Below are 118,122 nucleotides of genomic sequence, written 5' to 3'. Positions count from 1 at the left end.
CCATTCACAATCATTCATTTCATATTCATTATCTTCTTAATTGAAGTTTGCATCAGGAAGGGCATCCGGCTGTAAAAAATATGCTTTAAAATATAATTCACTTCATCCCCGACCACGTATTGGGTTTCGGGGCTAAGGGGACGATATGCATTCCATTAATAGTATCAGTAAAAATGTATCTCTAAAAGTGTTTCTTCCTTTACAAAAATCCGGCGCAGAAGGTTCGCCTGGTCATCAAAACTCAGCAGTGAAAAGGTTAAAGTGTATTTTATGTATGGCTTTTACTTTATAAGGGAATGATTATTCTTTACCATTGTTTGTTAGCCGATGATGGTTTGAAACAAGCCGAAATATTTACTGATTATACTCATCAGGAGTAACACAAGTATTGATTAGGTTGACCTTAATTAATAAAGTATTTTGTAATTGGTAACTGTCAATACAGACCACAATGAAATTTGTAACAATTAAATTTACTGGCACACATATCTTTCATTTAAACATCCTTAAATGCCAAGCGATTGTACCATGATATGATACCAAACCTTAAGCACAAAACATGATCACAATCTATGTTGCTCAGCTGATCTTTCATAAAATTAACTCTCAGTCATTACTCCTGAGCTCTTCATACATTAGCAAATTGGCAAATACATTAGTAACGTTTCAAAAAAAAAAATACATCAAAAACAAAACTATATTCAACTGTTTTAATCTGCCAGGAATTAACATGGATTCAAATTATCCATGGCAACTTTAAATCTCAGGCCAGAATAAAATGTAGTGTCTAGCAAAAACTCAGACTCATCTACGGCTGCAACAGTATGGATACGGCTGAAATAAGGGTGGTGCTGAGTAATGACTTTAGAGCACAATAAGTGTCTCTGAGTGTTATGAAAGGTGTTACTCAAGGGGTCAGTCATGCTGTAATAACACATTTGTACCCAGTGAGGAAAACAATGACAAACTACCTCACTTCTCATCTTGCCTAGTAAGCCTCATTTTGGCACCGCCATGAGCTTTTGCAGCTTCCCTATAACCTTGTAACTGTTCGAGATGCTATTTGAGAATCCAACCAGCCTTCGGGCTGATGACCTAACAGACAGACAGATATGTCCACTTCTAGTAGTGATATGAAGACAGTCGCAACCCATTTCCTTTCTTCATTAACTATATTTTAAAAATGGTTATGTGAATTCTGCACATAATCATCACAATTAAGAAACAAATTTCATTGTTGTGCGTGTAGCCAACCATAACAAGCGATGATGATGATGATGATGATGATGCTTGTTGTTTAATGGGGCCTAACATCTAAGGTCATCGGCCCCTTAACAAGTGACACAGTGTCTTTTAAAGTACATTAATATATATCCTAGTTCTATTTTTGTTTCTGAATTGTGGCTGACGATGACCCTATGAGGATGAAACATATACCAATAAGATAATGTTATTCTGAAGGGAATAAATATCATTTGTATTGTAAAGGTGGAATTCTCCTTAAAAGTACCATAACACTTGTTATATACTAACAAGAATAATATAATATTTCTGTTACCTCTAATCATTATAGCAGCAGACGAAGTCAAAAATATTTTCAAACTAAAGTGAAACCTCGATTATCCGTTCCCAGAAACTACGTCGGTATTCTTCCTAGGACCTTTTTAACGGACACACCGCCCGGCTGTTTCTATAGACCACCCGGATAACATAACCTAGATATGTGCTAGTTACATAATATGGACACATATTTAAGTCATTGGTTGTTTCGAATTAAAATATAAATACTGTGAAACTGTTTTAGTGATAAATATTCATATTTGTCAGCATAATTACATTGGAGTTTAAGTGTTTTGCTCGACTATCAAGTAGAATTGAGCATGAGCAGCTCTTGGATCAGCGTGGAATCCCATGCAAGCACTCGGCTTGATTCCGTATGACGTCACAAACCCGCACGGTACTCCACAGCAATGGAGTGGGAAGACCGACGATACGCGATTATGAACGAGCAGTAGAACACTAAAAGTTCAAAATTCTCTGTTAATACTGAATTATTAACGATTATAACAAATTCTATGCAATACAAATGGAAGAAATACATAGTATTGGCCAGGATCGTTAGAGACCAAAGACAAAATTCGAACTAAATTCTCTCAATACAGAAATACATTTACGAAACAATTGGAGAGGATTGTCTGTTGTAGCAGTATTAAAAAGTCATGCAATATGATACTTGGTACCGGCACCCTCCCAGTCAACTCGGTGAAGTCATTAACAATGTTATACTTCTACTAACAATAATACCGAGCTCGATAGCTGCAGTCGCTTAAGTGCGGCCAGTATCCGTATTCGGGAGATAGTAGGTTCGAACCCCACTGTCGGCAGCCCTGAAAATGGTTTTCCGTGGTTTCCTATTTTCACACCAGGCAAATGCTGGGGTTGTACCTTAATTAAGGCCACGGCCGCTTCCTTCCCACTCCTAGCCCTTTTCTGTCCCATCGTCGCCGTAAGACCTATCTGTGTCGGTGGGACGTAAAACAACTAGCAAAAAAACTAATAATAATGTTGTCTTTACGTCCCACTAACTACTTTGGACAGTTTTTGGAGACGCCTAGGTGCTGGAATTGTGTACTGCAGGAGTTCTTTTACGCGCCAGTAAATCTACCAAGGTGGTGGTGGTGGTGATTTTTGTTTTAAGAGGAAGTACAACCAGGTAATCATCCTCTCTGAACAAATTAGTAGAAAAGAAATTGAAACTAAGAACAAAATTATTTATTCAACAACAATTTGGAAACGCAGTGCAAAATAAAACAAATATTTTTTGAATTCGGCCAAAAAATTACTAACAAAACAAAAGGGAATGTGCATTCCCTGAGTAACAGTACACTTGTAATGTATTTACCCTTGATTAATTCACTGTCACACTTAAAGCGGATGACGAGATCAGCAGTAGTCGCGTCAACGGCTAGTATGTGTTCGAGTGTTTGCTGCAGGCTGAGACTCCGTCTTAGGCCAGAGAGATCAGCACACACTGTGAGGATGTGGGCCACGGTGAAGTCGGCACCACAAGAACACACTGGGTGGTCTTCCCTCTTTAGGAGGTAAGGGTGCATAGATCGTAAATGACCTATCCTCAGCCTACACAATACTATGGCCTCTCTCCGTGAAAGTCGGAAAGAGGACCGCCACATGGTAGTTGTCTTCTTAATTGATCTCAACTTGTTGGGAGTTCGGATAGCTAGTCACTCTCCCAGGAGCCAAGATGGTTCGACGTAGCTGAGAACAAATATCCTTAGCACGTACACTGCCAGGTCTTGTAGGTAAAAGTACCGCATCCTTTGCAGCTTCATCCGCAAGTTCGTTTCCCGCAATCCCAACGTGGCTCTGATTCTGGTGCTAGCATCACTTAACCTGGCTAGAAGGTCATGAATCTGCTGCACCAGTGGGTGTTACGAGAGACAGGTTTCAACAGACTGCAGATAGAGTAACGAATCGGTACATATAAGAAAGTGACTTCTTTCGTCACCCAGTGCAAACTGCAGAGCTTTTAAGTTGGCGTAAAGTTCTGCGGTATACATGCTACATACACGAGATGTTCATGCTCATGTCATCGGTGACAAAAGAGCAACCACCATTATCTCCGATCTTAGAACCATCCGTAAAGATATATCTCGCGGCCGGATATTGGTGAACGAAGTCCTGGAAATACCTCCGATAAGCGGAGGAATCTGTTACCTTGGGTCAACGGAGTAGATCTAGACGTATATCCGGTCACGGAACCAACCGCGGAGGTACCTCTCTAAAAGTTTGTTCAAGACAACCACCGATATTGATATTCAAATCACGACACAGGCTATCAATCCAAAACCCAATCCCAATCTACCCAGGCTGACGTATTTGAGCAAGTTCAAATACTACCGGACCAAGAAAGGATTGAACCTGGGGTCTCAGAAGGCCAGCTCCTCAACATTTTGAGCCACTCAGCCAGGCAACAATATCTTTTTGCTAGTTGCTTTACGTCGCACCGACACAGATAGGTCTTATGGCGACGATGGGGCAGGAAAGGGCTAGGAGTGGGAAGAAAGCGGCCGTGGCCTTAATTAAGGTACAGCCCCAGCATTTGCCTGGTGTGAAAATGGGAAACCACGGAAAACCATTTTCAGGGCTGCCGACAGTGGGGTTCGAACCCACTATCTCCCGAATACTGGACACTGGCCGCACTTAAACGACTTCAGCTATCGAGCTCGGTGGCAACAATATCACTAGTAGGTACAGAGGAATTACTGACATTCAGTCCTTCAATACTTAACTTCATGAAGTGGTAAGGCAAATACCACACTAATATTTAAAGAGATTATCGTAAATTCAGATTTAACCGAGTTTGGGGTTGTGTACATTATTTTATTCTTAATTCTTTATTTGAAATATATGTGCTGAACCATTCTGTTCATGGTCGAAGAACATTGATATACTGATAATTAAGGTAATCATATGAGACCACAAAGAAAGGACATTATATGGCATTTTATTGTGCAGTAGCATCTAACATTGCGCGCTTTTCAAGAGAACTTAGCGTCAGAAGCGAGCTGAAGGTCCCAGGATGATCATTAAAATTTATTATCCCAAGTGAACCACTGAACTTACAGCGTGGGACACAAGCAACTACATAAGAAACCGCGGGGAAGTTTATAATGGAGGGAAATGAATTTATTCGATATCTCCGCCCACAAGAGGAATATAGAACATTGGATGTAATAACTGCAATGAGCATATTTTTATGCACAATTTGATTTGCTATATGACACTAGTTGTAATCATTATTCTAAGTACCGTGGGAGAATTTTCACCTCGGTGGGCACGCTTAAAAGGGCCCACACACGACGAGCTCTTTAGCGTGGGTTCATGATCGTTAATATATAGAGCCGGCAAGTGCGCGAGCGTCATTCTCTGTGTGTATCGCTGTCAGGAAGGTGTCTGTCTCACGGCGACTCAGCGAAGGCAAGATTACCTTTGTCTACGAGCATCGCAGTTAGAGTCTACATTATCCTAGTAACTTGTAAGCAACAACCCTTGGTGATATAAATAAGAACTTTGTACAGCAAATATTGAATTGATTTTCTTCGAGAACATTTCTGTGCTAGTAATTTGTTCACGCAAAGTCGCATAGCATGATCTGATGCTAATATTGTTCTAAACTAATGTTGCATGCTAGTGTAGGCTCGGAAAGTTGGTATCAATTCAATTCGGTCAGAATAAATATCGGTCAAGAACAAATTAAATTGCTTCTGAGAATTGTGTGACCGTTTCATAAAGAAAGGGATAGGAGTGAGTCAAGATATTACAAGTTTAAAATATAGACAAGAGGGGAGACCTAGGCATCGAAGTAAGAACACATCGTAATATGGTTTTTCCTTGCAGTTTCTCTTACGTCACGTGTGTACCGGACGCTGCCCATCCATCACGCTGAGACAGTAATTTCGAGTGGAGCAACAGAACATCACGGCAAACGAGGTACGAGCGTGGACCACCAGCAACGTCCAGTCAACACACCGACCACATCCACTCACCTGAACGAGTTGCAGTTGAACGTCGCAGCAGACCAGGATGTCACCAGTCACCAAACCACGACTGCTGTTGCCTGCCCACAACGTTAACATGATGGCTTAAATTAGCATGTCCGTAGGAGAACTGTTCAGATGCTATCACAAGACACAGGTCAGACCACTCCATTTCTTAGCATGAAACAGGTAGCACATGATAGGATCGTAACAGATAAACTTTGGGCCTTCCGCCAACATGTAAATAGGAAAGGTGTCCGAGGGCACATGTATATAGAATTTATGCCTAAGACTCAATGCGTGTAGGATAGTTAATGTTTGCATGCTGTTGTTCCTCGTTTTATTTTGTTAGTGTCACAACTTGATATACATAAGGTTTCAATCTATGGAAATTAGGGTCTTGTACTTTCATCTATCCAAGACGAACACAGTCTCGAATGGTTAGAGGCAGGACAAGATGTTTAGGGACTAGCTAGATGCATGGAACATGATAGATTGTAGTGTTTATTGTGAGATGAAGAAAAGCATCAAGATCTATATTTCTTTAATGCACTCGGAATAACGTACTAAACTGAGCTGGTCATGAACTAAGAAGCCCACAGGAAATGAGGAATATGTTCCATAGGCTCAGAGTCAAGAGATAAGGCCGTAATAGCATAACGAATGAAGGCATAAGTTGTAATCTGATAATTCTGTGTACCAATAAGAGCACCAGTCTAGATTTGAATAAATGTGCCAGTTGTATTTGAGTGATAAGTAGAATAGAGTGTTGAATTTCGCACAATATGGAATGAATAAATATGTGGTAATGACATGTGAATTATATGATTAAAAGGGCACCACGAAGTGTAGATCAATGGGCTAGAATGCGAGTGAGAGTCTTCACTTACGTCTGTTTACCAGTTGTCAGCCGAGCGAAATTTATGGCTGCAAAAACATGGCCGATCAGTTTATACAAAAGCCGAGACGTGTTAAAAGAAAGGTAGGTCGTTCTGACGTCACGAGAGGGAAGTCTGCGTTTGTGGAACAATACGGTTTCTGTCAAGGGAAGAAAAGAGCGTTGACCTATTTGTACTGCTGTTTGGAAGATAAATTTATACACGACTGCATGTGTCATTTAAAGGTGTACGTAACTATTCATAATATGTCTGCACCATGTAAATAATGTGTTCCTTATCATACCATAAGTTGTGCTGTCGCAGGATTCGGTATAGTCTCGTGTTCGATTCCCAGACGGTAGATTGTGTATTGCATGTTTAGTTTTAGAGTCTATATTAATCACGAGTCCTGTGGCATATGTTATGTTGTTTGTAGATATGGTTTGGTTATGCGCAAACTTAGTTTGATTTATTTTCTTTTTGAGGGAGCCATTATGCTGGCTGTCGCAGTATCAATGGGATACGAGGCTAGGAATCTCCTACACCAGGAAACGAACTTCAGACTATGAGCCTTTCCTTTTGTATTAATTTTTTTATATGACAACATTGTCAATTATGTAAATTTCACATATTAATTTTGGTTTATATCCGATCTTCAACTATTATTGTAATAAAATGGCATTATTTAAACGAACTTGCAGCTCATCTATAATTTCTTATTTGGCATGAGTTAGTTTACATCCTGATCGTTCTATTCCTCATTTCTTTACGGTGACCCATATACACCCAATTTTCCCTGTTGCTGCCTGAGCTACGCCGAGCTGGAGAAGAGGATGGACAAGTCAGGTAAGCTATGTGCCAAAGGAATTCACCAGGTGGTGAGTGTATTGTCCACTATAATGTACTTTGTCATATTTCAGCATTAGCTTGACGTTGACTAAGGTATTATAGGGCACTGTACTTCGCATATATTGAACCATATCATAGTATTGGAGTCATTAAGCACTATTTTAAACACACTTCTTGGAGTCATTAATCGCTATTTTAAACACACTTCCTTCATTATATTACGATTTCATTACTGCTAGTTTCGTTGTTACAAGTATTTTTACTAACTGTCAGAGATACTGACGCGTATCCCCATGGACTCGATTCCGGAGCAGTGTCCATTTCCAGGCATAGGATGCAACTCAAGACCAACTTTCTCGACTCCACTCCACTGCTAGTTCATCACATTTTACCAAATATTTGGCATTAAAATACTTTAACACAGTATTTGGTATTACATGTTTGCTACGGCAGTCATTTTGAAGGAAAACATCAATTTACAATCGAATATGAATCACAGGAAACGATAGAGTACGTATTAATGTTCAGTGTCACCAATTTAGTTGTTTTCGAAGCAAATCTGTTTGTTCGGTACTCTTTAAATTTCTTTAACATTTACTACTGCTAATATTGGACTTCAATTGATTTATTGCTCTGATTTAATTACATATTACCGGGCGAGTTGGACGTGGAGTTAGCGGCGTGCAGCTGTGAGCTTGCATCAAGGAGATAGTGAGTTCGAGCCCCACTGCCGGCAGCTCTGAAAATGGTTTTCCGTGGTTTCCCATTTTCACACCAGGTAAATGCTGGGCCTGTACCTTAATTAAGGCCACGGCCGCTTCCTTCCCATTCCTTTCCTATCCCATCGTCGCCATAAGACCTGTGTCGGTGCGACGTAAAGCCAATTCTACATTCTCATTACATTTTAACTATTGGTAATGTAAGTGTTTTCCACTTGTGCTTTACTTTCTAATTCATCACGAATATTGGTATTATTTTCAATTTCTGGCGGAAATGATTTAAATTGAACTGTCCGTTTCATTTCTTTGTGTTCTTGACGCCAAATTTTGTGTTCTCAAAATGAACATCAGGAAGGGCAAACATCTACTCTTCTAAGTTTCTTTAAGAAAGAACTTAGTAAAAGTAATAATTCAACAACAGATGAGATTTCTGAAAAAGACAGTGCTGAGGCCGGCTGGAAAGTATTCAAAATGAAAAACCACAAGTGAAACATTCTTCTAAACACCGCTTATCTGGCATCAGTCATGACTGGTTTAAGCAGTTTACGTGTGGTTAGTTGTGAAAGAAAATGGTGTTATATTCCACATGTATAAAATGTTCATTGAAGAAATCGACATAGAAGGAAGTGGCTTGAGTGACTATGCCGTGTGCAAGACTTCACAAGGATAGTTTAGCTGACCATGAACAAAGCAAGCTGCATACAGATTTTAATTCAAACTTAAGTGAAAGGCGCACATTAGAAGAAACTGGATTTGGGCAAACAGCAAAATCAGTTCCTATTTCAAACAATTTACAGAGAGATGCGTTTCGTGGAGCCCTAAGATTAGGGTTGTCATACGTTCTGAAAAGGCAAGATTGTCCTGAATTTGAGCATGTGTCGCAGCGTCCTGACTGAATTATTTAAAATCCTTAAATGTCCTGAATTTTAATAATCAGAGCAAATTATTTTAAAAAAATTCTCAAATGTTTTTGAAAGGGAATGGAATTTTGTTGGTTGGTCATCCTGAAGTAAGGTTTGACGTCATTACCGGACGTTGTCATGGTAACAGGTTTGACTTACACTAACCCTATCTACTTCCGCCCAGGAGCAGTGTGTTTCCGCTTTGGTTACTATTGCTAAGCAGACACTTTACATGGTGCTCGACGTAGTTTCGGCATATTATCTGTCTTGAACATTGGTCCATTTTAGTTCATTTGCGTGTTTCTGTAATATACCATTCATGGAAGACAGGTATTATTCACAACGGATCTTTTGGAAAAGTTGTATTTTGTCAAAAAAGAGATTTTCAAAATTCAACGATTCATGGTCAAAAATTTTTCCATTGGTTAAGCGTGGAAGGAATGAACATGAAGCTTACTTTGATTTGTGCAAGTAAATAAAAATAATATTCTGTGGTGTAATAGAATAGGTTAGATTAGACATTTATAAGATTTATTTCAATTTACGAGATTGTGAACTTAGTTCCGACCAATAACGTTCACTGCAGTTAATCTGAGCAACCGTATTCACAATTTGGCCTATTTTTTACGGGCCTACTTTTACTTATATTCTCGTTAAAATTATGGTTTAACTTCGAATCGTGGTCTTTTAGGTTAAGTTAAAAAGGTTAAATTAGGTTAGCTTACATTAATAAAGGATTAGACACACTTGCATTCTTTTGCGTGTATTTTATTATATACACTAGTGGAAATGGAAAGTGTTATACCATGAACACCTTAACCAAATGCCACCAAACTGATATCCCAGTATTTACATGCCCATGAGATACGCTGATTAGGACTTGCATGGGCAGCCTGTCGCCATCTTTCGGAATTTGTGAAAGGTTGAATCATTGGCTGAGGAATATGGGAGGATCATACCGACAGATTACACAGATAGTTGGCTGCAGTGCGATGACTGTAGAACGAGTAGTGACGAGAGGGACTCAGGACAACAGTGTTCCAGGAAGGGTAGGCACGTGTCCTTCCAGGACTACACCATGAGAAGATCGTCGGATTCGTCGGCTGGCTCTGACAAACAGACGGATGACAACAGCTGAAATCCAGGCAGAGGTTACAGGCAGTGTCACCACGAACTGACGGGAAGAGATTACTGGAATTTGGATTGAGATCTCGAGTTGCTATGTGTTGTTTACCGCAGACACCAAACCACAGACAACGGAGACTTGCATGGTGTAGAGCAGTCATTGCTGAGCTGAGCTAGTTGAGCAGACGTGCGTGGTAACGATCCGGAAGTGCAGGTAAAGCAGTATGGGAGTAATAGTGCAGCAGTATAGGAGTGTGATAGGGCGATGGCACAGCCGGGTCAAGTGGATCAAGATGGAGGGCAAATTAGGAGTTAATAATAATAATGTTATTTGTTTTACGTCCCACTAACTACTCTTTTTACGGTTTTCGGAGACGCCGAGGTGCCGGAATTTAGTCCCGCAGGAGTTCTTTTACGTGCCAGTAAATCTATCGACACGAGGCTGACGTATTTGAGCACCTTCAAATACCACCGGACTGAGCCAGGATCGAACCTGCCATGTTGGGGTCAGAAGGCCAGCGCCTCAACAGAAATTAGGAGTTAATAAAGGAATAGGACTGACAGAACTGTTTGATGGCGGCAGCTATAGTGGCTACTCTATTAGTCATCGGAGGCGTCGATATGAACCCAGGCCCACTGACATGGGAAGACATGGAGAAAATGAAGGAAGTTGTGCGTGATGCTTCTCAGGCTGACCAGACCAAAGAAATTTCGAGGTGCAGCATCAACTGATCAACGATATGAAGGACAGCATAACAAAAGAACTAACAGAAATAAAGGTGAATATAAGAAGACAAGGAAGAAAGAGCGATACTAAATCAGAGGATAAAGGCACTACAAGAACAAGTTGAGGTGTTTCAATGGCGAGATAGCAGAAGAACGGAAGAGGAGAAGAGACGATATATTATTATTTATGGCCTGAAAGAAACGGAAGGAGAGTCTACGATGGAAATGATGAACTCAGTCTTAAAGCTAACGAGAGAGAATTTAGGCATTGACTGTACGGAAAGGGATATAGATGATTTGTATAGGATGGGAAAGATCAGGGGAAGAAGACCTGTTAGAATTATGTTTGTTTCTTTATTAATGGCAAGCCGAATTTTGAATAGTGCGAGGAACTTGAAGGGCAGCAGGGTTTGGATAAGAAGGGACATGGACAGAAAAGCCTCCACGAGCAAAGAGTTCTACAATTCCATTTACGGCAAGCAAGAAAGTCAAATCTACGGGTATTTACAAGAGGAAACCGCTTGCATGTGATAGGAGACAGATGGGCGAGAACGTGGACTGTCAAGTGATCTGGGTAATATGTTCAAAGAAAGAAGTAAACAGTTTGGGTCATCAGCGGAAGTGCATGGTGGAGAAGTGATGACTCAAGGGATTCCAGAGTGTATGTGCAGTGCTGGTGTTGATAACCCTGGACAGGAGAGTCAGGTCTTCCAGTGGAGTTGAATGACAGTGGGAAGAACGACTAGGCGAGCCGGATGTCAACAGCGGCGCCGCGTGGAGGAGCTGAGGATACTTCTAGGCGTAGGTCAGTGAGTCTAAAAGACTTTTTTCAGAAGAAGGGGATGGGTTCAGGTAGTAGAGTAAAAATCACAGAAGAACTATCTGAGAAGGATGTTATTTGCTCTCCGAAGGGGAGTATAATGGAAGTGGAAAGATCTAGAATGACTAGAAGTATGGTGTAGAGCCAGAGTCAACTGGGACATTGAGTGACATTCTGTGGTGTTCAGCGATGAGTCTCGCTTCTGTTTGTGGCGGTCAGATCGACAGAACATGTCCGTAGATGACCTGGTGAAAGGTCACAGGAAGCAGTGATTATTGGGTGCGGGGAGCTATTGGATATGACAACAGGATGGATTTGGTACCTATCGAAGGGAGAATAAATGCTTGTCAGTATGTGGCAAGAATGGTCAATCTTGTTGTCATACCCTTCATGACGAGGGTACCAAATGGCATATTGTTGCAGGATAATAAGAGCCCACACTGCAATTAACACCAGAAACGACTTGATGAATGTATGGATCCTTGACTGGCATGCCCGGTCCCCTGATTTGTCACCCTTAGGGCATGTCTGAGATGTGATAGGAAGATGTATACAGTCATACCAGCCTCCAGCCAGCAATATCCATGAACTGAAACAGCATGTGTTTCAGGCATAGTAAGAAATCCCTCAAGATGACATTCGGAGACTCTTTGCTTCCATGCCATGTTGAATACACGAGTGTATTCGTGCCCGTGGGGGTCATACCTCTTACTGATTATGATGGGCAGTTCTAAATGGAATTAAAGTTTAATCATTGAATGCCTGTTATGTGACGAACATCTCCACAAAGTTTGATAAATATCAGGAGTGGTACTTCATGGTGTAATACTTTCCATTTCCGCGAGTGTGTGTGTATATAAATATATATACATAAATATATATAAATATACACACACGATGTTTCAAAAATGGGGGGCATAATTTCAAGTATGTATTTGTTATATGTAGACAATCAAAATAGTTCATTACAACATGTGTCCGGAAATGCTTCATTTCCGAGTTATGACCTTCACAACACTGAACTTCACCGGAACGTTTTATTTCCGGAGGTCATTGTCATTACAGAAGATGTTCAAAATGTACACCTCCTGCTTGAATACAGACTTCACATCGATGTCTCATTGATTTGGATCGAATGTTTCCTGATTGATGGATAGTTAGAGGTGGCCCGATTGCTTGATCTCCACGCTCACCTGTCTGAACCTTCTCGTTTTCTACTTGTGGGGCCATTTAAAATCATCGGTGTATTCGTCTCCGGTGCCTGATGTGGAAACCCTTCGGAATTTAATTGTGGCATCGTGTGAGGACATACGCAATACTCCTGGAGTTTGGGATCGTGTTCGCAGGTCAATGAGACATCGATGTGAGGTCTGTATTCGAGTAGGAGGTGGACATTTCGAACTTCTTCGGTAATGACAATGACCTGCGGAAGAAAAACGTTCCGGTGAAGTTCAGTGTTGTGAACACCATAACTCGAAAATGAAGCATTTCCGGACAAATGTTGTAGTGCACTATTTGTCTACATGTAACAAATACATACCTGAAATTATGCCCCCTATGTTTGAAACACCCTATGCATATATATATATAAAATATCAATAACAATTATGTAATGGTACTTTGGTTACCCGTACCATCTAAAGTGTACAAGTGCTGTATTAGATTAGGTTATGTTAAATCTTTACTCAGCCTACACAGTAGCAGGTCATTATATTTTACCATAATTATTTCAGCACTTTATTATTAAAAGTGAATTGAACGCAAGAGATGCATTATTGCATTTCTTAACAACTGAATTTGTATTTTCAGCACATGTCAACGTGTCCCATGGAGGTAAGGAGGATGTCTCCAAGCATTCGTTAACACGAAAGCACAAGAAAGCTCCGTCTGCTGTTTCAAGAACACCGGTACTTCAGTAACATTGCATTGAACAAACCAACGAAGCCAAGAATGTCGCAGCAGCTGAGGGTGCTTTTGCATATCACTCCATTAAGTACCATATGTCATACAATGTAGCCACTTGTAGCTCTAAGGCCGCTATTAGCCATGGGCGACTAGTTGCTCTGGCGAGTCACGGACCATTGGATCAAATGGAGCCTATTAGCCGCGGGCGACTAGTGGCGCAACTGAGCAACTAGTTGCCGGCCGTCATCTGAGCCGGCAACTGCTCTGGCGACTTTCAGTTGCTCAAATGCGTGACGGGGCATTACAGTAAATGTAGTCTATTAGACGTGGGCGACTAGTGGCACAACTAGTCGCCCGATGTACCTCCCCGCGAATGCGGAAACATCACTCAAGTTCGTGTTCTCACACCACCTTGACGTAATGCGGAAGATGGAACGCAATTGAGTCAGGGATCCACCTACCCATTATCTTTCTTAATTACCTTGTTTGGTCTCGTGCTGCGGAAGAGTGAATATTTTACTTATTATGATAGTTTATTTCTTGAACATGGAGACATCACATAAACTACAACAGCAAATGAAAGAGATGGCAAAATTATTTGAAAGTCAAATAAATACTGAAGACCATTTTTGAGGTAGAATGAAAACCGGTCACTTGGGATTCCAGAACTGAAGCTTACACTGACAAAACAGAAACACTGAATTCTTAGATAAGCATTTTAAAGAACTTTATTCTAGAATTCGAAGCAAAACCCGTAGCGAGAAGAATACTCTAGGCGAGTATTATAATTTTTTTTGTTAGTGGCTTTACGTCGCACCGACACAGATAGGTCATATGGCGACAATGGGATAGGAAAGGCCTAAGAGTTGGAACGAAGCGGCCGTGGCCTTAATTAACGTACAACCCCAGAATTTGCCTGGTGTGAAAATGGGAAACCACGGAAAACCATCTTCTGGGCTGCCGACAGTGGGATTCGAACCCACTATTACCCGGATGCAAGCTCACAGCTGCGTGCTCCTAATCGCACGGTCAACTCGCCCGGTATGTATTATAAAACGTTTACTACTCTTATATGGAAATATGTAATATCCATAAGATTTCTATAATCGTTTACAAGTACCACTGATCCATTATATGGCTATATTAGCGAATTACAGCTCAGCTGGGAAACACTTGTTTAGTCCGTTATTTCTTCCTTTATGCAGCCAAGCAATTCGTAAAATGACGACTTTGACGTGCGCTGGTAATTGAAAAATTTACTGCCATCCTCATTTAGATCGTCAAACAATCTATATATATAAAACAAGAGTTTTGTCTGTACATTGCTCGGAATTTGAAAAGAATGGTATTTCTGTATCGGTCACGTCCACAGTAAAAAGAAAATGCACTTTTTTCTTTTCCGTAATTTCTATCTGTCCGTCTTGTCTGTCTGTACACGCATCACTAGAAAACGACTAAAAAGAATTTAATGAAAATCGGTATGCAAAGTCGGGGAATAAGTCGCTACAATCTAAGCCATAAATAATTTTATTCACGCTGATAGAAATGGTAGTTTAGGGGAAGGCCTAAAATTTAATTTTCTAATATTTATGTTATTAGTGGTCCTATCTTAATAAAAATTGGTATTCAAAGTCGGTGAATAAGTCGATACAATCTAGACTGTAAATAATTTTATTCTCGCTGAGTGAAATGGTAGCTTAGGGGAAGGCCTAAAATCTAATTCTTAAATATTTACGTCATTAGTGGTCCTATCTCATTGAAAACTGTTATACAAAGTCGGAGAATGAGCCACTACAATCTAGGCTATAAATAATTCTATTCACGCTGAATTAAATGGTAGTTTAGGGGAAGGCCTAAAATTTAATTCTCGAATATTGATATTATTAGTGGTCGTATCGATAAATACTACATAACCAAAGTTATATAGAATTATATTTCCTCCCATTTATGTCTTATACATTTTTACTGTACCGGCTATAAAACAGATATTAATGAATTATTTTTTTTTTGTTGCTAAGTCCAGATCGACGCTGAGCCACGAGAAAATGGGTTAACAGAATTTCATGAAAATCGGTATAGAGAGTCGGGGAATAATAATCTACAGTATAACTATAAACAATTTTATTCACCCTGGATGAAATTGTAGTTTAGGGGAATGCGCCTAAAATTTAATTTTTAAACACCTGTGTTTTGTGTCCTATCGAAAAGTACCAGATAACAAAAGTTACAAAGAATACAATTTCCGATCATTTATGTTTTATTCAGTTTTAGCGTACCGACTATGATGAGTGGTATTTCAAAGTCGGAAGAAAACAAAATGTGAAGGCCTACAATATCGAAAGCGCATAATTCCTCAACACCAACGAGGAGTCCTCTTTCTAGCTCGTTGCTCAACAATAACATTAGATTGACCATTGTTTGTTGTGATGTTATTTGTCTCTTATGCTGTCTCTCAACTCCGACAGATGGGATTACTGCTGCGTACCGCGTATAATAGCCTGACTGAATATTAGCGGGAAATAGCTGGAGAGTTAGAAAACGTTCTTCTTTAGCATTCCATTCCTGTGGTCCATACATTTTCTGATACTGCTGGTACGTAACTCACTGGTTCATCATAGTATTCCAGCTGTTCGATCCCTACTCTGACGTGCTGTTTTGAATGAGCAGTGTGCTGACTTATTTTTTAACATTTCTTTTGCTATTTGCTTTACGTCGCACCGCCATAGACGGTCTTATGGCGACGATGGGATAGGAAAGGCTTAGGAATTGGAAGGAAGCGGACGTGGCCTTAATTAAGGTACAGCCCCGGCAGTTGCCTGGTGTGAAAATGGGAAACCTCGGAAAACCATCTTCAGGGCTGCCGTCAGTGAGACTCGAACCCACTATCTCCCGATTACTGGATACTGGCCTCACTTAAGCGACTGCAGCTATCGAGCTCGGTAGAGGCTGTCTTAGTAATAGTAGTAGTAGTATGACCTGGTCTACAATAACAATTTAGGCCTATTCCAATTTATAGCATCACTAAATAACTCAAAATTGAACCCTGAAAAGAGTCGTTTCTTAAGAAAAACTTCTTCCTCTTCACTTTTATTAAATTCTACATTCATTTCATTCCAAATCATCAGTGAAGAGGGGGTTTTTCCTCTGGCTTGGAGGAAAAATTTGCCTCCAAGTCAGATAATTTTTCCACCGCCATTGTAGTGAATTGATATTTTCCGACTCATCGGATACTCCTAGGAAGCAGATTAGTGAAAGGGCGTAGTTCATGCCGTGAGAGTCGCCACTATTCGACCCTCTCCCCGTCGAAAAAAAGACGAGTGTTCACGGATCACGGCTGTCTGCGGCTTGGTCATTCCAGCTCTGGAACTTTGGTCTGTTAGATCGGCAGTGTAGTCCTGTTCGTTAAAAGTGATAAAATGTGTGGTGTTTCATTTGATCGACTATTTCACATGAAAGCATTGCTTTTAATCGCGCCATTCCTACTGACGTCATTGTAATGTATGTTCCTTTCAGTTGGGAAAACCACTAAGACAGTCTTTCTGAGGATGTAAAATGGCAGGTGGAGAGTGAGTGTCTACAATTATAAGGAAAACTCCCCAACCTGATTGAGACTGATGGTATGCAAGTGGGTCTACCATTACAGTGAAAATTCCCTAACTCCGTCTTCATATGAGAAAAGATGTTTGGTGACTTCCCCGTCTTACCGAACTCGATAGCTGCAGTCGCTTAAGTGCGGCCAGTATCCAGTAATCGGGAGATAGTGGGTTCGAACCCCACTGTCGGCAGCCCTGAAGATGGCTTTCCGTGGTTTCCCATTTTCACACCAGGCAAATGCTGGGGCTGTAATTTAATTAAGGCCACGGCCGCTTCCTTCCCATTCCTCGACCTTTCCTATCCCATCGTCGCCATAAGACCTATCTGTGTCGGTGCAACGTAAAGCAAATAGCAAAAAATCTTCCCCGTCGCGTTTCTAGGGCAACGTTAAAAGCTAATCAATTTAATCAAATACAGTAGAGACAATACACGACACTTACGGATTTCGCCTTGCTAAAATGGGAGACAATTCGACGGTGGCGCTCCTAGTGACTTGACCTGAACAAATCGCGCTAAATTCAAATATCAATGGAAATGTATATACGGAAATGAACAAATAAATTACGTCTAGAAAGACAGTGGTATTGAGATATTAACTTCGAAGCTGCTAAAGCAATTCTGGATAAATGAATGAAGAATTATTTAAAAGGTTATTATTCAAAGACTGAAATTAGACATATAAACAAGGTGTGAAATGGACTGCTGTGAAATGGCTTGATCTTTCATTTATGCATTACTTTTTTAGCTTTAGCATACCTGCCTGAAATCTTACGGTTGGATTTGTCTTTTTTCCTCATTTAAAAACAACGTATCATCACATTAAGACATTTGTCAATAAAAATATCGGCACATTCCTTACACATATGATGCAATGAATTAACATTTAATAGCTGGACAATTTTCCTCTTAACATGGAGCCTACTAACAGAAAGAAAATCTATAAAATCCCGGCTTTAATCTGAGAAGAGGGATAAAAGAAAGAAAAGTTCGAAAATGTTGTCGATAGTGATGCTTTGAGGAATATTTACGTACAATTAGAGTAAAAATGTAACATACCCTTGGCTGTATAGTCGAGGATTTTTAAAGTCGCTGGCCTGGAAATGATCTGAACAGATCTTATAATTCTTATACAAGCCTTACGTCCCTTCTTTCTTGTACAAATCGCTTCTGTGACATTTCAAAACCCACAGATCACACCTACAACAACACATCGGTATTGAAAGTTAACTGCTGCACTATACAATAAAATATGCGTATTATATTTTAAGCCCGTTAAAACATGGGTCGAGAGGTCAGAAGATTATGAAGTACTATAAAAATCTCTGTCACTGGAAGAATAGATATGCAAACACAATATTACTTACATGTTCTTGTCACGAGGGAACCTGAAGAACGAGCGCGCATTTTTCTCTACTTCGTAATTACTGCAGCCAAACACAGCACATACCTTTCCCCTCATGTTGAGAGGAGATATCAAGGAATGACACACGCTACTATTTAATTATGTCAACTCACTGAAAACGCATAAATAACACCAAAAACTTCACACAAAAATACACGTGCTCTTATGACAGAATCAGTACCGTTCAGGTCTATCCGCTAGAGTGAGCTCCAATAGCTGTCCCTCGATATCTCGCTCAGTGTCGTGTATTGTCTCTACTGTATTTGATTTAATACAATCTCTGTCACAACGTGTACACTAGAATTTTGTATGCAATGTAGAATTCCGTAGCGAAGCACGGGTACATCAGCTAGTGTATAATATAATCCTCTAGTCAGCCGAGAAACAAATAACTTATAGGATGTTTCCGCATTTTCCTAACCCTTCGGTTTTTCCTTTTTAATAGAAGAGCAAGGAGAAGAAGAAGAAGTCCTTCGTAGCACGCCATTCTCTCAACTGACTATTCCCCGGTATGAACCGAGCAATTATTCACAAGTTGCGCCACTGATCGCCCGGTACTTAAATCCTTTGGCAACTAGTTGCGCCGTTGCGCCACTAGTCGCCCACGGCTAACAGCGGCCTAAGATGTATAGCAAGGTATTCAAAGAGACACATATTGCATGTAAATTTTCCAGTGCAAAAACAAAAACTGGAGCAATTGTAAATAATGTTCTTGCTGTCCAGCTCCATGGCTAAATGGTTAGCGTGCTGGCCTTTGATTACAGGGGTCCCGGGTTCGATTCCCGGCAGGGTCAGGAATTTTAACCATCATTGGTTAATTTCGCTGGCACGGGGGCTGGGTGTATGTGTCGTCTTCATCATCATGATGTGCAGGTCGCCTAAGGGAGTCAAATCAAAAGATCTGCACCTGGCGTGCCAAATTTGTCCTTGGACACTCCCAGCACTAAAAGCCATACGCCATTTCATTTCAATGTTCTTGCTCCCCATACTTTAAATGATTTCCAGAATAATATAAATATGTGGATTTCCTAAGCATAGGTACAGATGCTAGTAACAAAAGGTATCATAAAAATTGTTTGCGGTGGTTGTTCAGTATTTTGATAAAGATGTAGGTACACAGACTAAGCTTAATGAACTTGATGAACTAGAAAATGAAACTTCTGTTACTATTTCCAATTACTTGTTGAAGACTGTAAACACATTTGATATTTCAAGAAAGGTAGTTGCATTTGGTAAGCTAAGAAAAAGAGAAGGAAATAATGTATTCAGTCATTTGAAGAATGATTTGGAATATGTTGACAATCTATTAGGAATGGAATACCCTGCCCATATTCTGCATAATACCCTACATGCAGGGACTGATATTTTGAATATTGATATAGACACACTTATAATGTTGTTCAATCATTTTTCCACCTACACCTAAAGAGTTCTGTGATTTCGTTAGTGTTTCTCAACCATGATCTGCTACATCATTCAAAGTTAAGCATCTTCCCTGCTGTGGAAAGAGTCCTGTCACTATTTTAACCTCTACAATCCTATTTCCTGTCAAATTGAGAATTGTTCAAATATTAAAATCAGTGGCAGAAAATCTCAAGCAGACATGAACAACATTTTGTTTCATTAAGCATTCAAAAAATCTTAAACAATCTGGATGATCACACAAAAGCAGAGAATTTTCAGAAAGAAGCTGTTGAATGTTATGTAACGTGTGACAAATATTTGCAGAAGTGGGCGAGTTCATTCACTGACTTGTTTTAAGTGGATGGTTTTGGAGAATGTTCCAAATGGAAAGTGCAAATAGAAGAGACTATTCAATTTTTAATGAAACGGGGCCACAAAATTCATGATTCTATGGCATTTAACCAAGCATTGTGTTTAATAACCTTTGTTAAAGAAAACTGAATAATGATGGAAATGATTTTGTATCCTTGTTAGCTAGTAATAAATGGGTTCAGTTTTTAAAGCAACGTATATTCAGTGAGCAATATTTTGAATTGCTTAAATTGGCCCAGTTCTATTTCTGTTTACCTGGTCATAATGCACATGTGGAAATAATTTAAGTCAATTTGATAGCTGCAATACAATTTTAAGGAAATATCTTGTCAGGAATTTCATGATTACATTTAAAAAATGATGAGTTGCTTAAAAGTGTGTCAAGTTCAGTAAAGTATGATTGGTATGGGCATCAGGACATTTCTGTGTCATACATATATTTAAGCAAAGATAAATAAATGCTGATTTTAGTTTTCATTTACTCTTGTTATTGAGAAATGAGTAATTTCACGTGAGCTGTCCCATCATCATCAGTTTTCCACTCCAGTTGCCCGGGTGTGGTTTACGAGCACTCTCCACTTCTGTTTGTCCATGTACCACTCTTCTCTCAAGACGACATCCCAGCTGACTCCTCTTGTTCCTATGTCCTCTTTCACTTGGTCCAGCTATCTCTTCCTAGGTCTTCCTACCGGTCGTTTTCCGGCCACGACTGTGTGTAGCCATTGTTTTGCTGACCTTCCATCGTCCAATCGTTTGACATGGCCAAACCATTTCAAACGGGCCCTTGTCACTTTTTCATTCAGGGATGGGTACACACCAGCTTCCTCCCTTATTCTTTCATTCCTTACCCTGTCCCTTTTTGTCTTCTGTACCATAGTATGTAGGAACTTCATTTCTGCGGCTTGTAGTTTGCTATCCACTTGTTGGGTTGTTGTGCAGGTTTCTAGGCCATATGTTAGTATGGGGGTGAAGTATGATTGGAATAGAATCTGCTTTGATCTTAAGGGAACTTCGTTCCAGAGGACGTTCCAAACTTGATGGTAAAACTGAGCTGATTTTTGAATGCGGTTGTTAATCTCATGCTGTATTCTGTTATCACTTGAAATGATGCACCCAAGATATTTATATTGGTCTACTGTTTCCAGCTGTGTACCTTCCAGCATTATTTTTCCTTTCTTCTTCTGCCTGTCGACAGATATAGTAACAGTTTTCGATTTATTTATTGTTAATCCGTGTGCTTTCAAATGTTCATTCCAGGTGTTCAGCCTCTCTTGGACTTCCTTCTCTGTATTTCCCCAAATTACTACATCATCTGCAAATGCATTGATGTCCATATTGTTCTTTTGCTTAATTTCTTTCATGACTTCATCCATGACAGTGATAAAAAGTAAGGGTGAAAGGGTACTGCCTTGTTGCACTCCTTTAGTGGTTTGGAACCAATCAGAATTACCGTTTCCTATCTGTACGCAACTGCAGCAGTCTTCGTAAAGCATTTTAACTTTCTGGATAAGACCTTTGGGTACATTTTTCCTTCTTAAGCATTTCCGTATAGTCTTCCTTGGAACACTATCAAATGCTTTTTCGAGATCCAAAAACACTAGTGTTAAGTATTTGCCCTTCTCCCAATGCTTTTCTAACAGTATTATAAGTGCAAATATGAGATCGGTAGTTGATCGGTGTTTTCCGAATCCATATTGTTCTTCCTGTAGTTGTGGTTCTATTATTTTCCTTAGCCTTTTTTCAAGTATTTTCTCAAATATTTTCAAACCATGAGACAATAAAGTGATCCCTCTGTAATTGCTACATTTCTTCCAGCTTCCTTTTTTTGAAGAGAGGTATTATTATTCCCTTTTTCCAATCATCTGGGACTTTCCTATCATTTCATATTGCATTAATTACTCTATGAACCCACTGTATTCCTATTGCACCAGTTGCTTTGATCATATCTGCACTGACTTCATCAAATCCTGTTGATCTTTCTTTGGGCATACTATTAAGGGCAGTCTCTACTTCCATGTTGGCGGGCTCTCTTGGTTAGACTCATCATTGCAGCTTAAACTGACCTGTATGGTTACATCATTGGAGTCTTTCCCAGTACAGTTGTATAAATTATCAAAATAGGATTTCATGATCTTCCTTATTTCTGTCTCTTCCCTGACTATGTTACCATCTGGTTCCTCTATTGCTGTTATGTATTCATTGTCTCTTCTTATATTTCGTATTGTTCGGTAAAGTAGTTTAGAATTAGCTTTGCTGTCTTGCTCTAGTTTATCTGTGAAATCAGTCCAAGCTTTCTGTTTTTCTTCGGCCACAATTTTCTTTACTCGTAGCTTCTGATCTCTGTATTCCTGCTGCAGTTCGTTCACTCTAGATTCATTCCTTTGACTTCCTTTTTGCATTTCTTTGTCTCTGGCTTTCCTGGTTTCATTTTTCGCTTTCACAGCAATCTTCACCCGATAGTTCCACCAAGGAGTTTCTTTTGCCTTCATTTTGCTATTAGTTTTACCACAAACTTCTACTGCAGCTCCGACAATGCTTTCTTTGAAACTAGTCCACTCAATGTTGCCTTCTTGTAATGCATCTGATGGTAATTTATTGGTCACTTTTTTTGTGTATTCAGCTTGTTTCTCTGCCTTCTTTAACTCCCATGTCTTGATTTTTGGTTTCCTGTATTTCTGAGGTCTGTAAATTTTAATGTACTTTATTGTCGCGAGGAGAAGTCTGTGGTCACTGTCCAGGCTTTCACTTGGTATAACTCTGACATCACATATGGTCTTTCCTGCTTCATTGTCTGATACAAAATAATCTATCAGAGTTTTAGTATCTCCATTCCAACTGTATCTTGTTAGTTTATGACTTAGCTGCTTCTGAAACCAACTGTTGTTTATTCTCAAGCCATTCCTTACACATAGATCTAGAAGACTTTCTCCTTCTGGGTTCCTGTCTCCATAACCATGTGGACCTAGTACATTTTCATATCCAAGCCTGTCTGATCCAACTTGAGCATTTAGATCTCCCATTACTGTCCCATCTGTTACTTAAATCTATGTAAAGAACATTGATTATTATATAATTTTGGAATGGTCTGTAAAGTAGGTATTTTACTTAAAGTAGTATTTCTTATTATTTCTCTATTTGATTTTTAACATTAACATCATATAACAAGTGTGTATTTTGGTAACGAATGAGACAGTTCACACGGAATTACCCAAACATACTCGTTGGAACCATAGACGCCAACTTTTGGTCTTGAGCACGGGGGCAAGGATGAATATATCAAGTATTTTCACGGGAGCACGATTGCGTGCCCGTACCACTATATGCATGGGGACAAAAGCTCCCGTGGAGTCGGCGTCTATGGTTGGAAGTTGTCGATGTTGGCGTCCTGAATTTCATCCTGAACCTCATGGCAACCCTACCAAAGATCAATGTGTTAGTTGGCAAAAAATGAACTATCACACACTACTGTTACATTTTCCTCATATCGACGTTGATAATAACCATCTTTGCTTCACAGAGAATGGAATCTGCATCTATAATTATCTTTGGAATACGACGGAACAATGGCATTTCAATATAGTAATTTATTTAAATGAAAGAATTAATTATAAAACTTGGAAAAAATGGAACAATATTTCTAAATTCACGGCATGATTTATAAGGTAATAACGAGATGGATAATTACCAAAACTGAGTATAGAAACTCAACATTTAAAGTGGGATACGACTGAAGTGTACAGGCGCGGCACGCTTACACTGCCCATTGTTAACAACTCTCACTCACTCTCTTGCCTTGAACGTGGAAGGAAGCAATCGTATAAGCTGAGCATTTATTATTAGGCTATTATCGCCACATTTCACGCTAAGGATCGTCGCTGATAGTCAAGGCAGACGCGACCGGTATTCTGTCGCACAGTCAGAGTTATGGAATTTAATATTAATCTGAACTGTTTGCTGTGATTATTTCAAGACTGGAATTACAATTTCTCGATCGTACAAATATTGATTTTATTAATTGTAATTTATGCATGCTTGGTTAAGAATAATGTATACTATTATGTTACAGTGCGCGACATTCAAGATGTGTATTTTCTTTAGTGTGTGTTATATCAAGATGAATTAATATGTGAGGCACCAGAACAATGGCAAGATGGACTGTAATACTTCACCTGATCCCGGCAGAGGCGGCTCTACATAAGATAAGTCCTTACTTTTATGTTCACTAATACAGAATTCTCTTTCATGTAATTTTTAAAATTTTGATTCTTGTGTACATATAAATTACAATCAGCAGAGCAGAAAGAATATTCAGAATATGAGATTGATATTATATCTTCAAATAAATCAAGGTACCGTAGGACATAGTATATCTTCAATCAACAATTTCAAGCCACATTTAATGTTGATCATGTATCTAGATCTCACTTACTTGAATTTCTGGATGTTAGTCTTCAGTAATAACTATTAATTTCAGCGTTAAACAGGTCAGGTAAATTAGGATCTTCGAAACAACGATTATGCATTGAGTGTAATAATATTTGTACTATTATTACTGAGTAGAGAGTAGCAATTCTATTTCAGAGTATTCAACAGATTTGTACGGTAACTTTATTTTACAGGAGAATCGAGGACAGTTGTTGTTTGTAATGGATTTATGATGAAGGATGAACGATATTGACAATGCATATTATAAATAATGTAACAGGTAGGCCCGATATATTTTCACCACGTTTAATTTACTTATAGACAATACGTCCCATTATTGAATCTTTGTATCATAGGTCAACGAATTACTGAACCTAGGTCTACGAGTATTGAATCTACATGTTTATGAGTCTACAAGCTACTGAATTGGTGTGTTATTTAAGTTACGTATTATGTTGCATCGATATTTTATGAGAGGTACTGGTTGAATAGAATCTTCCGAGTATAGAAATGAATAGATCGCTTGTAGCAATGAAATAAGAAAGGTAATAGAATGTAGCAATCTTCGATATTAATCAATGAATATTAGAAGCCGTATGTAGGGTTCTGCTCTTGTTATTTATTACAGATGTACAGTATTTCCACCAGAATCTGACCAGAATTGATTCAGTAACCACCAGCAGTAGTACTGTAATCTTATATTTGTGCATGAGATTTTACTGTATTTCAGCCTTTCGTCGAAGAGTAATCCAGAATTAATCCAGTGTGGCTATATTGTAATATATTGTGATGCCACATTCTTCTCATCAGTAAAGTATGTGGTTTGAGAAAGGGAAAATCTCTTTCATATTTTATGAGTATTTTTATGTTGGTGCCATTGAATTAACATTAATTTATAATTGCTCAAATGATATAACCTGAAGGCGAATACTGGCCGATGTAAGGATTTCTCTTACAACCGCGGGTAAAGGAGACTAAAACCAATCCACTCTAACTCATTCGGACCAATTTATATACAAATTCAATCATGTTATTGTCAATTACAATGGAGATTAACTTATATCATGGTGACATGTATTAAATCAATGATTAAAGTGATATTTAAACCACCATTTATGGTAATGTTTTAAATCATTTTCGAGATACTTCAATATTCATTTGAAGATTTATTATTTATGATTGAGTCAATGTTAGACTATACAAAATTTCAAATGTACTAACGATTAAATATTTGTAAATGCAATTGTAATTTTGGACATGTTGTCATTTTAAAGGTCACTGTTTAGACACACCATTGTTGTTACTAAAGACCGCTATTTTTCTCATGTTATCTTCAACAATGTACATTGTGTCCTCCAACAATAGCACATCTTATGTCAATAAACCAGCCATCCTATATTGAAGTTTATTATTTGATAGTTAAAAATCTTCCGCATTCCTTCATAATAATAAATTATTACCATTGTACGAGACACCTGTCTGTCTCAGGTATAGGCAAAACTATAGAGAAGGGTACTCACAGTTTAGTAACACGAGCGACCGCTAGGTGGCGCATGCCAGTTCACTGTCGCACTCTCCATTAAGTGAAGTGTATGTTTGTTTCAATTATGTTTTTTTAATTATTAATAAATTTTGAAGTATTTCAGGAAAAGAGCTGTTATTGTGAAGTATTTATTACATTTTTAATAGTCATTCAGTAAAGCAAAGCGGGTCTGGGGGCCTAAGGCCCCAGGTAGGAGGATTTGAGGAAAAGAGAGATTATCGTGAAGTATTACTTGCATTTTAAATATTCATTCAGCAAAGCAAAGGGGGTCTGGGGTCCTAAGCCCCCAGGCAGGAGGATTTGAGGAAAAGTGAGGTTATTGTGAAGTATTTCGTGCATTTGAAATATTCATTCGGTAAAGCAAAGGGGGTCTGTAGGCCCCCAGGTAGGAGGATTTGAGGAAAAGTGAGGTTATTGTGAAGTATTTCTTGTATTTTAGAACCCCTAAATGACTTTTCTCTTGCCATGCGGACAGCATGCGCCGCGGCGATAGAAAAGAGCCTCTCAAAGGGAGTGTGGCCCCAAAGGGGCCACTGTTCTCATGACAGAGATTGGCCTCGAGGTGCAAAAATACCTTAAAGCTAATAAATGATCTTTATTTCTCACGCCGAGGCCATTTCAAACTTCCCGGGATGCTTCATAATTTGTTTCTTCTGCAATGGTTGGTAACAAATTCTTGGCCTCATCCTAGGTGTCAATGACGTCATCCTCTTACTTACGTGAACCAATCACCGTTATAAGCAATGGAGTATGGTGTCTATAACAGTATTTCTTACTATAAAAGTAAATGTACTTCTAGGGACAGACGGGTTGGTCCCTGGCAAGCGTATTGAACACATCTCTCTTCCTCGATCATTATAAGGTAAAATTGAATCATTTCAAGTAACATTCTATGTAATAATCCTTGAGTTCCCGTCTCTATTTTTTTACCCAGGTATATTTTTCTTTTACGATTATTTTAACATTGCGGGTGAAACTGTCATGAGAACCTACTCAAGAGTTAGGAATCTTATGTTCTGCCGGAGCTAAGCGAAATACAATAATAAACATAAATGATATAACATGATAATAATATGATATGATGAATATGCTCCGAACCCACATGAGATATCTATTACGACATCCTACCTAAAGATGATTTTGATGTAATTATGATTCATGATGTACATATCTGTTGTTTGTAATGGATTTACGATGAAGCCGTAGGATGAACGATATTGACAGCTCATGTTATAAATAATGTAAGTTAGGCCCCATATATTTTCACCACGCTTAATTTACTTATAGACAATACGTATAATTTTTGTCACCCAACTGTGGGCCTGGACTCATATGGCCCATTATAAGGAATATTACTCAAACACTGCGAGGCTATGGGTTGTACATACTTAAAGCATTTTAATATTGGTGATAATGCTAATTTTACTTCAGAAAGAATAATGGAGTTACTTGACGTTACAGCTTTAGAAATTAGATGTGAAATATTAAAGAACATACATTCAGTAGATTTCAGTATTCTGTGTGATGAAACTACAGATATTTCCGTACTGAAGCAACTTATTGTGTACATAAAATATGTCAACCAACTTGAAAAAGAGGTTAATGTTAGTGTTGTGTCAACCTGCAACATCACTGATGGTAAAGCTGAGACCATAACAAATAAGCTAATTGAAACCCTTGAAAATTTAGGGTTAAAAACTTGTAATTAGGTACATCTAGGATATGACAGGGCAGCTGTCATGATTGGTAAGCAAAGGGAGTTGCAACACTGCTTAAGAGGAAAAACAAATGGACTCATGGTAAACTGTCACGGCATAAATCACAGATTGGCACATGCTCGTGCCCAGGCAGCAACTGAAGTGCCTTATTTAGTGGAGTTTAATGATATTTTAAGACAACTCTTTTTCTTTTTTTCATAATTCCTCAGTCAAGATGGCTGGTTTAACTGAAATCCAGAATATCATGGACAGGCCTCAAATTAAACTAAAAATGGTTAGTGGTACTAGATGGTTGTCTCATGACGCTGCTGTACAGTCTCTAAGATGATCTATAGTGGGTGTTGTTGCTGTAATTGAAAGAGAGGGCACTGAAAGGAATGACATTACAGCTGACAGCTAAAGCAAGTGCATGAAGACATACAATTTCTTAGCTGCAATTATGATGCTTTCTTCTGTGCACATTGTCCAGAGCTTGGCAAAAGCAAGATATTGATTTGATAGAAATTGAGCCAATCTTAGAAGCCACAAAACTCAGCATCCTACAATTGAAAGACACTCCAAGAAATCATTTTCAAAGTCTCAATCACCATCTTGCAGGTGAATGGTCTGACCTCCACATCACTTATTCAGAAGTTGATGTTGTGACCTTCAAGACAACAAACATCTAAAACACAGATTTCCAGATATGCCCATCATTTCCTGCTTTTCAAGAGTGTTTAATGCAAAAAGTCAAGATCAGAATGAAGCTTGTGAGTTGCTTCTTGATTTCTACTCTAAAATGGGAAGCCCTCCAGTCATAAATTACAATAGCACTAAACTGGAATGGTCTGTTGCATCAAGAGTGTTCCAAGGGGACTTCTACATCAGGTTAAGACCTAAACAAATAATGATGAACTTTGCAATAACATGTGAACTTAAGGAATCTTTTCCAAATTTAGCAAGACTAGCTGCTATTGGACTGTCAAAACCTGTGAACACAGCTGAATGTGAAAGGGAATTTTTGGCTTTGAAGAGAGTTAAAACCTGTTTGAGGAATTGTATGAAGCAGACCACACTCAACAATTTGATACTGATTTCACTAGAGGGACCAGACTCAACAGAATTCATTTATGTAAGAGCTGCAGACAACTGGGCCTCAAAGAAGAAAAGGAGAATCAACATATAAAGCATCATGCTAAAAGTAAATTTCAATTTTGTAAGGGTAGAAGAAGAAATATTTCAATTTTGAAGTTAATGTTTACCTCTCTGATATTATTGTTAATGCCCAAGGGCAATAGATTGAAATTTTATCATTCATTTTTGAAGTAGTATTCCCCCACCCGGCTGACAAAAATTTCTGAGAACACTGTACGTTTTCCCGGATTATTTGTTCAAATTATGTGGTCCTGCGAGCATCTTAGTTAAATTAAGTTGTAAAAATCCTGCATTATCCGTTCCTCAAAGAAACAATTTCCCATACCAACTGTCCAGAAACTTCAGTCTCACCAACACTGAATCCTCGATCAAGTGTTTTTCAATAAACTGTGTTTCACGAAAAGTCGGCTACGACTTACCTATAGATCTTGGCGTTAACGTCCTGTCATTGTGATAATTGGAGCAAGTACCGTTACTGTACTGGAAAAGCGATCGATGGTGAATTTGCATAAGGGGCCATTCAGGTAATATTGTTTACAGAATCCTCGGAAATCATAAAGCAGAGTGGCCACGACAATTAGAGGAGATAGAGCGCATTTCGACAGCTGTACTTGAAGACTGAACGAGTTTCGTCACATGTTCGTACGTGTAAAAAGTATTATATTATGTTCAGGGTTAGATTGGTTTTACCTTCTTCGATTTTATCGCCGATCAGGTTTTCGCCACTTCTGTCACAGCACTGAATAGTCACTGGACTTTCAGGCAGGAATCAAAACTGCTCCTTCTTAACACGTTTTTGTGTTAAAACATCATGAAAACCGCAGTCATTTGTGCAACATTACATTTAAAAATTTCGTATCAATTCCCACTCGTAATTTACTGACTTGTGCAGCAAGCGGGCTTTCCAGCTGAGCTCAAGGTCACGAATAACAGCAATTTCTTAAGATATTTTTTCTCTTTCCAATTTGATTGTGATTAGTGACGGACATAATTGAATATAATGCATTCGAGAACTTTTGAGAATTGGTAATTACATTCAAAACCACATTCTCACGAGTTCAACATAACCTTTAAAAGTCGATGTAGGCTTAATTTACGTGGTACAAGATTTCCAGAAATGGAACAGTGTACTGGTGACCAAATTACAATGGAAGATTTAAAAAAAGAATGAATTTCGCCATCAGCGTTTGGCTGATCAAAGTTGCTGAACTGAAAGAAGTTTTCATGGAAACTTACAAAGTTTCCTCAGTAAAACTGAATGTAAAGTATTGTGCCATTTCACTGTCCTAAAATGATAATTCAATGGAGCTCAAAATATATCAAACATGTTAGATTCTCGTGGATTAACATTACATTTGTGTCAAAATAAATGGATATATGTAGTCATCTGAAAGATCCAACCAATCCTTCTTGGTTAGGGAGTGTGAAGTGAATTATACGTTAGTGCCATGGCTATGACATTTAAGCATATTGAAAGGTTATCCTATATGAATTGTGAGATATATACCAGTAGAATATTTAAGGTTATATGTGAGTGATGGTTAATATCATGAAGTATGAAGGTTGAACAGTGCCATAAGAAGTCAGAGTAGGATAATATTTGGATATGAGAATAATATGAAGTGGTGATGGGATTAATTAAGAAGAGATTGGATTAATCAGGTGAATAATCGAGAGTTAAATGATTCCAAGTGTCAAGTTGAGGTGTAGTTGAGAATTATTTGGAAGAAAAGTTGGAAGAAAAGGAAGAAGTATGATAAGATATATGAGAAGGAAGTGATATTGAAGTATTAAATGAATAGAAGGAAGGATAAATAATTGGAATATGTGTTGCTACGTCGGTAAAGAAAAAAATTATTAATTATGAAGAAAAAGAGAAGAGTATTGACGCAATCCAGGATCATTAATATTCATGCTACCATGATGATCAATCGTTGACAAGTAATCCATATCCTACGTTGGTGAAAACATATGGTGGTGTTTATAATAAGTTATGGCATAAGTGGATCATTGAAATGAATCATATTAGGGAATGTTGAGTAGTATGTTGATTAATCTTAACCTAGATCTCGACCATAATGTTGAATATTCATTGAAGAACATGGCAAACACCGAATCATATGCATAGGCATTATTATTTCTTTATAAATAATTCCAGGAGGTTAGATAATTCATACACTCTTCATGGATGATATTCTTTAGCTATTTTAGTAGATGACACTAGGTAATGTGTTAGAATTCAGGTATTTATGTGAGAAAATATTTCACGAGACACATTTTTTGATTAAATTGAACTGAAGATTAATGAGATGAAGGATACATTTGTGCTGACAAGTGATATTAGGTATTAATGTAAACATTAACACATATTATGGCTAACTTAATACAGTCAAACCTCCCTTCTGCGAACACTGTCGGTTCCGAGGAAAAATGTCCGTTAAGAGAGGTGTCCGCTAAAACAAGTTCGTAATAATAATAGAACAGTTTAACGGCAAAGAACGTCCACTTCAAATATAAGCATACATATCTTTATTTTTATTATTCTAAGACATTTCTGTGTTAGTATTTCATAGAGAGTTATTATAAGTGATTTTACTTCATTTACAAACATTACAGCTTCGTGAAGTAATCGTGAAGCTTCGCCTGTATAAATTTAGCACATGTTTAACAGACAAATGAAATGCTACGGTATTTCTGTCTCACTAATTAGCGCCTATACTGTCTTTTCCTTCTCAAATTGACTACCTGAGCTCGACCTTATCAGTGACAATCCGAGTTATGAATAGAATGATGCAAGAAGGGAAGAAAATCCCCAGGTAACTTTTGAGTCAACAGTCTCTGGCAGCATTCCTGGGCAATTAGAATTCTCGGAACAGGCCTATACACCACTAGGTAGAACTGCATTCCGATGTACCTTCTCTCCCCTTGCACTCGAAATAGTACAGTACAAGCATTCAATAGGGATTTCTTTATGTCTGAAGAATGGTTTTAAAAGAAAGGATGGCATGTGACCCGGCGTAATAAATTGTCCTGCAGCATGTAAAGTGTCCGCTTAAGTCAAGTGGACGATGATGTAGATGTTGATTCCCATAGGGAACCTAAAATATTTGTCCTGAATGAGTAAATTTATAATACCAATATAATGGTCCGTTATTGGACATTATAAATTTTCCAGCTAACTCATTCCTGGTTGCCTGCGTTTCGCCCTCGTGTGCTAAGTTAGGCTCGTCAGTTGGGACTTAGCACACCACCCAAGACGCAAGGCTAGTGCATACCGAGGAGGCCACTGCATAGGCTACTTGAAGCCACCACCAGTGGCCTCCTCGGTATGCACTAGCCTTGCGTCTTGGGTGGTGTGCTAAGTCCCAACTGACGAGCCTAACTTAGCACACGAGGGCGAAACGCAGGCAACCAGGAATGAGTTAGCTGGAAAATTTATAATGTCCAATAACGGACCATTATATTGGTATCAAGTGGACGAGACAAATGGCGATGTCCGCTGTCCGAAGTTTGAAGTGTCCGCTTAAACGAGGCCAATTTAACACTTGTCTTATGTAAAATAAAATCGGTTCCGAGGAAAATTGTCCGTATAGGGAGGTGTCCGCTGAATAAGGGTGTCCGTTAGGGCAGGTTCGACTGTACTTATCTTTTTCCTGACACATTCCAATGAAATAATAATCCTACAACAAAGAAAACCTAATGCTCACCCTAAGTAATTACAAGAAGAAGAGTGAGATATGATGCCGAAATATGATATTTTCCAAGATGATTTGTAAATAATTTGAGAGTAATTATAATTTACGAACATTTTTTAAAATGTGATTGATGATGTGGTGATGTGAGTTCGTTTCAAAAATTTCAAATTTAAATTATATTTTTTTATTGTACATAATTATTATATTTCTGAAGATGATGATGCTTGTTGTTTTAAGGGGCCTAACATCGAAGGTCATCGGCCCCTTATTATATTTCAATTAACACGATGAAACTGAATTGATGAATTTTTAAATGAGATGATACTTTTCTTTGAATTACATTTTCTTTTCTTATTTTTCTTAGAATATGAATAAATAATTATGATTAAGATATATTGGTATTCATATTCATCATCTAGTTTAAGCATTTCAGATTTTTAGAATTAAGGTAAAATAGGAATTATTTCTTGATGAGACTGATTTGTAGGATGGAGACGTCCATCATTAATATCGGCAAATGAATTGTCCATTAAGAAGGCTTTCGCATCTCTCCCGGAATTCACGTTTAAAAAAAAAACTATGACAGTCAATTAACCCTGAGAGTATGCTAGTCTGGATTTCTTCGTGACCCGCCCTGGATGCAGGAATGGTGCAGTATCGAGATTTTTAACTCGCATACCGGTAATTAATGTTTGAAGCTGGCCCACGGTCTAACTTGCCTGCCTCTCACCTGGAGGGCCCGGGTTCGATTCCCACCTAGGCCAGGCATTTTTACTTGGATATGAGGGCTGGTTCCAGATCCACTAAACCTGTCTGATTACCTTTAATTGAGGAGTTATTTAATGGCAAAATGGCAACCCCGGTCTAGAGAGCCAAGGAATAACGGCCGAGAGGATTCGTTACACTGACCAAGCGCCACCTCATAATCTGCAGGCCTTCGGACTGAGCAGCGGTCGCTTGATATGCGAATGCCCATTGGGGCTGTAGTCTGGTTTTGTTTAGGAGAGTTTGTAATATTATAATCATACGCATTTCGTTTTTGCAATATTTAGCCAAATTGTTGTTTTAATTCGTTCCCGGATTTTCCGTTTCCTGTGTTTTCCGTTTTTTTTTCCCATGGTCCCTCCAAAAACTGAGAATCGCGGTTCCACTGTATATATTGAATATGAATTCTATCTTCAGGCCCACTAGAAAAGGGAGAAAAGTGTGGGTGATGATTTTTATCCTCTGTGTCTACGCAATTAGAAATCAACAAAGGTACTGTGATGCAATATGCTAGACAACGAGCCTTTTACTTCTTCATGAAATACAAAGAAATAATTTATGCTTTCTGAGAGATTACAATACATTCAAAATTCGTAACTAATAACAATTATCTAATACTGTAACTTAGAATGAACAGTCTTGCACAATGGATATAATATGGTATGTGACTACACAAATCTGACAGGGCAAGCTTAACCACTAACCACAGGAATAGCAGCAGAGTGACTAGTACAAGGTTTGTATCACAGTTGGGGCTAAACATAAAACATGTTATACATCCTTTGTAACAGTCACTGGAACTGTAAATGCTGGACAAACTGTCTGGCAAACAAAAAGACTGAAATGCTTCCTAGCACCAAATTACAGTTACTGTACAATATCTCTGAATGATAACATCATATTGTGATAACCATTAAGTCCAACTTTTTCAGGTGTTACAAAATCTCTGGTTTACACCCACTGAAATATATAAGAAAATATCAAGTGCTGAAGCAGGTAATAAATTTGTGGTATTATAATTAATATGAACAGTAGAAATATTCAACTGAAGAATTTAATACTACACTATTCACAACAGAAATTACTTTCACTTTTGTACCCTCAAGGATTAACAGATGGTTTATTTTAAGCGGCAATGACATCAAGGTCATTATCCCTTTTGTTCTATCAGCCCAGTCAAACACCGTCAGTAGTGGTATTTTAATTATCAGTGAGGAAGAAAAAGGCATTTTAAGCAAATTGTATATCCTTCATCTCTAACTTATTTATAGTGAATATTCCCATTTTACATCCATAAAAATAAAATAAAAAACTGTAATCGGGGTTGAACCTGTTTATGAACTTGATCTGTAATACGAATTACAAGAAGCGGTTCTTTTCTATTCAACAGAAAGCACACCGACTTAGCAAAATCTCCACTGAGAAAGATCTCATGTGGTCACACAGATGAAATAATAAGAGTAGTAATATCCAACACAGCTATCACTAGTCAAGTCCATGGAGTAATCTTTGTAAATTACTGTTTTTCTCCGAATCCAAGATGTTTTTTCCTCAGAATTTCATGTAAATGATCAAGGGTTGTCTTGCATTCGCGATCTAACAGTAATATAATAGAGTTTGAGGGAACATTCCTGAAACTCTATTATACTAGTTATACGTCAACATGGAAATGAAAATCATAACCTACGTCCTAACAGTAACGAACACCACTATCAGCTACCACGCTGCTTCCCTTCACCCCACCACGGCAGCTGGTTGTTTAGTGCCTCTATGTAACGTCACTAGTTCTCGGAAAATACCCTCTACAATAAGCTTTTCAAATCCGCAGAAAGGCGTCAAAACAATTCTTAGAAAGGTCACGGCTATCCTGTGGTACGCGTCTATGGTACCTGACGCTTAGTAAAATTACCGGTTTTATAGACAGGAGGAATGTCTCATGATGGATCGTCGTATTATAGACACACGTGGAACGGGTATTGCCAGCAAATTTTCAATGGATTCTCGTTGGTATTATTATGACAATTTTAAGTTATAGTTAATAATAATAATAATAATAATATTATCTGCTTTACATCTCACTAACTTGGAGACGCATGGGCGCCAGAATTTAGTCCTGCAGGAACCATTTTACATGCCAGTAATCTGACATGAGGCTGACGTATATGAGTACCTTCAAATACCACCGCACTGAGACAGGATCGAACCTGCCAAGTTGGGGTTAGGAGGCCAGCGCCTTAACCTTCTGAGTCACTCAGCCCGGCATTACTGGTTATTAACCATGCGGAAATTAATAATAATTGTGCAGCCATAAGAAAATATGGTGTTAGTGTGAAGATAATGATACCTAAAGAAATACATACTGTACAAAAATTGCATTCAGTGGCCCGCAACAAGGATGCTTTAAAGAAGTTGAACATGAAATTGAGGCCATAACACAAGATGTGATACGAATGCGGGCTTGCAAAGAGGAATTCCTGAACTTTCAAAGGCAGTATCGGATACCTCTAATTAAAATGATTAGGGAAGTGAGTAGGATTTACATGATACTTGTGTGTGTTTTTTCCTCAAATTAAGTTTGAAATTTGATATAAACAAAATTATGATTTCACAATGCACTTTCTAAGCTTGAGTTAATTTTCTTTGAAGGAAAAAGTGGGGGCCGTCTTGCATTCAGGGTCGTCTTGGATTCGGACAAATACAGTACAACTTGAAGACCTTGAGTAGTACTATTTAACAGAAAACTCATTTCTATAATTCAAATCACAATTATAAAGAGAAATACAAGTATATGCTGTCATTTACAATTAGGGCTGAAAGTATCTGAAACAAATAAAACCAAAAAATACTGTAGGTAGCAATTTTTTCTTATTATCTAAACACTTCCTCGAGTCCCACAACCATGAATATTATGTAGACCAACATTTTAAATCGTTGTAAGAATAGCCGAGTAGGCTGAGAAAAAATCTCATCTTTAGCAAGATATATTATTCAGTTACTGAGGAGGTGGCTGATATCCTGGAAACCTGCTTTGATCATAACTTCCATACTGGCCCTGAGGAGGAGGACCTTGGGGACCTGGAGGTGGCATCTGAGACCCTGGGGGTCGTGGATACTGAGGGTAACCTCCTTGGCTAGGTGGAGGAGGATATGACTGAGGACCGTACCCTTGTTGGGAATGAGCAGAATAGCCATGCTGTGGAGGGTAGCTCTGAGGTTGTCCTTGCGGACCTCCCTGAGGAGGAACATATGTCTGAGTTGTAGCAGGATGAGACTGAGGAGGAGGATGGCCATAAGTTCCAGGTTGTTGAGATTGATTGGAAGATGGGGGAGGGCCCTGAGGTCCTCCAGTTTGAGTCTGTGGTGGCTGAAATCCAGCCTGAGATGGAGTGGATGTTTGTTGCTGTTGTGATGGAGGATATGCACTGGCCTGAGTGGAGGGTGGATAGCTTTGAGAAGGGGTGCTACCTGGTCCTTGAGGATATGTTTGAGTTGAAGCAGAAGGAGCCATAGTTGTAGCTCCACCAGTCTGAGAATAAGATGTCTGTGGGGGGCCAGTAAATGGAGGAGATGAAGCTGAGGATGGACCATATCCCCCAGGACTAGGCTGGTTCCCATAACCAGCAGGTGTTTGCTGAGACGATGACTGCTGACTCTGGGACTGAGTAGTAGGAGGTACATAACTACTAGACTGAGAATTACTGCTCCCATAGCCAGACTGTGATGGTGGTGGCTGCTGCTGTTGCTGCTGTTGTGGTTGTTGCTGGGGTTGACTCTGGGTTTGATAGGAATTACCACCAGGACCTCCGCTATTACCGCCACTACTCACACCGCTTGTGCCACTATAGCTGCCACCCTGACCAGTCTGTGTAGATGACTGGGAGACTGAGCCATAGCTGGTCTGGGAACCTGAAGTACCATATGCCGTCTGTCCTGCGCTTGGACCATAATTTCCTTGCTGTGGACCTCCAGAGTTTGGAGGCGGATAGCCTGCTTGCTGAGAAGGAGACTGCCCAGGAGGAGGTGGGCCGTAACTACCTTGTGGATTAGGTCCAGCAGGGCCACTTCCATAGCTGCCCTGTTGCTGTGAAGGAGTAGGACCCCCATATGCTGCTCCACTCCCCACTGAAGTAGTTGTTGGAGGAGGACCATAGTTTGGTTGCTGAGATGGTGGAGGACCTCCATAATTCTGAGGTTGTGTAGAAGGAGGGGCCCCATACCCAGAAGACTGACTAGGACTAGGATAGCCACTCTGAGGTTGAGATGGATTTGTCTGTTGTTGCTGCTGTTGAACTGGAGTCCCATAGGTCTGAAAAGCAATAAATTCATACATCTGATACATACACACACATACATTCAAAGTGAATAAAAGTAAAACGAATACAACAGAATTAAGACTAACAGATTGTTGGTTTAACACCAGAGTAAAATAACCTAGAAATTGACATCAATATTCAGTAAAACCTCCTTAATTCAAAGTTGTTGGGACGCAAAAATCGGACTTAGACTTACATGATTTTGAATTAACCCGGGAACGCCGGAGTTTTCAATTTTAGTTTTTTAAATTTTTATTTAATATTCCCAGCATTCACATATCAGAGAACATTTAAAAGTCATTTTTCTAAAAATTGAATCGTTGGTTTTTAAATGAGGGCCTGGTACCGTACGGTACCGCACGGCGCTTGACATAGCTTTTGGTTGGAACATAAAAATTGTTATCTCTTTAGAATACCATGAAACTGAATGCTTAATATTGTTACAGAATATCACTTACAAATTACTGAGCAATAAACAAAAGAAGAAACGGTGTTTATAGGTTTATTTGTGATATCCCTTTGGGAATTCCGAAATATAACATTAGCTCAGACGTGACATATCTTTAGGAAATACGAGTAATATTACTTCAGCTTTTCTTATTTAGTCACCTATTTCCACTCTTCACTAGTTTAGAATGGCAAAATGCTGTTTACACAAACGCCCACACTACACGTGACGCATTCTGTGCGGCCGCGGAATTCGCATTCGTTCGCCGCACAGCTCCGGCTTTGGTTTGTCGGAGCGATATATTGATGTACGCCATTGAATCTCAAGGTGTCAGATACACTTAGAAGTGTAAACAACTGCATTTATTTACCTTAAAATACCACCCAAATATATATGTCGTAATAAATATTTTGCACCTACCCTTTTCTGATCGTGGTACTTTCACATAGCCACTTAGAAAGAAAATGCCGATGAATATTTTCATTTCTTCGGGGTTATTTTTCGTTTGTAAAAAGCATATACCGGTAGTTGTTGACTTCTGAGCAGAAGAAATTCATAATTTCATCGTAATGAAAACCCTCAAATATTTCGGTCGGCATCATATATCGAAAAGTGGAAAATTTCGCACTATGGAATTGGAGTGAAAGTGGGCCATACGCCATCCAGGTACCTGGTGGATGGGGTGATGATTTCGCTCTCTTTCCGGGCCATGAATCATTATCGGACATGGATTATCTACTCCTGTGCGGAATTTGTTGCTTTAGCACTATTTCTGCTGGTGCCCGTGATTGACCTCCCGTAAGGTTATCTGCGAGACCCCCTTCATCTTCCTCAGATAATACCTTAGATTCCAGTGGTTCAGTATGTCATGCCGTTTAATTTTTAAAAGTAAAATCTACAATTATAGAGTTTTATGACACACATAAATCATTATTTGCAACTAGAGTATGAATTGTTACCCTTAGAAGTAAGGAGGAGAAAGTAAACAGAGAGGCATGGTAAGCGCCGTGCGGTACCATACGGTACCAACGGAATAATTTATGTCATAACAGCTAACACAGGAATGCTGACCAATTGCTTGTTATTTCAATTCATGGACTTATATTTCAAGACAATAAACCACATGATACAAAATCGCATTGTCAATATTTATAAACAAAGTAAAGCAACTTACTTTAGACGGGCAGTCATTTTTATTCCTCTCGACACGATCTCAAATTACAAGCAGTTGTTGCAGCAAACAAATACTCTAATAAAACCTTTTGTTGATTTTAGGTATTGTAGAGAGTATCTCCTTGACAATGTACAGCGAAGTTGCCAGATTTATGGCGCGAGTAAGGATCAGTATGAGAAAATCAGAAGTAAGGCGCACCGGTACTATACGGTACCGCACGGCGTTGCCGGGTTAAGTGCCACCAACTTATACTTCTGAAATGCAAAGCATTGCCACATCACAAAAATTCTAAGACCCATGAATGCATGCAATCATTCTGATTCACAGTTTAAACCTTTCCAATTGTTGTGGGGGAAAAAAAGTATTCTGAAATGTATCCAAAAACGTGCATTTACTCAAACACTGCACTTGGATAATTCAGAAGATAATGCTATGCACCAACAAACATAACCTCACACCAGAAAGAAAAGCCACATGATTCAAAGACAAGGAGAAATCTGTGCATGAAGCAAAATATGTCATCATCATTGACCAACTCCAGTTTCCCAGGTGTGGTATACAAACCCCTTCCATCTTGTTCGGTCCATGAACCATTCTCCATTCACAATCCTAACCTCTCTCCTCCACATCCTTCTTCACTAAGTCTGTCCATTTTTCTCTACGTCTGCCCACTGGTTTCTTTCATACTCCTTTCTTACAGACCTATTGGCACTAATTCTTTTCACATGACCAAACCACTTCAGTCTTGCCTTTTGGATCTTCTGGAGTAAGGAGTCTTCTAGTCCTATGTCTTCTTTTTCATTCCTGTATCCCTCCTGGTCTTCTGGATCATTGTGCGTAGGAACTTCATTTCTGCTGCTTGGAGTATCGAGTTGTCCTTTCTTGTTAATGTAGCGGATTCCAGGCTGTATGTGAGGATAGGGGTGTAGTATGATTTATAGTGTCATCTTGGTTTTGAGAGGTACTTGTTTATCCCATAGTAGCTGTCTTACTTGGAGGTAAAAATGTATTGCTTTGCTGATTCGACTGTTTACTTCATATTTAGCTAAGTTTTCCTTGGACATTATACTACCCAAGTACTTAAATTCTGTGACACTGTCCAGCTTAGTGTCATTTAGCATGATTTCTGGCTGATTGTCACCCTTCTGTACCTTGATGTTTAATTCATATCTCTCAAACTCCTGACTCCAGCCTTGCAGTCTCTCTTCAACATCTTTCTCTGAGTAACCCCAAATTACTACATCATCTGCAAATGCACATGCTTTTAAGTCTTGTTGCCCCTTTTCTTTTAGCGCCTTTAATATGGTATCCATTACATAATTACATAATAATAAATAATAGGTGCAACAAAGCACCTTGTTGTACTCCCCTTTTTGTCTCAAACCAGTCTGACAGTCCAGAACCAACTTGTACACAGCTTCCGGTTTTCTCATAAAGCACCTTAAATTTTGAAATTAGACTGTCTAGAACTTTGAGCTTTCTCAGGCACTCCCAAATAAGCTCCCTTGGTATGCCTTTTCGGTGTCAAGGAACAGTAGATTTAAAGGTTTCTGTTTTTCCCAATGTTTTTCCATTGGCAGTGTTCTCCACTGGACCATTTTAGTGGGCGCACCGCCCTGCTGTTTTTAGAGACCGCCCGGCTAACATAACCTAGATACATGTACAGTAGTTATGTAATATTAATACATATTTGAATCACTGCGTGCGCCAAATTAAAATATAAATACTGTAAAACGGGTTATTTAAATGATAAATCTACATTATTGTTAGCATAATTGCATCAGTTACATCAGAGTTGAAATGTTTAGCTCAACTATAACGTAGTGTCATGCACGAGCGGTGCCTGGATTAGCGTAGAATCGCACGATATCACTCGATTCCTCATGACGTCACAAACCCGTCTGGTAAGCCCTGGTATTTGATTACAAATGAGCAGTAGAACACTAGAACATCTTATTCGTGATAATAACACTAAAATTGTCTACCTGTCTCCTATTCCCTCTGTGGATCAGTGGTAGAGATAGCGGGTTTGAACCCGGGAGAGGTAGTCGGATTTTTGAAGGGTGACACTCCATGTCGTAAGATGTCAGCATCGGTGTTGGTGCTTACCCGACAACATATACTAAAACTCAGCCTTAGACACCCAAGAGAGATTCGGTTTACTCTGCCATCTAGTAGGCCGAGAGTAAAACGGAACGTCGAAATTGAGGAGCAAGCAGTCAGATGGCATCAAATTAAAATATTTGCACAAAGTAGCTGAGGCCATATTATTATTGTTAATGCCCTGAGGGGAATACATTGAAATATCTTATTCATTTTTTTCGTAGTATTCACCGCCCAGCTACCCATTCCTGCCACCTGGCTGATGAAAATTTCTAGGGAGAACACTGCATTAGCATCCTGACAGCAAATGTAAGATCTGTTGTTGATCTTCCAGGCCTAAAGCCATATTCTTCCTCTTCTAAAAGTGATTTTATAATTTCTCGTAATCTATCCTCTATAATTTTTTTCAGAAGTTTTAGTCCATGAGAGAGTAGTGATGCCACGGTAGTTGGTACATTTCTGTCTGCTGCCTTTCTTGAATATAGGTACAATTATACCTTTCTTCCAGTATTCTGGGATGGTATTTTGCTGCCATACTACATTTAAGAGTCTATATACAGGGCCTGGACAACGAATTAGGAATTTTAAATTTGTTTTCGGTTTCTTTAGTTTTTAGCAACTTTTTACTCACTTAGGTTATTTGTCTGAGTGGAAATGAATGTGAGCCTCTTCTTTTGGCTTGAATGTGTTAGTAACTCAATTCTCCACCGCTAGAGGTCTTAGAGTTCTAAGTTTTCCAGGTAGATGGTGTAAGTGCTGCCATTGAGAAAGTGTGTCCAGTTTTGTGCCTCTTAGTTTTTTTCAGAATATTGATAAAGGAAGTTGCTTTTTTGAACTTAATTAGGTGGGTCAGCAATTGTCAGAGTTTTCCAAGTGAATATACATATTAGTTTATTGTTACTCTTGAGATTTATAAGGAAAAAATAACAATGGGTAAAAGAGGAGACATGAGTCAAGGAAGAAAAAGGAAATTGAGGTTATGTTGAAATGTTAAATCTCATAATCATGTGAAATTGCCAGGAAATGTAATGTTTCTCCATAAAGTGTTGGAAGAATTAAAAGAAAGGTGGACTTAGGTGAACCAGTTACATCAACAAAGTGGAAAAACTGTACAGGACTGAGAAAGACCACGCCAAGGCAGGATCAAATGCTTAAGAATCTTGCTTTGTGTAACCGAAAGACTACTGTTAAGAACATTAAAGATACTTTGAGTGATGCAGGTTGTAATTTAAGCACAAAGACAGTTCGAAGGCGACTTCACGAGTCTGGTTTACGATCTCACCGTCCGACAAAAAAGCCAAAGTTATCACCAACCATGATGAGAAAGCGTTTATCTTGGGCACTGAGGCATAAGGGTTGGACTGCAAGCGACTGGTCAAAGGTAAGTTCATTTTCTCTATTGTTTTATGAATTAATTCAGTCCATTGACCACACTCTGTTGCCGGCTTTATCAAAATTTTATCAAATTTCAAAAATAATTCGAGTTACTGAATTTTTTATACTTTTTACTCCATACGTTTCCTTGTTGTAGGTTTGCTTCTCGGTTGAGTGGACAGTAGAAATTATTCAAGATCGTCAGCAGCACGTGTGGAGACGTCCTGGAGAGCAGTTGATGTCCGAGTGCATTAAGGAAACTGTTAAATACCCCGGTAAAGTTACGGTATGGAGGGTGATATCTGTCCATGGCATGGGCCGTTGTATTTTGTTGAGGGTACTATGAGGAACGAACAATACAAATATGTCCTGGATACTTGTCTAGTTCCTCAAATAAATGAGTGGTATCCAGAAAATGATGGAATTTCCATGCAGGATGGGGCACCCTGCCATACTTCAAAATTTGTCATGATTCATCTGCAGCAGGTAGGAATCAAAGTGTTGGACTGGCCAGGGAACAGCCCAGACCTGAACCCCATAGAAGGGATATGGAATATTATGAAAAATAAGGTCAATAGTCCATGTGCACTAATATTCCTGAATTAAAACAGCATCTGCAGTGAGTATGGCAACATGATGCGGCTATTACTGAAATGGTGGCACAGAGTTTTGAAAGTATGTCAAGACCTGTTATGGCTGTTATTAAAACTAAACATGGTACTACCAAGTACTAGTGATGGGACATTCGATTCATTTTACTGAATCGATTCATTTGATTCCGTTCACGTTACTGAATCGATACAGTGATCCGATTCACGGCACATTAGTCACCACTCCTACTGCATCTGTGTAGTATGTGCTGGTAAGACAGCATCAACAGCATACAGTGCTCGCAGCTGTCATCTAGTCTTCATACCATGAACTCCTTTCTTAGAAAAAAAAAAATGCTAGTCACTCTAATACATCGAAGGTTTCCGGCGAGGCAGGGTGGGAAAGGTTAGGATTAGGAAGGTAGCAGCCATGGCCTGAATTAAGATACAGTCCCAGCATTTCCTGGTGTGAAAATGAAGAAACTATGGAAAACCATCTTAACGGCTGCCGACGGTGGGATTCGAACCCACCATCCCCCGAACGCAAGCGCATAGCTACGTGATACTAACCGCATGACAACTCGCTCAGTCATTTTTGAAAATAGGTATTTTTCTATCAGCTGAGGATTTTTTAAATCGTCATATTTTGTATAGGCTATCCGAGATGTACAGTAGCCCGCTGGTTTTCTGATTCAACATACTGTCGGTTAAGTTACTGTGTCTGTCCACATATGATTGGTCTTGTGCAACGATGTGACATATGAACTGAGAGAATACTGAGCCGTTCTTCCCAATATAAAACAGGTACTTTTGAGTGGTCATGAGCATGACTCATAGTAGAGTTTAATTGTCAAATGTCAACCAAGTTATAATACTAAGATTCATTAAACTAACAAATAGTATAACCTAATAGCCTACCTACTTACTAGCTACTTCAGAATTATGTTTTGACTACCTTTTTAACACTGCAAATAAAACCATCTATTTAAAACACCCTGTAAGAAGAGGACAGTGAATGCAAATGGGTATTATTTTCAAATGAGCTGAACTTGAGAATCCATTATAGCATACGATTCTTTCAGTGTACTGTACCATGGCTTACTGTATGTCTCGCTGCAGCGGAAGCTCGGCTCTCCGCCAGTGTCCAACTGTCCAGTGTGCCGATAAGGAGCCGTGTATCTTGTGTCTCACTGAGCCGTGCTCGTTCACGATTCTTTCGGTGTGCCATGGCTCACTGTATGTCTCGCTGCAGAGGAAGCTCGGCTCTCCGCGTGTCCAGTGAGCCGATAAGGAGCCGTGTGTATCTTGTGTCTCACTGAGCCGCGCTCGTTCACGATTCTTTCGATGTTCCATGATTCACTGTCTCGCTGCAGCCGAAGCTCGGCTCCCCGTCAACGTCCAGTGAGTGCGCCACTCAGCACTGTCCGCTGGGAGTAAGCTGAATCGTGTGCCGTGAGCTTGCCGTTCCTGTGAATCGATTCACTCGGACACTTGAATGAATTGATACACTGCTTCGAATCATGCATTCAGTAGCCAACACTGCCAAGTACTACTGTCCCAAATGATGTGAAAATAAGTGCATTAGTTGTAAACTTACGAAACATGGTAAAAGCATTGTAAATATATTGTACAAATTGAAATAAAGTTAAAAAATATAAGAATTTTTGGAAATTCCTAGTTCGTTGTCCAATGACTGTAGCCATTGGATTGCTGGGGTTCCTTCTGTTCTCAAGATGTCCACACGTAACTCACCTATTCCTGCAGCTTTCCCTTTCTTCATACTTTTAAGGCTCTTCTCTATCTCCAGCCATGTGATTGGTGGCTCCATATTTTTATTGGGCTCTTCAATTTTTCCAGATTCTTCTCTGTTTTGAATTACATTTGATGCCTCTCCATTCAGGAGCTTGTCAAAGAAGGTCTTCAATTCTCTCCTGTTTCCATCTTCCTCTTGTCCTACTGATCCATTGTCCTGCTCTATTACCTTGATGTCTTCTAGGTTATTTCGCTTGGTTTTAATTACTCTGTAAATAAGTTTCTTGTTTCCTCTGCTGTCCTCTTCCAACTTTTCCACAAACTCATTCCATTTTTTTCTCTTTATCTTCTCTTACTATCCTCTTAGCTGTATGTTTTTTTTGCCCTGTAGAGTTCCTGTAGTTTAGTCATTTCTTGGCCACCTGGATCTTGTGCATCTCTCTGCTTTTCTTTGTCTAGCATCTTTTTTGCCCAATTTCTCTCTTTTGTAGCAAATCTGACTCTGTCATTCTACCAAGGTGTGTCTTTTTCTTTCATGGTCGATCCTGTTACTCCACACAGGTCTTTAGCTTCAGCCACCAAAGTATCTTTAAAAATTTTCCATTCTTCTTCTACTGTATTCATTTCCCCTTTTGGCAAGTTCAATAAATAAAAGTACTTGTACAAGTGAGCCAACACAACTGTCTAATTAGAAACACATGGCACAACAAAGCACACAAGAAAAACTAAAAAAAGACATACATTAACCATAAATATGAACAATAATAAACACCTTTGTACAGTACCTAAAAAAAAAACTATAAATGTTTAATGATCCAGTATATTTTTGGTCACACATTATGCTTGTTGCCTTTCAAAACAAGAATGGATGAAGTTTACTTCAGTCTCTCTTTTTTTTTTGGTAAACATCAGCAACAAACTGTTCCATACAGTCCATAACCCTAACTGTTGCTTTGCCAGCATCACTTGCACTTATCGCAGAGGCCAACACGACTAGAGCAGCAAGTACATCATTTGTCAATGGAATACTTGCCACCTGCACTGTATCTTCTTCATCTTGTTTGGCATCAGCTTCAGCAGCATCTCTCTCTGGTGTCATGTGATCACAGCTGATCAGGGGATCCTGCTCCTCTGAAATAGCCTCCGCATGGTCTATGAAAAATTTAATATCTTTACCAAGTTTTCCCACTTTTATTCTTATATATTGCACCCGTCCACCTCCCGAGTCCCAGACTAGCATTTATCTCAGGGGTGTCGGTTCATTATTTAAGTCATCAAATATAAATATAGCGGCATCAATGAACACGGGAATGAACGGAGCAAGTTAAAATTAAAAATGGGGAAGGCTCGATTGTAAACTTGAATTTAAGGACTCCATGATAGGACTAGGAAGTGACTGTTAACTTTTAAAAGGGTACCATCTAACTACAATGAAAAGATTATGAGAATGGTTTCCTTTGAAATAATTGCCAGAAGGAGCAGTTTATTACGCCATCTGACGTACGAAACTTTGATACATTTGGCAATGATATTTAAATTTCCACACATGTTACATAAACAAATCACTTGCTATATCGCAAGTGGTATCAATATCTTGCTGGGTTGCTTCTGAAAGAAATTACAATTGGAGTATAACTTATGGGTCGATTCCATTTGAATCGAACCGTTGTTCAAGGATATAGCTTCCTTTTATCGGGAGCCCGAGCATAACGCATGTTACGGTCGGCTTCTCGATTTAACTAAGATGATGTACTCCGGCTATATACATTTTTCCGAGACCGGTACTCGGACTGGGTAATGTTTCTCGTGAATTACGAAAAATGGATTACACGGACAGTTCCTATCTTACGATGTCCAGCTGATGCCACACCACTGAATTAGCATTTATATTTTATTTACACCTGATCTGAAATGTTACAAAGTAGCCTCAGTAGACTACTGCCACAGATTAGATAACGAGAAGCGGTGGGAAATACCGTGCGGAAATCGTACGATAACGAGGTAACAAATGACTATAATATTTATCATTCTTATTATTGAAACATACGAATAGAGGGATGTTGTCACCAATTAATTAATTCACTATTCGTCAGAATATTCATTCATCCCCGAAATTATCATCATTGAAATTATTATTATTATTATTATTATTATTATTATTAATGAATAGGTGACTCCAGATATTATTATTATTATTCACGTCACTCAAGAGGTTATTATTATTATTAATGAACCGGTCACTTCCGCCAAAATATATTAAGATATCGGTCGCAATTATAATTATTTCACTGATCAACCAACGGCATCATTACTGTTATTATTATGACAATTATTATTAAACTGACCGCGATGATTTAACATCGTCCTTACATTATTATTATTATTATTATTATTATATCGGTTGCATATTCTCCTTTAGATTCCCGTTTAACATCTTTATCAACGCTCATTTAATTAAGGCGGTCCAATCCTTTATCTGCAATATTTATTATTATTATTATCACGACATCATGATTGTCATCACTCGTCATTACAATGATTACAATATCCGATCATTTATGTGGAATCTAAACTCTCATTATCCTTAAATCCGTAGTATCTCGACGAATAGCTGTGCAGTCTATTTATTTCGTACAGGCTGTCACGGGTTCGAATTCTACCCGCTACGTAACTCAGTATTTCTCTGTGACACTGCCCGTACATTTTACACTCATTTATATATCCTAAGTGTCTCTCGTACGGAATTTATTTCCTTTTCTATCTCAATATTCCTTGATTCATTTATTTCTCACAGAATTATCAACTGACTTATTTATTCCACTTCTGACATCGTACGACCTTTTATTATCTGACTGCAGATTCTTTAACATTTTCTATCTCATTTTGATCTACGCCTTAGTTCGTTCTCCACAAATAATCATAACATCTTGAAATTATATTTACCAAAATTTGACAATCATGGTTTCGTAATATTAGTCCTACGTGTTCCGGCTAATGAATTGCAACTTTAAGACACGACATTTATACGTAAAAATATTGGACCGTAATTTAAACCACACGTTCATTAACATGTACGGATTATTAGCACCGATCTACATTTCAATATTATTAATTTATCAAGTTAAATTACCACACACTTTAATTCCGAATTAAAAACGACCTCCCGTCATTAAATAATTCCTGATAAACTCAACACCTGATCCCTTGACTTTATTATTACGCACGGCTCACTAAATTTCCGATATCACATGAATTATTATTATATCCAATTTAAAAAAAAATAATTTCTTCTTCTTCTTCTTCAAAAAAGTAGTTTTATTTTATTTATTATTATTATTAATTTTTTAAAAAATTAATTTTCGCCTGTTACACGGTAGTCCACTCTTAATATGTTTAACGCATAACCCCTTTTACAATTTCGATTTATTCTGGCACTAATCAATCCAGATACGATTTACTTGGAAATTTTATTATTATTATCGCTTCTCCCAAATTTAACAACTTCACTTTGAATCTGTGAACGTACTAATCAACAACAAAACACAACTGGTATGACGAAGCTGGACTTTCCTTCAATGTCATTACATAGCTCGTTAAAATGACAAACAGAAAAACACATATCGGGTCTATTTAACTATCATAACCAAAATCAAATGTAAAGAAAATATTCTTGACTACAAAGAAAATATGAATGCATGCATGACTTAACGTACTACCCTATATCTACAAAATTTACATCTACAACAAACTGAATACATAAAAAGACCCGATTATTTACATTGTTATTATTTACTACTGTCCGTGCTACAAATTTAGGATGGGGTCGTTAAGCGACTCATCTTGTTACAGAAGGTAACCAAGTCTAATCACATTATTCCCATTTTTTCCCATCACGATAACATTTCCCAAATATTATTTACATTATGTACTCATCTTAGTTTCTCGGTATTCCATTACAGCTTTGCAGATGAGAGGCTCCTTTCGGCCCCTCTCTGCATTTTACTCCTCCATTCTCGATGGCGTAGTTCCACAAAAGATTTCCTGGCACATTACCATTTTACACTAATACCTTAATTATCACAAAACTTCACCATTGACAACGTTAACACTGAACACTTTAACTTTTATATAACAAATTAATATCCTAGACCCAAAAATTTAATATTTTACACTATTTTAATCTTCGTCCAATTACCGCACAATGGACCTGGACACGTACGACGAGGTGTCAAATTTTACGCCCGTCGCGATTTATGTCGTCCGACGCGATACGCCCGTTTCATACGGCCTTCTTGAAGTGTTCATGATAGCGGTTCGATATTGCAAAGTACAGGCTATTATTCCCTTAAAGTACTGTTCGTCACACAGTCTGTTATTTACGTACTTATTGCGGTGCAATTTATATTACTCTCTTACAGTTCAATTAATTTACTTCACTGATATTTATAACTGATAAACACTGTCCTACGTTAACTATTTCCAGTTCATGTTGCTTGAGCGCGATCACATTTTCTAAACACTGGCGGATGCTCGCGCCATTAAATGTTGAGTTACTGTACGCCCGTAGAATTCTAAGTTAGCTGCGACCGACTGTTCAGCTCCAGAGATTCATTTCAAGTGTGTTGGCGAGTATCCCTTGTCCAGTATATATGGATGAGGCTTTCCCTCGCGGATTCATTGACGCCATACCCCTTAGGGAGGGGGTGGATTTTTAATATCGGTACTTGCACTCCGAATTGGACGTTAAAATTTACATCAAATTAATCCACTTCGCTAGCATATTTGCTGGATTAAATATGAACTCCTGGTGATCACAGATTTAGGAGATACGGGTGGATTTAGCTCCTCACATTTCGCGCCTTCGGACGCGTCCCTTACAACGTGGTCTTCGTCCAGCCAATGACATTCAAGCTGTCTGGTTTCCAAGAAATCCAGCCTTCAATTTATTTAATTTGCCAATAATTATTGATTATTTTTCCATGCGTGACATCTAATAAATTCATTACATCGATCCGTGTACTCACAATAATTTATTACTGATTACTTTTGAAGTTACGAGAATATCTCATCCATCATCTCTTAAGATGGTATCCCTGAGTCTTCCATCAAATTTTAGCGATTGGCCGGCAAGCGGTCACGTGATTTAAATCTCCACCTGCCCGAACCTAGGCTAGCGAATGTCCTCGCAACCGCTGTAGTTTTCCATGACGGCACGGGAATCTCCGTCCTGCCAAAAATATCCCAGCGCATTACTCATGTTGCGAGCTTCCTTTGTGTCACCTACCCCCTTCTCTTTCTGACCAAGACTTATTTGTGGACTTGTATTTCCCTGTTCGCCAACTAATGAGATCCCCTGCTGTGAAGTAGCTAAATGTTGTTGTGTCGAGCTAATCCGTCAGGCTCCAGTCTGTCGTCCTTCCTCGCTCCTATTTCGACATTACACAGATGAAATATTTTCAACTACACTTCTGTATTTCAATAAATGTACCATATATTATTTTATCAATCAAATCATGACTGACTATGGGCCTAAGTCACTCGGGTTCAATATATATATGAATGTATGGTCTATGAAAATTGTACAGACATCGGTCTGTTGCCGGAACTCCTTCCATTCATCTTTATCTTCTTCTTCTTCTTCTTCATCATCATCATCCGCCTCCGTAGCGTAATGGTTAGTGTTATTAGCTGCCGTCCTTGGGGGCCCGGGTTCGATTCCCGGTACTGCCAGAAATTTAAGATTGGCAGGAGGGCTGGCATGTGGTTAAAATGGTACATGCAGCTCACCTCCATGAAGGGTGTGCCTGATAAGAGCTGCACCACCTCGGGATGAGGACACGAGTTTAATTTTACTTTATCATCATCATTTAAGGGACCAAATCCAAACTTGAAGATTTGATTGTCTGTGAAAAAATAGCATTCCAGGCAATTGTTATACTCCACATAGCCTCCACCATGTTCCACTTGAAAATTTCTCCCACTGGAATATTTCTAACAACTTCACAGAGGAAGTAATGCACCAGTCAATTTCCGTAGGCATATTTCAGAGATGAAAGGATACCTCAATCTACGGGTTGTAAGTAGCTCGTAGTGTTGGCCAGCAGAAAAAAAAAAAGCAAAAGCAAATTTTAAAAGCTTAATATTATGTTTGTATGGAGAGCACTGATCTAACAAGAGAATTATTTTTCTGCCTTGACATGTCATTTTGCATTCAAGACACACCAGCCACTCCTCAAAAAGTTTGCCTAACATCCAGGCATTTTTAGATGCCTTGTACTTGCATAGAAATTTTTGATGTCCTTGAAACGTTGCCTAACATCCAGGCATTTTTAGATGCCTTGTACTTGCATAGAAATTTTTGATGTCCTTGAAACATAGTGGCTTCTCAAACTTTCCTATGACAACGGGAAGAAGTCTCTCACTTCATCTGTATTGCAACACAGAAGGACAGCGACCTTATCCTGTCCCGTCATACAACTTCTCTCCTTTAAAACAGTAAGTGTTTGAGCTCGGCATTACAAAACAACGTAGTTTCATCGGCATTGAAAATATTTGGTAAATATGAATTCATGATATGAGCCACACTTTCTCAAAAAATGTCAGCATTGCCAGTGCCACGTGATATTTTGGCGTTCCTTAAAACGGTGAAGCTTTTGAACAGCGAAACTCCAGTCCCAGCTTTAGCACCAGCTCATTTGCTTTCCCCTCAATAACCATGCCATCAACAGGGATATTGTTCGCTTGAACATGCCGGAACCACTCGATCAATTCAACTTCCAAATGGGAGTGTTCAGCTCCTTGAATGCGCATTTGCTTTACAGTACTTGCACCCTTCATTTTTCTCGTGATTTTTACAAATGTTGAAAGCGTAGCCATAGGAATTCCAAATTCTTTACCTATTTCAGTTTTGTTTTTTGTCTTCTGTCGACCTCCCTAATAATTTTCACTGTCTTCTTCAGTATCTTGGAAGAACATTGGCACTTAACCATATTGCAACAAAAAATTTAACACGCATACCCTAAATAACAAACTAAAACACAGTATTCATAATATATAATAACTATGAAATACATAACTGTACATTAAAAATTAAGTAAAATTACTGATGGTGGCGATTTCTAAATAACTGCAAGAACACAAAAGAACTATGATTTCTCTCAAACTTAGCAACTCTGAAGTATATTGTAGACACAACAAAGTGAAAGTAAGGAACAGTACCCCTGCACACTCCAGAAAACACGATCTATTGTTACACGGAGAAATTCTGAGTTTAAATTACGCTGATAAATTGGTTTTTTTTTAATGAAAGACAATTCTGAATGAAATGTCTGGTAACGGGACCAACATTCTTCTTTGAATTACGAATTGTCTGCATTTTGAATTAAATCACTTAAATAACACGCAAAACCGTACATCCCAAATTTCCGGGAACAAGAGATCCTTCGAATCTGGAGGGATTTTTAATTAACTGATTTAGAATGATCAAGATTCTAATGTATTCAGTTTGTCTGGTAGAAATACAAGAAAACTTCACTAACCTGAGCAGAAGACTGGTTCTGAGAAGGATATTGCCCAGGATAGCCTTGTTGAGGACTTTGTTGAGGGTAATTCTGGGGACCACCTCGGTATTGTTGAGGGCCAGATGTACCTCCAGGGCCTGTCGAAGTAACAGTTCTAAGTAAGCTTAAAATCTAGTGAAAAGAAACAATAGTAACAAATGTGTAAATAAACTTACGTTGTGGAATATTCTGCTGACCAGGCATCATCTGTCCTCTATAACCACCTTGTTGTTGAGCAAAACTGGCCATAGGACCTTGAGAACTTGGTGGCATGTCACCACTAGGCGCCTGAGTGGGACCAGGGGGACCAGCCTGACCAGATGGGCCATGCATTCCCATTTGGGTTCCACCAGGAGGCTGGAAAATGATTTAAGTAAGCATATAATGGACAAAGCTTAATTCCAGAAAACCACATCTATGCTCTCAGAGTGTTCACAGAAATGTTCTCTTAATTTTACCTGACTTGCTTACAGAAATTTCCCTGACTCAAGAAAACTAAGTGGTATATTAATTCATTGAACATTATATCTTACAAGAAAGAAGAAAGGAAAAACAAGCCTCCTCCTTCCACTTCTCTCTCCACTTTTTCCCTTTCTTTTTATTAGCAGAAATTTGTTATTATGAGGATTCATAATGGCAATGCATCTACTCGCTATTTAAATCTAAGAATTTCATTTTTGTCCTATTGAACTGAGAACGGAAGATAGGAAACTTAAAAGGGTCCACCTTTTCAATACAAAAATGTTATAGTTTATTTACAACATATATTTACACTTGGAACTAGTTTCGACGCTGTTTGGCGTCATCTTCAGCCAAAATGTGGGAAATAGGCCAGCATGTAGACATTTATATTACACAAGGCGTTACATTAAACAATACACATCTTACGAGGAGATAAAAACAGGGATGAATGTAGAAACAAATGAATCATTGAGAAAGCAAAAGTTATAAATATTAAAAATAACCTTAACCACACATCTTGCAGTGCGAAAATATTCACCTTGAATGATTCCTGAATACAAAACGCACGCGCACACATTTCTGAAGAGCCAGCAGGCAGGAAAAAGTAAAGTGAAACCTTAAAGAGTTCTTCTGAGAAGAGTTCATCATTTTTTCTATGTTCCGACTAACTAATGAAGTCTCCCTTGAGTTCCTGATAAACATACACAACAGGAAATTCTCCTTCACTCTCAACAATAGCTATAAAGACCAACGGTAAATTGCATTTTAAATATTGTGCAGAGACGTGAAAGCATGATCTTGAACATGATATAACTTCTTCATTTAACCACCTTTTGAAAGTCTCTCTCTATATTACATAGCTTCATTAACACCACCATTCTGTAGATGTACAAAATAATCTTGTAATCTTCACAGGTCCGGTATTCAGCTCAACAAGAATATAAAATTGGTATTAAGGAATATGTTTTCTGAGAGTTTGGAAGTTGACTGTGCCAGTATTTGTGGTGTATTGTTGCAGCGTTACGTGTAGGGTGGGGGCAGGTTTCTATGATGTTTATTGCGGGACATAAGGCGGTAAAGTTCTTAAATGAAGAAGTTATATCATGTTCAAGATCATGCTTTCACGTCTCTGCACAGTATTTAAAATACAATTTACCGTTGGTCTTTATACCTATTGTTGAGAGTGAAGGAGAATTTCCTGTTGTGTATGTTTATCAGGAACTCAAGGGAGACTTCATTAGTTAGTCGGAACATAGAAAAAATGATGAAATCTTCTCAGAAGAACTCTTAAGGTTTCACCTTACTTTTTCCTGCCTGCTGGCTCTTCAGAAGTATGTGCGCGTGCGTTTTGTATTCAGGAATCATTCAAGGCAAATATTTTCGCACTGCAAGGTGTGTGGTTAAGGTTATTTTTAATATGTATAACTTTTGCTTTATCAACGATTCATTTGTTTCTACATTCGTCCCTGTTTTTATCTCCTCGTAAGATGTGTATTGTTTAATGTAACGCCTTGTGTAATATAAATGTCTACATGCTAGCCTATTTCCCACATTTTGGCTGAAGATGACGCCAAACAGCGTCGAAACTAGTTCCAAGTGTAAATATATGTTGTAAATAAACTATAACATTTTTGTATTGAAAAGTTTCCTATCTTCTACTCGCTATAGCGGATTGTTATTGCTGTATATCCAATTTTTCCGTAAAAATCAGAGAAAAAAAGAATCGGTATAAAACTGCAATCAGTTTGTTCAAAACATTTTATGGATATTTTCCAGCTTACTCATTATTTACAGTATTTTCTAATTCCAATACTCTTTGAATGTGCATGTTCAGTTTTATTCTTAAAAATTGTAAGAGCATCACTCCAGAGGGTTCTGTGACAAACTTTCCAATTTTCTTACTTGAAACAGCATCACCTAACCTAATTTGGCCATGCCTATATTTGAAAAAAAAAAAAAAATTTCAAGCCCCTTCTAGAATAATAACAACTAGGGCTCGGATTCGAGCATATTAGCATATTTTTTTCCGGAATAGTACACATTGAAAGAAGCCTTTCGGTAGTATTTTCATCTCTCTGGGATCAACAGAATTTAAATTTATCAAGCATATAAATGCATAAAACCGCGGTTTTCAAAATAGAAGCATATAAATGCATATTCTTGTGGTTTTCGTCTAAATAGTTTGTTTTTCTTCAAATTCCCCTCCCCCAATTCGGGCCCTGACCATCCTTAAGGTTCTAAAAGACAAATAATTATTGAAAGGCCTATCTGGTGCGAATAATAGAACCGCAGGTTTTTAACCTTTAGTGAGGTCATTCACAAGCCCTAATTGGCCTCTGCCGGATTAGAGAGCTCTGGAAGCCCCAAGCATCCTTTCACTTTGATATGTGAGGTATTTTAGTGGTGCGCCTATTTTGGGAACCAATATTGTATATGTGGCTTTTCCCATGAAGTGGTGGAAAATCCGACCCGGTCAGGTGAAGTTTCTGCATTCTACTCTCAGTTCTCAGTTCGTAATCGTATCCGTATGTACCTATCAAGTTCTTGTGATTTCCAAGTATGCGATGCCTAAAGTTAAGGAATCTCCGAGTGTTTTACTCCGACGATGTGCAAAGGAAGACCCAGACTCGTTTTCTACTGATGGGAAAATTCTTTTCTGCAAAATGTGTGAAAAAGAGGTAAGTTCTTATTGACATTTTCACATCTACGTTCTTAAAGATATTACTGGTCAAATGGTTGAAATTTCAAGTAAGCCGTATGTGCAGCATACGGTGCCTACCTACTAGGTAAGTAGAGAGAAGTCTAAGAATTCGGAGTGTAGACCCGTTAGATCCTCAAATTTTACATTTCCGAGACGGAAATTGACGTTTGGATTTGCTGGTTTTTCATGGGATCGTTGAGAGGGTGTTCGTATTTCTACTGCAATATTTGAAAATAATTTCATAGTCCACAATGCTTTATTTTTGTTCATTCAATGTATTTTTTCTCACTTATGGAGTAACTACCTATTTATTTTCAGATCAAGATTCCGAAGGGTTTTCAATTTTCTTAAAATAAAGCCACAAGTGGGCACTCAGCAAAAGTTGAATAATTTAAAAAAAGGAAATCGAAGAAACAAGTGCTGATACTACCTTTGTTCAATCAGCAACAGCACTCGGACGAGTTCTCTTCCAGAGTCTGTAGGGCGTTTTTAAGTGCCAACATACCCCTCTACAAGGTCGAACATGCTGAGAATAGAGCTCTCTTCAAGGACTTTGCAGGAAGAGAGTTGCCTCATGAGTCGACCCTACGTAAAAATGACTTCACCAGGTTCTACACGCAATCAGGGACAACATATCGGGAGCCACCCAATTTGGTTATCTATCGACAAGACCACAGACAGTTGTAGAGGATACTTGGCCAACGTTATTGTTGGAAAACTCAGTCCCAGTGAACCGGGGAAGGGCCACCTAATTCTGTGCAGGGAGCTAGATGTGACAAACCAGGGTACCATTGCGTGAACAGCGCAAGCAGCTCTGCGTAAGTATATTTTGGTTAATTTATTTTTTGAGCGTTTTGCCAAAGAAGAATAAGTACAGTCTGGCTATAATTTCAATGCATTCTACATATGCTCAGTGAAGACTCTGATAGTTCTGAGAGTTAAATATCTCTTACAGTCGTACGACAAGTCAGAATCCCATTAACTGAACGGTTCACCCTTCATTTTATGCATTCCTGTTTCAGGCTTGCTGTGGCCAACCTTTTCAGATGAGGAGGTAAACAAAGTACTCGCATTGGTGACTGACGCTGCTCCCTACATGATTAAGGCTGGGAAGAGCTTCAAACTTCTCTACCCAAAGATGTTCCATGTTACTTGTCTTGCCCATGCAATGCACAGAGTTGCTGAGGAGCTGTGCGAAAAATCGCCCAGCGTGAACATCGTCGTTTCCTCAGTGAAGAAAATTTTCGTCAAGGCTCCCTCTCGCGTCCATGCCTTCAAGACGATGCATCCAGAGCTCCCTTTACCTCCCGAGCCCACATTGACACGATGGGGAACTTGGATATTGGCTGCCTTGTATTATGCTGAAAATCATAGGGCAATTGAAGAGGTAAGACTAGTTGAAATGTTTAAAATCTTCTCATTTTTGAGGTTTTCTGTGTCATTCTTTTCATATCTTTTATCTTTACTCCATCATACGGCGCCTAATTTTGTAATTTTCTCAGTTATTCTCCTCGGCTAAAATTTCTCATTTATATTTTTTCAAGGTGATCAATACGTTTAATGAGGCGGACAGCAAGTACATCGCGAAAGCTAAGGCTGCTTTTTGAAATGAAGGGCTTGATGCCATCCTTGACTTTCATAAAAGCCTACATAAGCGTCATTCCTGAGGCCATCCTAAAGTTGGAATCGCGAGGGATGGAGTTGGTTGAAGTGGTCGCTACAATACAAGGAGTCATCCAAGAAGCCGTCTCGTGGCCTGGAGAGACTGGGAAAACTGTGAAACAAAAATTGGAGTTCGTGCTGGCTCGAAATCCCGGTTGGAGTGCAGCGTTGGACTTGGAGAGGATGCTGCGTGGCGAGTCTGTACCGTCAGAGGATTTTCCGAACTACTCTGCACAAGAAGCAGCATCATTCAAGTATTTACCTCTCGTGTCAGTTGACGTCGAAAGATCGTTCTCATCATTGAAACTTTTATTGATTGATTTAAGAAAATCATTCAAAACTGAAAACATGGAAAAAATCCTTGTTGTACAGAGCAATGCAGATCTACTTCAATGACTCGCCTAATTCTGAACATCTTGTAAATTAACTTTTAAACTGTAACTTTTATAAGAAAACTTCTCATATATATATACTTGAAACTTGAATGCGAGTATATCGCAGTGTATCATACATACAATTAGAAAATAAAGCTCGTATATAAAGATATGTTATTGGTTTTTTTAGTTTTACTTTCCTTTCTATAGTTTTTAACGATGTTTTTCAAGCATATTCTGCATATTTAACCGCATATAATGTTTTTTCGAGCATATCTATGGAGCATATAATGGTTTTTTCGAGCATATAACACGATTTTCAAGCATATCGATCCGAGCCCTAATAATAACTTTTTCACCATAAAATTACGTGGGAATAGCTTTTCTGAAATTTAACACAGAATGCTGGAGGGAATCCATTACCTGTTCTTGGATGGCAGGCACAGGTGTGAAGGCGTTACGTGTTTGGTATACAATACGGCAATCCTCCCTTGTGGTGGTCAGACGAGGGCGACCGGAAACTCGACAGTATCAATAATTATGACCACAATGGCCACCAATGATCCGCACTGACTTAAATCACTATTATTAGTTAAGGATCTGCCTTGTCAATACACAATACCGTTTATTGTCTAGCACATCTAACAAAAAGATATACAAGTACATGTTAAGAATATATATGTATTTTCTTCTTCAACAGCGACCGACCGACATCGAACCTGCCAAGTTGGGCTAAGAAGGCCAGCGCAGCGCTCTACCATGGTTGTCACTTGCTTTCTTGGCTTACGCTGCCTGAACTGTCAACGATAGATCCCAAGTGTAAGCGTAAGAATTGTAGAGCATAGAAACCTCTACAAAAAAAGTCCACGATGGTATATACCTATTTCGAACCGGTTGCCCCCTAGAAGCGATTTTATATCATAGTCCGCAGTAAAAAAAATAATTCCTATAGATTAAATAAATATTTCAATATTATCCTCGAACTCCTCATTGAAATAAATTGTTTGACCTCCTCCACTATTTCATAAGGATTACAATAACCTTGTCAGGACATTATTTGCATGAATGGTTCAGAAGTTATGACCATTTTAGACTGTAGTGGTAATTCGTTCCTTGTTGTCTGCTAGCAAGTTGCCTCTACCTCGCCGCTAGAGGTGCTAGTGTCGCTCCAGTTATCAAGTGGATGAACCTTCCTTTTATTAGAGCTTCGCGACTGTATATATTAGACTGTGACTAAAGTTGGGAATCTTCAAACAAAATATTCAAGAGATGAATAGGAAACCTTTATTCTGAGAGAGATGTCTACAACTTCGGCATGATGAAGAAATTCATCATCAAGGGGAAATTTCCTGGTAATGTAACTGCAAGCTGCCACATAAAACTCTCTGACAGAATTATAAAACATCTCTTCATCACAGTTATTATCTTTCAAGTATGCCCTAGCTTTTGCTCCAATTACCAAGTCCTCATTGGCTTTCTGGTATTTCCTCCTCTTGAATTCAACACTCAAAAGGGAGGTAGATTCTGAATGAAGAGAACATGGCTGAACAAACCTGACCAATAGGTCGGAAGAGAACATGGCTGAACAAATCTGACCAATAGGTCAGTTAAAAGACCAGTAAGTTTCCTCCTAAGAAGATGTATGGCTGGAGCATCTTGTTGAAGAAATATATTCACAGAGTTAAAAACAGGAAGTGAACTCTGAAGAAAGTAGCAAAACAGTTTTGTGTGTGGGTCTTGTATGAAGGATTTCACAGTTTCAAACTGCTTGGTCTCATTTTTATGGTGGGTCTCACTACAAAACACGAGTGTCAAAGCTTCCCATTGCTCAAGAACTCTTCAATAGACTGAAGAAGCGAGAGCCAATGGGTACCAACATATTTCAAAATTTTGTGACCCTCTGTGCCACAAACAGCCTGATAAACTTTCAACGTGTTTTGCCTTTTAGAACTCTTTATCAAGATAGTAATATAACTGAACCAAAAAGTTCTCTACATTGACTGGCAAATGGGTTGCTGCTTATTGTGCACAGACGTGTATGAGATGACATGAACAACCTGGGATATAAACAGAAGAATGCCAGTCCTTCACAAATTTGGTAACACATTTATTTGCCCCTATCATTGTGTATGCATTGTCAGATGAAAAAGAAATGCAATTTTCCCATGGAATGGCTAAAGAAGACAATTCACTATTAATAACAGAGAAAATTCCCTCAGCTGTATTGTCGGTACTCTCTAACAATGACAATAGAAGAGTTGATATTTGGCCTCTCTGAGCATTAAAGAAAGATACAACTATAGGATAAAGTTTAACTGCATTTAAATCCGTACTACCATTAGTAGCCCAAGAAAAAGGCGTTATTTGCAAAAGTTCACTTATTTCCTTTCTTGCCTCAGATGCCGTGCATTGAACCAAAGCAGAGGTTTTACCTCTTACACAACCATATTTCTGAGATATCTTGGAGTCGGGGAACATTGATCTAAACAAATTTTCAGCGTGGTCTGAAACTGATAACGGAATATTATGTTCCAAAAGAAATGATGTGAACAATAATTCGGCATTTGTCACCGCAGTTTCATTACTTTTTACGAGTAACAATGAAACAGACTGGTTTCGTAATTTTGATTCACTGTATGTGTGATGTTTCTTGGATCCTATGTGTCTCCTGCAATCATCTCGTCCACCATGAGCCACAGAGAAATCACACGAACACACACTGCAGAACATGTGGTTTTCACTAACACGTGAGGCAAGTAAACACAGCCATTCCTTTGTGTAACCGTCTCGATATTTCTGTAACATTGCTGACTTCTTAGAAGAAGATGCAATTTGACAATTGCTCCGCTTCATTTCACAAAACCTATCACTACTTTTCGAATCAACATCTAGGATAATAAGAATCGAAATGCACTAAATATACCACTCGTTCTACGCACACAACAAACCGCGCACTCGAGAACAGCAGAGCAAGGAGTAGAGCCTACCTCACAGCCGACTTGATACATCATTCCAGCATCATTCTAGAGAGCAGCGTATATCTATGTAGCTGGCAGTGATTTCATAACGCTCGTGGGACACAAAACAAAGTGACGAACAAATAACTGCCAAATATGTTTGGTTGCCAACTTACAAATATTGACACGAGGAAGGTTGAACAGGGAGGAGGAAGTAGCTTCTGCAGCTATCAGGAAAGACAGGGCTGACCAGAAGGGGAGGGAATCAAATGAGGTGGGTAGGGTTCAGGCTCTGGTCATGGGGGATTCCATCGTTAGACACGTGAAGAAAGTGTGTGGAGGCAGATGTTGAGGAAAGTAGAAGAGAGGGAGGAGGGGAACGAGAAGGTGGTAGTGTTCCACGTTGGTACCAACAACGTAAGGCAAGCTGATATAAGTACCAACATAGTTGGAGATGTGTGGGATCTGGTAAATGCAGCACAGGTGAAGTTTAAGAAAGCGGAGATTGTTATTAGTGGAATACTGTGTAGGAGGGATACTGACTGGAGGGTGATTGGGGATTTAAATGAGACAATGGAGTGGGTATGTGGGAAATTGGGAGTGAAATTTCTAGATCCTAATGGGTCGGTAGGAGATAAGGACCTGCGCTCAGATGGCCTTCATTTAAACCGCAGTGGTACGTATAAGTTAGGAACTTTGTTTGGATGGGTAATAGGGAGGTACATTCAGGGAAATGGGATGGCCTAGGGAGCGGTGATAAGGGACAGGGAACTGGAAATCAAGTAGGGATGACAAAAAATTGTTAGTGTTGAACTGTATAAGTATTGAAAAGAAAGGAATAGAATTAAGTAATTTAATAGATAAATATTTACCAGATATTGTAATAGGAGTTGAATCATGGCTGCGAAATGATATAATGGATGCAGAAATTTTCTCACGGCACTGGAGTAAGTAAGTAGAGATAGGATAGGAATGGTGGGAGGGGGAGTGTTCATTCTGGTGAAAGAAGAATTTGTAAGCTACGAAAAAGTTAAATATGAGACACATGAAATTCTAGGTGTAAGGCTCATTTCTCAAGATAATAGGCAACTTGATATATTTGGAGTGTACAGATCGGGAAAGGGTAGCACTGACGTGGATTCAGAATTATTTGATAGGATAGTCAGCTATGTGGGAAACGACATGAAAAGAAATGTGATTATAGCGGGAGATGATTTTGCCAGATGTCAATTGGGAAGGAAATGCGAACGACAGGAAGCATGACCAAAAAATGGCAAATAAGTTAATATGGGAAGGACAGCTGATTCAGAAAGTGATGGAACCAACCAGAGGGAAAATATCCTGGATGTGGTGCTGATAAAACCAGATGAGCTCTATAGGGAAACTGAAGTAATAGATGGTATTAGTGATCATGAAGCTGTTTTTGTGGTAGTTAAAAATAAATGCGATAGAAAGGAAGGCCTTAAAAGTAGGACTATTAGGCAGTACCATATGGCTGATAAAGCAGGCATGAGGTAGTTTCTAAAAAGTAACTATGATCGGTGGAAAACGGTAAATAAAAATGTAAACAGACTCTGGGATGGGTTTAAAGAAATTGTTGAGGAATGCAAAAACAGGTTTGTACCTTTAAGGGTGGTAAGGAATGGCAAAGACCCACCTTATTATAATAGAGAAATAAAGAGACTAAGAAGGAGGTGCAGACTGGAAAGAAATAGAGTTAGAAATGGCTGTGGAAGTAAGGAGAAATTGAAGGAACTTACTAGAAAATTGAATCTAGCAAAGAAGGCAGCTAAGGATAACATGATGGCAAGCATAATTGGCAGTCATACAAATTTTAGTGAAAAAGGGAAGGGTATGTATAGGTATTTTAAGGCAGAAAGAGGTTCCAAGAAAGACATTCCAGGAATAATTAATGAACAGGGGGAGTGTGTATGTGAGGATCTTCAAAAGGCAGAAGTATTCAGTCAGCAGTATGTAAAGATTGTTGATTACAAGGATAATGTCGAGATAGAGGAGGAGACTAAGGCCAAAGAAGTAATAAAATTCACATATGATAACAATGACATTTACAGTAAGATACAAAAGTTGAAAACTAGAAAAGCAGCTGGAATTGATCAGATTTCTGGGGATATACTAAAGACAATGGGTTGGGATATAGTACCACATCTGAAGTACTTATTTGATTATTGTTTGGTCGGAGGAACTATACCAGATGAATGGAGAGCTGCTATTGTAGCCCCTGTGTATAAAGGAAAGGGTGATAGACATAAAGCTGAAAATTACAGGCCAGTAAGTTTGACTTGCATTGTATGTAAGCTTTGGGAAGGCATTCTTTCTGATTATATTAGACATGTTTGTGAAATTAATAACTGGTTCGATAGAAGGCAGTTCGGTTTTAGGAAAGGTTATTCCACTGAAGCTCAACTTGTAGGATTCCAGCAAGATATAGCAGATATCTTGGATTCTAGAAGTCAAATGGACTGTATCGCGACTGACCTGTCTAAAGCATTTGATAGGGTGGGTCATGGGAGACTACTGGCAAAAATGAGTGCAATTGGACTAGACAAAAGGGTGACCGAATGGGTTGCTATATTTCTAGAAAATAGATCTCAGAGAATGAGAGTAGGTGAGGCTTTATCTGACCCTGTAATAATTAAGAGGGGAATTCCTCAAGGCAGTATTATCGGACCTTTATGTTTTCTTATATATGTAAATATAAACAGGAGAATTTTGGGACCTATTGGACCAGACCATAGATAACATCCCCAAACACCATATAAAATTATTAATAGGCGACTTCAACGCTCAACTAGGCAGAGAAAGAAAATACCGTGACATCATCGGAAAATGGCCAGCACACAAGAAAACAAATAAAAATGGAGAGAGACTAGTTGACCTGTGTAGAAACCATAATTTAATCTCAAAATCTACATGTTTTAAGAGGAAACCTCAAAAACTCAAAACATGGAAACACCCTGACTACACTAAAGGAGAATGGCAACTGGACCACGTCTGCATGGACAAATACCACCACAAAGAGATCTATAACGTCAAAGTCCTCCGAGGAATAGACACAGGTTCAGATCACTACGTAGTTAAAATTAAAATTAAACTCACTCCCCAGAGGAGACAACAAAAGCAAGCCCTTAAAACTAAAAGAAAAATAGATCCTACCCAGCTAATCAACAACAAAAATTACCAGAAAGCAACTGAAAAAATAAAAATCACAGACAAACTTGAAGACTTAGTACACAACCTTAAACAAATTGCAGAAGACCTAGCTCCAATTAAACCACGTAAAAAACACCAATGGTGGAACAGTGAATGTGATGAAACAGTGGAGAAAAGACATCAGGCATGGCTATTACATCAGTCCCAAAAGACAGAAATATCCTATCAAAAGCTAGTAAAACAGAGAAAAGAAACTACCCAAGTCTTAAGAAGAATAAAAAGACAACATCATAAGGACACCCTGCAGTTAATTGAAGAACAGTTCAGTAAAACTAAATCAAGGGACTACTACAAAACCTTCAGAAAGCAGCTCCAAAAATATGAACCCCGACCCTACTGATGAAGGATGAAGATGGTAAGCTGGCCCATAACAATAAAGACAATGCAGAAATTCTGGCTAAACATTTCAACAAGCTTTTAAATTGTGAGGAACCTACAGAACTCCTTCATTTGGACACCAACACCCCGATAAAAACATCACCAGAAAACATCAATCCCCCCACAATAAAGGAAGTCTACCAAGCTCTGAATAAATTAAAAAACTACAAAGCGCCAGGAGAAGATCAGACCTTTGCGGAAATCTGGAAATATGCAGGAACCTCAGCAAAAGTTTCCCTCCATCAACAACTTGTCTCTATCTGGATTAAAGAAGAACTACCAGAACACTGGACAACAGCCCTCATTCATCCTCTGCACAAAAAAGGGGACAAAACCGACCCTAATAACTACAGGGGAATCTCTCTCCTAGACATAACATACAAAATATTTTCATTAATCATCCTTAATAGGATAAGTTTACAACTTGAGAAAGAACTAGGAGAATATCAAGGAGGTTTCAGACCCTGGAGGAGCTGTCCTGATCAGATCATGAGTCTTAAGTTGATAATGGACTATAACAGGAGAAGAAACAGAGATATGGTGATAACATTTGTAGATTTCAAGAAAGCTTATGATTGCATCCATAGAGAATCTCTGTTTAAAATTTTAAGACACCTTGGACTACACCCCAAATTAATAAACATGATAAAATTGACTCTCACCAATACCAAGTCAAAAGTGAAGTTTAGGGGTGAAACATCAGAGACATTTGAAATTAAAACTGGACTACGGCAGGGAGATGGGCTCTCACCACTATTATTTAACTGTGCTCTAGAAATGGTAATGAGGGAATGGTTTAGAAAATGTCCCCCCAAAATAAAGATTGGCCGAAAAATCAAAACAAATTGCCTGGGTTTTGCTGACGATTTAGCATTACTAGCAGTGGACATAAAAGAAGCAAAAACCCAGATATCAGAACTTCAAAACATTGCAAATAAAATTGGCCTCAAAATATCATTTGAAAAAACAGAAATTATGCCCCAAAAACCAACACAGCTAAAAGAAGTCACCATAAATGGTAATAAAATCAAAATAGTAACTCAGTTTAAATATCTTGGAGAAGTAATAACACATAACTTAAATGAAAAAATCTCAATCCAAGTAAGAACAAATAGATTAGCTAAAGCACAAAAATTAACATGGGATATCTACAAAAAGCCTCCTCTGCGAACCATGTGACCTTGCCGCGGTGGGGAGGCTTGCGTGGCCCAATGATGCAGATAGCCGAGCCGCAGGTGCAACCATATCGGATGGGTATCTGTTGAGAGACCAGACTAACGAATGGTTCATCGAAAGGGGGGTAGCAGCCTTTCGGTAGTTGCAAGGGCAGCAGTTTAGATGATTGACTGATACGGCCTTGTAAAATACTCAACATGGCTTAGCTGTGTTGATACTGCTACACGGCTGAAAGCTACGGGAAACTACAGCCGTAACCACCTCCCGAGGACATGCAGCTCTCTCTGTATGAATGATGTACTGATGATGGCTTCCTCCCGGGTAAAATATTCCGGAGGTAAACTAGTCCCCCATTCGGATCTCCGGGTGGGGACTACACGAGAGGGGGCGATCATCAGGAAGATGGATACTGACATTCTGCGAGTCGGAGCGTGGAATGTTAGAAGTTTGAATCGTTGTGGTAGGTTAGAGAATCTAAAAAGGGAGATGGATACGCTAAAGTTAGATGTAGTTGGTATAAGTGAAGTACGTTGGCAGGAAGAACAGGATTTTTGGTCAGGCGACTACCGAATTATCAACACGAAATCAAACAGGGGTAATGCAGGAGTTGGTTTAATAATGAATAAGAAAATAGGGCAGCGGATAAGCTACTACGACCAGCATAGTGAAAGAATTATTGTCGCCAAGATAGACACCAAACCAATGCCCACCACAATAGTGCAGGTCTATATGCCTACTAGTTCAGCGGATGATGAAGAAATTGAAAGAATATATGAGGAGATAGAAGATGTAATACAATATGTCAAAGGTGACGAGAATCTAATTGTGATGGGAGACTGGAACGCAGTGGTAGGCCAAGGAAGAGAAGGTAGCACAGTAGGAGAATTTGGATTGGGACAAAGGAACGAAAGAGGAAGTCGGCTGGTTGAATTCTGCACTGACCATAATTTAGTCCTCGCCAATACTTGGTTCAAACACCACAAACGACGGCTGTATTCGTGGACGAGACCTGGAGACACTGGAAGGTATCAAATAGACTTCATTATGATTAGGCAGAGATTCAGAAACCAGGTGTTGGATTGCAAAACTTTCCCAGGAGCAGACGTGGACTCTGACCACAACTTGTTGGTCATGAAATGCCATCTGAAGTTGAAGAAATTGAAGAAAGGAAAGAATGCAAAAGATGGGATCTAGACAAGTTGAAAGAAAAGAGTGTGATGGATTGTTTCAAGGAACATGTTGCACAAGGACTAAATGAAAAGGCCGAAGGAAACACAGTAGAGGAGGAGTGGAGAGTCATGAAAAATGAAGTCAGTAGGGCTGCTGAAGAAATGTTAGGAAGGAAGAAAAGATCAACTAAGAATCAGTGGATAACTCAGGAGATACTAGACCTGATTGATGAACGACGAAAATACAAGAATGCTAGAAATGAAGAGGGCAGAAAAGAATACAGGCGATTAAAGAATCAAGTGGATAGAAAGTGCAAGGTAGCTAAGGAAGAATGGCTGAAGGAGAAGTGCAAGGATGTCGAAGGCTGTATGGTCCTGGGAAAGGTAGATGCTGCATACAGGAAAATCAAGGAAACCTTTGGAGAAAGGAAATCTAGGTGCATGAATATTAAGAGCTCAGATGGAAAGCCACTTCTAGGGAAAGAAGACAAAGCAGAAAGATGGCAGGAGCATATCCAACAGTTGTATCAAGGTAACGATGTAGATAATTTCGTTCTGGAACATGAAGAGGCTGTTGATGCTGATGAAATGGGAGACCCAATTTTGAGGTCAGAGTTTGACAGAGCTGTGAGTGACCTAAACAGGAACAAGGCACCTGGAATTGATGATATTCCCTCTGAATTACTGACTGCCTTAGGAGAAACCAGCATGGTAAGGTTATTTCATTTAGTGTGCAAGATGTATGAGACAGGAGAAGTCCCATCCGATTTTCGGCAGAATGTTGTTATACCTATTCCCAAGGAAGCCGGTGCTGACAGGTGTGAAAACTACCGCACTATTAGTTTAGTATCTCATGCCTGCAAAATTTTAACACGTATTATTTACAGAAGAATGGAAAAACAAGTTAAAGCTGAGTTGGGGGAAGATCAATTTGGCTTCAGAAGAAATGTAGGAACACGTGAAGCAATCCTGACTTTACGTCTGATCTTAGAGGATCGAATGAAGAAGGACAAGCCCACGTACATGGCATTCGTAGATCTAGAAAAGGCATTCGATAATGTTGATTGGACCAGGCTATTTATGATTCTGAAGATGATAGGGATCAGATACCGAGAACGAAGAATTATCTACAACCTGTATAAAAATCAGTCTGCAGTGATAAGAATCGAGGGCTTTGAAAAAGAAGCAGCAATCCAGAAAGGAGTGAGGCAAGGCTGCAGTTTGTCCCCTCTCCTTTTCAATGTTTACATAGAACAGGCAGTAAAGGAAATCAAAGAGAAATTTGGAAAGGGAATCACAGTCCAAGGAGAGGAAATCAAAACCTTGAGATTTGCCGATGATATTGTTATTTTATCTGAGACTGCAGAAGATCTCGAGAAGTTGCTGAATGGTATGGATGAAGTCTTAGGTAAGGAGTACAAGATGAAAATAAATAAGTCCAAAACAAAAGTAATGGAGTGCAGTCGAACGAAGGCAGGTGATGTAGGAAATATTAGATTAGGAAACGAAGTCTTAAAGGAAATAGATGAATATTGTTACTTGGGTAGTAAAATAACCAACGATGGCAGAAGTAAGGAGGACATAAAATGCAGACTAGCACAAGCAAGGAAGAGCTTTCTTAAGAAAAGAAATTTGCTCACTTCAAACATTGATATCGGAATTAGAAAGATGTTTTTGAAGACTTTTGTGTGGAGCGTGGCATTGTATGGAAGTGAAACATGGACGATAACTAGCTCAGAAAGAAAGAGAATAGAAGCTTTTGAAATGTGGTGTTACAGAAGAATGCTGAAGGTGAGATGGATAGATCGAATCACGAATGAAGAGATACTGAATCGAATTGGTGAGAGGAGATCGATTTGGCCAAATTTGACGAGAAGAAGAGATAGAATGATAGGACACATCTTAAGACACCCAGGACTTGTTCAGTTGGTTTTTGAAGGAAGTGTAGGTGGCAAGAACGGTAGGGGTAGACCAAGGTATGAATATGACAAACAGATTAGAGCAGATGTAGGATGCAATAGTTACGTAGAAATGAAAAGGTTAGCACAGGATAGGGTGGCATGGAGAGCTGCATCAAACCAGTCTATGGACTGATGACTCAAACACAACATCTACAAAAAGAAATGTCTATCAATAAATATAAAAATAAAACACTACAACACAGTTATAAAACCGGAAGCTACATATGCAGCAGAAACACACTTTTACCTGAATAAACAATCAAAGACTGACAGACTTCAGAAAATTGAAAGGAGGATTGGAAGAACCTGTATCAACAAAAAATATCAGAAAGACGGACAGTGGCGGTTAATACCTAACAAAGTCGTGTACAAAGAGCTAGAACCCATTACAAATACTATGCGTAAGAGGAGACTGGGATTCTTTGGACATATCATGAGGATGCAGGACTCGAGACTTCTGAAACTAGTACAACACAATCTCGTCTCAAAAAATACCACAACAGGATGTAAATGGATCAGAGAAGTAAGAGAGGATCTGAAGGAAATAGGCCTTACAACAGAAGACACCAAAAATAAGATAAAATTGAATACAAAACTCAAGAATACAAACCTCCGCTTTACCCTTACACAAAACAAACCAACAACACGCACATTTTCAACTGAGGAAAGGGCACGAAGATCAGAGCGTCTGAAGAAGTACTGGGAGGACCGCAAAGCCCGAACAATCCCTTCAAAGAGACCTGAACGACGTACTGACTAAAGTGATCCTATGTGGTCATAAAAGAAGAAGAAGAAGGAGAAGAAGAAGAAGAAGAAGAAGAAAGGAGTGGAATCGGAGGTAAGGCCTTTTGCGGATGATGTTATTCTCTATAGAGTGATAAATAAGTTACAAGATTGTGAGCAACTGCAACGTGACTTCGAAAATGTTGTGAGATGGACAGCAGGCAATGGTATGTTGATAAACGCGGTTAAAAGTCAGGTTGTGAGTTTCACAAATAGGAAAAGTCCTCTCAGTTTTAATTACTGTGTTGATGGGGTGAAAGTTCCTTTTGGGGATCATTGTAGGTATCTGGGTGTTAATATACAGAAAGATCTTCATTGGGGTAATCACATAAATGGGATTGTAAATAAAGGGTACAGATCTCTGCACATGGTTATAAGGGTGTTTAGGGGTTGTAGTAAGGATGTAAAGGAGGGGGCATATAAGTCTCTGGAAAGATCCCAACTAGAGTATGGTTCCAGTGTATGGGACCCTCACCAGGATTACCTGATTCAAGAACTGGAAAAAATTCAAAGAAAAGCAGCTCAATTTGTTCTGGGTGATTTCCGACAAAAGAGTAGCGTTACAAAAATGTTGCAATGTTTGGGTTGGGAAGAATTGAGAGAAAGAAGAAGAGCTGCTCGACTAAGTGGTATGTTGATATAGATGTCGATTCCCATAGGGAATCTGAAATATTTGTCCTGGTATTATAAGTGGTATGTTCCGAGCTGTCAGCGGAGAGATGGCGTGGAATGACATTAGTAGTCGAATAAGTTTGAATGGCGTTTATAAAAGTAGGAAAGATCACAATATGAAGGTAAAGTTGGAATTCAAGAGGACAAATTGGGGCAAATATTCATTTATAGGAAGGGGAGTTAGGGATTGGAATAACTTACTAAGGGAGATGTTCAATAAATTTCCAATTTCTTTGAAATCATTTAGGAAAAGGCTAGGAAAGCAACAGATAGGGAATCTGCCACCTGGGCGACTGCCCCAAATGCAGATCAGTATTCATTCATTCATAATGCTCTAAGGGATTGAACATTTTTTACTTCTTTCCTTTTTTTTTTTTTCACAGAAATTAATTTTTATCATGACAATGTTTCTTTTCCGTAATACTGTAATTTCCCCTTCGACCGTAATCGCGAAGTGAAATCCGTAATCATTACGGACAATCCGTAATAGTTGGCACCTCTGCTGTCATATTTCATTCCAGCAACTATCACCAAGATCATTTCATTTCATCTATCATTCATTAATCATTGCCCCAGAGGAGAGCGACAGGCTTTGGCAGCCAGCACAATTCCTGTCCTTGCCGGTAGATGGGGGCTTCATTCATTCCATTCCTGACCCGGTAGAATGACTGGAAACAGGCTGTGGATTTTTATTATTTATTTATTAATTATTTAATATTATCAATATTATGTAATGCTCAATTCTCAAGGTTCCCCTTGCAACTTTTCGAGTTTTAAGGATTAGCCATTCCCATGTAATATTCTATTGTTTTCTTCACTGTAACTTTTGTGTTTTGGGGACTGGTTTCCCCTCAAAATTCCTGTTAGGCCAAGCTAATACAGTAACAAATTGATGTAGTACTGTCGTTTTAGGGGAGAGTATTTCATACTAGGTTAGTTTCTTTAGTTCTGTACTAAAGCTTTAAATTTGTACCTGATAGTCTTTCATTATTACCAATGTTACGTCATTAACGTTGCCAACCTTGGCATGGTTTTATTTTTTATTTTTTGCTATTGGCTTTACGTCGCACAGACACAGATATGTCTTATGGCGACGATGGAACAGGAAAGGGCTATGACTGGAAAGGAAGCGGCCGTGGCTTTAATTAAGGTACAGCCCCAGCATTTCCCTGGCATGAAAATGGGAAACCACGGAAAACCATCTTCAGGGCTGCCGACAGTGGGGTTGGAACCTACTATCTCCCGAATAATGGATACTGGCCGCACTTAAGCGACTGCAGCTATCGAGCTGGGTGGCATGGTTACCTAATAACTTTCTTACCTGTCTCAAGTTTGTACTGTACCCTATGGAAGGACCTTGTACGTATTTAATGAATGTTGCATATACAAATAGGCATAAGAAATTACGTAAGGCATTATCTTTCTACCCTCTGTGCATCTATTTTCCTCAGCTTTTAACCTGTAGGTACCTTGGCCCAGTCCTATTAACTTTTGCTTACAATTCTTTTTTTGTTCCACTATGCAGATTCTCTGTGTTTGGTCGAGGTAATACACTCCTCCTTCTTGTGCCTTTTGAGAAATGTCTTGCACATTGTACCTTAGGCAAGGATATTGAAGAGTTCTGAGCTGGATTTAACACTGCTTATTGACTCATGCCTATCATCTGCGTCTCATGAGAAGTTGTGGCAGCTTGTACTGTAGGTACGGCATGAGTAACAGATACTAACTAAGCTATAAACGTTAGTCGTGATAAACAGTGCAAGCTCTTTGAAAGAGATGCGTGTTCATTATGCAGTACTTACAGTAAATATGTAACTAAAGCACAATTGCACTTCCACTTAGAAACTTCACAACAGCACCTTAGTCAACAAGAATCGCTGCAGATGGAACTGATGTTCAATGGCAGGTCTTGAGAGTTCAAATAAACGCATGCGCAGCAGCCATGCTTACCCTCCGCACCCTTTACCTTGCATGCACATGACTTCTCATCAAGATGACCATAGTACATTTGACTTCACTGTGTTACTGACTGCTGGCAGTTTATGAGCCTTCATAGCTTTAGGCCCTGGTCTTAGTAAACTTGCTTTGTACTCATCAGCTGCAGTGTGTATCATATACAAAGTGCTACAACAAGGGTTGTGGTTTATGGCTGTACTTATAGTAAGTATCACTCAGGATATCTTTGTGATTGAGTCGGTAAAGTGCGGAGCGCCAGTAGTGTAGTGGTTTGAATCCAATCTTATGCGATTCTTTTAACAACAGATCATACCCCACTATGACGGGGGGACAGTGTTTATCCACATCAACCACGTGACGACACAGCACTTTCATTTAACCCCCCCCGCATGGCACTACAGTCCTTGAAGGGCCTTGGCCTACCAAGCGACCGCTGCTCAGCCTGAAGGCCTGCAGATTACGAGGTGTCGTGTGGTCAGCATGACGAATCCTCTCGGCCGGTATTCTTGGGTTTCTAGACCGGGAGCACTTTCATTTACCCACTATGTATTCCAGAGATGAGTACGTTTACAATACTTGGAACGGTACCTCATGTTAGAGAGATGTTCCTATAATGTCTAGTCCAAACGAAGAGGCTGTTGTGAATTTGCACAATATGCACTACTGGAGCACCTAAAATCCCCACTGGGCAAGACAGGATGTATTTCAAGAGCAGTGGAGAGTAAATGTCTGGTGTGGGATCTTGGGGGCGACTACCTATCGGATCAAATGTTTCCGATGGCCATCTGATGGGAGCATGCTACCTTCATTTTCTTCAAAATAAACTTCCACAGTGCCACTGCTTAACCAATTACAAATGCAGTTGCAACAAATCAGTAGACGTTCGGAACCATCTTCATATTCCCCATCTTAATAAATGGATATGAAAACCCGTTCCCTGGTCTGCCAGATCGCCTGATCTTACACCACTTGACTTCTTCCTGTGGGGTCACTTAAAGCAGGTAGTGTATGCACAGGTGCCTGGAAATCCTGGTCACTTTTACCAAATAATCACCGAGGCATGTCAAGCTGTTACACCTCACATGTTACAATGAGCAAAAATGTATCACAACATCATGCTGAAATCTGTATAAACCAAGGTGGTCAACATTTAAGACTAGCTGCACTGAATTTGCAGGGTAAACTGCTTCCTACCTACAGACCATCATGTCATAGATAGAAGCGGGCCTTTTCAGGACCAAATAAAAATTCACTTGTTGGAACAAGCTGGTATGTGGCCACATCACATCCACTGCAAACAGAATAAAGCGAGAAAAACGGTGTGCCAGCCTGGGAATTGAACCTGTTTCCTGTCAGCTTGCCACTGCAACAGCAGTGATGTGTGATTTAGCCACCTTAGCTATGGAGAGCCCTAGCGTATGACTGGCATGTATGGAATCTGTTCGTAGTCTTAACAGACATTTCCTGTTCAAACATAAGGTAGTATTATTCACAGCTGTGATTGTTTTAAACATACATTCATTCATTATGGTTTACGTCACTGAAATAACATTGGTGCCCATCCATATTTGTGAGCACGAACTCAAAAGCATTTACTAAGGCAATATCAGATCAGGTACCAATATATTTAGGTTGGCTATGATATATGAATTAGTTGTGTTGTGTATCTCAAAAAGAATAAGGGATTGTATAACTATTGTGAACTTCTTGAGAAAAATATTGAGAAAAGAATATTACAATAGTCTGGGTTACGGCAGACTAGAGCATGAAAGATTTCCCAGACTTTTTCTCTCTTTCCCTGACTTTCCAGAATGTAGACACCCCCTCCATAAAATTCTATGTCCTTGTACTTACAGGCAAAAGAGTTTGGATATTCTGATTGGCATCGGCAATAGAAGCAAGATACACTAGGTTCCGATGAAGTATTTGTTGATATCTGAAACAGAGAGAAACTTCATGTTACAAAAAAAAAAAAGAATGAATGTCAAATGATGTCCAGATGTGTTGAACCAAGTCATACATGGCATAGTATATTATATTCTACCTTCAAAACCAGTAGCAGCTGCAAGGTAATTGCACTGGAGCATGTGTACTATAATGGATTTTAAATTATTTTACTCAGCCTATGAATTGTTTAGTATCTCCGTTTAATGTAATTACAAGATTTGGGTCCATGGAGTTGTCTAGGAGTTATTAAAATGTGTTACCTCAGCCTGTGCTTGCTAAGAGTACGCATCCACGCCATGAGCTCTGTACTCGTCTGAGCGGCTGCCTGTACGCCGATGCCATCTAGCTGCATACTCTGAAACTGGCTCGATCGTCAACTCACGAGAGGATACAATGCGTCGTAATTCGGTTGTTTTTGATTGTGACTAGTTGAAGTTACTTTCATGTAACTGCTGCTGGTGAATTTAATTGTATTGAAAATAAGATAAGAGGAGACAATGTTCTGTTTTGATCCAAGGTAACACAATTGCAAACTTGGCAATAAGCCAGTCATGTTTGAATTTTTGAATAACCTCGCTGATAACTGTAAGTAGCCTATAATTTGTATTTCTTCGAACCTGGAGTGATCAGTGGATTCAACTAGGAAAGGTACTATGGAAGTGCAACGGGAAACATGTTTGATTTTGTGGACATTAAAAGATTACCGTTTATTCAAATTTGAAGAAAACTGTACTTAGCAGAAATGTGCAGAAATTCGGGTCATATCGTAATTCTGCAATATATAATTTGTTAAGATATAAAATTGTAATGTGGTAATTTAATTGAATATTTATTTCAAGATAACTTCTAAGGTTTATACGTTGTGTTTAAGCTAATGTTTGCGTAGGAGCTCCTAACAACTATATTAATTTATATGTAATGGGTTTAACTCTTGATCTGATGGTGCAAGCGAATTTCAGTTTAATTTATTGAATTATTGTATTAAGACTACTGGAATTGTTTTGTAGCTGCCATTTTGTTGGTGGTGTCACATGATTTGTTGCTATGGTAACTTTGCATAAACATTTTGGGAGCATATGCTCAGTTGATCTTGACATTTGAGAGGAGTTTTCCTTGTTGAAGGTAACATTTTGATGTTTGCCTTGTGTGACGATCATAGATTCTTCTGGAGTATGGACGCTTTGTTTGATTGGTGCTTATAGAATTTAACTTACCTACGGTTCAAGGAGTTTTGGTTTCTTAAAACTTAATGTGATTCTTAATTATTCCTTCGTGGTTGTTATCCCTATATTATTCAAAGTGATTTTACCTACCTGTCTAAAGTTTGATTCCTTGTGTTATTTTAATTTCTGAGGTTAAAGAAGTAGTCGTTATGAACTGTTTTGACTTTAATTACCTAATCACCTGTTCTCAGAGCCAGAGATGGTTATTAATGTTAAGATTATTTGCTAAAGAATTAGATAATTTTTTTCAAAATACAAAGAAGTTTAAGGTCCATAATTACTATTTTATCTTTCAAAACATTGCCTTATGAGATCTATTGATTTTCATCCTAACTAATTTCATGGATTGATATAATTGATTGGATTAATAATTTTAATTTGGTTTTTAAATAGTTAATCATCGTCGGAGTTATGGGAGGTAATTCATTCTAATTAAAGTATTTTCTTATTGGAATAAGTGTTGTTATTTCAGGAAAAAGAAAATATTAATTTTATCGTTCCACCTGGCCTCGTGTGTCCAGCCTTCCACACAACGCGACGACTTTACTTAGGATCTGAATTGGTAAGTGTTCCTGAAGTATTATCTTGCTTGTTATTGTTATCTACTGATCGCTGGTCGTGCGAACTGTTCTTGCTATTTTAAGTATTTGTTAGATTGCGAGAGTGTTGTGGTAGCAGAGCGGTGACTGCCATAGTAACTACGCTCTGTTATAATTTTCCTCCTTCATGTTGGGCTCAATTTTTCTGATGTTTCTTGTTGTCCTTTGGGCAATTAATGAGAAGTTATAATTATCATGCTGACTGAAATAACTGAATAGAATGATAAAGAAGAGTGTGTTTTAGAAGTTAAAGCTGTAAAGGGAAAGGCAAGATTTAGCTTGAATTATAATGTGAAATTTTTCTGTTTCATGTTCGAATTATCATGATGGGAGTATATTCCGGATGTTGTGGACGAGTAATGTATCTTAGTGTTTGTTCGCGATTCTATGCCTTTTGGAGCTTCCGTATGCTAAGTTACTGCTTGATGTTTTAAATATGTTTTAACCTGGTAGTATGACTGCAAATCGATGAGTTATTTAATTTGATTTTCATTAAATTATTTATTTGGTTACTCAGTTATGTGTGGAGTTAAATTGGTGAATTTTGTTATGATTATGGCCTAAGATCTGAGAACATCACATACTGTTATGTCCTGGTGTGTACGTATGTCTCTCTGTCTTGTTATTTGTTGTGGGGCATAATGATTCAGTAGTGTGCATGAGGAATTACTGTATGGGCATCTTAGTTTTTTTTTTTTTTTTTGCTAGTTGCTTTACGTTGCACCGACACAGACAGGTCTTATGGCGACGACTGGACAGGGAAGGGCTAGGAGTGGGAAGGAAGCAGCCGTGACCCCAATTAAGTTACAGCTCCAGCAGGCATCTTAGTCTGGTAGGAAAAAAAAAAAATTCTTCTTGTTGGAACTAACTTGTAAACATTGTGAAGTTCTTAACCTAGCTTGATTGTACATATGTCTTGAGCTAATATGTGTGTATGGAGGTAACAGATTGTTGATATATGTGCTGAGACTTAACTGCTTGCCACAGTGTTACTGTCCGAGACGTTTATGTCTTATCAATTTGATGGTATCATGTGGTTTGTGTAAGTCTGTCTTCCCAGTTCGGTTGTGATTATTTATTGGCTGTGGTTATCTTATAGCCTAACTTGTACTGTTTACTTGTCAGTTTCTGTGTCTTCCAAAATATTATAACCTGTAAAGTAATTATGTTAAAAATCTTGAATCTGTTGAATTTCAAATTTTATTTTACTCTGACTAATTCTACTAATTAATTTCTGGTTATACTTTATAGTTTAATCACTGTGGTTAGTATTTTCCATTTTCAAACATTCATGCAAGTTGCCAGGGAAGTTATTCATAAATCCCATAAGAAGCTGAAATTGGAAAGACAGAAGTACTGTATCGGCGAACTATTAATCAGTTGCAGAATGGGAAAGCCTTAGTAAACCATCTGAAGGAGAAAATGATAACTGAAGATGCTGCCTGCACACTTGAGGTAAGAAAACAACAGCTTAAATAATTTTTTTCGGTTTCTCTATAACCGCATAGCCTTTGGTGGTGCTATTTGAGGATCCAACCAGTCTCTGGGTTGATGATCTGACAGACAGACAGACAGACAGACAGACACACAGACAGACAGACATACAATTTGCAGCCTTTAGAAGTCTGTAATTTGTTCTCATTATATCACAATCTCTGTTAAATATTTCAAGAATAATGTAACACCATAAATTGACTTGTGAAAAAGAATGTACCGTTTAACTTCCATTGTTCCAGAAATGTCTTTCTCCTGCTGTGCCCAACTTCTGATGCAAACAAAGGATGGTGATACAAGAGCAGAGTATCCTCCTGAATTACGCTGCTTTGCCCTTACATTGAATTTCTATTCAAGTTGTGCATACAGCTACTTGAGGAATATATTTCCTCATGGTTTGCCCCATCCAAGTACACTGCGGAAGTGGTATCAGTCAGTCAGGATTCAGTTCAGCGGCTGCAAATGCTCTCATTTCAAAAGGGAAGAAGATGGCTATCAATGGAAAGCCCCTAGTGTGTGCACTAATGGTGGATGAAATGTGCATCTGGAAGTACATTGAATTTGATGAAAAACAATTTCTTAGTTATGTGAATTGTGGTACTGAAATCGAGGATCAAGATTTACCCGAAGCCAAGGAGGCTTTAGTGTTTATGGTGGTCTCACTAAATGGACACTGGAAAATTCCAGTGGGTTATTTTTTGATTAACGGTTTAAGTGGCTCGGAGAGAGCAAACCTAGTGATTGAGTGCCAATTCTTAAATTACTTTTATATTGGCATGTCTTGTTTCTGTACTTTGGGAACAATATTAATGAATGTTGCAGGATGTTTCTTCAGATGTTACCTCCTATTTTTAGGCCTACTTCAAATATGGCATGTGCATTAGTTTATGTTGGGCTTTAAACTAAGTTTAATTTAGTAGGTGGCAGTGGACTGAAATTTTACTTGTGTAGCATTTTATGTATCCCCTTATTATTATTATTATTATTATTTTGTTGTTTTAGCAGCATATTATATCAAATCCCTGCTTCATAGGCATAAATAAGTACTACAACCAGTGCCAATTGATATGCAATTGACCCTACTGTATTGCAAATTTTTACAACTTATGATAAGTGAATATTTCTTGTTATGGTGCCTGTTTATCGTTTACCCTGGAGAGTTCATTTTTGTTGCCATCTCTTGGTGGTGTACGGTTCACTTAAGTATGATACTTGTGTTCTTTTCTTTCCATAATGGTCCTGTAAGCTAAGTGTCACTCTTTGTGTCTTGAGCTTGGGTATTAGTTTGAAGTGGGCCTATTTCAGTCAAAAGTACACCAAGCACAGTAAATACAGTATTAATACAGTATTTTAAGGCTGTTTGTGAAAGTTATAAAGTGTTTATTGTAGATGTTAGTCGCATTAATATTTAAAATTAGGCTACACTTCCTAATGGTCAACTTTCAAAGGTTACCTTTCAGCTATTAATCCCAATACGATGCGATACTTGGAAAAAATGACTTGTCTTTTACATTATAATAAATAATTAAAATTAAACAATTAGTGTTACTCACAGGGATGTAACACTTGCAAAAATACAATCATAATGAGTGTGTATCATACCGTAGGTCCCTTTTGGTTTTAAGGATTTCCGCCGTAATTACGCATTTATGTCCATGGTTTTTGTTGTACTTTATGCTTAACCACAACAGCTAAGCAGGGTACATCTCATATTCCGATTTAGTTCCCTTTTCGAATGTTACTGTTTGTCAATCTCTTTATATCCTCTCAGAATCTGATTCGAACTACCCCCCCCAGTCAGCTGATCGAGATGTTGGCTTCACGCCGTAACATGGACGAGGTGGCGCTATGCGCATTCTATAGTATTAATGCTCTAAGGATCTATGATCTGGAAACAGCTTTCGACTCAGTCCCGAGACCAGCTATGTGGACAGTACTGAAACATTTTGGCTGTCCACAGCATTTTGTAGATCTAGTCAAGGCTCAAGGCTCCTCATGATAACAGGTCTGGGCAAGTCGTTCATAAAAAATATTATCTCTGATCCATTTCAAATCACTCAAAGATTGAAACAAGGATGTGTGCTTGCTCCAACACTCTTCGCTCTTTACCTAGCTGCCAAGGTGTAAAGGTCAGATATTGCTTCGATGGGGGATTATTCATTCTGGCTAAACTTTGCTCCCAAATGCTTACTAAGATTTCCTCCGTTACGGAATTGCAGTATACAGATGATGCTGCTGCACCTGCTCACACACCTGAGGAACTGCAGCAGTCAGTTGTTTCAAGAGTGTTTGTGATCATTTTGGTCTCTCCATTAATGCTCAGAAACCAAAGTACTCTCACAGCCTGCTCCTGGATTGAACCTCCCACCTTTCAGTATCTCCATTGCCGATACTCTAATGGAGCAAGTCGACCACTTTTCATATCTAGGAAGTATCCTCTCAACAAATACTAACTGCTCACAACACAATAGGAGAATTAGTGCTGCCCACTCAGTGTTTGGACGTTTATCCCATAGTGTCATAAATAATGACCTTACAATGCATACCAAGATCATGGTTTACCATACTGTTGTCATATCAACACTGCTTTACAGTTGTGAAACGTGGACCTTCCACAGTCGGAATATAAAAAAACTAGAGCGCTTCCATCTACAAAAACTTAGATCCACCTTGAACATCAAACAGGAGGACCGGGTCACCAACCTCGCAGTTCTTGAGAAAGCACATGCTATAAGCACTGAGGCTACCATCATTGGCCACCGTCTCAGATGGATAGGGCACATCCAGCGCATGAGTGAAACCAGGTTTCCTTGTCAACTTCTGTATGGTGAACTCCGTTTTGCACAAGACCTCAGGGAGCCCCTTTGAGGCGTTTCAAGGATCAGCTAAAGCATACCATGAAAAGAGCTGGAATTAACACTCAATCCTGGGATACGCTTGCTGAGAATCGTACACTTTAGCGCCTCACTGTTTCTACATCAGTTTCGGTGTTTGAAGAGGAATGGCGCTGACGTGAAGAGGATAAATGACAAGCACGGAAGCTCTGTCAAGCTCAGTTCTGCCCTCCCCTAACCATTTCATGCGATGTGTGTGAACGTATGTTTCACACCAAGATTGGGCTACTTAATCATATGAAACATATTCACACTGCTGAAGAATATGTTTACTCGGATACGAGTTGCAGCAGACGATGACAATAGTATACCATGGATGTATTCTACCACCACCCAATAGGGGGAAATATTTTGAGTCTTAATTCTAAGCTCATTATCTAGGATACCTAATAATCATGCATAACTTACTGTCTTGTGCATTGCTGAACATGTAATCTCTGTTACTTTCAAAGTGAAGTGTTTGTCAAGTATTTCATGATCTTAAGGTAGATAACATTTGGAAAACTTAAAAATAACATAGCTTTCAGCTTGCATAGTGAGTGTAGGTAAAAGGTTCCTGGTGTACCAACCAATCTGTGAAGTTATGATTGACTTATTTCTAAATGTAAGAAAAGAGAAGTTCAGAAGAAGGCAGGGCATTTCAAATTAAGCAAACAAATTAGTACAATTTCACTGAAGTAAACACCCAAGCAGTGTGTTTAATTTTTAATGAAACAGTTTCTGTGTATAAGAATGATAACAAAGTGACACCATGACATCAAAACATGCATCTTGGTACAACAAATTGAAAGCCAATTTTGTAAAAACAAAGTATATTGTCCCCTTCAAAAGTGGTAAAAATCATTTAAGGGAGAATATTTTATTTCTACTGTAAATAGGAACATTATTTCGTGAACCAGGAAGGGAGTTTTAGCACGTCGAGTCGACTAGAACCAGTCACCAGGTGTACGGAAATCCCAGCCAAGGGCGAGCAAGAGGGAGCGAGCAGATACCGCTAGCCAAGTAACCTTCAAATCAGCCGTGAATACCACGTGATCAGGCGAAATGTGTGTCAAATGCTCGATCGATATTAGTAAAGGTATATGACGTCTGACTATGGCAGCCAATCAAGTGAGAAATTTGGTGTGAAGTTAATGAAGTGACCAATCGTGTATAATGAAAAGACGCACCCCTGTCTTAAGACGGTGAATTATGGATTTTCCTAAGGAAATTTTACTCTGAATTTTCTACCTCTGAACGCGACGAGTGGGGAATTATTCTGACTTCAACTACAGACGTGAAAAGACGCACTTTGCTCACTGGGGAACTTCGTCTTATTTAGAGCTTCCAACATCTTGTAGATAGCAGTTCAGACATTCACGGATTCTACTTACAATTAACTGGAGATATTAAACGATAAGTTGCTTTTCCATCTCGTCAAACAGCGGTGTGTGTTTTGGACTTGTCTCAGACTTAATTTTCAGTTTCAGCTTTCGCAAGAACTTCTACAGAGGAGATTATTGGTTCGAGTGCAAGTCAGGATGCCTGTCTTCCTACGATGTGAATGGTGTGGTTTCCAGCGCGCCAGCATGTCCTCAATGAACGAGTAGAATGTAAAGCAGCTCAGACGGGCGAGACCAGGATCGATGGTGCGTAACGTGGTCATGCACTAGGTCATCAGCCCGAGTTCTACGATCGACAGTCACCACCAAGTAATATTTAAACATTGTTATTCTTTCTTCCTATTTGTAAAATGTACAGTGTAATGATATAGCCTCTACTTATTTGCTTAGAAGAATTTCTATTAGTTAGAATTTTTCCGCCTCTTCTTTCTTGGTGAAGGTAGTTTGGGAATGAGTGTGTGTATTTTGAACCTATTGGCTTGTTTGAGTGAATGTCATCAAGAAATGTTTCAACTGTCCCGAGTTCATTGTGGCAGGAGAAATAAAAGTAATACTACCTCAACGTTAAACTAGGACTATTTGAATAATTTTTATGCTTGAATTGAGATCAGATGGGACAGTAATTTCGTGGATTCCATTATATCAGAGTTCATTCCTCGATTATACGACGTATGGTTGGATTCCGAGTGCGATAGAGTCATCTGAGATATTGTTGTGCAGTAGCTCCCGCATGTATGATCTTGCGCGGCCAGGAATAATAATAATAATAAAAATAAATTAACCTAATTATCGCGTAAAGGAACACCTAAGGTCATGAGCATTATAATAATTATTATTGAATAAGGTTGATGTGCGCTCATTTATATTAATTTAGGCCTGGGAAATGGCAGTATCTGACCGATACATTTATATATATTTTTGCTGTGCTATTATAATTATTTGACTGGTAGATGGATATTATTGAATTTAACAGATAAGTTGTGCATCCATTATTGAGTCAATTTAAGAAGAAATATGTTACCTGACATAATTTCTTCGTTGTGAGCACAGATTAATTGAGAGCCACAATTATGGTGGAGAGGTAAAAATAAATATCGCAGCTCATGAACCGCGTGCGCGGAATGTTAATTCTGACCTGTGTTTAGGCAATTTTGTCGATGATTTTCGGATGATTTTTGCTCGTAAATTTTCCCTGAACATCGTCGTATGACTGAGTTCTTCAATAAAGTGATAATCATTGCTCTATCACATCTCAAGTTGATGAGAGGAAGTCCCCACGATATTGTCATCATGAGAATATTTTCCCTGACTTTGACTAAACATGAAAATAATAATCAAGGGCTAGCATTCGTGTAAATATGTATATAATATTTCCGTGTATCTTTGTGTGAATGTAGTGTGTGTGATTTGTCTGTATTTTGCTCATTGTAATTTTACAGTCCATATTTGTGATGATGCTCTTCGCTGTTTCGTGGATTTTTTGGCCAATTTTATGTGGTTCACTATTTGACAGAATATAAATCTTTAGTGAATTTTATTCGTTTTTAAGGAAGAATAGGGTCTTAACTAGCGAATACATATAAATAAGTATAGGCCATGTCAGTGGATTGAACTCACAAAATTGAAGTTGTAAGAGTGATATAACTAATTATTTTCAATCAATGGGTAAATGTAGGTTGACATGATGTCAAGTTCCAAATTATTGTGTGAAGATCAACTACTGAATAATTATGAAAGGGAATTTATTAACTAGTTTAAAGGTCAAGGAAGACGATTCAACCATAATTTCATGGGAGAAATTTTTTTTATTTAATTTTCAGAAAGGAGTGAAAATGATCATTTTCAAACTCGATTTAAGTTAAGTCCATTGAGGAAGGAAATTTTATTTTCAAATCATTCAATTATTAATGGAAGAGATAATCTCAAATTAATTATTATTAATCATTTAATTATTTTTCAACTAAAAATCTAAATATTATATTTACAGACTCAGGCATTTGCTGTTCCATTTATCGATGGAGTGTCCATGTTGGTAACGACATAAAAGAAGACAAGTCATATGAAAATTCCTAGATTTTGTAAATTATTTGTAGAATTTGAGAAGAGCAGTAGTTGTAATAAATGTGTGAAACCTATTTAGCTTTCTCTCATTTGCCACTAGTTCATCATCTATCCCTGCACTTAAAATTTTCGCACAGCCGATAAGCGAACGATCTACCCCTGGAGCTCCTCGCTCACCGGCCGAGCTGAGCCCGGCATGACGGGTGCAGGTATAGATTTGGCGGCCAACATGTTAAGGCCCGATTTATTGGCTGTACCAATAAAAGAACTCGATCTTGTAGTCCAGAATTTGGATGAAAACAAGATGCAGTGGCAAATTAAAATTTAGGTTTACTTTGTGACATTTATTAGCTCAAATTTTTGTGGCGAACTACGCTCGTGTTAAAGGTTAGGAAGGGCCTTGGTGATATATTATAAACAAAATCTGGATGATATTTTAAAATTTATTTTTTCTGCAGCAAATTCCTGCATAGTTTGGACTTAAAGTATAAAATATTATTTTATGCGATAATAATCTTCTTTTATGACTGTGACTTCAATCCACACGTGACTGTCGATCTGAATTCGGGTATTAGACCATCGAACCTTGTCCGTCCAACGTTTGAACTGCGATTTGTCTCGAATAAGAATGAGTACTGTTACCATGGAGGACCTTCGCAGGCTCCTAGATGTAGTGACTGCAGACTTGAAAGATAGTTTAAAACAGGAATTAAAGGAAAACAGCAATTTGTTGAAACAGGAATTAAATGAAAACAGTAATTTATTGGAACAAAAGTTAAGTGAGAACAGTGAATTGTTAAAGCGTGAGATTAGTGAAAATAATGCTCAATTAGAATGCAAATTGACTGAAAATAATGCTCAGTTAGAACTTACATTAACGGAAAAGCTGAATGCAGGACAGGACAAACTAAAACAGGATCTTAAGGGTGCCCTGGAGGAAATTCAAACTAGGACAGACGAAAACTTAGGGAAATTGCACATGGACGTTAAATTATTTAACGGAAAATTAGCGTCGGTCCAAAGTGAGTTGGTGTCCGTCAAGCAAAAGTTTTCCAATCTAAAAGGGGAAATCCAGGCCGGAATCGATAACTCCATGTCAGCTATGTCAAATGAGTTTAGCGAGAGGCTAGCCAAAGTACAGACAGGAATACTGCACGGACTAGACCAATACAAGGACGAAGTGAAGAGAAATTTTCGGACCATTGAGGAGAAAATTAATGACAATGCCGAGGACTTGTCTGCAACTAAAACCGCATGGGGCAGGAAGTTCACCGAAATCTATGAAACGGTAAAACAGGTGGAGAAGGGCGTAATAGCTGAAATTAAGGTAGCCCAGGTCACTAATTCGGAGCGACTCGAATACTTTTATGAGACGATCGAGGAGACCCAGCAGAGTCTTAAAACAATCAAAACAACCGTGGACAAGGAAATAAGTTAAGTTAGAGCCAGCTCGGAAGCCTACAAACAGGAATTACAGGGAGGAATACAGGAGCTTGCCAAGGAACTAAAGCTACTCAAGTTACAAGGCGAAAGTAATAACATTGTGGCTAATACTCTGTTAGAACGGCAGGGGCAACTGGAGAAACGTGTATCCGGGGAAGTCCAATTCTCAACTCCCAAGAGCGATGAAAGAGTAATTCTAAACGTTCCTGTAAATACCACTAACCCATTTTTAGAACCTGTTAGAGGGGAAACGAGTCAACTTAACACTTCTGGTCAAACCCAAATCTTGAATATAATACGATTGCATGAGGATCACCCAAAGAAATTTAATAATGTAAAAGGGATAAACCCCAAGAGTTTCATTAACGAATTGCAGGAGTTTTTCCGGGACAATAAGATTCCTGTAGAGCGCCAACTACGAGTGACCGAAAGATACCTAGAAAACTCAGTGTTGACGTGGTTCACAGCCTTCCGGTATTCGTTTGACGATTTTGAAGGTTTTAAAAGAGCATTTTTAGAGAAGTACTGGAATTCAGATATTCAGGACCAGCTTAAAACAGAACTGTACGCCAAGAAATATGCTCAATCCACGCCCACGCGCTTTTCAGAATTTTTTTCAAGCCAATTACGCAAATTGCGTGAGCTAGATGCACCACCAACAGAAACTGAACTAATAAAAGTCACTGTAAGACAGCTACCTGCGGATATACAGAGGATTATGATAGCCTCAAACGTTCAGACGGCGATTCAAGCTGAGGCCATTCTCAGGCAGCTAGATATGACATCCAGGGAACCATCTAGGCGAAGTACGAATCCAGAACAACAGGTATTCCATGCAACTGTCAATCGACCAGACGACAGGAACCTTACCGGCCAAGGGAGAAACTGGAATCGTGAAAATGAGGAAAGACCATCCAGGGATCGTTCTCCAAGACCAGGCTATAGGAACGAAGGAGAATGGAATTACTACCGGCGGAACAATCGAAGAAGGCCGTATGAAAATAACAGAGATCGCTGGAGAAGAGAACCAAACGACCGCAGACTTGAAAACCGGAAGAGGAACTGGAGGCAAGAAGAGCGTGAAAAATATCTCCGCGAACTCCAGCAGTCCAGCCAAGAACGACGGAAATGGCACCGTGCTATCCACGACCAAGACGTCAATCCTGATATGGTCGGCGCCGAGAGCTTAGAATACCAGAGAGCCAAACAAAAGGAAGAAAGGGAGCGTCCTGAAAGGGAAGAGCAGAGTCAGGGCGCTATTAAAAAAAAAAAAAACAACCCCTGAACTAACGGGAGATAGCCTGAATTCTAGCCCTTGTACTGACAATAAGACACGAGAATGGATAATAGTGCAGATTGATTCATGGATGACAAAGTCGGAAGATCTACTGGAAGAGAATATGGATACCAATAAAGTTTGTATGAGGACATTACCGATAATTTTGGCTCGAGTATGTGGGGTTAAAGTAAAATGCTTGGTCGACACAGGGTCCACTATCAGTGTCATCTCTAATTCGTTTCAAAATGACTTAAACGAAAGATATAACATTCCGATTATTCCAGTGTCTCATGTAAAAATAAAGGGAATTATCCCGGATAAAACTGTAGCATGTAGACAACAAACCTTACTGGATGTCAAAATTGGTAATTCGAAATTTCAAAATATTTTTCTGGCCATGTCGAATATAAAGTTCAATATCATTTTTGGGGTGGATTTCTTAACAACTTATTATGCCAACATCGATCTTAATTTAAATCAGATACTATTTCGGTCAAATGAAACAATTGAAACAGTCATAGTTAACCCATCAGAAATAGCTGATCAGAGTGTGTTCCAAATCAGTAACGCCTATGCACCATGGGAATCTGAAGACCAGGAGGCCGCTGAAGAAGTTCACCAGGCCCTGGACAATATAATAGAAGAGGGCGATAGTGCAACATACCCGTACGATCTTATAAACTCCAAGGCTGAACAAGCATTAGGAACAGAGAAAGAGAGAGGCCAGCTCCGAGATCTACTAATGAAATATAAATCGCTGTTCGATGACAAACCAGGCCAGATTCCTGATTTTAAATACTCGCTGGTAGCTACAGATTGGACCCCGTTTAAGAAGAAACCCTATCCGATCCCAGAGAAATTTCATTCTCGTGTGGCGAAGATTATCAAGGAAATGGAACGGGATGGGATTATCATGAAGGCTTGTACACCATTCCTTAGTGCTCTAGTAGTAGTAAATAAACCAGACGGGTCTCTGCGCATCTGCATCGACGCTCGTGATATAAATAAGAAATTAGTACCAGAAAGAGACCAGGCACCAGCAATCAAAGACGTCCTGAGGAAATTCCATGGCATGAGATTGTTCTCATCAGTTGATTTTACGGCCTCCTATTACCACATACTGTTAGAAGAGAAGTCTAGGCTGCTAACTGGGTTTATGTTTGATCAGCAGACTTATGTCTTTAGAAAATTACCATTTGGTATTTGTAACGCAGGAGCCGTTCTTATCCGTGCCTTAGACAGATGCCTTACAGAAGAAGTCAAGAGCTTTACCACCAGGTACATCGACGATCTGCTTCTGGCCAGTGAAACTTTTGAAGAACACCTAATTAAATTGGAAAAACTGTTAGACAACCTTTCTAAGTCTGGATTCCACATCAATTTAAAAAAATCGCACTTTTGTCAAGCTGAAATATTGTTTCTAGGCCATATAATTGATGGGGAAGGAATACGACCCAATCCTGTAAAAATAGAGGCCATCAGCAAGTTCCCAAGGCCGATCCGCGTGAAGCAAGTACGGCAGTTCTTAGGCATGGCCAACTTCTTCGCGAATCACTGTCCGAATTTCACGGAAACCGTCGCTCCATTGCAAGAATTATTGAAGAAAGGCAACAGATGGAAGTGGAACAAAGAATGTGATTTAGCCTTCGCAAAGACCAAAGAGATGCTATCAAATTATGTTAAACTAGGATATCCCAATTTCGAGAAACCTTTTATTTAAAGATAAAAATTTCATTGTTCCGTATTGAAATTATCAATGTTAAAAATTAAATAACTGGAAAGGAGGTTCAACCTATTCAATACTCAAAGGAAAGAAACGTAGCAATCACATTTCTATTTAAATGGGACCGGTTTCGACCTTAGTCTAGGTCATCATCAGCCATAAAAACATATAAAATGTTTATGAATGTTGGAGGTCAGTTCTACACTCTGTTAGGCACAAAGACACGACACCACCGGTCCCATTTAAATAGAAACCTTTTATCCTACAAACAGATGCATCAGGAGTCGGAATTGGGGCCGTACTGTTCCAGGAAGACGAGAAGAATCCCGAGGACAAGATCTACCTAGCCTTTGTCAGTAGGAAACTGCGCAGCCACGAGCAGCACTATTCGGTAACAGAATTAGAGATGTTATCTATTGTCTATGCCTTAAAATACTGGCAGAAAATTATCTATGGGTTCGAGATAATTATTAGGACAGACCACAAAGCACTGATATTCATGCTAAGGGCCACAATGGCGTCTGAGCGCATTTTTAGATGGACCATGTTCGTACAGCAAGTCAACATTAAATTAGAGCACTGTTCAGGAAAGAATAACATGCTAGCTGACTGTCTGAGCCGTAATCCTAACGAGGAAATATTACAAGTTAACCAACTGGAATTAGTTCCCGAAGATCACGAGTTTTTGAGGAAATTGAGATATATAAGACAAGCTCAAAAGCGAGATGGTGACTTGAGGCCTATTATTAACTTTTTAGAAAACAAAACTAAACCTAAGGACCCTGGGTACAGAAGAATAAAAAGGAAAGCGTCCCGGTACCAATACTTAGATGGTACTTTATTTAAATTTGTGGATACAGCGAATACGAAGCTGAAAGTAGTGGTACCTTCCAAATTACGCGAGCCATTGATATGGCATGCTCACAGAATCACCGGCCATGGTGGCATTGTCAAGACGCTAGCTACGATACAAGAAAAGTTTACATGGGACAAACTCCGGTCGACTGTAAGAAACATAGTCCGAACTTGTGACATCTGCCAGAGAGTGAAACCGAGCTCCCATCTGCTCCAACACAGTCCCATTCCGATCATTCCTTCTAAGCCTAAACAACTATACGCAATGGACCTATTTGGACCCGCCCCGACATCGAAGCGAGGCAACCGACATGTCATCGTCACCATTGACGTATTTTCAAAATATGTAACTTTGTACCCGATCCAGAAAGCTAACTCGAAATCAATAATTCGGCGCATCACTCGTAATCTGATTCCAGATATGGGCAAGCCAGAGGCACTACTCACTGACCATGGGTCCCAATTTACATCTACAGAATTTCGTGAAGCCATGGAACAGCTTGGGATTAAACACATTCTGAATTCTATCCGCCATCCTTCAAGCAACCCGGCAGAAAGGGTGATGCAGGAACTAGCTAAATTCTGCAGGATTTATTGTGGAAATACACATTGGTTATGGGTCGACGCTCTACCTATAATGATGGAGTGTTTGAACAATACTGTGCATGAGGCTACGGCACAAATCCCTGTTAGTCTCCATTTCGACCGACTGCCAAATCGACCTTGGGATAACATCGTTCAATGCCCCGGTAACTTAAGGCCAACACTAGAGGAAAACGTTCAAAAAGCTGCTACTTCATTACAGGAGCAAGCTGAGCGCAGACAACGGAGAGTAAGGGATAAAAAGTTTCATCGACCCCTAAGACTGAATGAATATGTTCTCTTAAAAAAACCAGCCATTTCGGAACCTACCAGCAAATTCTACGCGAAATTCGCACCTCTTTTCGTCGGTCCTTACAAAATTATCCGAGTATATGGGAACAATGCCTATAAAATTCAAAGTCTTGATAAGAGCTATGAGGGAATTCATAATGCCTCAAATATACGAAGCTACAACTGCCCTAAACCAGTAAATAATGCCCAAGTCAACACTATGGCGGAAGAGGAAACGTCATGGGATGAAAGTGAGAATGCAGTGTACCACCATGCATCGACCCAGGTCAACCTGCAAGAAGAAATCTGTGAGGAATGTCAAGTAATGCAGAACAAGATAATGGATCAACTTCGACTACTGGGCGCAGCACTAGAAGCGGACAACAGGAGGCTACGTGCCGGAACAAGAGCTGAAAATGTGGCTTAGAAGTGTGACACATGTTTACCACTTAAAATTTTTCAGGGAACATGTTAAGGGTCTATTTCCAGCATTAATGATGCTATCTTCCGACTAAATCATTAACCAGCCAAGGGAGAAAATGTCCCCTTCAAAAGTGGTAAAAATCATTTAAGGGAGAATATTTTATTTCTACTGTAAATTGGAACATTATTTCGTGAACCAGGAAGGGAGTTTTAGCACGTCGAGTCGACTAGAACCAGTCACCAGGTGTACGGAAATCCCAGCCAAGGGCGAGCAAGAGGGAGCGAGCAGATACCGCTAGCCAAGTAACCTTCAAATCAGCCGTGAATACCACGTGATCAGGCGAAATGTGTGTCAAATGCTCGATCGATATTAGTAAAGGTATATGACGTCTGACTATGGCAGCCAATCAAGTGAGAAATTTGGTGTGAAGTTAATGAAGTGACCAATCGTGTATAATGAAAAGACGCACCCCTGTCTTAAGACGGTGAATTATGGATTTTCCTAAGGAAACTTTACTCTGAATTTTCTACCTCTGAACGCGACGAGTGGGGAATTATTCTGACTTCAACTACAGACGTGAAAAGACGCACTTTGCTCACTGGGGAACTTCGTCTTATTTAGAGCTTCCAACATCTTGTAGATAGCAGTTCAGACATTCACGGATTCTACTTACAATTAACTGAAGATATTAAAAGATAAGTTGCTTTTCCATCTCGTCAAACAGCGGTGTGTGTTTTGGATTTGTCTCAGACTTAATTTTCAGTTTCAGCTTTCGCAAGAACTTCTACAGAGGAGATTATTGGTTCGAGTGCAAGTCAGGATGCCTGTCTTCCTACGATGTGAATGGTGTGGTTTCCAGCGCGCCAGCATGTCCTCAATGAACGAGTAGAATGTAAAGCAGCTCAGACGGGCGAGACCAGGATCGATGGTGCGTAACGTGGTCATGCACTAGGTCATCAGCCCGAGTTCTACGATCGACAGTCACCACCAAGTAATATTTAAACATTGTTATTCTTTCTTCCTATTTGTAAAATGTACAGTGTAATGATATAGCCTCTACTTATTTGCTTAGAAGAATTTCTATTAGTTAGAATTTTTCCGCCTCTTCTTTCTTGGTGAAGGTAGTTTGGGAATGAGTGTGTGTATTTTGAACCTATTGGCTTGTTTGAGTGAATGTCATCAAGAAATGTTTCAACTGTCCCGAGTTCATTGTGGCAGGAGAAATAAAAGTAATACTACCTCAACGTTAAACTAGGACTATTTGAATAATTTTTATGCTTGAATTGAGATCAGATGGGACAGTAATTTCGTGGATTCCATTATATCAGAGTTCATTCCTCGATTATACGACGTATGGTTGGATTCCGAGTGCGATAGAGTCATCTGAGATATTGTTGTGCAGTAGCTCCCGCATGTATGATCTTGCGCGGCCAGGAATAATAATAATAATAAAAATAAATTAACCTAATTATCGCGTAAAGGAACACCTAAGGTCATGAGCATTATAATAATTATTATTGAATAAGGTTGATGTGCGCTCATTTATATTAATTTAGGCCTGGGAAATGGCAGTATCTGACCGATACATTTATATATATTTTTGCTGTGCTATTATAATTATTTGACTGGTAGATGGATATTATTGAATTTAATAGATAAGTTGTGCATCCATTATTGAGTCAATTTAAGAAGAAATATGTTACCTGACATAATTTCTTCGTTGTGAGCACAGATTAATTGAGAGCCACAATTATGGTGGAGAGGTAAAAATAAATATCGCAGCTCATGAACCGCGTGCGCGGAATGTTAATTCTGACCTGTGTTTAGGCAATTTTGTCGATGATTTTCGGATGATTTTTGCTCGTAAATTTTCCCTGAACATCGTCGTATGACCGAGTTCTTCAATAAAGTGATAATCATTGCTCTATCACATCTCAAGTTGATGAGAGGAAGTCCCCACGATATTGTCATCATGAGAATATTTTCCCTGACTTTGACTAAACATGAAAATAATAATCAAGGGCTAGCATTCGTGTAAATATGTATATAATATTTCCATGTATCTTTGTGTGAATGTAGTGTGTGTGATTTGTCTGTATTTTGCTCATTGTAATTTTACAGTCCATATTTGTGATGATGCTCTTCGCTGTTTCGTGGATTTTTTGGCCAATTTTATGCCAACTTTAGTGGTTCACTATTTGACAGAATATAAATCTTTAGTGAATTTTATTCGTTTTTAAGGAAGAATAGGGTCTTAACTAGCGAATACATATAAATAAGTATAGGCCATGTCAGTGGATTGAACTCACAAAATTGAAGTTGTAAGAGTGATATAACTAATTATTTTCAATCAATGGGTAAATGTAGGTTGACATGATGTCAAGTTCCAAATTATTGTGTGAAGATCAACTACTGAATAATTATGAAAGGGAATTTATTAACTAGTTTAAAGGTCAAGGAAGACGATTCAACCATAATTTCATGGGAGAAAATTTTTTTATTTAATTTTCAGAAAGGAGTGAAAATGATCATTTTCAAACTCGATTTAAGTTAAGTCCATTGAGGAAGGAAATTTTATTTTCAAATCATTCAATTATTAATGGAAGAGATAATCTCAAATTAATTATTATTAATCATTTAATTATTTTTCAACTAAAAATCTAAATATTATATTTACAGACTCAGGCATTTGCTGTTCCATTTACCGATGGAGTGTCCATGTTGGTAACGACATAAAAGAAGACAAGTCATATGAAAATTCCTAGATTTTGTAAATTATTTGTAGAATTTGAGAAGAGCAGTAGTTGTAATAAATGTGTGAAACCTATTTAGCTTTCTCTCATTTGCCACTAGTTCATCATCTATCCCTGCACTTAAAATTTTCGCACAGCCGATAAGCGAACGATCTACCCCTGGAGATCCTCGCTCACCGGCCGAGCTGAGCCCGGCATGCCGGGTGCAATATGAACTTAAAACTAAACTCGCAAAACATTAGTTACGCTATATATCAACTCAGTCTGAATCTCTGAACAAAAAGAGCTCCATAGTAACAGAACATATAGCAGAGAAATCTAAACTACATTCAGAAGGCGAGTTCATTAACCCTGACAATAACAGGTCTATAAATATCGCTTTAGTTACACTGCACGTCTCGAAGACGTGCCACTCAAAGCCTATTATTTAAAGCTGCGTTTCGGTAGGCGTTATGCTCTAGAAATAGTTTGCACCAATTGCATGTTTTATTGAATTCGATCATTTTAATTTACAAGGAAATGGAATGACTGAAAAAGTAAAAGAATTGTTTCAGCTAGCATATCCATATTACAATTTGATATTGAACAATTTAAAAACTTTCGTTGTAAAAAGTGACTACAATAAAAAGTCTGGATTTGATATAGGCAAATGAGAAAAAACACGCTAGATGGCGTTCATTCGCACGACACGTCAGAAAGCCGTATGGTGTAACTGTTAGGGTTAAAGACTGCTTTGATAAGAGTTGCTGATATGCTTTATTTCCTTTCTTCTGCAGGCATAAACCGGATTACAAAAGGCACAACAGCCGGTTAGTAGCTGCTGAAATGTTTATCATGTAAAATATTGAGGCATCATAAACTGAGAATGAGAAAGTTTTCAACAAGTATTTTGAATACACTTCACATTATACAGAATTTAAGGCCAAGTTGTGCATTCATGACGTGGTCAACTGTCTCAACTCCAATCTGAATCATCTTTGTAAGATCCACACTTGATATTTTTAAATGAAAATTTTGTCCAAAAAATATATATATTGTAACCGTAAAAGTTTGTTTTGGTGGCTAGCTCGAACATAAGACTCGGCCCAGGTGGTGACCGGTCACTATCTGAATGGTTACAAAGGAGAGGGAAGTCAGGTAAGTATAATGGAACACTGATTGTTTTAAAAAAAAATTGATTCATGAAAATAAAGTCAGATTCCAACATCACCTCAGTGCAGTAGTTATAATGAGTACTTCTCCTTGGGGTGGAATTGGTCTTGATGCATTGCGGGTCACAATGTCTGCTTATGATGCCCCCATCTTCCGAGTCGATCTGGAAGATCTCGAATATCTCGGAGGTCTGAATGGTCTAGGAGCAACTGTAGTCGTGGCACTGGGCATGAAATAGATCCTAAGTAACTGGTCTGCACAAAGGAGATAATAGTTAGTAGCAGTTTGCACTTAACTGACTTCACAGTGGGATTCACAAATAAACACAGTCATTGCTGATGGCTTGAATTGAACTCAAAATCACATCCGTTATGTATCAGCCACAGAAGATAATAAGTCACTTCATCAAAATTAAATATAAGAATTTCGGCTGAATAGTGACGTAAAAATAAACATCCCACTTCCAAACTTTACACAGTTCATGTTCGAAAATAAACGAAACCAAGGAATTTGGTCCGGGATGAATCTAGTCCCGTTCACGATTAAATAAAGAAAACACTGTCTTTCCAAGAACCGTCCTGGGTTCGACAAAAGAAATGTTAACTGTACCAGATTTAACCACAGTTCTAAGGCTATGTTCTATCGTGAATGTGGTCACTTGGAAAATAAATCCTAAGTTCAATAACACTGTTAAATTCAACTACTTGTGTCAGCAGCTTGTAACATAAACGCATAGTTTGACGAAATGTTCTAACACCTTGGTAGAGTAACACTGTCAAAAAATTCAACCACCTGTACAGTTTGAAATACTGAATTACATCTTGCTATTAGCACAGGTTTATCACTTGTTAGAGTTAAATGCAGGATTATGCACAGTTTGAAGTTCCATGAACGACAAAGTTGTCTCACTCAATGTTAAATCACTTTGTAAAGTTTAAACACTGTCATTCAAATTCTATCATCTCTTGTAATTTAAATGTAATTACGTCTCTTGGTAACGTAGTATCGTATTACTTCAAATCACACTGTTCATGTAAATAGTTAAACACCTTAACTGTTCACGTCTCAACTCACACACAACTTTTATTACCACACGTAAACGATACTGTAATATTTCTAAGTCTTGTAGATGCGCCTGTAGAATCAGAGTTCAATAGAACACGAACTTGGACTTCCATCGGAGAGTCGAACTGGCGACTAACATCACGGCAACAGCATGACCAACAGCCGACCGACCGGCCTCGACTGTGGCACAAAGTAGACTGATCTGACAAGCGGAATGCTTGTCTATTTATTCAGTAATCCCTGGGAACTGTAATTGCTAATATCTTTTGTACATTTTAACGGATCTCCATGAAACTTGGGAATTATGACTATAAAAAATTAGGCTACGCAGTGATGTTGTTCGTTTTTTCATATCATTAATCCATCTGAAAGAAATTAACGATGGAAAAAATGGAACATTCCATCTGACGTAACACAACCTTGGTCATGTTACTCGGTCGTGACGTTTCACTTCCCCGCTGCTTGCAGCTGACATGGTCGCAGGGGAACGTGTTCGGCGGGTAGCCTAACTCTGCATACATCGGGACTTTGATTGAGAACCATGTTACGGGTATAATATACATGGATCTATTGCATTTAAACACCTTTATATACTGTTTGCCAAGGATTTGATTCCACACATTTAAACATAGATCACTTAACAAACTCAAAGGGTTTTTTTTGCTATGGCTTTACATCGCACCAACACAGATAGGTCTTATGGCGACGATGGGATAGGAAAGGCCTAGGAGTTGGAAGGAAGCGGCCGTGGCCTTAATTAAGGTTGAGGAAAGTGACAAAAACATAATATAAAAATACATTATACTTACTGCATACATTCTTGAGCTTTCCCTTTGCTTTGATATTCTTGTATTGTCTGGATGAGATGACTGTTTTCATCAAGCATCTGGAAAAGAAAATCATCATACAAGTAATTTAAAGTATGATTGTTAACTGACAAGGACAAAAACATCCTAGTTTGGAAAGGAGTTCACCTATCAGTAGATAAAATTACAATTCTTCCAGATTTTTAGCTTCTTTTTTAGTGTTGTATTAATCTGAGTGATAAACGGTCAACTGGGCGAGTTGGCCGTGTGGTTAGGGGGCGTAGCAGTGAGATTACATCCGGGAGATAGTGGGTTCAAACCCCAATGCCCTGAAGATGGTTTTCTGTGGTTCCCCGTTTTCACACCAGGCAAATGCTGGGGCTGTACCTTAATTAAGGCCACGGCCACTTCCTTCCCACTCCTAGGCCTTTCCTATCCCTTTGTCGTCATAACACCTATCTGTGTCGGTGTGACATAAAGCAAAATTGTAAATAAAAAAATATATATGTATAGCCACTATCATTCAGAGATAAAGAAGATAAGTCGTACAAAAATACACAACAGAAGTCATAAAAAAAATAAAACTCCTTTCCTCTTATCCTCAAGGCGATGCGCGCGCCCATTGAGGTGAGCTGCATGTACCTTTTTCTTCCGCATACAGTTCCACAAATCACGCCCAAACACCCGAGGACATCGGCTAATAATGCTAAACTTTATACTACAGAGACAGACAATAGAAATCATTAATAATGTAAACAACATTACAAAGCAAAATTACTTCACCTTTGACAACAAACGCTACGTTGTGCTCAAAGAATGTGCAATCAGGTCTTCTACAATATTTCTGCAGCACAATGAACATACCCACTCATTTACGTCAACAGCCTACACTTCAAAATCACAAAATATCACAAACAAATGTATTTAAGATATACAGAAATCTAAACCCTACTACGGCTGACAACCTGATCTAGAACACTTGAAACCACCCAATTGCATTCAGAATCAAGGTACAACAGAAACTGTTTCATCCAGCAACTGATGACCTGGAAAGTTCTATTAACCATAAAATCAATCGATTCATTTTTGTTCACTATCCAATCAACCACTAACGAGAGTTTGAAAATCCTGTGCAATTCTATGAGTGTCCGCAGGATGGTGTGGTGTACCAAAGTTGCTTCCGCTATTATAGTTTTGTTCTCGATATATTCTGTGTTGTTCCGTCATCCGAACACCTACAGAGTGTGCCATAGAAGGAGGAAAAAAAATGTAATTGATGTGAGCATGGCAAAAACTATAATAAATTTATGTGACATACACAAGCAGAAAGATAAAATGTTGAAATCCCATTCAACCACAGATTCAACCAAGGCCATCAATGGATCTGTATTCTACAGCAACCTAACCTGGAGCAACTTGATGCTGTTTTGTATGAATGATGTACTATTAAATGGTCTGAACAGCCTATCTCTGGACCAATGATTATTTGGAAGGTTAAATAATTGAATGAGGAAATGAAACCAACGGAGGAGTGCACCTTTTCAGATTTAACAATACTGCCGAACAAAGCCTATCTGAATTCACCTGCGAAGCGCTCTGATTGGCTAACTTCAGCAGCAGATAAAATGACAACAGTGCAAGATATCAAATTATTTATCAGTATGACCAACCATCTAATGCTCATATGCCCGGTTCACGTTGTTTCCAACCACCCTGTATAACTTATTTGGTGTTTATAAACTCAAAAGCAGTAAATGTCTCAAATTCTACATTAGACAACCATACTGTTCATCAGCATTTGTCCCACGAAGTGGGTCCGTGGCTGCAGTTAACGGCTAATGGCTGTCTATATTATGATATAGATGTTGATTCCCATAGTGAACCGGAAATATTTGTCCCGAATGAGTAATTTTATAATACCAATATAAATGGTCTGTTATTGGACATTATAAATTTTCCAGCTAACTCATTCCTGGTTGCCAGCGTTTTGCCCCCGTGTGCTAAGTTGGGCTCATCAGCTGGTACCTAGCACACGCACCAAGACGCATGGCTAATGCATACCATGGGTGCCACTGCATAGGCTGCTTGGAGCCACCGGCAATGGCAATGCACTATGAGACACTCTGTCTCATTACCAAAAATTGATGCCTGCTTGGCCATCAGATGATAAAGATGTTGATTCCCATATTCCAGGTTCCCTTGTCTTGTTCAACAGCTTGCAGTAGTAAGCAGCATTCATTGTGCGCCGCTCATGCAAAAAATCAATCAGCAAAATGCCTTGCCGATCGAAAAAATGGTTGCAAGAACCTTAACAGCTGACAGTCGATCCTTGGCTTTCCTGGTGCTGCCTCCCCTTTCCTCAGCCACTCCTTACACACACAAGTCCTTGACAATGTTTGATATCCGAACTGTGCAATCAATCTCTGGAAAATTTCTGCCGCTGTAACTCCTTCACGAGCAAGAAATTTTATAATTATGCATTGCACAGTGGAGGAATGCACCTGCTATTTCGACATCGTGAGAGTTACTGACAAAACATCTAACAGCACGCTCTCCCCACTCCTAACGGTCCCGCCTAAGCATAACAGAAGTGCGGGGCCAGTCCTACAAACTGTTGATGTTCTGGAACAAAAATCCTGTTTATATTTGATAGACCTTCGTAAACGAGTTTTGTTCAGTTCTTCCTGTATTTTGTATAATTTGTAAGTTACTTTGTACATAGCGTACTTTTAAAGGCGCAGTCAATTCTTACATTCTTTTGGTAGATGAGTTCTTTTATTGTTGATTTTTTGGTACTGTACGTTTCTTTTTTATTTCGGTTTTGTTAATTTATTAAACAAAATTGTCTAAGGATGATTACCTTCCACCAATTCTTTTTCACAAGTGATATGCTCCATCTATCTCGTAGGGTTTCCATGCCGCTTCCCACATCCTTTGTAGTTGTCACGTTTGTCAACCTGTTATTCATGTTTTATGCAGCTTCGAGTGTGTGAACCTTGGGTGTGTTCTAATGTGTTTACTGTGTTTTTAAATTCATAAAATTTATCATAAACCTATTATTTGTATTTAACATGTTTACAGAATGTTTTCATCATATTTCCCAGTGTACTCATTTGGGTTTTAAGTTTGTTTGTTTTTTGTATTGTCTTTTGCTTTGTATTACCATGTGATTTCTTGGTGCATTTTTAATTTCTTTTGAATTGTAAATTGATGTCAGTAGGTAAGAAATTCAACAGAATTGAATGTCAGGTAGGTGATACAAAGCTAGAACAGGTAGATAATTTCAAGTATTTAGGTTGTGTGTTCTCCCAGGATGGTAATATAGTAAGTGAGATTGAATCAAGGTGTTGTAAAGCTAATGCAGTGAGCTCACAGCTGCGATCAACAGTATTCTGTAAGAAGGAAGTGAGCTCCCAGATGAAACTATCTTTACATCGGTCTGTTTTCAGACCAACTTTGCTTTACGGGAGCAAAAGCTGGGTGGACTCAGGATATCTTATTCATAAGTTAGAAGTAACAGACATGAAAGTAGCAAGAATGATTGCTGGTACAAACAGGTGGGAACAATGGCAGGAGGGTACTCGGAATGAGGAGATAAAGGCTAATTTAGGAATGAACTCGATGGATGAAGCTGTACGCATAAACCGGCTTTGGTGGTGGGGTCATGTGAGGCAAATGGAGGGGGATAGGTTACCTAGGAGAATAATGGACTCTGCTACGGAGGGTAAGAGAAGTAGAGGTAGACCAAGACGACGATGGTTACACTCGGTTTTTAACGATTTAAAGATAAGAGGTATTGAACTAAACGAGGCCACAACACTAGTTGCAAATCGAGGATTGTGGCGACGTTTAGTAAATTCACAGAGGCTTGCAGACTGAACGTCGAAAGGCATAACAGTCTATAATGATAATGTATGTATGTAAGTAAATGGTATCATTATATAATGTTCATTTTGTTTAATTTTGTTTTTCGTTGATTTTAATTTTGTCTTTGTTAAATTTTAACCTTGAAGATACAGATTATTAATGAATGTTAAGAAGGTACTTAATTGGGTGTAAAACCTGTGTATTTTCAGATAAATAAAATAAATAAATAAATAAATAAATAAACAATAATTCAATTTAGGCGCTAATTCATCCTGTTGTGAAATTCTAGAGTTTAGTGGTTTGGTTTTCTTGAACTGCGTTTGGAAGTATTTCAACATGTCATATTGATGGCTGTGTGCCTTTTTCACTTTGAACACGAAAAATAGAAAAGGGACACTATCATAGTACAAATTTCCTGTATATTAAGACAAAACCAAGGAGCGGCTCCTCAAAGCGATTTCTCACAATGACTTTGTCTCTAACACTAATTCTGCTTCTTCAGTTGTCTGTAGGCTTCATTATCAAATCTCATTTTCATGGTAGAACTAGCACACAGTAAAGATATGCTTGAAACATAAATCTCATTACAAGCACAAAGTTAACTGAAACACCGAAGTTTGAATTATAGTTCCCTACTAGCACCCCTGAATTAGCATTTTCATCAAAGTTTTCTGTTTCTACTTTCAGGTATTTATTACCCCTAAACTTTTGTTTATTGAATAGTCCTTCAGGCAGAGTCACATTAGCCACATTTTTATCCAAGATAACTTCAACATTTGAACACAGACAAGTAGCAACCATTAATGTCATCATGAATGTAAGGTCAACATATGAAACTACCTGTGTCACCTGTGAAATGAGCAGCTTACCAATTTTTTACTCTAAGTACTTTTCTATGAGTGGATTTTATGTAAAACTCTACTGCAAAGAATGAATGAAAATAATCTGAAACTGTATGTATGTATGTCTACACCTTAGTCCCATTTATTAATAAGAGATTGGGGATGAGGTGAGATGAATTGATATGGCATGTTTTTACGGCCCGATTCACTTCCTGATGCCAACCTCAGTTGAGGAACTAATGAAGACTAAATGAATGATGGTGAATTAAACTGAGTAAGGAGGTGGAAGGATTGGGCTGTGGCCTATGAATAGGAATTCCCAGCATTTGCCTGGAAATGAAAATAATGGGAAACCACAGAACACCATTCTCAAGACAGCTGACAGTGGGGTTCTAACCCGCGTGTTTCCCAAATGCAGAGCTTTGCTCCAAAGCCATAGCATGCTAACATGTGCGCCCACTCCACTTGGTGATCTGGAACTATAGGCCTACACTGAAATCAAAATTCAAACAGGTTTGACTTGGCATATTTCTGATATCCACACACCATTTTGTTCAGGAAGCTTCACTGAGATTTTAGTAGAAAAAGACAAAAAATGTTATGTTTTGACCACACCCACATCTATGAAAGGCATTTGATAGGGTAGATCATGGAAGACTACTGGCAAAAATGAGTGCTATTGGACTAGAAAAAAAAAAAAAAAAAAGAGTGACTGAATGGGTGGCTATATTAATTTCTAGAAAAAAAAGAACTCAGAGAATTAGAGTAGGCGAAGCTTTATCTGACCCTGTAATAATTAAGAGAGGAATTCCTCAAGGCAGTATTATTGGACCTTTACGTTTTCTTATATATATCAATGATATGTGTAAAGAAGTGGAATCAGAGATAAGGCTGTTTGCAGATGATGTTATTCTGTACAGAGTAATAAATAAGTTAAAAGATTGTGAGCGGCTGCAGGGTGACCTCGATAGTGTTGTGAGATGGACGGTGGGCAATTGTATGATGATAAACAGGGTTAAAAATCAGGTTGCGAGTTTCACAAATAGGAAAAGTCCTCTCAGTTTTAATTACTGCGTTGATGGGGTGAAAGTTCCTTTTAGGGATCATTGTAAGTACCTAGGTGTTAATATAAGAAAAGAATTTAATTGGGGTAATCACATAAATATGATAGTTAATAAAGGGTACAGATCTCTGCACATGGTTATGAGGGTATTTAGGGGCTGTAGTAAGGATGTAAAGGAGAGGGCGTGTAAGTCTCTGGTAAGACCCCAACTAGAGTATGGTTCCAGTGTATGGGACCCTCACCAGGATTACTTGATTCAAGAACTGGAAAAAATCCAAAGAAAAGCAGCTCGATTTGTTCTGGGTGATTTCCGACAAAAGAGTAGCATTACAAAAATGTTGCAAAGTTTGGACTGGGAAGACTTGGGAGAAAGGAGACGAGCTCTCGATTAAGTGGTATGTTACAAGTAATAAATCTCACTGTAGACCATACTGGACACCAGATTATGAAACTTAAGAATAATAGTTAACACCACCTTTCCAATACTTTTTCCTCATATCTAGGACAAACATTACAACAGGCGTTGTAAAATGGGATATGTTTTGCTTAACTGTCGTAAGCATCATCAGCCAAAATAAATCTTAGCCTAAAGTTAGGTCAGGGCCCCTTACCTAGTGTTCTTAAAATATATGGCACCCTAAAAATCAACATTTACATTTAGAAAATCAAAAAGGCTTAAAACTAGTGTGAAAAAAACATATAATGTTACAACATGACTAAGAGAAAAACATACAATCATGTTGAAACAGAGGTTAGAAACAGAAAGTACAATATGGAGCTGGTAGTAGCTGGCAAAAATGAGTGCTATTGGACTAGGAAAAAGAGTGACTGAATGGGTAGCTCCGTATTGTACTTTCTGTTTACTTCAGCTGATGATGCTTACGACAGTTAAGCGAAACATGTCCCATTTTACAACGCCTGCAGTGAAGGCAAAGGTATGCATTCTAAATCTTAGATCCTGTTGTATTGTCATTCCATTCACATGCATTGAGGTAATTTTTCTTTTTTGTAAGTAGTGAATTAAGTCCTGACACGCACAATTGTGCGGGTGATTTTTTTCAGATGTTATTATTTATTTTGTAGAATAAACTAAAAATATATGTATTTAAGAGCATTTTAGTCAGGTTTTGATGTACAAACAAAAATTCACACCGCCAGTTTTCTTTCAGGACTGAAAGGGATATGTTACAGTTGTCAGTTCATAGTGGAGAGGGTGGGTCCCTGGGTGATTCCCTCCAGATAATCCGCTAAAGATTTCTATCATCTGCATGAACCATGACTTGCCGATGCATTTTAGCAATATCTGCGGTGAAGGCAAAGGTATGCATTCTAAATCTTAGAATGATAGAGTAAAGATCCTGTTGTATTGTCATTCCAATCATTAATATATCATTCAATGAAATATTGTTAGAAGTTTTAGAAGATGCATCAAATACAACCCTAGTTTTGGTAGTCGAGCTACTAAGCTTAAAAACTGGATGGGATAGATAATAGCTTCCACCTTCATTCCCTGACTGAGTAGATGTATCCACCTTAACCATATGCCCCATCGCCTCATACTCGTGAAGAAAGAGTACTCGTGCTTAAGTGAGGGCTGACTGCTGAAACGCCGTTCTAAATGAGTTAGTATTGACATGGCATGATTGAAGGAGTTTCCCAAAACCTCAGGTTTCTGCTCAAAGGGTAAGCGAACTATAAATCTACCTGTAGCATCCCTAGTAGTAAAGTGTTTTTCGGTGGCTCTCTCTTCTCTTGTCATGACTAGTGACGTAAGCTCTTCTTATTTCCCAGAACTGTTGTAGTTCGGTGTCTAAACTGTCCTATGACTTCAAGAAACATGTAGTTAGAGTAAGATGTTTCTCTTTCCTACGATGGTAGTGTCCAGCAATAATCCATCCTAGTTCAGTGTCTTGAAGAATAGGATAATCTGGTGATCGAGTTCTGCGTCCAGGTTTCAGTAATGAAAAGAAATGCTCTGAGCCTATTAACAATTCAATGTCACCTGGCTGGAAGAACTTGGGGTCAGCGAGCTTCATGTCAGAGGGCAAGTTCCAATGCTCATACTGAATGTAACTACTGGGCATATTACCTGTGATACGTGGAAAGACAGAACAAGTCATACTCACAGTGAAGTTACTTACAATGGATTGTAATTCTAACTGAACACTGTACCTTGACTGAGAAATGGAATAATTTATGCCGCTGATTGCTATGGGATTCTTCATTTTCTTAAGGCCTAATCGCTGTGCTAGATTTTCAGTGTGAAGATTAACCTGGCTGCCACTGTCAAGAAGTGCCCGGCAGACCTGCATTTGCCCCCTAGAATCTAGTACCTTGACCATGGAAGTGGACAGCAGAACCCCTACAGGGTCTCTTGTATTGCAGTATGTGTGAGAGGAGTTGGGTGCAGTTTGATGGGCTGTACCTCCCTCTCTACCTGATGGATTATATAATGAGGTGTGATGCTTCCTTCTACATAATTTACAGCCACGTGATTTGCACTGTTTGGCAGAATGCTCTGTACGCAAACAGTTAAAACATAAGTCCATTTCCTTAACCCTTCTTTGTCTATCTTCCACACTGAGAACTGCAAACCCTTCACATTTAAATATCGGGTGATTACCATGACAGCAGGGACACTTTATGTGACTGGTAGTGGTGTAAGTGTAGCATGGTTGAGTATCCCCTTGAGGTTTAGGCTTATTTCTGTCAGCTTGTTGTCTGTGCGATGGTGCAGTGTGCTGTGAGCTAGGGAAGTTCTCCAGAGCTTGCCGTTTGTGCTCAACAAATGACAGCAAGTCATCAAGTGATGGAACCCGAGTGTCTGCCTGTGATAATTCTCAGTCTCGTCTAGTACAAGCATCAAGTCCTTGACCATACAGTTGAGTCACAATAACTTCACGCAGTGGAATGTTAAGTTCTAGGGCCTTGAGTGCATTCAAATGACTATTAAATGTGTTAGAGTACCTTAATAGTTCTGTAGCTGTTTCACTGGAGACTGATTTTAAAGTTAAGAGTGCCTGAACATGAGTAGGGTTGGGCACTATGTCCCTGTTTCGGCACAAGGTGCCGGTGCACAGTTACGTTCCGCTGTTCCAGAACACCGAATGTCAATTGTTCCGAAACATTCTCAAGCGAGCCGGAGACACTGACTCGCTGTCCCATCAGAAACGCCGCTATGCACTGCCCTTCGCCTACTAGCTGAACTGTGCAGCGGGCGCACGGGACGCGGGACTGCAACTGCGCAGTGTAGAGGGAACTTCGAGAGGCAACATTACATGCTCCGCGCCAGTGAGAACTGGGAGTGTGCCTGCACGGAACGTGCTGTGTGGTGGGTGCCCGTGTGTAGTTATGGACATGGTCCAGCATAAAGCTGCAGCGAACGTGAACGAACAGTCGGAACACTGAAATTCGCGCCCAATAATCACGTTAAAGGCTGCTATTAGGTTAAGATTTTTCCGGTCAATATAAAATACTCATAACACGGTTACAATGGCAGTGCAGGTGTTTAAAAGCAACCAATTCAAGAATATTTTCACCAGTTGAATGTATTGGCCTGTATTGTGAGTAATTAGTGAGTGATTAATATCTCGAAAATTTCCCTCAACACTTTCTCGGGGATTGACGTTAAACATTAATTTGGACTTTAAGGAAACTTTTAAGCCCAAGAAAAATATGGGTCGTCGCTTTGGAATTAAAAATATAACTGGATGAATACATTGTTGTACTTTCCTGCTGTTAGGCCGGGCGCACATTGAGAAGCAGTTGGCCGCAGAGCAGGGAAGAGCAGAGCAGAACACCGCGAAGCTTACGAAATTGCGAAGTGGACGTGAGCGCACATTGCCACGCAGGGTCTCGTCGGTTTTCAGAAATAACATGTTTTCTTTAGACTCTGTGATACTGGGGCATCCAGTATAAAGAGGCTCTTTTTTCTTTTTCTTCAAGCATTCGCGATTTTTCTCATTTTGTTAGTCATCTTCACAATTTCCCTTGTGCTGATGGCAACGCGGTTATTCAGCTTAAGACAATCGCAATAAAAACAACCACCTTCGCCAGTTTACAAGACTGAACAATATTTCTATGTTACCGATGTTCGGCGTTCATATGGACTAAGCAAAGAATTTAATTCATGATTATTTTTTATATTTTTTACGTCGCACCGACACAGATAGGTCTTATGGCAACGATGGAATAGGAAAGGGCTAGGAATGGGAAGGAAGCGACCGAGGCCTTAATTAAGGTACAGCCCCCCCAGCATTAGCCTGGTGTGAAAATGGGAAACCACGGAAAACTATCTTCACGGTTGCCGACAGTGGGGTTCGAACCCCCTATCTCCCGAATGCAAGCTCATAGCAAGGCGATCCTAACCGCACGACCAACTTGCATGGTAAATTCATTAATAGGATCACAGTGGGGGAGAGGGAAAAATATGCATTTACAAATATACTGCTAGATTTTCATCTAGTTGTCACAAGACACAAGATACTAAAATCAATCAACATTGACAATCTGTTGTGAACGCGTTTGCATTCATATTTGACAAGACATGATAAATTATTTTCCGTATTTATCTCTTCACATAAATGTGATGATGGATGACGGCGATGGAGTCGGCGATGATGCTCTCCATAATCAGCATTAGATCTTTGTCTTAAATTCTATATGTTGCGAGAACTTGGGTCATGGATTGTTTCATAGATATATGAGGATTACATTCTTTTGTTTGCTGTTTGTTTAACGTCGCACTAACATATCGAAGGTTTTCGGCGACGGAAGAAGGGTGGAAGATTGGGAAGGTAGCGGGCGTGGCCTTAATTAAGGTACAGCCCCAGCATTTGCCTAGTGTGAAAACAGGAAACCACGGAAAACCATCTTCAGGGCTGCCGACAGTGGGGTTCGAACCCACTATCTCCCGAATGCAAGCTCACAGATGCGCGACCCTAACCGCACGGCCCCTTGCTCGGTGGATTACATTTTAGGCCTTTCTCTAAACTACCTTGTTACGCAGAGTGAATAAAATGATTTATAGCCTGGACTGTAGTGCCTTATTCCCCGAATTTACATACCGATTTTAATTAAATTCTGTTCAGCCATTTTCTCACGAACATACATACATACATACTGCATTGCAGTCCACATGATTCACATAGTACCTACGAAACATGGTGAGACTGAATGGCTGTGGTAATTTTCTCCTCCATTTCTTAACTGCGTGACACGTGCGCAGGAAACTGTGTTTCGAAGACATCGCGTGGTAGGCGGAAGTACGTGCAGAACCGGCCTGCTCTGCTCTGTCCTGCCCTGTCTGTCAACTTGCGATGGTGCAATGATTTGTGTGGATTACAAAAATCTGTTATGCGCTGCACTGCTTTAGCTGCTTCGCCTGCGTCCCAATGTGCGCCCCGCCTTATGTTCTCTGCACTTCGAATTCCTTCCCTCTCAACTTCCATTTACTTTCTTCAATATCTCGAAAATTTCCCTCAACACTTTCTCAGGGATTGATGTTAAAAATTAATTTGGACTTTAAGGAAACTTTTAAGCCCAAGAAAAATACGGGTCATCGCTTTGGAATTATAACTAGATGAAAAAATGTTGACACTCCAACACAGGGCGGCACACAGCCGGTATCGACAGGCAGACACAGCCAAGGCTAACTAATCTATCTAGTGCGGCCTTGGCACAGCACGTTCGGTTCAGGCACATTCCAGCTGAAGCGGAGCATGTCCTGTTGCCTCTCGAAGTTCTCTCTAGGACGCAGTTACAGTCCTGTGTCCTGTATCCCGTGTCTCGGCACTCTGTACCGAAGCACTCCGCCTCAAGTTCCTAATGTTGCGGAACAAGTGAATGTTCCGGTCTGCCCAACCCTAAACATGAGTAGCTGGTATTAGTTTTTTGTTCTCAAATCTGTCCTTCAACATTTTCCACGCTACCTCATAATTTGCCCCTGTGATGGGTAAATTTTTAATTACTTGGCTGGCTGGGCCCTTGAGTACAGATGCTAAGTAGTGAAATTTCTGGACACCTGGCAGATTATTGTTGTTATGGATCATAACTTGAAAACTGTCCGCGAATGAGAGCCAGTTTTCGTATTTTCCATCGAAATGTGGAATGTTAATAGCCGGCAACTTTAAACTTGCGACGCTGCTGACCGAGTTCTTCCTGAATATACCACGTCGAGTGATGCCTCTTCAAGGTTCGCTATTATTTTACTCATTTCGCCTTTTATCTTGTAGTATTTGGTTTTGAATTCGGCACGCGCCTGATCATGAGCTTGTCCGTTTTCAATGTCTCCTAATTCTAATTCTGACTGCACATCATCAAACTTCGACATTAATGCACTCATGTCTTCGTATCGTAGTTTAATTTCATGCGAATTCGAATTTTGCTGAGCGATGAAATTCTCAACGAAAGTTTCCGAGCGGGTAAGTTGCGTTTTAAACCGTGACCTCTGCTTAAGAAGCTTTTGCTTTGTTGAAGATTCCATGATGGAGGGGGTAAGACAGAACCAGGAGAAAAGGAGAGCCTTAAATGAATAGTACTGACCTGCCTTCTCAGTTTAGTTTACCTCTGGTGCTGGAACATCTAACCCGGGACTGCCAGATGATGTCATTAAAGTGAACTTCCCAGTATTTCCATGTGACTGTTGAAACTAGTCGTCCATACTACATGCCACGCTGTTTTCACGAGGTCCTTGTGGTGTAGATAATCCGGCCCGGTATTTGGACCAGTTTTGAACGTAAATCACTCACTTGATTAAATAACAACATTTATTACACTTATGACACTTATATAACACATTATAGGCCTAAATATATAATACTGGGTACTGATGGGCAGATGCCCTCGATAACAGTCAGTCACATGTTCTCGTCTCCTCCCGCTTGAGGCACCCAAGCATAACACTCTCTCATCCCCTTCCATCCACACCACTTCCGGCTGGGGACCTTCAAAATAAATACACACTGAAGGGTGCTGCTATCTGTCCTAAAGTGGTAGCGAGCAACTAGGTGGTCTAGCCATAATTAGGCCGGAACACACATTATTCACTGTAACTTCAAATAAACTAGAACTGTTCTGAGAACAATAATACTACTGAAATACCCAAATAAGTTTCCCAACTATAAACAATCAGTAAGATATCTTGCACATGCAACAACGAAAAAGTGACACCATACTACATGGATCAATCTTGTCCGCTCAGAGTCTTCTGGAGAACTTTGAGTCTTTGAACTCTCTCTCCCTTGTCCTAGCAGTGGCGAACAGATGGAGCGAAGCCTTGCCCACCTATCCCCTTCGTCCCCGCACCTATCGGGCATTCATCAGCAAGCCGTGCGAGATAAGGTGAGGGGAGATGGACTCTGCGCCTGAACTGCGATATCAGTCTCCGATGCCTTCCACTCAGAAATATGAGCGACGTTTTGTCTCAATGCTTTCAAGTTTTGTAAGTGGAACAATGCGTCAGATGCTTACATTATACTGTGCTTTACATCTTCATCGTTCGGAAGCAAGTATGCAGCAAGGCCAATTTTGTTTTGGTTTGGACGACAATGTAAAGTGCAATAGTGCGCGGGATAAGTTATTGTGTAATACAAATATAAATGGTCCATTACTGGACATTATAAATTTTCCAGCTAACTCATTCCTGGTTGTCAGCGTTTCACCTTTGTGTGCTAGGTTGGGCTCATCAGTTGGTACCTAGCACACCTACCAAGAAGCTGGCTAGTGCATACCGTGGAGGCCACGATAGGCTACCTGGAGCCACCGGCAGTGCCAATGCACTATGAGAGACTGTCTCTTTACCAAAAATTGATGCCTGCTTGACTATCAGATGATATAGATTTTGATTCCCATAGGGAACCTGAAATATTAGTCCCGAATAAGTAAATTTATAATACCAATATAAATGGTCCTTTATTGGAGATTATAAATTTTCCAGCTAACTCATTCCTGGTTGCCAGCGCTTCGCCCTCGTGTGCTAGGTTGGGCTCATCAGTAAAGAGACAAAGTCTCTCATAGTGCATTGGCACTGCCGAGTATAAACAGCCTGACTGAATATTGGTGGGAAATAGCTGGGGAGTTAGAAAACTTTCTTCTTTAGCATGTCATTCCTCTGGTTCATACATTTTCTGATACCACACTGCTGGTACAAACTCACTGGTTCATCATAGTATTCCACCTATTCGATCCTTAATCTGACGCGCTGTTTTGAATGAGCAGTGTGCACTCTTAAGGCAGAGGCTCACTTAGTAGTAGTAGTAGTAGTAGTAGTAGTAGTAGTATGACCTGATCTAGAACTACAATTTAGGCATATTCCAATTTATAGCACCACAATTCAATAAATAACTCAAAATTCAACCCTGAAAAGAGCTGTTTCTTAAAAAAGCTTTTTCCTCTTCACTTTTATTAAATTCTACATTCATTTTATTCAAAATTAGCAGTGAAGAGGGGGTTTCTCCTCTGGCTTGGAGGAAAAAATTGCCTCCAAGTCAGATAGATGTTTCAGTGGTCAGTGTAGTGAATTGTGATTTTCCAACACATCGGGTACTCCTAGGAAACAGATTAGTAAGAGGGCATAGTATTTGCCTTGGGACTCTCCACTATTTGAACACACACACACACCCTCCGAAAAAAGACAGTGTTCACGGATCATGGCTGTCTGCAGCCTGGTCATCTCAGCTCTGGAACTTCGGACAGATCGGCAGTGTAGTACTGTTCGTTAAAAGTGAGAAAACGTGTGGCTTTTCATTTGATCAAGTATTTCATGTGTAATCATTGCTTTTACTCGCGCCATTCCTACTGACGTCATTGTAATGACATATGTTCATTTCAATTGGGAAAACCACTAAGACAGTCTTTCTGAGGATGTAAAAAGGCAGGTGGAGAGTGAGTGTCTGCCATTATACTGAAAACTCCCGAACCTGATTGTGGCTGATGGTAGGCATACCATTACAATGAAAATTCTCTAACGCAGTCTTCATATGAAAAAGGACGTTTGGTGAATTCTCTGTCGCGTTTCTAGGGTAACGTTATACAATTTTAGTACAGTCTTGCTCACAACGTGTACTCTACCTAACCTACAATACTGTATACAATGTAGAATTCCGTAGCGAAGCACAGGTACATCAGCTAGTCTGTATATATTTTTTCCTCTTCTTTGCTATTTTTCTTTCTTTATCTCTCCTCTTACTCCTTATATGGTTATTGGCTGCAATAAAGTCTATATATATAAAGCACAAAAATTAACATGGGACATCTACAAAAAGAAATGTCTATCATAATGCAAAAATAAAACATTAGAACACAGTTATAAAACCGGAAGCTACATATGTAGCAGAAATACTTTTTCACCTGAATAAACAATCACAGACTGACGGACTTCAGAAAACTGAAAGGAGGATTGGAAGTACCTGCATCAACAAAAAATACCAGAAAGATGGACAGTGGCGGATAATACCTAATGAAGTCATGTACAAAGAGCTAGAACCCATTACAGATACAATGCGTAAGAGGAGACTGGGATTCTTTGGACATATCATGAAGATGCAAGATTCAAGACTTCTGAGACAACTAGTACAACACAATCTCGTCTCAAAAAAATACCACAACAGGATGTAAATGCATCAGAGAACTAAGATAGGATCGGAAGGAAATAGGCCTTACAACAGAAGACACCACAAATAAGATAAAATTGAATGCTAACCTCAAGAACACAAACCTCCGCTTTAACCTCACACGAAACAAACCAATAACATGTATATTTTCAACAGAGGAAAGGGCACGAAGATCGGAGCGTATGAAGGGCAAAAGTTCAGAACAGGTTACATTTTCCAGCGCACGCATCTAGGCGCGATTGCACTGTCATTTCTTTCTCTCTCGCGTCTCGCGAAGGGCTTGATCGTGCGGAGGTCAGAGCGGCCAACTGTTCATATAAAGAATTAGTCCTAGAACTAGTCCTAGTGCAGCCCCCAGATTAGAAGCCGCAAAGCGGCCCTAGGCCTTTAGTATCCCGCGTGACAAAGCCATTGGTCTGGATTGGTTAGACCATTGGTCAGTGACAATGCCATTGGTCTGGATCAAGTAAAGGGGGCCTGGGGGCATCCAGGTTAGAAGCCGCGAAGCGGCCCTAGGCCTCTAGTATCCCGCGTGACACCTCCATTGGTCTGGGCAGTTGTGTATTTCTTGTGCGCGGGTTGGTAATGGAATTCATTTACTTCATTGCTACGAGTGACGTCATATACCATTGTGTCTCGCCCAATCAAAATGCTGGAACGTAGTTAGGCAATGGACTATGGTGCGTGATGAATTGTACTAGGTTATAAAAGCAAAATTACTTCTGGGGAACGGCGGGTGGGTTCTTAACTGTCGCAGTGAACACATCTCTCCTCTACAAGGTATTACACTTAAGATTTCCAACATATTACATCGTTATCATGCTATAAAAGTAATGTAACCCTTACTGAATTTCTACCCAGATAGGCCTTATGGTGACGATGGGACAGGGAAGGCCTAGGAATGGGAAGGAAGCGGCCATGGCCTTAATTCAGGTACAGCCCCAGCATTTGCCTGGTGTGAAAATGGGAAACCACGGAAAACCATCTTCAGGGCTGCCGACAGTGGGGTTCGAACCCACTATCTCCCGGATGCAAGCACACAGCTGTGGGCCCTTATTTCAAATCTCTTATGATGCTATAAAACTTATGTTGCACATATTGAATTTCTAACGAGAATTGATTAATATTTTTATAGCCTTATGGATGTGTAGCCGGCCCCGCACTGTAGGGGTAGCATGCCTGCCTCTTACCCGTAGGCCCTGGGTTTGATTCCCAGCCAGGTCAGGGATTTTTACTTGCATCTGAGGGCTGGTTTGAGGTCTACTCAGCCTACGTGATTAGAATTGAGGAGCTATCTGACGGTGAGATAGAGACCCCGGTCTAGAAAACCAAGAATAACGGCCGAGAGGATCCGTCGTGCTGACCACGCAACACCTCATAATGTGTAGGTCTTCGGGCTGGGCAGCGGTCGCTTGGTAGGCCATGGCCCTTCGGGGCTGTTGCGCCATGGGGTTTGGTTTTTTTGTGGATGTCTAAACGATGTTAATGAGATAGGATTAAGAATTAGGCCTAAGTGTTGTAAGATGTAACAAGTCCAAAGTATTTTGATGTTTTGCATCGCTGCAGAAGAGAGCATTTCGAGCTCTTGAAACATGTACAGATGGCAGTGAAATAAACTGTTAAGTAGTGATAGGGTGGAATAAAGTGTTACATAATGAACGTAAGAATCAGATCCTCAAGATAGACAGACGGTCTGTACGACATACGCTGAAAGAAGTCCATTGATTCCAGGAAAAACTTCGGACCCGTGGACATATAAAAGAAAGGAGAAAATGTGAGATCAAGAAGAAGAAGAATGTAAGATTAAATATTAGAGCATTCAAGAACTCGGCTGTCCATCATTTTCATGCCCTTCGTGGCCCTTGTCTTTCTTTCACCTACACCTTAATCTTTCAAAGTGTCAGATTACTTTAATTTTTTCTCTCTGATTAGTGTCATACAGAGGATGGTTGCCTAGTTGTACTTTCTCTTAAAACAATAATCACCATCACCACAACAACATAGAATACACTTAAATAATTTTAAAGATCAATGGCCTGATATGCAGATCTAAAACATAAAGAAGGTTTAACGAGCGAATTTGTCATTTGACATGTAGGCCTAAGTTACACATTATAAGTACATATTAAATTTCGTTACGGCAGATGTTTGCATACAAATTAAAAATGTTCCTAGAACAACTCTAAATAGCGATTGTATAGCCTATGGCCGTTATTTAAAACTAATTAAACGTACCTTCTGAATCTGAGCTGGATTTGGAGGTGGTCTTCCACGAGAAACAAATGCTACAGACATTTTAATACAAAAACGCCGAACGGCTTTTCCGCAGCGAGCAGGACAAATGGACGAAGTAAACTACGAGTATGTTAAAAGTTATATCACGCAGATTACAGTTTCTAAATGACAGTTCACTCAGCGAGCGATATCAATAACAACGACTTATAAAGAATATATCACTGACAGAGAACGACCGAAATTAACAGATTAATATTACACTTCACTTCCAATTCCAACACCGTTTAAAAATACACCACAAATCATGCAACCGAAGCAAACTCACCAACAACAACTTTAATTCTCTTTGACAACTACAAAGCTTAGATGATATCAAATACAGAAGAGACAATACGCGACACTTACGGATTTTGCCTTCATAAAATGGGAGACAATTCGACGGTGGCGCTCCTAGTAACTTGAGCTCACTCTAGCGGATAGACCTGGACAGGACTGATTCTCTCATAAGAGCACGTGTATTTTTGTGTGAAGTTTTTGGTGTTAATGATGCGTTTTCAGTGACTTGACATAAATAAATAGTAGTGTGTGTCATTTCTTGATATCTCATCTCAACGTGAGGGGAAAGGTATGTGCTGTGTTTGGCTGCAGTAATTACGAAGTAGAGAAAAATGCGCGGTCGTTCTTCAGGTTCCCTCGTGACAAGAACATGTAGGTAATATTGTGTTTGCATATATATTCTTCCAGTGACAGAGATTTTTATAGTACTTCATAATCTTCTGAACTGCTCGACCCATATTTTAACTGGAATAAAATGTAATACGCATATTTTATTCTATAGTGCAGCAGTTAACCTTCAATACCGATGTGGTGTTGTAGGTGCGATATGTGGGTTTTGAAATGTCACAGAAGCGATTTGAATAAGGTGTACAAGAAAAAAGGGACGTTACGCTTATATAAGAATTATAAGATCTGTTCAGATCATTTCCAGGCCAGCGACTTTAGAAATCCTCGACAATACAGCCAAGGGTAAGTTACATTTTTGCTCTAATTGTACTAAATATTCCTTAAAGCATCACTATCGATACTTTTCTTTCTTTATCCCTCTTCTCAGATTAAAGCCAGGATTGTATAGATTATTCTTCTGTTAGTAGGCTTCATGTTAGGAGGAAAATTGTCCAGCTATTAAATGTTAATTCGCCGGGCTGAGTGGCTCAGAAGGTTAAGGCGCTGGCCTTCTGACCCCAACTTGGCAGGTTCGATCCTGCCTCAGCCCGGTGGTATTTGAAGGTGCTCAAATACGTCAGCCTCGTGTCGGTAGATTTATTGGCACGTAAAAGAACTCCTGCGGGACTAAATTTCGGCACCTCGGCGTCTCCGAAAACCGTAAAAGAGTAGTTAGTGGGACGTAAAACAAAACATTATTATTATTATTATTATTATTATTATTATTATTATTATTATTATTATTATTATTATTATTATTATTACTAAATGTTAATTCATTGTATCATATGTGTAAGGAATGTGCCGATATTTTTATTGACAAGTGTTTTAATGTGATAATACAATGTTTTTAAATGAGATACAAGACAAATCCAACCGTAAGAGTTCAGGCAGGAATGCTAAAGCTAAAAAAGTAATGCATAAATGAAAGATAAAGCCATTTCACACCAGTCCATTTCACTTCTTGTTTATATGTCTAATTTCAGTCTTTGAATAATAACCTTTTAAATAATTCTTCATTCATTTATCCAGAATTGCTTTAGCAACTTCGAAGTTAATATCTCAATAACACTTTCTTTCTAGACGTAATTTATTTATCCATTTCCGTATATATATTTCCATTGATATTTGAATTTAGCGCGATTTGTTCAGGTCAAGTCACTAGGAGCGTCACCGTCGAATTGTCTCCCATTTTAGCAAGGCGAAATCCGTAAGTGTCGCGTATTATCTCTACTGTATTGGATGATATAGCAAAAGAGATTCGAATTCGAAACTGAAAACAAACATACCAGTTAGAAATAAAAGATATTCACATTACAGCGCAACGAACGGAGTAGAATTTTAATAGGGGAATGACATCTTCTATTTGGAATGATTGCATCTCTTCGTCCAAACCGTGGAATTGTAATGAAAGGTATATAAATGTAGCCTAATTTAGTAGTTATTGGAATGTTTATTTGGAAAGTTGAGGCATAAGGGATTATTATTGTTACCGTGTTTTAGCGGTAGGTAGAGGCGTAAGAAGGTGCGGGCGTGAATGGGTTTCAAACTACGGAATCAAAGTTAATGTAAAAGTAATTTAAAATTTAACTAGGTTATATTTTCTTTTCAAAAACAAAGCAATAACAGACATGGCAGGTACAATGTAGCAAAACAAGGGGAGTTACAATATTTACAGGTTTTGGGCTTCACGCCCTGACTTCTGCGATCAGCTCAGTTTTACCACAAACACAAGTTTTAACAGAGGGGCAGAAAACCCCATTCATCCCTAGGAGCCCCTGGCTCCGAATTACACAGAAAAGCCTCCACGAGGCATATGACACTCCATTTCAAAAGAGCGATCCGCTCTTAAAATTTAAGCCTCTCAAAGGCCACACCAAACTCTACCTTCAAGCTGTCCTCTAAGGACGTATTCACAGGGGTAAAATACCCAACCTACTGAGGTCTATTACATGAAAGGGAGGTTGATTACATGACCTCTAAAATAACAATTTGAGAGGAGGCTAACCGCACTCCTGATACACATTGATTTTTTAAAACCTACTTTGGCACTAGGCCGTTATTACAAGGGCTAATCCCATACTACAGAGGTGACTTAGAGAAGAACACTTTACATTACATAAACGAAGAGTAGTTTGAGAAAATAAGTTCACCTCAAAACAAATGTGAGTGGGAGCTCGAGAGGGTTAGCACTCTCTATCCCAATATGTAGCTTTACAAGAAAAAGATGAAAAGAGTAATTACATTTTAGGAAAAGGTTACAGGATGGAAATGCTTCGAACCCGCCGCGAGTGTTAAACTGCCGACCTAGCAAGAAAAGAAGTTATTAATAGGCCATTACCTGGTGTTGAACGGCTGAAGAAGAAAGAGGCGCTTCCCGCCTCCTGCTATGTACTTAATACACTGAAAGATGGAACAGAAGTGGCCCGGAGACCCCAAAATCAGCAGTTTATACACTCTCGCGGAAGTTTCTAGGCGTTAGGGGAAAGAAAACACCCTCCCACAAAATGTTTATTGGCTAGGGAAAAGAAACCCCTACATAGAGGAAGAAGAAACACATTATTGGTGGAAAATTAATTAAAGAAATTCGGGATTGGCTAGATCCAAAATAAGGGGAAAAAGAGGGGTATACAGCCAACTTAAACCATGACAGAAAGAAAACAAAGAACAAACTCTTGAAATAAAAATTTCTCCAACAAAATAGTTCTTTGATTTCGCACTAGGTTGCACTATTGTAATTCTTCAGTAGTGTCCTCTAGAAGAGAAAGTTCACACTTCTTACTTCAAGCGAAACAAAAACACATCAAAAGTGACACAGTTCAAAAACTCAAAATTTTCCACGTGGTGACATCTTCTGAGAAAGTAGAGAATTAATAGAATAGATAAAGTTCAACCTTCCTCCAGAAGAGGAGTTTCAACTGGCGCAACTTTTAAATAAACGGTGTAGAGGTGTACCGCCCGGTACAGACCTCCCCCCCCCAAAAGTTCCTCCAGGGGTGACACATAAAATCAGTTTGAAACAAAGTCCAAGTAATGATGTTGATACGAAGATAGATAGCAGAAGCATTTACAAGATTTCTTAATTCAGTTTCAAAATGTTGTTGTTGCAGGTGAATGAAAGTCTTTATGTTTGTAGAATTTGAATTTCTGAAGATAAACTTTTAATACTTGAAGGTGATGAAAAATTTGGCAATGTCCACCAAATATAGTTATTGCTTATGGTGACTGTCCATGTAGTTGATGTAGATTGAGTCGGATGGCCAGACCGGCCGTTGCAGCTTGCGTCCAACGGAGGCCGCTCGGACCCCTCAAGTACCCTGAGATACCGCTCGCCCGCACTATGAGGGGAGCAGAGGTGTTGAAGTACGCCGCGCCCGCGGTGAACAGATACAGGCTGCGGGCATGTAGCAGGTCGTGCGCCGCACATCAGCCTTGGCCGGGAGGTGAGCTCCGGCTCGCCGTGCACATGTCGTCCTCGC

At 39.1% G+C, this 118,122-nt stretch overlaps 1 protein-coding gene across 1 annotated transcript; it reads right to left on the bottom strand.

The window, feature by feature from the left end:
- Positions 1–34,570: 34,570 nt before the first annotated feature.
- On the bottom strand, positions 34,571–114,249 carry LOC136871934 (protein SSXT). The gene is made up of 6 exons (XM_067145674.2): positions 113,921–114,249; positions 96,306–96,382; positions 74,184–74,265; positions 53,024–53,204; positions 52,827–52,945; positions 34,571–37,840 (listed from the first exon to the last, which is right to left on the bottom strand). Exons 1-6 carry the CDS (start codon positions 113,978–113,980, stop codon positions 36,527–36,529), a joined length of 1,833 nt encoding a protein of 610 aa, XP_067001775.2. The 5' UTR covers positions 113,981–114,249; the 3' UTR covers positions 34,571–36,526.
- Positions 114,250–118,122: the final 3,873 nt, after the last annotated feature.

The sequence above is a fragment of the Anabrus simplex genome, chromosome 4 (genome assembly GCF_040414725.1).
Source record: "Anabrus simplex isolate iqAnaSimp1 chromosome 4, ASM4041472v1, whole genome shotgun sequence".
Lineage (NCBI taxonomy): Eukaryota > Metazoa > Arthropoda > Insecta > Orthoptera > Tettigoniidae > Anabrus > Anabrus simplex.
Note: the sequence above shows the minus strand (reverse complement) of the source record. Positions and strands in the feature narration are given on the sequence as shown.

Bases quoted from the DNA above. Each gene is read 5' to 3' on its own strand.
- LOC136871934 (XM_067145674.2), bottom strand. From the start codon at position 113,980: ATGTCTGTAGCATTTGTTTCTCGTGGAAGACCACCTCCAAATCCAGCT. The intron at 74,266-96,305 runs GTAAGTATAATG...TCTCTGTTTCAG, and splicing joins AAAGCTCAAGAATGTATGCA to ATATCAACAAATACTTCATC. The intron at 53,205-74,183 runs GTAAGTACAAGG...ATCATTTTCCAG, and splicing joins ATATCCAAACTCTTTTGCCT to CCTCCTGGTGGAACCCAAAT.